This window comes from Gopherus evgoodei, chromosome 6 (genome assembly GCF_007399415.2).
Source record: "Gopherus evgoodei ecotype Sinaloan lineage chromosome 6, rGopEvg1_v1.p, whole genome shotgun sequence".
In the NCBI taxonomy this organism is placed as follows: domain Eukaryota; kingdom Metazoa; phylum Chordata; order Testudines; family Testudinidae; genus Gopherus; species Gopherus evgoodei.
In genome coordinates this window covers 13,760,597-13,878,719 of record NC_044327.1, presented here as the reverse complement: position 1 = coordinate 13,878,719, position 118,123 = coordinate 13,760,597, and the positions used below count along the sequence as shown (strand labels likewise).

The window sequence follows — 118,123 nt, the reverse complement described above, 5'->3', positions numbered from 1 at the left end:
GGGAGGATGGGTTTGAACTGACAACACAGAGCTGTAAAGCTCCCTATCCCATTCCCAATCTCCTGAGCCATGTCATTTAAAAAAAAAAGTTTATTTGGGTTTTAAAAATCATTGTGTAGGAGTCGCTGATGTATGTACTGGTAGCTTCTGGCTCTGGAGATTGGAACAAAGCAGGGTATTTGAAACTATCCAGGTTTGTTTCACTCTGAAGGTTTGGAAACACTTTTACTCTTTCCCTCAGGGAGATTACCATTTTCAAAGTGAGGTTTGAAAAAGCCTGTCTTTGTAGCAGTGAGTTCTGATGCAAGCAAAAGTGTCTAGAGCTACATCGGAGCTATGGAAGTGACTGAAAAACGTCCTGGGGAGTGTGTGTGTGTATTTAGTCTTGCTTTTGTGGCTTCTGTATCAAAATTGTTCTGCTTCCAAGTCAACTGATGATCTTTCTAAGACCCAGCACTACAAACTCAATCTGGGATCTGACCACTGAGCTGTGTTTTTATATCAGCACGAGTGAGAAAGTATTTGAAGACAGAAGTTAGATATAGTGCGTGAGATTCAGTAAACTCTGTCCCCCTGTTTGTGTGAAAGGTGGCTCTGCAGTGCTAACAGAAGTAAAGTAAGAAAATATGGCTCAAAGACTCAAAGGGAACATCTATTATTTTGGTGCAGTCATTTTTCTGACACCCTCAGTTTAAAGGAGACTGGAAATCTACACTATAGTGAGCAAGAAAGAGACCATCTATTTAGGGCTTTTCATCAGTAGAACTCCAAGCATTATACAAGGGAGGTAAGTATCATTAACCCCATTTTACAGATGGGGAAACTGAGGCACAGATAGGGAAAATGATTTGCCCCATGTCACCCGGGAGTGTGTCAGGTCCCCTGAATCCTAGTCCAATACTCTATCCACTAGACCATACTGCCTCCTAGCGAAGGCAACTGTGTCAATAGGTAAAACACATACCTGCCTGGGGCATAGGGTGTGTGTGGTCACAACACAACAGTTTTAATGTTTGAAAAACAGCTATTTTTGGTCAGAAGTTTTGAAATTTTTTTAAAGTGGGAGAAATAATTGGCATTTTCTGACCAGCTTTAATAACTATATTTTGAATAAGCTCCTCCTTTTCCCCAGTTACTGCCTTTCATTAGGATCTTTTCTTGTTAGCGAGAGAAGAAATTGACAAGGACTGTTTCTACGGTATTTTATGCCCCCCCCCCCCATTGCCATAGTGTCAAAGCACCTCACACTCTTTAATACATTCATCCTCAGACCCCTGTGTGAAGTAGAGCAGTCTTGCTTCACAGGTGAGCAGCTCAGCTGCAGATAGGCTAAGTTACTTGTTCAAGGTCACATGGGAAATCTCTAGCTGAGCAGAGACTTGAACTCAGACCTCCTGAGTCCTGTATAAACGCCCTGACCACTAGCTCATCCTGCCTCTCTTGCTGCTACCCTAGGTTTTCTCCTCCTAAGCCTAGGCTGCTATTTTGGTGTAAAATGTAATGATTCTGTGTGGTAGCTGTCTCGCTCTGCAAACTGTGGAGAAGGGCACATCTTAGTCCTAGAGACTCCAGCCAGTGGGAAGGAAGTCAATTCACGGGCAGTGAGATTTTCTTTTTGTTTAATAGAGCCAACAGCTCTGCACTCAGATCCACAGACTGGATCTCCCTTCTTCTGTTTTTCTCTGCTGGCCTGCATGGCATGCCCACTGCTAGTAGCAGGAGTTCTGTCCGTGCAGGGAGAGCAGGATATTGGCTCCTAAACAGCCTGTGAACAGCTGAAAGGAGGCTTATGTTCTGGTGCCAACAGCTTAGAAAACATGAGGTTTGTGTGTTGAAATAAATGCTGCTTTGAACAAACTCTGTGTTGACTTGAGGAGCTTCTACACCCCGAGGCAAACAGCTTACCAAGATTTAAAAGAAAACAATTACAAATTTCTATCTATGAATAATAGCTGTATGTAGTGACACCAGCTCGGAGAACTTTCTATGTGCTAACAGCTCTGATGCTTCAGGGCACTATGGTGATCAACAGGCGGGGTCACAAAGAATCCCCCTCCCAAATCCCTAAAGAAAAATATAAAAATGCACAATTAGCTGCATAAGAGTTTTTAATTAAAACCCTTTGTGAATAATGCAGTACTGGCCGTTGGCAGAGGCAGGGTCCTAGATTAACTGGACTATTGGTCTGTGCTATGATGGTGAACCTTTGGTTTATGCATTTGTTATGTACTGCGATACGCTCAGAGGAGACACATCTCCCCATTTCTCTTGTAATCATTTAATAAACTCACTGGGCAATGAGGAACAGATTGATCTTTCAGTGCAGAGCTTTACAGAACAGGGCTCTGTGGCAGATATTGCAAGCTGCTGCAATGTCTTTGGGGACCATGTGATATTCAACATATGAACTGTTAATATATCACCATGAGACAGGGATTGTGTGCAACCACAGAGGGGAAGTTTACCACAGCCTCTCAACCAAAAACAGTTTGGGGGATGGAGGTGGTGGTTAAAGCGAATCACTTAGGTTGTAAACACTTCCAGGGAAGTACCATCCCCTGGGGAGGCTTGTATATACTAGTTCAAACTGGGTTTTCCAACAGACAAAGCAAAGGCTTTTGGTGTAAAAAGGCTAGGTTTAAACTAAATCAGGGCCTTCCTTGTGATCCAGCAATAGCCAGGACCTTCTGCTCAAGGGATTGGGAGCCCAACCCTTATAGAATGCTTGGAAAGACTTTGACCTACTAAAACCCCATAAGACGACTCCTGGTATCTTTTGTGTGTGTTTAAATCTGTTTTTTTCTGTAATGCTTTTACCTTCAGAATAAAGGTGCTTGCTAGGAAATTGCTGTGGTGCCTTGTTACTGCTGGCAATACACTGCTCAGAGACTTCAGAGAGAAAACAAAGCACAGTGCTGGCCTTTTAGGCAGTAGCACAGTACAGGAAAGGGGGCTGTATGGCTTTTATACCCCAGTCAGGAGGGAGAGAGACATGGGTCTCTGCCTACGAGAGATGACAGCTGGAAGCCTGAAACCTAAAGTGGGTACACTCAAGGGAGCATCGAGGGGCAATAAAGGTTCAGTTAACCCAGAAATTGTGACACCCCCCCCTTTAATCAAAGCTTAAATGCCCTGTCACCTCTATTCCACTCCCTTATTGCTCTGATGGGTTAGACTGAAATGGTTTCAGCATCTCATGTCTTTTCTCCCAAGTGCTCCTGTCTGTATTCGAAACACAGGTCTCAGCGACGGGATTGTCATTCTGACCACCTCTTGCCTGTGCATTCAGCATGGCTTACATTTTCAAACCCTGGGAATGCTACACCATATAGAGTCCTGATCTGCCTTTGAACTCTAGTCTGGTCTCAGGCAGCTGCTTCTATCGCTGCAGGCACCAGTCAGCTGCCTGGAATTATTTTTTGGGGGAAAACATACCCTCAGATGAAATCTTCAATCTCTATTGGGGAAAACACTCCTCTCCCATCTCAAGGGCAATGATCCAAGTGGGGACAGAAGCAATTTCATTAGTCAGCTGCTACCTTTCTTCTCCCACTTACGATCCCCTTGTTCCAAACTCCCTCTTAAAGGGTTACTGGCAGTTTAGTGCTAACATCTATGTCTGACACAGCCTAATATTATGAATTACGGGTGGGAGTTTCAAGCTAACTGTTTCCATTCAATTGGAGTGTTACCGTTGGCTTCAGCAGTAGCAGGATCTGGGTCTTACCGATTTTAGGGTAAACTGTAGCTTTGCCATAAGCCCTGAGTAAAGTGCAGTTGCACTAAGCAATCCAGGAACCAGACTTTGGGCACCATTGGCTAAAACACCCATATAGCTTAGCTTCTTAAGTCCCACATTCAGAATTGACTTAGAAGTCTAATTCTTATAGACTTTCTTTGAGCAGTAGGTGCCTAAGTCTCTCTTGGAAATAGGACTTAAGAACCTAAGTGACTTAGGCGCTTCTGAAAATTTTACCCCGTGGCTGTACAAGTTGCAGTCTGGTCCCTGGTTCTCACCTTGCTCCGGTGGGGAAGTAACCTGGGCCAAGTACTTCCTTCTGTATGCTGACTCAGCCACATGGGCTAGCATCCTGGAGGGGTGGGAAAAGCCAACGCTCAACCCCCTCCCCACCTATCCCTGCGGCAGAGTAAGGAGTAGATTCACAGAAGCCGTTCCTTCCTGTGCTATCACCTGCAATGTGAGCGGCTCTCACAGGAGTCGGAACCTGTGTGAGATTCTAGTCTGGGTCACATGCTGGCTCTTAGCAATTTCAATAGCATTCAGGATGCTATTATTTCAAAAGCATTTCAGTTTGCCTTTAATAGGAGAAAACAATGTCTTTTAAAATGTCTAAATGTTTCTTTAATAGAACTGGTTGGAAAATGAGGGCCTTTTCCATAGAACACTGTGCAAGGTTTTTTTTTGTGTGTGTGGAAAAACTGATAATCAAAAGTTTTATTTAGAAATGCCACCATGGTCTCTCCTATGAGGAGTTGTTTAGGGCCTCATGTTACCATTCACCACTAGGGATGAGGTCCCTGGCCCGACTACATGTGTATTGCACCATAGTGTTACCTCTTGCTGAGCCACTACAGAGCATCATGGGAGATACAATCCATCAGGGTGACCTGGCCTGTAGAGGAGAATTGGCACTTGAAGCAGCTAAGGTACAAGTCCCAGGAGCATTTCTGACGAAAAGTTTTTTCAGGTTTTGGCTGAAACTTCAGGGTATGAATGCATGTATAGGGGTGTGTTGTTGTTTTGCGCAAATGTGAAGTTTACAGCAGAAAGCAGACCCCCCCCTCGATTTTGTTTAACTGAAAAATAATTTTCTGTCAAAACAGCCCTGATGGGATCTTTCAGCCAGCGCCAGCCTGTAAACACACAGATTTTCAGCAGTGTACCAGTGTATAAGAATTAGAAAGACAAACTGACTGCTACTGAAGCTGAGGGATGTACAAACATTAACCACAGTGTTTACTTTCACGACTGAAACTAGGCCCTGATCCTACACCCACTGACAGCTTCACTGTGCACCCTCAATTAAAATATTCCTAGACACTATCCCAGGTAGAACAAAATTTCTCCTCATGTTACCATGATGGCTTCTATCCTTTCTTTTCCAGTTGTCTCTTTTGCAAAATAAGGAAACAGTGAAGGTAGGACCTCCGTGACACTGAGCATGATCATGCTGTGATGTGTGATAAATCACTTCAGTTGCTTCGTTTGCCTCCTTTCCCTCCTCCCTCATTTGTTTTTATTTATGTAAGGCCTGATATTCAGAGACACTGGTTACCTGTGTCTCCCACTTCCTACAGTTGGTGTTGGGGCTGCTAAGCAGTTCCAGAAATCACACCATTTGAGAAGTCAGTTCTTCAGGACTGGGATTTTGTCTTCTATAGCGGGATTTTTCAAAAGCACTCGGTTAGCCTAACTCTGCTCACACTGAAGTCAATGGTCAAACTCTGATTTACCCCCATTGACTTGAGTGGCGACAGCTGAGCTGCCACTGAGTGCTTTTTAGAATCCCTCCTTGCATGTCTAAAGCACTCTGCCTGCACGTGGAGCCCGGTGAAAGTCACAGTTCTGGGCAGATGAAGGGAGGTCTTCCCCTATAGAGATCATTGCAGGATCAGGGCCAGTAGGCCTGATTCTCTACAGCTGTGCACACAGAGCAAAGTGCATGTGAGCCTTGCTACTCTGAATTAACAGCAGCTGACTAAACAGCAGAAAATCAGGCCTAATGTAAATCTTAAATATAATATCAGCCACTGGCTCGACTGACTGTAGGCACATCAGCTTGAGTTCAACCCACCAAAGCAGCATCTTAATCAAGGACCACCCACCCCCACTGCTTCCCAAAATATCTGTCATTCAAAGAAAGGCTTGAAAAAACATATTTAGGTTAAGGTCTATAATTACAGCTTACTTTGCAAAAAGATTGAATGTGAGCCAGGTATGAGATAATTAGAATCCATCCACTTCTGGATGTGCTGTGCACTGGGAATAATCCATCGGTTCTTGGGCTGCCATGGCCTATACTAAATAAGACATTAAAAAAATTGTCTACATCAGTGCTTCTCAAAGTTGGGCCACCGCTTGTTCAGGGAGAGCCCCTGGCAGTCTGATCCAGGCCAGTTTGTTTACCTGCCACATCTGCAGGTCCGGCTGATCATGGCTCCCACTGGCCACAGTTCACCGCTCCAGGCCAATGGGGGCTGCGGGAAGCAGTGCAGGCTGAGGGATGTGCTGGCCGCCCTTCCCACAGCTCCCATTGTGGGAGCCACAATCAGCCAAACCTGTGGACATGGCAAGTAAGCAAACCGGTCCGGACTGCCAGAGGCTTGCCCTGCACAAGCGGCAGCACGACTTTGAGAAGCACTGGTCTACATCACACAGGCTGTTGTCCCAAAGGGTGTGTGGTCAACCATTATGTAAAAGTTAACAGAAATCCTGTTTAGATAAAGATTATTTGATGGCACTATCTATTTAGCTGTTGAATGGCTTAAACTTCTCCCCATCTTCAAAATCCAAGAGGCAAATCATTTCAGAGAGGTGCATTCATAATAAATTCCCTTATAATGACAGGTCTGATTCTCTCTTATGCTAAGGTCCCTTGATGCTGCTCTGGTACTCACAGTGCAGCCCCTTAGGAGCCTTATTGTAAATGGGCATCAGGTCCTTTGTCACTTACTGCACGCGCACACACACGCACACTCTCTCTCTCTCTCTCCCCCCAACAAGGGACACGAGCTGCTGACCATTTTAGAATTTTTTTTTAATTAATGCACAGAAAGGGCTAAAAAGTGGAAACTTTTTTGTTTTAGTGCCACGTGAAGGAAACAGGACTGGTGCGGTCTGGGTAATTGCAGCTCTTCTAGTGTAAGGCTGCCCCTTAGATGTTCACGGCACGAATGAGAGATTCATTCTTTTGAAAGAACCAGAACCCTTCTAGGATCCAGGAATAAGTTTCCTGCTGCTGTTGCAGTATCCGCTCTGTGGGACGGAGGCTTTATGGAGAACATATTGCTCTTTTTTTATTCCCAGGCCTCTTTTCTGGCTTTACAAAAGTGCATTGCAAAGTGTACAGGGGGCCCTGAGGGGTGGTGGCCTAGGGCTCTGCAGTCCTATTTGTCCTCTGATACTCTTCCAGCTCAGTTTTTCTCTTCATGGCTAGCTGCAGCTCCTGCTTGATCACTTGAATCTGCTTCTCTAATTCAGCCAGCTCTTGGATCACTGAGGTCCCAGCACTATTCAGGGGATCTGCTTTCCCATTCGTTGTCAGGGGTGCTGGAGTCTCTCCCCTCAGTTGGGGTAGGGGTATGTCTTGGTGCTGTCTGAGGGTCACTTCGTTTTGCCCTTCCTTGCTGCATATGTATTTCCTCCAGTGACAGTTGCCTGGGTTGGCCGTGTTCCACACCGCATGCTGGCTGTTACCCGGGTTGGACCTGCACAAAGAATCGCTCTTTAAAATGAAACCATAACAGTTGCAGAGAAGGCCTTTCCCTGAGGCCTGCCCAATGTTCCCCGACTGTGCAGTATCCACCATTAAACACCTGAGCTGCATTTCTGACCTCACTGACATTTCAATTTATTTCCTGAAAACATGGCTTTACAAAAGGGCTCTGACTCCAAAAAGCTCAGCTGACCTGATTAACCTTTTTTTGATTAACCTTCTGGCTGGCACAAATCATTTTGGCTGAAGAGGAAAAATCTGAACGTGCAGTAATTTATATAGCACTTTGCATCTTCAAAGGGCTTAAAAACAATGACTGAGAAATGCTCCCCAGGCTGCAGTGAAGTAGATAAATACCATCATGTCCCATTTACAGACACCATTTTATAGATGATGAAGAGGTTCATCTGCCCAAGGCCATAGTGAATGTCAGAGCAATGTCTGGATCTCAAGAAGTCCTGGTGCCCATGCCCCTTCTCAGATCACTAAACCATGTACCATGCCTCTTCGGTGAACTTGATTCCTAAGCTGCTAAGTAGATAAATAAGGAACTTCTTATATGTGGTTCCCACTGGCAGAGAAATCTGCAGTGACACTGCATCCTGGATGCTCATACAGGCGTACAAATGATCAGATGAAGCCAATCTGCCAGACTCTCTAACTGCCTGGAAACCTCTGTGGCCCAGCTACTGGAGAACTTCAGTGATTCAGTCTTGAATGTTTCCATGCTACCAAAGATGCCTCTGTGAGAAAAGCACTAACTTAATTAGCAAATGAAATCTACCCGAGTACTCAAATGACTTGCTATAACAGCAGAAGTGGAAGGGTGAATCATTCTTATTAGGGACGGACCCAAACTGAAACCCAAGGTCCCTCAAATCCCCAAACACTGGGAGTTTCTTTATCCAAATCCAGATCTGGATCTGACTTTTGCAGCTTGCTCCTAATTCTGATAATGGACTGAACCAAACCCCTGCATCTGAACTCTCCTGGCCATTGAGACATTAGAAATCTGGAGCCAGATTGAAGAGAAGCCCAAATCACCAAATTGCAATCTCAATAAAACCAGAGCCAATGAAACTCAGGAACATGAAAAAGCAGCGTATGTCACATTGATCTCATATGGGATCAAAGCTGAGGAGGGATGATGGGGATTGTCTAACTAGCCTGCTTTAAAAAGGAAAACGGGCTATGGATCTGAAATATCAGCTTGAGTGAAAAGTTAGAAGCATTTCCTAAATTTTTCTGTCCTTCTTTTAGTTTGTTAAAACATGTTCAACCCAATGCTCTAGGTGTACATACAAACATTTTACCAACTGCAATGTGATAGAGTCTGAGTGCAAAAACCTTTGCAAATCCCCCTCTGCCACCATCAGCCATCCCTCCCTCTACCCAGGGTGAGCTGCATGTGGTGTGACAGGAAGGTGACCAATCTCCGGCTATGAGGAATAAATGAGAAATGGGCCTACTGTGGCGGACACCTCACTGATGGCATTCACCATCCAGCCAGGAACTCTTTGCTGGGAGCTTTGCTTTCCCTCCGCTGGTGCAGTCCTGGATGGGAAAAGAAGTGGTCCCAACCCATTTCAGGCTTTAAACCACAGCGTGACTCCATCACTTCAGATTACACCCAGAAATCAATGGGCAGCTGGTTGGTGCAGGCCATCGTGTGCTCCCTCCTCAGCAACACTCCAGAGGAAGCAGATAGCCTTGTCCTGCATTCTGGGTGTTTTTAGGAATAGCACTCATGAGTGACTGCCTCGATCTTTCCCACCTCTTACAACCCAATACAAAAAGAGGCTTCACAGGGCTTGCCTGGTGCTGCTCGTGGTGGTGGGGAGTGTGAAGAGGGGATGGAGGCAGTCGCCTGTCATGGGTTCACCCATTTAGAGTTTAAGGTAAGCAGGTGCTGAGAATGAGTGTGAATGTGCAGGTCTGCAGGCAGTGTGTTAAAAAAGTCTTTCTGAAGTGATGCCTGAAGAAGATATCAGAGGACCCTTCTCAAGGGAAATAACACAACATGAGTTAATTCCATCACTTTTCCCTTTCTGACCATTTGAAAGATGACAGCCTTCTGGAGGAATAAGGGTGTTCTCATCTAATTAATTGGGGAGCACAGCACTGTCCCTTCCAATATTCTGACTCATTACAGCTGCATTCCAGGTTACTGGGAGCCTTGAATTTAATTCACCAGGGTCCCACCCACAGTGGAGTTAAAAGCATGATAAGCACAAGTGTTTTTGAACAGGCTTGTTGCTGGCAGGGTTCTAATTAGAGATGGCAAAAGTGCCTTTATGTGAAAAAGCAACTTTTGTGAGGTTTCTCCCCACCCCCCGCACACCCTTAATCATTCTGTGTGGGAGTCAGGGTCTTGGCAGTGTGAGAAGCACAAGGTTTATTTTGAACCAGTTGGCTTCTGAAAGCAGCTTGTGCCTCAGAACGTTGTGCTTTTGAATTTATGAAGCTGCCGTGGGGGCAAACTGGGCTTGTTATGGGAGAAGACAAAGGAAGAGTGTGGCCAGTAGAGAGAGATACTAGCTGGCTCTTCCAGGGGAGTCAGGCAGCCTTGCCTGGGGTGGATCACGTAGCCCTGCAAATGATCCTGATCAGATGGTCAGAGTCAATTATCAGACCCCCCCTGAGAAGGAGTTGGGGAGTGTTCTGCTGGGAAGGAAAGTACAGCAGGCGAGGAGGCAGCTCCTGTAGTAGACCCAGGAGAGATTCAAACCCCAGGTAGAAACTCTGTAGGTACACTGGGAATACGGATCCAGCCTATGGAGTCCCAGAGTGGGGGAAGGACTCCAGGGAGGAAGCCCTGAAGCTCAGGGCAGCAGCTGGGCCTCCAAGGACAAAGTCTGGAGGGTCATTGCAAGGGTACAAGAGGGAAGGGTAACCCAGGAAAAGCAAAGGACCTTTTTGTTCTGTGTTTCCTTTGGGATTATTGTCAGTTTGTTACTAGTGGCCTGCCTGCCTGCCGGGGGGGAGGCCAGATGTGGGGTGTTGTGGAGGCTGACTAGGGTGACCAGACAGCAAATGTGAAAAATCGGGACAAGGGTGGGGTGTAACAGGAGTCTATATAAGAAAAAGACCAAAAAATCAGGACTGTCCATATAAAATCGGGACATCTGGTCACCCTAAGGCTGACCCTCCCTCATCTGTCAATCAACCAAGAATTTTTTCTTGGTGTCATTTCCATGGCACCAAAATTTAACAAAACCCATGAGTAATTGCTTGGATTGTGGCCACAGAAAGAATCTTTCCCAGATACTACTAATGGAGATTTTCGCTGCAAGTGGCCAGAGTAGTGTCTTGACATCTCTTTGCATCTGTACTCCTCTGTTGTCTAGAAGTATTTCCTAGCAGTTCCACATAAAAAAGATGGTATTGTTATGACCGGTGTCACTAGGTGGTGCTGTTGCATGAAGGATATGTCTATACCACAAATGAAGGTGTGAATGTAACAGGTAGCCATATCCTTGCTAGCTTTAATCGAGCTAGGTGGGTTAAAAAAAACAAAACAAAACAGTAGTGAAGAAATGTTGGCATGGGATAGTCCCATCATTATGAGCCCACTGGGGACTTTAGGTTGCTGCCCAAGGCAGGGTCTGTGTGCTAAATCTTTACTACTCTTGTTAGCTAGATTAAAGTTAGTGCATGTATGCCTGCCCATACTACAATCACACCTTAATTTGTGATGCAGATGTATCATCATCTTTCCAATTCTTTTTCTTAGTATGTGAGCAAGTGTTTAGTCTTAGGAAGATGTGCTGTCGTGTTGTCTTTGGTTATGCAGTGTTCTGTGTAGACACAGCTTCTGGAGACATGCAGCTGTACAAACAGGAGGAGAGTTTGCTCTTTGAGTTGGTCTCTAATTAGAGTCAATGCCTGAGGTGGAGTTGCTCCCTGTGACCTGGGCTGAGCTGAGATTCCTGGGAGAAGGGATTGTCCTGCATGCTATTTGACCATTTTAGGACTGGTGTATATCTGTGACTAGAACAAGTTACACTTAAGATATATCTTGATTCACAGCTGGCAATGAGCATGGGGGCTGGTATTGGGTTTTGGATTTATGATTGCAGTGTGGATAAAAAATACTAGGAATCTGTATTAAACCAATAAATATCCATTTCCCGCTTCTCTTTGGGCAGCTAAAGAACTTCAGCCTGTAACAATATCGTTAGCTAATAATCAAAGTACTATTTTTCTGTCTTGATTTATCTTTATCTCTGGGAGACATTTAAGTTCATGGTCAGATATCCAGTTCCAACAGATCTAGTTCCAAAATAAGCCCTTTTTTCTTACCTCTTATCTACTCGTTTTGTCTTGGGCTGGTGTTTGTCCTCAGTGAATGAACTGTTTAACGCGCGGTGCAATCTCTAGAAGAAGTGAGACAGGGCAGTAATTAAACACAAGAAAAGAGAGCCCCTTCCCCCCGGGGGCAGGCAAACAATTGTCTTTGTGTGGACTCAACCTGAATGTAGCTTCTTATTTTGCACATTTCAGGATACAAACACAATGCCCAGCTCCTATTCGTTGTCATAAAGGTCTCCTATTTCTGGAGCAAGAGTGGTTGATTTCCTGATGTACACTGTTTTTAAAGACTGTCTACCAGAAAGTAATGTATCCATTAGATAAGATACCCCAAGGCAGAAAGATAAATATATCTCCCCCACTTTATTACAAGCACCGTGCCAAAGGAGGCGAACCCACATTTTATAGATGCATAAAAAGCTTGGGAATCAATATACTGATAAATGAGATGTTACTTAGAATTCATGCTAGTTTGTAGCATATTAAAATTCAAACTGTCCCAAAGCTCAACAGGTTTTGGTTCAGGCTTTTTACACAAACTAGTTGTGTATCTTTAAGAAAACAAAAACGCACTGAAGAACAACCACCCTCCCCCTCTTTTTTTCATATTCTATTATTTATAGATAAATGGTTGCCTTTGCTTAATTTGGACCTTCCAACAATGACTCAGTCCTCAGACAACCAAACGAGGTCTTCCTCGAAATGCTTTCACCTGACTGGTGCTGTATAAGATACAAAGTTCCACAGCCATTCTCCTTTATAACTTGTTCGGTGCTACTGACAAAATACAACTTGTTGCTGGAGTCGGGCTCTCACTGGACTTCTAGCAGTTCACTCTAGGCAAGATCCTCAGCTGGTGTAAGATGATGTAGCTCAGTTAAGGTCAATGGTACTGCATGGTGATACACAAGCTGAGGACCTGATAGAATTGAGAGAGGCAAGCTCTACGTTCCAGCAAATGCTGCCTTCGCTCCAGGGATTTGGAGCAATCAAATTTTTGAATTGCTTCGCTCCGGCTCCAGCTTCAGCTCCAGGCAAAAACCTACTGGTCCATGGTCCAGCTGTCGGCTCCACTCCAAAGCCCTGCTTCGCTCAATTGTATACAGAAATACAGTCCAGGAGTTTCCATGATGGCTCCTATGAACACCTCTAGACTGTGGTAGGGCTAAAGATGCCATCTTCCTCTGGCATCTGGAAACATAAGATCCAAACATTCATGGGGGAAAGAAGGGGGAAAATACCCCAAAACTGACCCTGCTCACCTTGGGAAAGGCAGTTTCACAATGCAGCTAGCACAGAAAGCCAACTGCACACTGTTTGGGTTATAAAACAGTAGCGATTGAGAAGCAAAAAGAAGGGAGAGTGTTTCAGTTTACACTATGTACTTCGTGATAGCAAATACTTCAAGTCCCCTCTGATGCTTCTCTCTCTTCACTGTTAAATTAATCTTGATCTCAAACTCTCATACGTAGTCCCTAGCATCCTTCTAACGCCAACTATCAGTGACCTTCTCTGTACCTCTTCTGTAGCTTCCTGACAGTGGCAGGACCAAATTAAATATGAACTCCAGATAAAACTGTACCATTTTTCCATATCTACTGGTAGTGTTATTGTATAGTTTCCTACATTGTTTTCTATCCTGTTTTTAGTCCAAACATGTGGGCCTAGATTCTTATATGCACTACTTATATGCCTCTTTACACTACTAAGGGGTCTTAATGTAAATGAAAATAAGGCCTCCCATTTTCAGTGCAGCTGTATATTGAGCAGCATATGTGGAAGTCTGGACTTCTCTTGCCAATGTGCAGCACCATCATCACTCCTCTGAGCCACCTAGCCCTCTTGGCGGTTACTTTGAAAACTTTACCTGCAGTGCCACAAGTAAATGTTCCCATCCCAGTGTCTACTTCCTCCCCATTGTCGTTAAAGAGTGATTGACTGGTCTGAGAAATAACACTGATAATCTTTAATTGGTTCCCCTTGATACTTAATAACAGAAAGGGTGCTAGAGACACTAGACCTGCTCCGACCGTAGTCATTGGTAAAATTTGCACCAACGTCAACTGCAACAGGTTCCTTTAGAACAGCAAAGCTACTAATAATAATCTAAGCCAGAGTCAATGCCCACTGAAGCCAACGGTAGTCTTTCCATTGACTTCAGTGGCTTTGGATCAGGCTTGTACTGAACAGCTCTGGAAACATTTGATGGATTTACCAGCGAGCCTCTTGAATACGTACCTGGCTTGTATGGAGCCAGTATTTCAGCCTGGATTTCTTTTTGATTCGTGGTAGGACCAGTCTGTGTACTACATGTTCTCCAATGGTGGTGAGAATGGACAAGACAAATCCAACGCATAACATCACAAAGAGTCCGGAGAAGTGGTTAATACCCATTTGCAGAGTCTGTGCAAAATAAAAATAAAATGCCCCCTTAGTGTATTTTAATATACATAGTACACATTGCATTTTCAAATGCGTAAATATCATCTCAGTGAGCATGCATTAGCCAAATCATAACAGGTGCATAATGGACTGATTCACACTAAGGCCCCTTTATACCACCCTGGCTGCCTTAAGAGTCTTTGCACTGTCAGAGTGGTGAAGAGGGACCGTGGGGTCAATGTGAATCTGTGCCACTAATGCTTTTTCCTGGGACACTTAGATGAGTGGCACATATGAGACACCTATACCAGTGGTAGCTATGCTATAATCTGGAACTACTAGCACTGCTTGGCTGAACATCATCCAAGGATCGAGGGCCAAGGCTTTAGTCAGCAGAGAGTCAAGAGTGATCGTTAGTGGGTTTTTGTTTTTGTTTTTAAAGGCAGTGGTAATGATTTTCTAAATGCAAAAGAGGGAAGTATTTAAGGAGAAACTGCAAGTAGATGTCATATTCATGGCAGCCTCAACTCCCTTAATTAACTAAGCTGCATATCCATCCTCGTTTCATTGTCATGAAAGTTGATTGCAATTGAGGAAAAGGGGAACAATTTTCTCCTCCACGCTGTAGTTTACAGGAACTGAGTAGAATCACTTTAAATAGTTTGTGAGCTCTCTAGTGGTGCTTGCTGTGTTCTAAGTTTTCAAAACCAAGCTCTGTGTGTGTGTGTGTGTGTGTTAGTGGGGAAAAGGGCTAGGCCTTGCATATTTCGTATATTCGGTATTACTTAGTCACGTCTATATACATGGTAATCTGGACCACGTCGGGCCCGTGTGGTTCCTTCATGTTATAGTCTTCTGTGTAACAGGGAATATTATGTCCGTTCTTTAACCATTGCCCCCAAACCAGCTGAGGAATATTGCCAAGAATAAAAATCAGTGCCCATCCATTAAAAACAGATTCCCCTATGGTTGTAAACAGAAGAACAGAACATACAGGTTAGCTAACTCTGGATTTCTAATAGAGAGGTAGGACTGTGTCTTTAATTCACACTCTTTTAGGGATATGATATAACCCTGGAGTGTTAGGCCTTGTCTATACTGGGGTGTTTTGCACTGCAGTGCTATCCCAGCATTGGGATGATCAACATATTTGGAGTTCTCTGCTGAAAGCTACCTACTTGCTCAATGTGCCGCTGGGCAGAATTTCTAGAAACAATGTGACTACTTATGAATCAGAGGTTCCAGGTGCTATAATAGGGAGTAGAAACGATTCTTCTAAAGAAGATAATTGCAAAACAGGAAGGCTCCTGGAAAAACTTAGCAGCATCTTTGGGAGTAGCTAAAAGGGTATAAGCTAAAGCTTCACCATCATGGATGCTACCCCTACCCTCTCCTGGGATCCCTGGCCTTTGTCATCATGATCCTGAAAGATGTCCTAACCATTCCAGAAGGAGGGACCCAGCTGACCTTGCCATCTCTATTGGCTCCAGTTGAATCACAAACCCAACCTGGGATGAAATGGGATCGGACTTTAACAACAGCTCCAGACCATCTCAATTAACCTCTTCTCTTTTCCCCATCTTTGATGCCATCTAAGAGACTGTCAAACAAGGGGGGGTATTCCTTCTAAAAAAACCCCACTCCACCGCAAGGGAAGGGAACAGGCCGTATGCAAAGTGGATGTTAGTGTCCATGGCCACATATGAAGTGGTGCAGCAGCCTATAGGCAGTAGAGATCCTTCAATGGCCTGATCCGCTGGCTTTGTGGCTGCTTTAGGCTGCCAAGCAGCCATGTCACACCTGAGAATCTGGGCCAGAATAATAAAACCCTGGCCAACAAAGAGCAAAACCTGTGAATAAATCATAGTCCTAATATCAACCGCCACCAGACAACTGAAGGGTCCAGAATGTTCGTCCTTGATCTTGTTCCATTTCAACACCCTTGAGACTGAAGTGCAGAAAAAATAGACTGGGCCAGATTCACAGCTGGTATAAATCAGCATAGATCCATTGTCTTCAATAGAAAGTGATTGGCAAGACACTCAGTATTGCCAAACATTTTGTCAGCCCTACTGAACTGGGTACAGGCGAAAGAAATCTCAGCAATAGTGTCTCTGATGTATTATTATTTGTTGTTTATGGTTCTTTAAATTGCCTCAAACAAGACATCTTTTTTTATTAGCCCATGAAATGCCAAAGCAAGCATGAAAAATACTTCATCTGGTGTTAAAAAAGAAGATAAACAAAATGAAGCAGCCACCCTGCAAAGGCCACATTTTAGAGATAAATTTCAGGAATAAGTTAAACAGGACAAGTAGGAGGGGAAGGAAATAATTACCACACCATGGCTCAGAGAGTATGAAATGATTCAACACAATAACAGGTGTGCAAACTATTATAAATTGCTAATGTTCTTAGCTGTTTATACTGCACAATACACAAATCAAGAGAACAGAGATGCAGTGCATCTTATTATATGTTGCTCTCGTTTTACATCACCGCACTTCAGAACGACAAGCTTCACTGCTTACTGTGTATAATGCATACATGTTCAGCTCTGTTTTCAGACAGAACAGACAGAACTGAATAAACTGGTTTTTCTATATCACAGCTGACTTCTGAGCAGGATTGAAATGTACAATGGTTTGTCATAGATCATATACTGCCAGCAGAAATTCCTATATTTTTATTTGTAGCATATTTGTATTGCAGTAGCACCTAGCAGCCACAGTTCTAGACCAGGACCCAGTGTGCTAGGTACTGTACATCCACAGAAGAAAAAGACAGTCTGTGCCTCAAAGAGTTTACAACCTAAGTTCAAGTGGTAGTAGCTGTGTTTTGGGAGCAAGAGGTTCTGAAATCTATCCCTGCTGTGGCCATGAAGTTCTGAGCAACCACAGTGGGCACTCAAGTGATAACTCTGCCCAAGAGGTGGCCATGGAGTTATGATGTTATTCATTACTCTCTCCAAACTGTTTGCTACTAAGTAATGGGAAAAATAGCAGTTAGAAAGGTGTAGAAATGCAAGAATTAGGAAAGTCTGTATCCACCTATTTATACATCCTTGGAGAGAGAGACGTACTAATCCCTCCCCAGCAATTCCTTGCAAAATGCTAACTTTTTAATGTGTGTGTGCACATGTGCATTTTCCTTTCAAAAAGGTGATGGTTTGTGTTTAATGGTTCTGTGCACTCAATGCCACAAGTCACCTGTGAGCAGACAAAAATATCAAGGTAGGTAGAAGAGCTTAGAATCAGCAGCAGTTTAGATATTTCTTTAAGCTTTGCCTGGAAAATCAATAAGTCCTCTGACCTTCCTGCTAAAGGAAGTCATGTTTTGTGTCCTCCTCCCTCCTCCTGGCTGTATTAGATTTGATGGCTAATCTCCGTCTGCTCTCAATGGACCAACCTTGACTGTTTACGAACCTCATGAGTCTTCTTTGCTAGGCTTCCCAGCAGATTTATTACAGAGACAAGGTGTGTGGGGTGATACCTTCTACTGGACCAACGTCTGCTGGTGAGAGACACAAGCTTTTGAGTTTCCACAGAGTTCTTCTTCCAGTCACCTGGTGTCTCTAATATCCTGGGACCAACAGGGCTACAACACTGTATAGCAGCTTTATCACATTCCATGATGATTTGCTGTTGGGGGCTAAACAGCAGCATTAGTGATGTCTTTTTGTAATAACCATAATAAGTAACATCCTTTGTATAGCACCTTCCACCCCAGGACCTTAACGTGTTTGACAAGGATCAGTGGCTTAACTTTCATACCTCTACGAGGTCGGAATCGTTACCCTCCACTTCAGAGGGGGTAAGATGAGGTACACAGAGGTTAAATGACATGCCTGTGGCTGCAAGAAGATAGCAATAGAGAAGGCAGATCTCCTGAAGCCTAGTTCTGTCCTTAATCAGTAATGCATCCTTCCTTCACTTCCATGGGGCCTCATGAGTGCTGGTTACTCTGGGTGCTCTCAGAAAGGATGTTGCATCAAAGTCACAAAATATACATTTAGCCCCATTTGTGTAGGTCATCTTTAATTCGGCATGGTAAAGAACAGTAGCCACTGCACTGATCCAGATACTCAAGGTACAGAGGTGTCCAATTGCTGTTCATTGCAATGGGAGTTGGGCACCTAAATGCCTTTGAGGAGCTAGACCTGGGACTTGAAGGGCCAGATCTTCAGCTGGTACAAATCCGAGTAACTCCATTGAAGCCAGCCTGGCCCCAAGTATTTCCTTAGAGAAACAAATGTCCGTCTTGCTCTCAGTAATTCAACATTGGTTTGGAAAAATACCCATGGACTTTGATAATGATCTCTCTTCTTCCCAGCCAAATCCATAATCTAATCCCTCTCAATAACAGTGCAAGGAACGATAACAAACACTCCATCAGCCCTCACTTTGAAATCCAAGATCACTTCCTTAGCATCACCTGCTGATGAATGAGGTGCAGCATCTTTGCCTGATTCATTAAGTAATGAGCTAAATGAGACCACTTGCTTTTTAGGAAAGGAAAGTCCTTGTTCAGTTTGAACAAGCTGCTTCAAATTCAAATCTGTCATCAATTTTCCAGTGTATTCTTTTGAGCTCTTCCTTGCTTTCCCAGTCAGCATACTTAATCTCATATATGCAGAGCTGGGTGAATAATGGATTTTTTTCCCCCTTAGGTTGGCAGGCAATTTTTGGAAAAAAAATTGTTTGGGTTGAATCAAACTGTTGTGATCCAGCTGCGTCCTTCAAGCAAAATATTATTGACTTAGAACAAAAGCATTTCAGAGAAAACACATCTTAAAAGCAATAAATCAGAGTACACACATCTCTGGCCCTTTCTCAGGCTTACCATTCCCTGGATCTGGAAAAGCCTGGTTCTTTCTGACTCCTTCACAGAACCTGCCAGGGTTTGTCTACACTGCAATGGAAGACCTGTGGCATGGCTGGCCCAAGTCAGCTGACTTGGGATCATGGGGTTCAGGCTACAGGGCTAAAAATTGCAAGGAAGATGGGCTTGGGCTGGATCCCAGGCTCTGAGACCTGGTGAGTAGAGTGGGTCTCAGAGCCTGAGCTCCAGCCAAGGCCCCCTGTCTACACTGCAATTTTGAGCTCCACAGCCCAAACCTGGCAAGCCTGAGTCAACTGACCTGGGCTCTGACACTTGGTGCCATGGGCTTTGTATTGTAGTGCAGATATAATCTCGGTGTCAGCCTGTTTTTCAGACAGCTGCTCACCATGGGAGTCCATGTATCTCCCCATAACTCTAACCTGAAGTGACCATCTCTTGAGATCCCAGGGTACAAGAAGTTTCACAACTCAATCTTTGTCCTTCCTTCCACCTAGAGGAATGGTTTGGTGACATTGACACCTGTCTAGGAGTAGCAGGACTGAGATAACTAACTTACTGTACATGGGCCACCAAACAGACTGTAGAGAGAAATACCCTTCAGTCACTCCTGAGCTTGAGTTGAACCGGTTTCCTAGAGAAGGAAGTCTCTAAAGCCCAGTACTGTGCTGTTGAGACATCCACACCCCTTCTTCAATGGCACAGGCAATAATTACTCTATGTAAAAATACAGCCAGTGCAAACTTTGTCCAATAAACCAGGATGAGATTTTGGATAATCAAATCGAGGTAAATTTAAGAAGGGAAATCAAGTCCAGTGTCCAATTAAATAAACGAGAGAACCTCCCAAGAAATTATTCAAATGCAAGGAAGCCGTGCAACTAACAAGAGATTCACACAGAGAAAACACTTGCTATCCAATGCCAAGTCCCTCAAATACCCTAATCCTAAAAGAATGCCACGGGAAAGAGAGAGAACAAACCGACCTCTCAATGGAGTATAAACTAGCCCCTTGTCTGCAGTAGGGTTTCTATTGCTGGCCCCACTGCTGAATGGTACTGGTGGTTGCAATGGTGAGATGTTTGAGGGCAAAAGTGTAGCATAAACAAGGGCAATGAGTCTTGCTGCAATGGTTAGAGCCAGAAATAACACATATTTTCCAGGCTCGGTCATATAGCTCAACAAATGCTGCTGAGCCCTGATCATTATGAATCCTTCCATCCTAGTCTTTGTTCTACCCTCGCCAGAGACTTGATTTTTTTCAGTATAGAAACATTCATTCAAGGCTAGAATTGCTGCCTATGCCAATTTGGACCTGAGACTACTCAGATACTAGGCTCACTTGCTTTTCCCATGATTTAGAGATAATGAAGAATATCCTACGGATAGGGACACTTACTGGTAAGTGTATTGGGCAATGTAAGTTAATTAAGTCATTCATAGGAGCCTCTACAAGGCAGGTCTTCCAAGAATTATTTTCTGGAGCTAGCCAGCATTGACCGACATGATAACATAACCCCTGGAAGGATGAGCAGAATCCCCTAGGAGGCTAACTGAGGTGAAAAGATGTCCAAGAGAGCTGGCTGTATTTTAAAGAAGTCTTATTGAGGGTGCTAGATTAACACATCCTGATACGCAGAAAGAATAGCAAATATGGCAGGTGACCAGCTTGGCTTAACAGAGAAATCTTCGGTGAACTTAAACTCAAAAAGGAAGCTTACAAGAAGTGAAAACAAGGACAGATGACTAGGGAGGAGTATAAAAATATTGCTCGAGCATGCAGGGGTGTAATCAGGAAGGCCAAAGCACAATTGGAGTTGCAGTAGCAAGGGATATGAAGTGTAACAAGAAGATTTTCTACAAGTGTGTTAGCAACAAGAAGGTGGTCAGGGAAAGTGTGGGACCCTTACTGAATGGGGGAGGCAACCTAGCGACTCAATGCTTTTTTTGACTCAATCTTCACAGATAAGTCAGCTCCCAGACTGCTGCACTGTGCAGCACAGTATGAGGAGGAGGTGAGCAGCCCTCAGTGGGGAAAGAACAGGTTAAGGACTATTTAAAAAGCTGGACATGCACAAGTCCATGGGTCCGGATCTAATGCATCCGAGGGTGCTGAGGGAGTTGGCTGATGTGATTGCAGAGCCATTGGCCATTATCTTTGAAAACTCGTGGCAATCGGGGGAGGTCCCAGACAATTGGAAAAAGGCAAATATAGTGCCCATCTTTAAAAAGGGGAAGAAGAAGAATCCGGGGAGCTACAGACCAGTCAGCCTCACCTCAGTCCCTGGAAAAATCTTGAAGCAGGTTCTCAAGGAATCCATTTTGAAGCACTTGGAGGAGACGAAGGTGACCAGAAACAGTCAACATGGATTCATAAAGGGCAAGTCATGGCTGACCAACCTGATAGCCTTCTATGATGAGATAACTGGCTCTGTGGATGAGGGGAAAGCAGTGGATGTGATATATCTTGATTTTAGCAAAGCTTTAAATATGGCCTTCCACTGTATTCTTGCCAGCAAGTAAAAGTAGTATGAATTGTGTGAATGGACTATAAAGTGGATAGAAAGCTGGCTAGATTGTCAGGCTCAATGGGTAGTGATCAATGGCTCGATGGCTGGTTGGCAGCCGGTATTAACCGGAGTGCCCCGTGGGTTGGTGCTGGGGCCAGTTTTGTTCAACATCTTCATTAATGATCTGGATGATGGGATGGATTGCACCCTCAGGAAGTTCGCAGATGACACTAAGCTGGTGGGAGGAGTAGATAAACTGGAGGGTAGGGATAGGGTCCAGAGTGACCTAGACAAATTGATGGATTGGGCCAAAAGAAATCTGATGAGGTTCAACGAGGACAAGTGCAGAATCCTGAATTTAGGATGGAAGAATCCCATGTCCTGCTACAGGCTGGGCACCAACTGGCTAAGCAGCAGTTCTGCCGAAAAGGACCTGGGGATTACAGTAGAGGAGAAGCTGGATATGAGTCAACAGTGTGCCCTTGTTGCCAAGAAGGCTAACAACATATTGGGCTGCATTAGTAGGACCTTTGCTAGTAGATCGAGGGAAGTGATTATTCCCCTCTATGTGGCACTGGTGAGGCCACATCTGGAGTACTGCATCCAGTTTTGGGTCCCCCACTACAAAAAGGATATGGAGAAATTGGACAGAGTCCAATGGAGGGCAACGAAAATGATTAGGAGGCTGGGGCATATGACTTATTAGGTGAGGCTGAGGGAACTGGGATTATTTAGTCTGCAGAAGAGTGAGCAGGGATTTGATAGCAGCCTTCAACTACCTGAAAGGGGGTTCCAAAGAGGATGGAGCTCGCCTGTTCTCAGTGGTGGCAGATGACAGAACAAAGAGCAATGATCTCAAGATGGGGTTTGGAAGGCTAGGTTGGATATTAGGAAACACTATTTCACTAGGAGGGTGGTGAAGCGCTGGAATGGGGGTTACTAGGGAGGTGGTGGAATCTCCATCCTTAGAGGTTTTTAAGGTCAGGCTTGACAAAGCCCTGGCTGGGATGATTTAGTTGGTGATGGTCCTTCTTTGAGCAGGGGATTGGACTAGATGACCTCCTGAGGTCCCTTCCATCTCTAATCTTCTATGATTCTTCTTTGTGAAAGCATAAATCACCCTCCATCTGCTGGAGACTGGGCCCAGATTTGCTCAAACGTTTTGGCATTTTTGGTGAATTTCTCCAGGAATGTAGTCTGAGTTTTGAATTCGTTATCACAACCCAAACTAAGCAGACAGGACCGGCTCTAGACACCAGCAAACCAAGCACATGCTTGGGCCAGCACAATTCCAGGGGCGGCATTCTGGGTGGGTTTTTTTATGTTTGTTTGATTTTTTTGCTTTGGCAGTTGCACTCTCAGAGGTTTTTTTGTTTTTGTTTTTGTTTTTGTTTTGCTTGGGCTGGCAAAAAACCTAGAGCTGGCCCTGCAGGCAGATGTCACAGGGTCTCACCTTTAATTGCAAAGGTGTTTCACAGCTCTATTGACAAAGCATTGTGCTGGGAAAAATATTTAAGACATGAATTTTACATGTATATTTATGTCATATCAGCATTCAGGTTAAAAAATATTACATCTATGGAGAATGAGGGAGTTATCTGCATTTTTTTAAATGAACATCTTATGCATCTCAGTTTATCCATTTGCAGTCAGACAGGATAATAGCAAAAAGTTTACTAAAGGATGCTGGTAAGGAGGAAAACAAACAGCAAATGCAACAGTGCCAAAGATAAAATACAGCTGGAGAATAGGTAAGGTCCTGGAGGAAACAATGGTCACGTTGCGATTTTTTATTTTTATGTGCATTACCATGGTACCTAGGAGTCCCAACCATGGACCAAGATCCCATTGTTCTGGGCGCTTTACAAACAGAACGAAGATACAGTCTGTGCCCCAAAGAGCTTCAATCTAACTGGGGAATGCTCCAGCCTGGCTCCAGCATGGCTAGCAAGGTCTAGTCTTCCCAGGCCCAAAACAGGGTCAAAGGGGATACTAAAACCACAAAGATCCTGGTCTAGGAAGGAAGTGGGTTGAGTGGTTAGCGGTGGCTGGAGAGGAGTCTCTGACACAGAGACAGAGAAAGCTGCAGGGGTCTGTCACTCCATGCCTAGAAGTAGGAAGGTCTGGCCTCAGTGGAGCTTATCCAACACTGGCAAGGAGAGAATAAAGTGGAGGAAGGAGCCAGACAGATAGGCCTTTTGCTGTTTTCTCCCTTCTCTCCGCTTGCTATGTACTTTGGGTGACTGACTAATGCTTGGTTGTGAAGAAGTGATGTCTGAATCCCTTTAACCAGCTTGTTGGTTAAGTCACAGGCCCCTGGAGGCAAACTGTTGGGTTAGTGCTGTTGGGAGCTGGGAGTGGGAGGCCACTGAGAGTCCCCTGCAAGCGGCTTTGTTTTTTGCTGCCCCAAGCACGGCTGGGCATGCGGATTCGGTGGCGTTTCTGCGGGTGATCTGCCGGTCCCGCGCCTTCGGCGTACTCACTGCCGAAATGCCAACGAAACCGCGGGACCGGTGGACCTCCCGCAAGTGTGCCGCCAAATGCTGCCTGACTGTCGCCCTCACAGCGACCGGCAGGGTGTCCCCTGTGGCTTGCTGCCTCAGTCATGTGCTTGCTGCACTGGTGCCTGGAGCTGCCCCTGAGGGGAAGTGAGAGAGGGGAAGTGTCACCTGGAGGGTAGGGATAGGGCGACTAAAAGGGGTCTAAAGTTCAGCTCCCCCTGGAATTGTGACGGGTTTGAAGATTCGCAGAAAGGGGAAACACACAGGTTGCAAACACAGTTAAACTGTGAAATGCTCTTTTAAGAGAATTTTTGCAGACTTTTCTCCCTACTCTTCCCTTATCTCTTCTCATATCCATATTCTTAGCAGGCCATTGGGAATCTTTGACTGCTTTGATAATGCCACCATTTCTACCTGCCTCAGACAGATATGGTCTGAGCTGCTACCACAGGACCCAATGATCCTGACCCAGGTCTCTTAGCATCACACAGGACTGGGCTAAAACTACATAAAGTGCTTGATTGCAAATCATGAATACCATTTCTTTCAGTGGGCTTTGGATCAGTCACAATGTTACTGCAGTGTTTACAGTGGATGGATGTGCAGGAGCACTTCTCTTTTTAGTTTTGTGTGTTTTTAAACTGGTTATAATCAGAAAAATGACAAGAATTACATGGTTTCAATATTTAGTTTCTCAATATCTGTGGATCTCAGGTTGCTATTTTATCCATTTCAGGTCAATAAATTGTTTGCTTTCCTTCCTGATTCATCCCTCATTAACTGAGTACAAGTAGCACCTAAAAAGCACGTATGCAATGTTTCTTTAACAAACGTCTGTGGAACCTTTTTAATGTTAGAGACACTCTCTATTGAGGTAATTATGTGCTGTAGTTCTTAATGTCTTGGTCGATCCATGCATGTTTACAGGAGACAAGAGAAAAGACCTACATGACCCCTCTCAACTGACACCCTCCCACCCTTAAAAAAAATAAGACATCAAATAAATGATTTTAAATTAATCCAGAAAATAACAAAAGAGTCAAGGAGCATCTTCTCCGCAGCTTGCCTGGGCAGGTCCTATCTATCTTTCCCTTTTCTAATCTATTCACTGTCAGATTTATGGTGGCACAGCCAAAAGTCCTGAGATTTTAGAGACAATCTTCAGGACCTGAGAAATCCACCTCTAAACAAGAGCCTCTTGTCAAAAGTAGAAAGAAACTCCAGCCATAACACTGCTCTACAGCCAAAATGCTTCTGAAATAAATGTAGACCAACTTTACTAATTCTGGGTCACTGAGAACGAAAATGATGCTTAAAATTGTTGATTGGCTCTAGTTTTCAAGATATGCTATTGGGTCAGTATATACGACCCTTGACTTGGGAATGGCGGGGGATAAGTGAGTTATAAAGGGAAGGGATCTCAATTTAAACCAGAAATGACTAAAATACATCTTTGAATGGATCTATGAATAAATCTCTGACTGGGTTTGGACAGTACTTGCTTTTGAGGCAAAACAATGAATGATGCAATCTGAAGCTAGTATTGCATCATACATGATATGAATTGCGTCATGTTATTCCTAGAAGTCATGGATGATGCAATCATAACGAAGCTTACATCACTCTGCTGAACAAATTGCCCTATATCAGCTCTAGAAATCATACAGTGTCATGCTCTCTTATTTGTCAGTGTTTGATTTTGCCAAGGGACACATTTCTGTTTAGCCAAAGTGAGCAGAGATGCCTCGTACTTGTGTGAACAGTGCAGATAACTTCTGTTATGTTTGTGGTGAAGTGACTTTTGCATCACAAAAGCACAGTATAACCACTATGGTTAAGAGAGCCTATCACCTTTATTTTGGCTGCAAAATTGGAGATCAGGACAAGAGGTGGGCCCCACACATATGCTACAACACTTGTGCAACAAATCTTCGCCAGTTGTTATTTCTGCATGGTGCCTCCAGTTGGGAAAGGTGTGTCAAAGAAGAAAAAGTGGACACTGCATTATCCAAACATTCCATCAGCTATACACCCAGTACCCCACGGAGAAGGACTACCGGTTCCTGATGCACCAGAATCATTCTCACTTGAGTCAGATGAGGAAGAGGAAGAGGATGAAACTTCTGGTCCTGAACCATCAATGTCACAGGACCCACATTTTCTCCCATCCTCCTCCTCTGAACCACACCTCATAACACAAAGTGAACTGAATGACCTTGTCAGGGATTTGGAACTACCCAAGAGTAAGGCAGAGCTGTTGGGCTCCAGACTACAGCAGTGGAATCTCCTGGCAGGCTATCAGGGCAAATGGAGCCCATCAATGTTTGCAGACTATTGCTGGACAGTGACAAGAGATGCTCCATTTAATTAATACAAGAGACAAGCCAAGAAGCGCCGAGTAGACACTGAATAGGACTAAACTATGTACATAATAGTTTTTTGCCTTTTGTTTCATAATAAATTTAATTTATATAACCCTTTTACTGATTTTTAATGTGTTCCATAAACAGGACAGGTGAAATATTATCATGTAAAGCAATCATAAACACATGAAAAGACCTAGGTTTACAATTTATGATTAAAACTCTACTATCTACACAATATACATAGACATAAAATGTAAAAACTTAAATATTTTAGAAACAGTAGCCAATCAGTTGTTTTAATTGTCATATTTGAATTCAGCACATCAAAATACATAATAAATAGCACATTTTATCTCTGAAGCAGACGACTTCTCAAAAATTGTAGACCCCAGTGTAATTGCAGAACTGACTAATGTTGGGGATGCCTAAAATCTGGATCTGAATTCTAGCTCTAGCCAAAAGTCTGATTCAGAAATTCAGTTGGCTCAATGAGACGCTGATGCTACAGGTAAGGTTCCTTATATCCCCACTCTCGCTCTAGACCCTACACACGCAAATAAAATGCTCTAGATATGGTGTGGTGCAGATCTTACAGCTTTGGGTCTCAGGTGGTTTCTGCTTTTGTCTGTACTCATCTAATATATTCATTCAAAAATTGTCTGGATCACTAACAACTTTGGGAGGCTGCTTTTTTGTTTTTTGTTGTTTTTTGGATGGGCGTGAAATGCTGTGATGGGTTGACTTGTAGAGGAGAAAACATGGAGCAACGTGTCCCACTCCTGAGATCTCTTCTGCCTGACACTAAAGATAGGTTATGTGGCTGTACAAATGTTGTTTCAAAAATCAAAGTTAATATAGCTCTAGACTGGATTAATTTCTCCAGAGGCTCCTGACAACCAGATATGTCTCTTGCCCATTAGAACCCTACTTCTCAGTATGATGGCGAGTCCCTCGCCCACCTACATCACTGAAGGTTTCAAAATGAACGAGGGGGTTTAATGACGACTAGACATCTGTCAGTCAGTCTGTGAGAGCTGCATTGCCATCAGAATGCCAGTGGACACTGATTCTATTCAATTCACTTTCATGAAGAGAGTCGGCTATGGTCCATGTAGTGCAAAGTCTGAACAGCCCCCTGGGGCTGCATGCCAATGCATCTGTGTGGGTGAAAGTGGAAAGAAGGAGGGGAAATTCCATGTTCAGCAGTTCCAGTGTATTTTTAACAGCAGAGATGAGAGTTGTGATCCATATGGCACATTGCCAGCTGGTGGACCCTATAGGTCTTGTGACAAAATGGCCAATGTTCATATGGTGGGTTCTGTGCTTTTTTTGGGAGGGGGGCAGAGGGACCCTAAAACACCCCTGCTTTTGGGCACCGAAGGCCCCACTAGTGGCCCGAGAAGGTGGTAGAGCCAGCCCCTCGCAACCCCTGCGGGTTTCTTACCCTCTTCCCCCTTGGGAGGGGTTATCCTCAGTCCTTAGACACTGGGGGAAGAGAGTCTCCCTTACTTTGGTTCTCTAGTCTTTCAGATCTCACAACACACCTCCAAGCTCCAGTCTTCTTTTCTTTTTTCCTCTGACTGCCTGAAGCAGGGGGGTTTTATTAGGTTTTATTAGGTTCCTGACAGGGCATTTAATTGACTACTGGTGCTCCAATTAACCTGTAGCAACCCTTCCTAGTCTACAGGGAACCAGGCCTTAATTAGCCTAGGGCTTATATATTTCCCCTCTACCACTGCTCCCTGGCCCTCCCGTATCAGTCTCCAGTTGGAAGTAGGTGAGAGAGATGGAGGCAGACAGAGGTTAGGGGTTGTGTGAATCAGACACTGAAGTCATTCAGTTCATCTGTTTTATTGTCAATGTAACTCGGGGAGAGGCAAAAGAGCATTTCACTGAAAGTTGAGATTCCCTGCTCTGTGGGGAGTTCTATACTCAGGCTTCTGGGTATATGTTAAGAAACCCCCATTGCTAACAACCACAGAACTACAGTCCTGTATGATTAAATTCCATGGTCAGAAACTCTAAAATTCAGTTTAATGAAGCTCCCTTACTATGGTCCCATGCTCCATGCAGTTCTATACTGGGGCTGAAAACAAACATTGCCCTGCTTCCATGGCAAAGCTTCCAAAGGACTCTTCAAAAAGAGACTTGTCAAATGAATTTGAGACTTGGCTGCCCTCTTTAAAATGTAAAAGCTTAACAAGCCAATTTAACATTTCATAGGGAAGCACTCAAAAGTCAAGTTTGACCCTGGCAGACAAGGGTTTTCAATTTTAAGAAACTTGTGCTAATTAACTGCCATTGCCTATTGGCAGTCTTGCTCTGGTTTAATTCAAGAGACTTGTTTTCAAATGTAAAATAACAGGAGGTCACAGAACGAACAGGCTGTCAAGAGCAGATATACTGCATTAAAAACCTGGCCGTTCCCCAAGAACATTTCCCTTTGGATATTAATATAGTTTCCAGATAAACTGGATCAGAAATTGCCTGGACTAAGCTTCTCCCCTCCCTCCCTCTGAAATTTATTTTCCTGGAATTTTGCTGAACATTAGAGAGACAAAATTATAAGTTTTTATTGAGGGAACTAAAAAAGTGTTAATTAGGTTCGTGTTGACATTAATGAAAATACTAAACACTGATGCAAGCTGCAAAATGTAGGTACGGATTCAGATCTACAGGCCACCAAAGTTCGAGGCTATTTGTTGGAGTTTTTTTCTTTGGGCCAGTCTCTAGAACATGCTATTAACAATTAGTGATGGATAAACCTCCAATAGCTTTAGTGGTTCAGTTAGATCAAGGAATTTAGATGCTCATCTGAATTTTTTGGGCCTAGGCAGAACTGGGGAAATGGAAATCCTACAAAATCAGGCTCTTGTGTGGAATTTTCTGGTCACTCTTCCAGATACCCATGTAACACTGAGGGCTGGGGTAGGGTTGGGCTAAATCAGCTGAGGAAGGGACAGTGGATCCATGACTGTGTACTTCATATGAACAGGAATAGATAGTTTGTGTCAGGGTACAGCACTTTGGAACAAAATGTACGTAACATCATAATTTCTAAGCTACAAGTTCTTTCTAGGTTCCTCAAGACTTTTTGATTTCTTTAATTCACTTTTTAATCTTTTAACCCTTAGAATCTCCCAAGAAGACTACCTCTCTTCTCATTCATATTAGATATCTTTTTATTCTAAAATGGACAGTAATCTCAGCTGCTCTAAAAATTGTCTTAGATCCGTTGATTTCAGTAGAGTCACACCAGATTACTCCAGTTGAGGATTAGCCTTTGTTATACTTTTAGTTTTACTAAGTTATTAAATATGCACGACTTTGTTTGTACAATGAAAGCTTAAAGCCCCCATTTTTAGGTTCTAAAGTTCCAATCCGCAAATAAGAAACTGTAATTAGCTGAAATCTTTGTTATCCTTGTAGCAGAAAGTACCCTGTGAGTTATACAGTAGGCACAGTTATTTTAATAGACTAGCTGAGATTCCCCTAGTCTGTTCTTTTTCCTGTGATATTCCTGCTGTCAGCTACTTCAGAGAGTGACCTATGTGAAACTAAAACTAGTCACTGTACAACTACACGAAACTGATTCCTCTTAACAACGTGTACCTGCATCTACAAAATCTGCCCAAATCTGCTGTTCTAACCACATGCTGCAACATTACACATTGTATTCTGCTCTAACAAACGTACAGAACCTACGTGATGCAACTTCACCATCCAATACAACCAGGCAATCTTACTCCTGTTATCTCTGTGTTCTGTTCTCTACCACACCGGTGCATAGCTCATTGAGCTACCACTTCAAGTCTAAGACTGTAATCTCTTCCAGTCAGAGACTGTCAGCGCAACCCCCAGACACTGTCATTTCTATGACCACTAAATGGATTGCTTACCTCAGTGACAGCAAAACTTCTTTTCCCACATGGTACTACCTTGTACCACTTGTCATGCAGCACATCCATGAAGCCATGGGACTTGTATTGGCTTATCAGCTCAGATATATTTGACGTCAGTGGAGAATTTGGGGGAAGGCCAATGCCGTATCCTAGGAGAAAATGCAAATACAAGGTTTTTTAGTTTGGTTGGTTTTGGTTGTCTGTGAGTAGTTGGTATCAACACATCCTCTTCAGGTATGTGTGTTGCACACCTAGATGCGGTGCTTTGCTCCAGGATCCAAAAACCAGGTCCAAAGCTGTGTATTGGCTCATCTATAGTGTGAAGGGGCCCAAACCGAAATGAGATTTCACAATGCAAAACAGCATCATGCAAACAGCATTTGTGCACACAAAATTACTCATGCAAATGACTAGGCCTGCAAAAATGAATGTGCACAATTAGAAGCCAAAGAAGTTCATCACAGTGATATTGCAACATGCATGTGAATGTTTTCTGAATGCCCTCATTTCAAAAACACGGCCTCTTCTATGCATTTGCTATGGGCCTCAGTCTCACTTATAGCGCTAGGGGCGGCACATCGGGCTCTTCGGCAGCAGGTCCCTTCAGAGGGAAGGACCAGCTGCCAAAGTGTCGCCAAAGAAGAAAGCGGCTTGGTGTAACTGCTGCTGATAGAGATCACAGCTTTTTTTTTTTCTTCCCCTGCCGTTTGGGGTGGCAAAATCCCTGGAGCCGGCCCTGCCTCTTTACATCACTCTGGCAATGTAAAAGGGCCTTCAAGTGGGGATAAATTCCAAACTGGGCTGGCACGATATTTACCAAAGGTGGTCTTTTACCAGGTAAAATCATTGTTTTGACCATCCTGGGAAAAAAGAGTTAGTCCCAGTTTAAGGCATTTTCTATTTTAAAAACTGTTTTGTTAATGCACATCACATTACACTTAGTTTTAGTTCTATATTCAAATTGTGGTTACATAAGGCAATATATTCATTGATCGATTGTACAAATAAAACTGCAGTGGGCATAACGCTAATATATAGAATTATAATATTGAACTTCGGAATGTCTGCGTATGTTTTTGGTTTGGTATTTTCTCAAGGAAGTTATACATGTCTTGACTCAAATTTCAGTTTCCACGCTCACAGAAACAAAATTTAAAAAAACATTCAATTATATGAAAATGACAGTAATGCAGAGCTGTAGTCTTGAAGCATTAAGCAATCAGACACGTGAGAGTTGCAGACTGGATCATTGTGTCATAAAGCATTCTGTAGCAGAAGACCAATTTTGATGGAGTGGCTAGACTGAGACTATTCCTCAGTTTTGAATGGATGTATCTGAAGTTTGAAAAGATTTGTTCTGTGCTTGCTGAGCTTGATAGACACGGGTGCAACTATTTTTCCTGATTTAAGCCAGTATTTCCCACTGCCCCTTCCGATGCTAGTTTTTCCACAGGAAATTGCCATCCCTGACTTCAACTACTTTGAAGCCACTTCACACTGCCAGAGCAGCACAAGGTGACCATAGTGTAAATTGGAATCTAGCCCTATATTTCTTGATTAGAAGGTGCATATTACAGCTGCAGATGTGTATTTGGACTCTGCAATGGAGAATCATGTAGTATTTACTGAATTATTTAAAAAATGTCCTGAGATATTGTGAGATTTTATTGCAGTAAGATTGTATTGCTGTACCTCACAATAGCTCAATATCCAGTTGGCCTGATTCTTATTCACACTGACCAAGGCAGTGTCTACACCCACAGCTGGGAGCTGGGATTCCCAGCTCAGGTAGACATACAGATGCTAGTTCTGCTCAAAATAATGCTTGTGTATATCAACCCAAACTGGGAATTACACCTTCCAGCTCCAGTGTAGACATATCCTAAAATTCTTTTATGCTGCTCTGACAGTGTAAAGAGACTTTAAACAGGCACCCATATATTTTATATCCACCTGAATAAATGTCCTTTTACACTTCCAGAGTACTGTAAAAAAATCCTTGGTGCAAATGAGAAACAGACTCAATAATTCTAATTACCGAATGCCACATTTTAGAAAAAAAATCGTTTTTTTTAATTTTTAAAGTACTCTAATTTGTGCACATGAAGCATGCAACTGTGCACATTAAACAAGTAACTGCACACGCACCTTGTCATTTGCCAGCAGGAAATTACCAATTGCCTGTATAACTACTCTTTTGACATACGCGGCTCCATGGCTTTTGGTTCGCAGCTTAGATGCACACTCTTTAAAGTGTAGCCTCGTCTCACAAACACTGTACCAAAAATATTTTGTGGGCAGAGACGGAGATGCAAACTGAACACCAGCAGGAAGTCTGCAGCCCCAGTGGCTTGCTACGCAATGAAGCAAGGTAGCATTGTGATGGGTATATAGCTGTCAAATGATGGCATCTTTCTTTCTCTGTGTATTGCACCTTATGTTTCTAAAAACTTTGGTGTGCAGAGGACAGAGCACTGCACTGGGACTCAGAAAGCTTGAGTTCTATTCCTGGCTATGCCATTGGCCTGACACGTGACCTTGGGCAAGTCCCTTTCCTGCTCTGTGCCTCAATTTTCCCATCTCTAAAATGGGCATAATGACACTGACCTCCAGTTGTAAAATGCTTTGAAATCTATTGATGAATGATACCCTATAAGAGGTGGTTGTTGTTGGTTGTTTTTCTCCAAGTTCCTGCAGCCTGTATAACTAGCTGTACAGAGGAGACATACACACTGTTTCAAGGTGGAGCATTTACTTGTGTTCTTTGTTTTCCTCAATGTTAAAGAGAAGTAGTTCAGACTGAAAGCATATGGCTACTCCCTGTGTGGGGAAAACCACAAAAGACAGCACAAAACAAGTTCAATATGCATCATAAATATGTGGTAATTTGATGCTAGAAGGTGTTGTTCCTGATTTTCTTATTTATTATTTTTACTGTTTCTGACTTCAATGGCTAAAAAATTACAAAACTTTGAATCCATCTCCATAAAGCGAGTCATTCTCACATGTGCGCTGAATTAAGTGTAAACCTAATTGCTGATGCATAGACAGATTTATGACCATTATAACCCCTGGTGGGAAATAAAAATGGATTGCTTTTTTAATGTCCTAGTGTGCTATAAACTGGCTACAACTTAGTGTCACTATTCCATTCCAGCAAAAGGGATTTGCTAGATGGTTGGCGTTTTTGGTGCCTCTAGACTGAATGATTAAACTACTCTGCTTCCACCAGCTTCATTTCCCGTGTTAAATTCCTGAATCTGTTTAGGTTCTGGGGGAGGTTGCCTCGCCTTGTGATGGTGCAGCTGGATTGATTGTTCTTGGAAGGAGGGGGAAAAATCATTTCCATGGACCATCCGTCACAAAAACAAAGCCCGAAGTGTAATAGCTGCTAATGTGTTTTGCAGGGCTCATTGATAAGATTTGCTTTCCGGCTGCATTGTGAAGCTGTGTGTGTGTCACTGTTAATATACTGGCATTTTAAGAGGTCAGGTAACTGGAGAGGGTGGATTAGTTATTTTAAATCAAGCCCCAGCTGAATAATCAAGCTGGCTGTTTGAAAGGGGGATTATGGGAACCCATTCTGGAGAGGGTGTGTGTGCCTACAGAGGAAGAATGGAGTTTTTGAATTTGCCAGTATTATGGGTGAAAAGTCTTTCAGGAGCTGCGTTATTTCATCCTGAACTGTGAAAACGAGTTTCCCCTGTCTGACCATGGTACAGGTGTCATTAGATACTGCTTTTTCCAAGTATGGGGTCAGTTTCTATTTGCTGAGGGAAGACTGCATACACAGGCTTGATGCAGGGTAAACCACTGTGGGTGTGGGAGAAATTCTACTGCCAAGCACTTATCACAGCTTTAGGGCTGCAGTAGTTCTTCAGTGCACAGGGACATGGCCAGTGGACCTACCTCGCCATTGACCATCAAACTATCTGCCTCTCCCTTGCAACAAGGAAACCAATAGTTCTTGGGGATCACAGCTCTATGGGCAAGACATCCATATCCCGTTTGCACCAGTCCTCCAGCATCCTATGTCCTGAGCACAGACAACATGAATAGGTTCTGATGCCTTCAAGGCTTTCCATTCCCACACAGGAGCAAGCAGGATTAGCCCCCCAGGCACAGATAAATCCCAGTGGGAATGCTGTCTGCGTAAAGAAATACCACCCCATTCCATAGCAATAGACTCAACCACTTACCATAGAGTTACTTTAATGTTTGGGGCAATTATTGTAGAGCATCTCTAAGCATTTTGTTGTGTAAGGGCCACTCCCTTAATCACAAAGCACCCTTTCAGCAGGCTATATTCTCCTAGCCTGAGATTAAATACTTGGATGGCAAGCTCTTTGAGAGAGACTTGTGTTCTGTGCATGTACTGTGCTTAACATAATGGGGTTCCCTAAGTGGGGCTGGTAGGTGCTACCACAATAATAAATAACGGTGAGACAGAGAATGTACGTTAAAGTGATAGAAAGTGACTTGAAAGCTGAAATGAAAACACTGAAAGACAAATACGGTGAAATCTTGGCTTCACTGAAGTTGATTGAAGTTTTGCTGACTTCAGTGGGGTCAGAATCTGGCCAATATTCTTTAATTTTGATGTCTGCGTTCCATGTTGGCAGGCAGAAAGTATCAGAAGGAGAAGGATAATGTCTGAAATACCTTCAATGGCAAACGGTTTCCCCACTGTCAAAAGTTTGCAGTCAGCATCTATTGACACTTCATAATCTAAGAGTGCTTTATCCATGATGAAGGCATCTAGTTTCTCTGGATCATGCCTGTATTTAAGATCAAAGTAAGAAAACAGAATCAATAAGAAAAGCTGTACAGTTGTGTTCGTATTGATACAGAAGCGATTGTTTCAGGGCTGGAAACCAGGAATATATTTGATCTAGTTTTTAGGAAGCTTCTGATATAAACCCAACATGAAACCAAGCCAAAGCCTAATTTATAAGACCAATAAAAATGAGGATCAGGGGCTATTGGGATAAACACAGAATTGAGTTAAATATCAAAGACTGAAGGGTTCACGTGCAGAGAGGTTGCTCTGGCTAGCAGAATATTCATATATGGACCAGTTCTGTTCACTTGACATATCTTTGACCTGAAAGAAGGAAAATGCAACAGAGTGAGAATCGAATTGAGTTTCTTGCACAGTAGCACAAAGACTACTGGGAAGGAAACCAAAACTCTCTAAGGCTGTTACTCAGGCTCGGTTTCCTTGTGCTGCTTCTTACATCGATCTACACTATCTTAGAAACTAGAGTTGGGCAAACCCTACGAAAGGTTTTCCATGGATACATGCTGCTATTTTAAAATGTACGTCCTTCACCCAGGCTGGCTTGTCTCTTGTATTGGTGTTCCATGAACATTCAGATAACTGAGTTTTGCTGGTATGAATGTTTTATGGAAAGCAAATTTGAAAGTACTGAAGGCACGTGTGGAAATGATACCATGTATTCTCATCCAATCAAGGCAAAAAACAAGTGCCCAAATCCTGAACTCGCAGAGATCCACTGGCTTCCATGGAACTTTACTGAATTACACCCGCTGGGGACGTGGCAGTGCCTGAGGAGTTAATTATGAAAACCAACCAGGGGGTGCCATAAAAATTATTTTAAAATATAATCACAGGCATTTTGTTATACAAATCACCACGGGCAAAGGCGGCTCTAGGTATTTTGCCACCCCAAGCATGGCAGGCAGGCTGCCTTTGGCAGCTTGCCTGCAGGAGGTCCCCGTCCCCGTGAATTCGGCGGCACGCCTGCGGGAGGTCCGCAGAAGCAGCGAGACCAGAGGACCCTCCACAGGCATGCGCCGAAGGCAGCCTGCCTGCTGCCCTCGTGGCGACCGGCAGAGCGTCACCCTGTGGCTTGCTGCCCCAGGCACGCGCTTGGCGTGCTGGTGCCTGGAGCTGCCCCTGACCATGGGATCTAAACTGTGGATGATGATGCCCATGATTGCAGCCTCCTATCTTGCAATGTATGTAATCAATTGCAAAACATTTTGGGGGAAACATATTTGAAAGCACACACCTTTCTGGAAGCATGAGGACCGATGGTGGAAAATTATAAGAATGATCTAGTGTCATTAATGTTCTTCTTTAAATTAATGGCTAATTCGTTTATAAATATTTCTAAGGAATCTCTATTACTATTGTGTGGGAGACACTGAGATTTCTAAGGTTTGTTTCTATCAGTACTTTGCACCTGCCTCATGGATAGTGCCCACTGCCTAATGAATATCTTCCAAGCACTGACACCTGCCGGGATTTATTTTGTCACTGGTTAGCAGGAGAAGGGTCATCTTGGCACTATACTTGCAATGGAAATGGCTGCTTTGCCGGAGGACTGTGAGTGCCTCTCTGTGCTATCCATGCTGTCATTGTTACATTGCCATTGCTTCATTCTAGGGATGGAGAATGAGTTGTGCCTTCTTCGCCTTCTCTGCCATGCCAGCACAATGCTGCTGATGCCTTGGAAAATGGAAAATCGGATACGATCCAGACAAGCAAAGTTTGTTACCCTCTTAAAAAATATACAAAGCAGGATGAATCTAGAAAGCACGTACAGAGGACACTCAGTTCTTCTAAGACCCAATGAAGTAATTGGAAATACGTCCATTAGCTTCAAGGAGCTTTGGACTAGGGCCTTAGTGAAGCCAAGGACTGTGAAATTAATTACTCTTTGATCAGCCTGTTACCACATGAAGCTAGCATGCAGAGACTCACTTCAGGTGCTCGACTCCATCAGGAGTTGCAGGGACATTGTACCGTCTCATGTACTCATGCATCTCTGGGAAGCTCTGCCTGACATAGTCTTCAGCGCTGCTTTCTCGCACCGTTCCAAAGCGAAATCCCTGGGAAGGGTGGTGGAGCTAAGAAATGGGAAAAGACAGACCAGCACAGTAATTTGTCTCACTCACATTGAGTAACTTCCATTCCAGGCCCAGTCTTCTGTAAAATCCGTGTAGCTGTATTCAGAGCACAGATGTGTTTCACAGGCGCCAACTTTTTTTTGTGCTGGTGGGTGCTCGCGCCCCTAACCCTACTCCACCCCTGCCCCAAAGTCCGCACCCTAACTCTGCCCCTCCCTTCCCCATTGTACCTCTTCCCAAATCCCCACCCCGGCTCCGCCTCCTCCCCTAAGTGCTCCGAGTTCCCCCTCCTCCCTGGCTTGCCGCGCGAAACAGCTGTTTTGCAGTGCAAGTGCTGGGAGGAAGTGGGGAGAAGCAGGATGCAGTGGCGCACTCAGGGGAGGAGGCAGAGACGGAGTGGAGGCAGAGCTGAGTGGAGCTGGGTGGGGAGCTGCTGGTGGGTGCAGAGCACCCACCAGATTTTCCCTGTGGGTGCTCCAGCCCTGGAGCATCCATGGAGTCTGTGCCTATGATGTGTTTTAATGGGATCATTACAGAGACACATACCATCTTCAGGACCAGTTAACGTCAGCTAACCAGTTACATACTCTTGGGATCTGCTCTAGGCTTGTGAAAAAATTTCCCCTTGAGCCAGAGACCACCCCCACATCCAGGTGGGGTTCAGTTTTGTTCTCTATGTGAAGCTTAGCCTAGGTTTGAGGAAACGGTCATGAGCATCATTTAAAGAGGTTGAGGGGTGACTTGATTACTGTGACTGCATGAAGTGGAAAGGGAAACAGAGCAGAGCTGTGTGAACCCTGTCGGAGTTGTGGGGTATGGTGTTTGGAGGGGGAACCTTCACAGAGATTCTTAGATTTCAAAACCAGAAGGGACCATTGTGGTCATCTAGTCTGACCTTCTCTATAACACCAGGCCCTAGAACTTCCTTGGAATAATTCAGAGAGCGGATCTTTTGGAAAAACCTCCAATCTTCATTTAAAAATTGCCAGTGCTGGACCATCCACTGTGAACTTTGGTAACTTGTTCTAGTGGCTAATTGCCCTCCCAGTTTAAAAATTTAAGCCTGTATGTACCTACATCGGGAATAAATACTTGCAAAAGGGCTCTTTAATCTAGATCATGTTACCCCTTTCTCTGCTAATGTCTGGAAATTGAAACTAGACGAATTCAGACTGGAAAGAAATCTTAAAATCTTAAGTGAATCAAACTGCATCATAGAATCTCTATGGATAGAAATTCCATGACTAATGAAGAACGAGTATGGCAGTCGGAATAGACAACCAACTACCTGACAGGGAAGATGATGGTAATTGTGAAATGCGCAGGGAGATTAGAAAGGTGACAAAAACTGGAAGACCCAATAATAATGAGGGATTTCAGCTATCCTCATATTGACTGAGTACATGTCACCTCAGGATGGGATGCAGAGAAAAAATGTTCTAGACACCATTAATGACTGCTTCTTGGAGCAGCTGGTCCTGGAAGAGGCAATTCTTGATTTAGATCTAAGTGGAGCACAGGATCTGGTCCAAATCGATGAATATACCTGAATTGCTCGGTAATCATTACCATGATGCAATTACATTTAAACATCCTTGTAGGGGGCAAGTACCAAAGAAACTCACCACTGTAGTATTTAACTTCAAAAAGGGGCACTACACAAAAATGAGGAAGCTAGTTAAAGGGAAATTTAAAGGAACAGTCACAAGAGTGATATGCTGGCAAGCCACATGGAAACTATTTAAAAACACCATCATGGAGGGTCAAACTAAATGTGTACCCCCAAATAACCCCCCCCCCACACACAGTCAGAGGACCTAACAAATGTCACAATGGCTAAAAAGCATAGTAAATGAAGCAGTTAAAGGCAAATCCTACTGCGGAAAATAGAAAGGAATATGAACAAACTCTGGCAAATCAATTGTAAAAGTACAATGAGACAGGCCAAAAAAAGAATTTGAAGAGCATTTAACAAAAGACATACAAACTAACACAGGACATTTCTCCCCACCCCCTTCACATAACACAAGAACCAGGGGTCACCCAATGAAATTAACAGGCAGCAAGTTTAAAAGAAACATAAGGAAGTATTTCTTCACACAATGCACAGGCAATCTGTGGAACTCCTTGCCAGGGGATGTTGTGAAGGCCAAAACTATAACCAGGTTCTAAAAAGAATTGGATAAGTTCATGGGGGATAGATCCATGAATGACTATTAGCCAAGATGGTCCATGATGCAACCCCATGCTCTGGGTGTCCCTGAACATCTGACTGCCAGAAGCTGGGACAGGACAACAGGGGTTGGATCACTCAGAAATTGCCTTGTTCTGTCCTTTCACTCTAAAGCATGCGTCACTGACCACTGTTACAAGACAGAATACTCGGCTAGATGGATCATTTTGGTCTGACCCAGAATGGCCATTCTTATGTTCTTATGACTCAGTAGAAAGATGGACTGAATGATTATGGAAACTAAGGTAGGATAGAAACAAACTGGTAGGGCACTATGGGGAAGGTTGCAGTGCTGTATATGTTCTGAGCATTACCAAGATTTCAGTCTCCAGGGCTGTCAGCCCTGTACCTTTCAGACGCACTAAATTCACACACAAATTCAGTAATTTTTAAATTGTGTGTGTTCTCTGATCATAACTGGATTAATTTCACTGTGTTACTGCCCTTGGCTTCTTCTTGAACTATTAGGAGGTTCAGGAAGTTGATCTTGGTCAGTTTCCAGTGCACATCAATTGCTAAATACCTGGAGTGCAATAATGAGAAAACACCTAGTTTATTGCAGAATACAGTAAAGGCTCAGTCCTGCAGGCTGTGGAGCACCCTTGTAGGGAGCTGAGTGTCCCCCAGCTCCAATGGGAGTCAGAAGGAGTTGAGTGCTCATCACCTTACAGCAGTGCATAGGATCCAGAGGATAGCGCAAAGGAAATCAAATGATGTTAAGGCTCAGTGAACAGTTTTCTATTCACTTCCCCAGGAATCTCAGCAAGAGCTTTGCAAACTATGCTACGCAAGGAAGAATAGGTCAGTCTAAACAGTCCTGCTCACTGTGGAAAAAAGCATGCCAGAAAATCAAACATCCATCTGCCTGTCACATACGTGTCTAGTGTTAGATGACAGCAAGCTGGGATCCAGGGGAAAGGATGATCTTGGTGCAGGGGCTCAGATATTACCAGTATAGAATAGAATATGGCATGGGCGATTAGTCCAGCAGTTCCTTTCCACCCCTCATCGATGATCCCATGGCTAAAAATATATCACTACACATTGAACATAAGGGCTAGTCAACTGGATCAGGCCATTAGCCTTTTCATCAGTATCTCGACATCGACAGGGCAGGTCTACGGTGCTTCTGGCGGGGGGGCGACTTCCAGCACGGGCCCACGGGCTTGTGCTAATAGGCCTCATGCTCGCTCTAAAAAGAGTGGGGTAGATGTTGCTTTGCCGTAAGTCAGGCTGGAGTTTGGGCTCTCAAGCCCTGCCTCCCTCCCCCTGCACATCTGCCCCAGGTGAAGCTCCAGTGAAAGCTACTACTAGAGCACTACCATAAACCCGGTTAGCATGAGTCCATCTCCCTGGACTCAGAAGGTCACCCCCGCATGCAGTGTAGCTATGCCCAGCGGCCAGGACCAGCTGCGTTGGTCTGTATTCTGTTGTTGTGGGGGTCTCTGAATACCTCATGGTTTTGGTGAAGTGCCAGAAGGCCTGAACTGCAGGGATTGGTTGGGCTGGTGGTTTGGTAATCCATTAGGGAGCATAGTGTTGCCATTTCAACTCCAGCTCAAGTCATGAGTCTCTGATGACTCTTTTTATGAAATAAGTTAGAGGGCTCAGTCTGTTTCCAAGCAGGCAGGTGTCCACATGACATAAGCCAATCACCACGGGAAGTCCTGATTGGTGACCTGACTGGCATGGTATAAGGGTCAAGAATGGGCATGAAGACCGGACTACTCTCCAGTCCTTCAAGGAAGAGTTGAGGTATTTGGTGGGTTTTAGGTGGAAGATTGTACAGCTGCAGCTCCTGCAGTATCTGCTCTGTGGATGAACTCAGGGTGTCTGTCACCTGACCTCTCAGTGTGGATAGCTTTCACATACATGCTGTCATCATTTTTTTTTAAATTCATATGTGAATTCAAAGTAAAATGGGTGACATTCAGCTCCATGCAGAGAACGAGCCAAAGGCTCTATTTTGAGGATCAGTGGGACCTCACTGGTGCATTGGACTTGTGCTGACTCTGTACATGGGTGAATTTCACTCAGTGTGAATAAAGCTTTTCTATACCTCTTTTCTTGGACTAATGCTGCTAGCTAACACTTTTCATCTGCTAAGTGTTCGGCAACAATTAAATTTCATAACACCTGTGAGAGTAAGTCAGTCGCCCCATTTTATGGGTGGGGAAACTCAGACTGAGAGTTTGATTTGCAGAGTATCTAAAACTTTCAGGGAAGTCAAGTGAAGTTGTGTGTATGGAGGGGGGCTGGGAATTGTCTTCTCTGTTTCTTCAGGTACTGCTTTGACTTTGGGAAGGGGGAGCTCCCTCAGCCCCCTCGCCCCCTGCTCTCTGCCTTCTTCAGAGGTTAAGGGAAGAGAATACTGCTAACTCCAGATTAAGAGTGAACAGTAGCTCTCTTGCAATTTCTAGTAAAGAACTTTATGTGAGGCTTTGGGAAGAGTGTGTCCATGAATTACTGCTCCACACAAGGGAGGTTTCATTGTATTTGTGCATGAGACATTAAGTGTAGCTGACTTCAGCAGAATCTGCATGAAGTGCTGTCATATGCACAAAATTAACTTGGAAAAAATATAGACAAATATTGTTTTTCTCTTTACTTCTTCAGGCACAAGAATGTTAAGGGTTTTGTGTCTCAAAAGTAGGTACACAACTGTTGGATGAAAATCTGATTTTGTTTTCAAGTTGACAGTATACCGTTAATATCTTCTTTTAGTCTTCTCTCAAGAAAACTCTGCACCTTCAAAGTATTTTTATATTTGTTACAAACTCTTGAGATTTTATTAGGGGCCTCACAAAATTTGGCACATTTCTTAAAGCCCCAGCTACTGGAGTCATGTGATGAAAGAATCTCAGCTTTCATTTAAAAAAATGTTTCTAGCATTGATGGTTTCAGAGACAGGCTAGAGGACATGACCTTTAGAGACTCAAAAAACATATGGCAAATAAAAATAATCCAAAATGTAGTTTAAAAAAACAAAAAAAAAAACCCTCATGATTTGTTGGGCCTGATTGATTAATTTTGAATGCTTGGTGTTGGCAATAGTGTGTAAGATAACTGGTTTATCTAAAGGAAATTGCTGTAGGGAACCTAAAGTTGTATGTACTGCTAGTGTAATAAAAAAATACACTTTTTATTCCATTTTATATTTAATTTGAAATCTAGCCAAACTGAAAGGTGAATAATTAGGATGGGGGGGACTGGTATCTCTCTACATTTACCCTGTGCAATACAGTCACAGTATCTTAGAGACTTGGCTAGGAAAGCTTTTACTACAGACCTGCCTTCAATGATTCCAGTCTGATTACATCTAAATGAACTAAAATGCTGCAGATTCAGCTCCAGGCTGCTGACAAGAGCTTTCTGGCAAAAGTGTAGTTAGGGTTAATAAGACTCCTATCCAGTTAGATGCATTATTGTCTAGTGCTGTAAGAAATCAAAGGGAATGAAGCTTTGTACTAAGCTAGAGACAACCTTTGATGTACCAGCACTTCAGAAATCCCTGAGCAGCAATTCTCTAAATAAGCTACATGGGTAGCTACAGATGGGTATGATACAGATGGGTAGCTCCACGTATGGGTATGACACAGCCCTGTTTGTTCATTTCAGAAGCTGCTAGTCCTCCTTTTGAAGGCCCGAGGGTAGGAAGAGGTACTCACTCCTCAGTGAAATACCAGTTCTGTTATTGCATGGTCTCTCTTGATACTGTGTCCTCCCCAACAGCTCCGTGCAGCAATATTGTAACCAGGCACATGGGGATGCTATGGGTGGGGGACTCGCTAAGTATGGAGAATACTAATGAGAACTGTTTGAATGGCAGCCAGCCAAGGTAAACATCTTGAGTAGGCTGTTTCCACTTGAGCAATTTCCCCTTGCTGGAGCTCTGAAGTGGAGCATGCATCTTGAAAGACGAAGAGGGGACATGCAGCTCAAAGCTTACTAGTCAATCAGCAAAAAGGAATGAACAAACGGAAATGGCTGTAGAGTTGAGTGAGGTAATTCCCTTGAGGAGCCACACAGCTCTTTAAAAATGAGCCAGATTTTGAGGTCCCAACGCCATCGCTTACAAAGAAAATAAAGACACCTAACAGATTTTATTTGCAAATTTTAAACTGCTATTTAACATTCCCGATGTCTAAACATAGACTTTGCACTGCAAAATGTTGGGGTCTGGCCTGAAGCTTAAAAAGAACACCTGAGATGGTGAAATATGGATGAGGAGTGTGCATTGTAATGGTTGCTGTGTGTAAGTCCATGTGCCCCTGGATAGAATGTCGGTCCTTCTCAAGTGTTTATGAAGCTATCACCCTCTGGCTTTCTCCAAGGATGGATATAAGCTCTAGCACTCCAGAGGTATGAAAAAATGTGTAAGAACTACTGCTGCTGCCGGTGCTACCGAGGCAACACTACTATTTTTAGTGTGGTAGCTCAGATGAGAGCTAGCAGGAGTATGTCTAAGCAAGCAGGGAATTGCACCCCTAGCTTGTAGTCTACAGGTAGCCTAAATGTGACAGGGAACTAAATGGCCTAGCACATTCTAACATAAATCCTAAAATGAGAGGTTATTGTGGACTTACATTGTGTGTCTCTGGCATTAAATGCCATCAGTCTGGTTGAGGACATGATAGGCCCAGATTTTAACAGCCATATGTGCAGAAGTGTATGTGTCTGACTTGTGCTCTCCTAACACACGCCGTGCAGGCACACGTTGGAATCTTGACTTGCGCCAGTGCATCAGGTATTGCACAAGAGGAAGCTTGTGCATTCAGCTTGGCAGATTGGCCAAGTTCACATTCTGATTTGGATTTGCAGCTTTCTGATGATCACGTGCACTCTACGCCTATCATGCTAAATGAGACTTGAGGGGAGAAATATAACACAGACATCCAGTGAGGTCTGGGGGCAGAGAGAGGACACTTTCTAGTAGAACCTCTGTGGTGAGAGGGGTTCATGGTTGCATGGGGCAACAACCTAGTGCCCTCTGGTGGACCCTTAAGGTATCTAACAGGAAGTAAGTTAGGGTGGGAATGGAGTCTGACATTTAGAGACTCTTTGGAGTGAGAAACTAAATCCAGTTTTATCCATGATGTTCATGATGTAATAGTTTAATAAAAGCACTTCTCTGGAACCTGAGATTCCCTGCTTCCTCATGGTTACTGCAGGCATTGTGCATAAAGGACATGGCCAACCATAAGTCAGGCTGGTGGATCTTGTCCTTTGACCACATCCATTTTAAACTCAGAGGAATGTTTTATGTTGTCAAGTGCTCAGCTAGGTTATAAATCAATTGCTTAAATGTAAATTACAGTTAATTACAAAGCAATGAGATTAACTTACTCTATCGCTATTTAAGTGTAGCAAATGCTTTAACAACATTTGATTAATGGGATACTTCACTGAGTGTGGGTAAGATGTTATGCATCTTATTACTTTTTCAGATCCATATTTTTAGCACTATTTGTTTTTTAATCTGCTGCTAAAACTATCTAAATGATTTCACGATCCTTTTATTTCCAAAAAATTGCTTGAACACCTATCTGTGCCACGCACTTTACAGTGACAAAAATGAGGTATACAAGCAAGGGGCTTGTCATAAACAGATAGCTAAGGGTTAATGTCTCTTTCACCTGAAGCACCTGACCAGAGGACCAGTCAGGAAACCGGATTTTTTCAACTTTGGGTGGAGGGAAGTTTGTGTCTGAGTTTTTTGTTTTCTGTCTGCCTGCTTTCTCTGAGCTTTGGAGAAGTAGTTTCTACTTTCTAGTCTTCTGTTTCTAAGTGTAAGGACAAAGAGATCAGATAGTAAGTTATATGGTTTCTTTTCTTTGGTATTTGCATGAATATAAGTGCTGGAGTGCTTTGATTTGTATTCTTTTTGAATAAGGCTGTTTATTCAATATTCTTTTAAGCAATTGACCCTGTATTTCGTCACCTTAATACAGAGAGACCATTTGTACGTATTTTTCTTTCTTTCTTTTTATATAAAGCTTTCTTTTAAGACCTGTTGGAGTTTTTCTTTACTTCAGGGAAATTGAGTCTGTACTCACCAGGGAATTGGTGGGAGGAAGAAATCAGGGGAGATCTGTGTGTGTTGAATGTGCTAGCCTGATTTTGCATTTCCTCTGGGTAAAGAGGAAAGTGCTTTTTGTTTCCAGGACTGGGAACGGAGAGGGGGAGTCACTCTGTTTGGATTCACAGAGCTTGTGTCTGTGTATCTCTCCAGGAGCACCTGGAGGGGGGAAGGGAAAAAGGATTATTTCCCTTTGTTGTGAGACTCAAGGGATTTGGATCTTGGGGTCCCCAGGGAAGGTTTTTCAGGGGGACCAGAGTGCCCCAAAACACTCTAATTTTTTGGGTGGTGGCAGCAAGTACCAGATCCAAGCTGGTAACTAAGCTTGGAGGTTTTCATGCTAACCCCCATATTTTGGATGCTAAGGTCCAAATCTGGGACTAAGGTTATGATATGAATAGCAGCGGTTGGGATATAGACAGAATCCAGAAGCCAGTAGGAATATTATATTTTTCTTTTCTCTGCTAAGGGCTTTTTAGCAGAGAGAAACAGTTGGTTTTAAAAGGGAACCAGAGAGAATTTTTTTTTCTGCTCTCTCTGGCAGTTTGTAGCTTGCATCTTAAGCAAGAAACCATTAAGGTGCTATTAAGAATCTTTTGTCACACAATAGCACTCCCATTGAGAGTCATACCAGCACTATATACATGCAAATAAAGTGGTTTTTCAGGTTTACTTAACATTGAAGATTAGCTAAAGGCACTGTTGCTAGGCAGACTTCAGGAGGCAACAGAGAACCTGCAGTTCAGAAGATAAACACCGGAGGGCACCCCAACACAAGAAAACAGGAACCATGACTTCTAAGGCAAAAATTGGGGCCGAAGAACAAATCAAAGAAGCTGAACACAGGCGAGAGATGGAAAAACACAAACAGGAACTAGAAATAAAACAAAAAGAGATGGAGCTGAAAGAAAAGGAAGAAAGCATCAAACTGGCAGCCTTAGAGGCAGCACACAAAAGAAAACTAGAAGAAGAAGAGGTGGCCTACCGAAGGAAACAAGCAGAAGAAGAGTTGGCCCACCCCGAGACATGGAAAAACACCAAAAAGAAATGGAAGAGAAGGAAAAACAGAGAAAACATGAACTGGAGTTGGCAAAAGCTGGGCTGCATGTGCCAGCCAACCCTAACAACCCGGCGCCAATTATTGCTCCACAGCACAGGAAATTTCTCACCTACAAGGCAGGTGATGACACCGAGGCCTTCTTGGAAAATTTTGAAAGAGCCTGTCTTGGGTACAGCATCCCCGAAGACCAGTACATGGTGGAATTAAGGTCACAGCTCAGTGGACCTTTAGCAGAGGTGGCAGCTGAAATGCCTAAGCAGCAAATGAATGACTATAAACTTTTTCAAACCAAGGCCAGATACAGAATGGGGATAACCCCAGATCATGCCCGTCGGCGCTTCAGAACCCAAAAGTGGAAACCAGAGGTGTCATTTCCCAAACATGCCTACTACATTGCAAAAAACTATGAGGCCTGGATAACAGGAAACAACGTTCAAACCTTGGAAGAACTGCACCTCCTCATACAAATGGAGCAGTTCTTGGATGGTGTTCCTGAAGACATCACACGGTACATACAAGATGGAAAACCCAAAGATCTCGCTGAGGCGGGGGAGATTGGAGCCAAATGGATGGAACTGGCAGAAAGCAAGAAAGCTACTGTCAAGGGGAACGATTACCCCAGGGGGCACACAGACCATAAACCCTACAACCGAGGACAGCCAAAGACCCCACATACCACCCAAGTAAAGCCACAGACACCCTACCCTTCCACCTCACCAGTCTCCAGTAACTCACCTCGGCCCAGTGACCCATCAGATGGAAGATGCTTTAAGTGTAATGAACTGGGACATATCAAGGCCAACTGTCCCAAGAACACCATGCGAGTGCAATTCATTACACCACCATCACACCAAAGATCCCCAGGCCCGGATGCCTCTCGAATACCCTTGGAGCGAAGGGAAAATTTGAGAGTGGGCGGAAAGAAGGTTACTGCGTGGAGAGACACGGGGGCATAACTGTCAGCTATCCACCAATCCTTCGTTGACCCCAAATTCATCAACCCAAAGGCCAAAGTTACAATTTACCCCTTCATGTCACAAGCTGTAGACTTGCCTACAGCTCAACTGCCTGTCCAGTACAAAGGCTGGTCAGGAATGTGGACTTTTGCAGTCTATGACAATTATCCTATCCCCATGCTACTGGGGGAAGACTTGGCCAACCAGGTGAGGCGGGCCAAGAGAGTGGGAATGGTTACACGTAGCCAAACCAGGCAAGCTTCCGGACCCATTCCTGTTCCTGAACCGTCCACAGACGCCCCGTCTGTGTTACCAGAGACCCAGACAGAGGTAGTGGACCCGGATTCCATGCCTACCACTGAAACAGCCACAGCATCTCCAGTCCCAGGCCCGGAACTGGAACAGCAACCAGCACCAGCTAGTGCAACCACATCTTCAAACTCAAAGCCAGAGGGCGCCAGCGAGCCAAAACTGGCAGAAGCAACAGACAGCCATACCCAAAAGGCTCAGCCAGAGCCTGAAATAACCTCAGGTGCACCAGCGGAGAGCGGTACACCAGCAACGGAAACAACCCCATCACCTACATCGCTTCCAGAGGGACCAAGCCCAAGTCCACAGTCTGAGGAAGAACTGGTGACCCCAGCCTCAAGGGAACAGTTCCAGGCTGAGCAGGAAGCGGATGACAGCCTTCAGAAAGCTTGGGGGGCGGCACGGAGCACCCCACCGCCTCTCAGCTCTTCTAATCGATCCCGGTTTGTTATAGACCAAGGACTTTTATACAAGGAAATTCTTTCTGGTGGACACCGGGAAGAATGGCAGCCGCAAAAACAGTTGGTGGTTCCAACTAAGTACCGGGGGAAGCTCTTAAGCTTAGCCCATGATCACCCCAGTGGCCATGCTGGGGTGAACAGAACCAAGGACCGGTTGGGGAAGTCCTTCCACTGGGAGGGGATGGGCAAGGATGTTGCCAAGTATGTCCGGTCTTGTGAGGTATGCCAAAGAGTGGGTAAGCCTCAAGACCAGGTCAAGGCCCCTCTCCAGCCACTCCCCATAATTGAGGTCCCATTTCAGCGAGTAGCTGTGGATATTCTGGGCCCTTTCCCAAAAAAGACGCCCAGAGGAAAGCAGTACGTACTGACTTTAGTGGACTTTGCTACCCGATGGCCGGAAGCAGTAGCTCTAGGCAACACCAGGGCTAACACTGTGTGCCTGGCCCTAACAGACATCTTTGCCAGGGTAGGTTGGCCCTCCGACATCCTTACAGATTCAGGGTCTAATTTCCTGGCAGGGACCATGGAAAAACTGTGGGAAACTCATGGGGTGAATCACTTGGTTGCCACCCCGTACCACCATCAAACCAATGGCCTGGTGGAAAGGTTCAATGGAACTTTGGGGGCCATGATACGAAAATTCATCAACGAATTCTCCAATAATTGGGACCTAGTGTTGCAGCAGTTGCTGTTTGCCTACAGGGCTGTACCACATCCCAGTTTAGGGTTTTCACCATTTGAACTTGTGTATGGTCACGAGGTTAAGGGGCCATTACAGTTGGTGAAGCAGCAATGGGAGGGGTTTACGCCTTCTCCAGGAACTAACATTCTGGACTTTGTAAGCAACCTACAAAGCACCCTCCAACACTCTTTAGCCCTTGCTAGAGAGAACCTAAAGGATGCTCAGGAAGAGCAAAAGGCCTGGTATGACAGACATGCCAGAGAACGTTCTTTCAAGGTAGGAGACCAGGTTATGGTCTTGAAGGCGCAACAGGCCCATAAGATGGAAGCATTATGGGAAGGGCCATTCACGGTCCAAGAGCGCCTGAGAACTGTAAACTACCTCAAAGCATTTCCCAATTCCTCACTAAAGCCTAAAGTTTACCATGTTAATTCTCTCAAGCCTTTTTATTCCAGAGACTTACAGGTTTGTCAGTTTACAGTCCAGGGAGATGATGCTGAGTGGCCTGACGGTGTCTACTACGACGGGAAAAAAGACGGTGGCGTGGAAGAGGTGAACCTCTCAACCACCCTGGAACGTCTGCAGCGGCAACAAATCAAGGAGCTGTGCACTAGCTTCGCCCCATTGTTCTCAGCCACCCCAGGACGGACTGAACGGGCATACCACTCCATTGATACAGGTAATGCTCACCCAATCAGAACCCCACCCTACCGGGTGTCTCCTCATGCCCAAGCTGCTATAGAACGGGAGATCCAGAACATGCTACAGATGGGTATAATCCGCTCATCTACCAGTGCATGGGCATCTCCAGTGGTTCTGGTACCCAAACCAGATGGGGAAATACGCTTTTGCGTGGACTACCGTAAGCTAAATGCGGTAACTCGTCCGGACAACTATCCAATGCCACGCACCGATGAGCTATTGGAGAAGTTGGGACGTGCCCAGTTCATCTCTACAATAGACTTAACCAAGGGGTACTGGCAAGTACCGCTAGATGAACCTGCCAAGGAGAGGTCAGCATTCGTCACCATGCGGGGGTGTATGAATTCAATGTCCTTCCTTTCGGCCTTCGAAATGCACCCGCCACCTTCCAGAGGCTGGTAGATGGTCTACTAGCTGGACTGGGAGAATTTGCAGTTGCCTACCTCGATGATGTGGCCATTTTTTCAGACTCCTGGCCCGAACACCTACTACACCTGGAAAGGTCTTTGAGCGCATCAGGCAGGCCGGACTAACTGTTAAGGCCAAAAAGTGTCAAATAGGCCAAAACAGAGTGACTTACCTGGGGCACCAGGTGGGTCGAGGAACCATAAACCCCCTACAGGCCAAAGTGGATGCTATCCAAAAGTGGCCTGTCCCAAGGTCAAAAAAACAGGTCCAATCCTTCTTAGGCTTGGCCGGATACTACAGGCGATTTGTACCACACTACAGCCAAATCGCTGCCCCATTGACCGACCTGACCAAAAAGACCCAGCCAAATGCAGTTAAGTGGACTGATGAGTGTCAAAAGGCCTTTACCCAACTTAAGGCAACGCTCATGTCTGACCCTGTGCTCAGGGCCCCGGATTTTGACAAACCATTCCTAGTAACCACAGATGCATCTGAGCGTGGTATAGGAGCAGTGCTCATGCAGGAAGCAACAGATCACAACTTCCATCCTGTCGTGTTTCTCAGCAAGAAACTGTCTGAGAGGGAAAGTCACTGGTCAGTCAGTGAAAAGGAATGCTATGCCATTGTGTACGCCCTGGAAAAGCTACGCCCATATGTTTGGGGACGGCGGTTCCAACTACAAACTGACCATGCTGCACTAAAGTGGCTTCATACTGCCAAGGGGAACAACAAGAAACTTCTTCGTTGGAGTTTAGCTCTCCAAGATTTTGATTTTGAAATTCAACACATCACAGGAGCTTCTAACAAAGTTGCTGATGCACTCTCCCGTGAGAGTTTCCCAGAATTCAGTAGTTAAAAAGTGTTCTTAAAATGCAGAAGTCTGTTAGTTATATATTAGTAGTATATGTAAAGGTGCATGTGTTGTAGTAATCTGTTTATTTTAAAGTTCTAGAAGGAAATCGCCGCCAGTGAGCTTCCCCACTGTCTGCAATTTGGGGGGCAGTGTCATAAACAGATAGCTAAGGGTTAATGTCTCTTTCACCTGAAGCACCTGACCAGAGGACCAATCAGGAAACCGGATTTTTTCAACTTTGGGTGGAGGGAAGTTTGTGTCTGAGTCTTTGTTTTCTGTCTGCCTGCTTTCTCTGAGCTTTGGAGAAGTAGTTTCTACTTTTTAATCTTCTGTTTCTAAGTGTAAGGACAAAGAGATCAGATAGTAAGTTATATGGTTTCTTTTCTTTGGTATTTGCATGAATATAAGTGCTGGAGTGCTTTGATTTGTATTCTTTTTGAATAAGGCTGTTTATTCAATATTCTTTTAAGCAATTGACCCTGTATTTCGTCACCTTAATACAGAGAGACCATTTGTATGTATTTTTCTTTCTTTTTATATAAAGCTTTCTTTAAGACCTGTTGGAGTTTTTCTTTACTTCAGGGAAATTGAGTCTGTACTCACCAGGGAATTGGTGGGAGGAAGAAATCAGGGGAGATCTGTGTGTGTTGAATGTGCTAGCCTGATTTGCATTCCTCTGGGTAAGAGGAAAGTGCTTTTTGTTTCCAGGACTGGGAACGGAGAGGGGGAGTCACTCTGTTTGGATTCACAGAGCTTGTGTCTGTGTATCTCTCCAGGAGCACCTGGAGGGGGGGAAGGGAAAAAGGATTATTTCCCTTTGTTGTGAGACTCAAGGGATTTGGGTCTTGGGGTCCCCAGGGAAGGTTTTTCAGGGGGACCAGAGTGCCCCAAAACACTCTAATTTTTGGGTGGTGGCAGCAAGTACCAGGTCCAAGCTGGTAGCTAAGCTTGGAGGTTTCATGCTAACCCCCATATTTTGGACGCTAAGGTCCAAATCTGGGACTAAGGTTATGATAGGGCTACCTGCCATAGAGTAGAGCAGGGCTCTCAACTTTTCTTTCTGAGGCCTGTCCCCCACCCTCCAACTTGCTATAAAAAATTCATGGCCCACCTGTGCCACAACAACAGTTTTTTCTGCATCTCTAGTAGATTAAAAGTGAGGGCTGGCATTAGGGGGAAGCAAGCCGGGCAATTGCCCCGCAAAGCTAAGTTGCTTGGGCTTTGCCTTCAGCCCCACGTGATGGGGCTCAGACATTGGCTTCAGCGCTGCATAGTGGAGCTCAGGCTTCCCTGGGCCCCAGCGACTCTAATGCCGGCCCTGCTGGGTAGTTTATTTGGGTGGGCCCTCTGAAACCTGCTTGTGGCCCCCCAGGGGGCCTCAGACCCCTGTGAGAACCATTGTAGTAGTTCTCTGCTAGTACAATAGCAAATGCTGTCTCTCTTCTGTGGGGAAACTACTGCTGGGGAAAATGGTGGAGACAAATATTGCGGATATTGTTTAGCTCGCACTGTAGGTGTGGAAAATGGCTCAAGAAGTGTCTCATGGGTCTGGTACAGGGTTTGAATTAAAGGATCGTCCTCACTCCCTTATGAAAACAGGTGCTGGTGGAGCTGAGTTGCAGATGGAGGAGGCATCCTGCCTCAGCAATAGTGTTAAACCTTAGTGCATTTCGCTTATTTTGGAATCTACGCAGGCTAGTGTAAATCTGGATAGCAACATTGAGTTCAATGTGCAGTTATATCCAGGGCTTGTCTGCATGGCCAGTTAGTGCTTGGCAAGCTAGTGTGCTGTAGATCCACACCTCCGACTCGAGCATGCACGTAAGGAGGGCAGAGTTTGTCCTTACCGTACAAATACTACCCCTTTAATTATACACTCCTCTCTATGTCTAGTGCTGCAGAGACAATGCAGCTAGGAGAGCGGAGGCTGAGGAATCAGTTCCTGACCTGACCCACTGGAGGGAAAAGAGCAGAATGCGATTCAGCAGTGGGACACTAATAGCAACGAGCAGTGGATGTTAACATTGCAGCTCGTGACTATGGAAACGTAATATCAGCATGATGAGCTTGGTCTTATTCTGCTGCTTTACAGGGCTGGAAAGGGCAGTTATTAAATGCAAGCACTTAGAAAAAAGAATGAAGAGGAAATATTTTGTTACTTCCAATGGACCGTATTCCTGGCTCCAACAACACCTCAGTAGCACAAAGCGCCGTGTTCAAGCTGCCTTAAAAAGGCATAAGACTGAGACACACTTACTCTACCCTGTACTGTGTCTCCCCATCAGCGAAATGGCGATGATATGATTTGATTTCTCTTCAGGAAGTGATGGTTTCTTACGCGGTTTGTACAATGCCCAGAACAATGGGGCCTTACTCTCAGTTGGGGCGTCTGGCTTTCTGTCCCACAGATCATGATAACAGTAAGGTGCCTTATCAAAACTGTAAGTGGTTAGACCTTAGAGGAGAATAACATACCATGGAAGTCAGTCAAATGTTATAAAAGCCCGATGCTGGGACACACGTGCCTTGCAGTGTCAATGAAGGGAATAATTAGTGTTTCACGTGGCTACTAGACCAATGACCGCTTGGCTGTAAATACAGCCACCCGCTTCTAGCCATCAGTGACCTGAGATTTCCCCATTGCTGACCGCAGAACAGGGCATGCTTGAGAAATTAGTGCTGCAATGGAAGAATTTGCTATTCGTTTTTGGCATAAAGTTGGTTACACTGAATGTCTGTCGTGGAGGGTTTGCCTTATTGATGATTTGCTGCTGCTACAGTGGAGGGTTCAGCCCAGGAACTGAATGTTCTCTCTTTCCTAAGGCCTAGTTTCAAACGAGGCCTATCTAAATTAGGTTCCCAGATCGCACACGCAGGCACCAAAGAAGAATGTAGGCACCCACAGGAAAAAAGTAAGGCCCCGATTTTCAAGAAGTTCTCATTGTTCTCAATGGGAGGAGCTGGTTGCTGGGTGCTTTTGAAGAATCTGACCCTAACTGATTAAATTTCCCATCTTCTCAAACCGCATCAGGCCTCCACTCTTTGCTTGGTTCCCAGCAATCCTCAGGGATAGCTCAGCGGGAGGGAGGGATAGCTCAACCCAGGCTTGTGAGTTCAATCCTCAAGGGGGCCACTTAGGGATCTGGGGCAAAAATCAGTACTTAGTCCTGCTAGTGAAGGCAGGGGGCTGGACTCGATGACCTTTCAAGGTCCCTTCCAGTTCTAGGAGCTAGATATATCTCCTGTTATTATTAATATCTGCTAGGTTGGCTGAGATGTTATTCCCTGCTGTTTAAGGGAGACAGAGCCATGCAAAGAGGGTGCAGATCACTGCTGTGCACTAGGTCCAATGCACTATTGGCTCTGCAGTAGTGAACGCATTCAAGACCTCCTGTTTGTGTTTCATTCTGTTGTTTCTTGAAAGGTTCAGAGTTCCATGTACAATGCAATTGGGGTTCATTATCCAAAGTAATATACAGATGAAATATACTACAATCCAGCTGAAAGCAAATAATAAACGGTGTAATTTACAGATGTGGAAATGGCCAGGGAAGGACTAAAACACATGGACCACTGCTGCTGTGGAAAGAGCAATGACTAACCAGCCACTATGGTCTAAGCTAAAGCTCAGTGAAGACAATGGGAGGCTTTCCAATGACTTCAGTGTGCTTTGCATAAAAGCACTTACAAGGCAGAGGAATAGCTGCCAGCGTGGTGAGTGACCATAAAAGCCAAGTTGCAGATGAGGCACTAGAGCAATAGAGAACAGCATTACAAGGGTTACAAGGCACTAAAGAAGAGCTGAGAAAGGAAAAGAGAAGGGAGGGGGTTGGGGACAGGAGCAGCTGTGGCAATAGCAAGGCCACAGCAGGGAGGGAGGGAGTGGACTTTGGAGCACACTGCAGTGCATAGATCAGGGACTTGAATGCAAGAATTCTACAAAACCTAAATCAGGCAAATTTTGAACTATGGGGCATTATCTCCATCAGGAGGTTCTAGTGACTTCATAAGCCTGTCTAACTGTTCCCAGCATCCCCAGTACCCCACATTGGAATGGCAGCTCTAAGTCACAGTTCCCTTTTATATTTTTTCTGCACGAGAGACCTAGTGAAATGTGTTCCATGTTCGGTGGCTTCAGTTTGGCACTTAGTACTTTTACTTTCCAATATTATGTGCAAGCTGCAAGACACTGAAGTCCTTTTGAGTTCAGGTTCTTCAGTAAATCACTGGAAGTCAGCTGTACACTAATGAAACACACATGCCATGAATTATCACCTTGCAGCTTCTGACAAATTCCTGCAGAGAAAAATGTGTCCTTTAAGAATCTTTTTGTAGCTGTGAAAATGGAAAACCTCTGCTCTCTTAGTCAGTGATCCAAAACCTCCTGACGTCAATGGAAGACTTTCAGTTGCCTTCATGGGCTTTGGGTCAGGGTCTCATGTGTCCCTGCTCATAACAAAGCATGTATTACATGCTTGTCATAGCAGCAGAGCAAATGACTTTTTACTGGATCAACAATAGCCAGGACATGAAAGGTCCATGGCTTCCACATTTCTAAATTTAGCACTGTGCTTTCAACTACTAAGAGCTTTTCAAAGACTGACTAATTTGCCAGCACTCTTGTATCATAAGGAAGAAAATAAATATGTTCATAAGATTCACTGGTGTTGATGGGTCTGATCCAAAGCTCTCTGAACTCAGTGTAAAGAGTCCCTTTAACTTCAATGGTCTTGACTCTGGCCCTGCATTGACTGATGTGTTCCCTTCCTTTAGGAAAAGAGAAAGTTACAAAGCAGTGCAATTGCAAGGAAGTTTGCCCTCAAAAGACCTTGAAACACAGTCAGTTTTCAATAGGGCTTTTTTCTCCCCTTGACACTGATATGCTCCTGGTGAGTCCCTCAAAGCTATATTGTACATGACTTTGAAGAAGAGATATCTATTTTCCAATCATAAACATGGTTTGGTTTTGTCTGTCTTTTAAGATGGTATATCCGTCACAAAGCTTGGTGGAAATCTACAGGGGGCAGAAGCCAAGGAAAGGCTTAAGTGGAAACGAAACAAGGAAGGAAACATTTTGAGGTTGCTGTGCCTAAAACAGAAATACTGCTAAGTATACAGGCTTATTACTTTTCTTGTAACAGCCTGTCATGCTGGCTCCGTGGAACTTAACTTGGCAAGTATGCTCCTGTTCCATCTTCTCACTCCAGGAACTCTTCTCCTCCATTCTTCTGTTGTTCTTGTTGGTTTCACTATTCATCTAGTCTTCCCTTTGTAAAAACATCCTTCATCCATGGCAGATAGCTCAGGTTTTGGAGAGTGGTTTATTTAATTCTTGACTGAGCAGAGTGTTACTGCAAAGGCACTGAGGAAGTATCTGCACAGCTGTGGCAGTGAGCGACCCATTCTGGGTTGACAGGCTTGTGGGGCTTGCGTTACCCTGTGTGAAAAACAGCTGTGTAGCTTGGTGGGCATGGGGTTCAGAGTAAGCTCCAGATCAAGCCACAACTTCAAAGTGTTGTCTAGGCAACTGTGTTTAGCGCGGTAGCGCAAGCCCCAACTATTGACCTGGGCTGATGCCATGGGCTATGTAGACCTCCCCTATGAAGTACTCAAACTTCCCAGCAAGAGATCATTTTACCAAACATAATTTCTTTCTTAGGACTGCAGCTCTTCTTCTCCCACTTTAAAAACAACCACAGAAAAACAGTGTGATTCTGAGTGATTACATGGGGAAACAAGAAGAGTGAGGATTGGGTGCAGTTAAAGCCACAAAATGAAAGACAAAGTTTGTGGAATATACTGTCCTGTTTTCTCCTATACATTCAGGGCCAGACTTTTTAAAAAGAGCCCAGCATGCAGCAGCAAATAGGGGCCTAGATTTTCAGTGTAGGCACCTCAATGCATCCTAATTACTAGAGCTGGAGGACAGAAACTCTGTTTCATGAAAGATTTTGATTTTTGAAATTTGTCTTTATTCAGAACTGGAACAAAACCTCCAAATTTTGAAGTCCTCCCAAGGAAAATTCCATTTGGGATGACTTCCACTTTTTGTTTTCCTGTATTATAGTTGAACATCCAATTAAAAATATTCAAAATAAGAGTAATTTCAAAACAAAAAAATCAAACTGTTTTATTTGAAAAATGTCAAAATCAGATGTTTCAATGTCGTGGGCAACGTTTTCCTGGTTCTCTTCCAAAACCAAGTTCCAGAAAAATCATCTCAGTTTCACAAAGCATTTCAGTTTTGACAGAACTGCATATTTCAACAGAATATGGTTTCATTTAAATTTCTCTGGCCAGCTGTACTGTGGTGAACCTCTGATTTAGATCTTTTCTGTTCTGTTCAGGTTCTTATGCCATCATATCACTAGTTTTGCTGCAGCAACACACTATCCAGGGTGAAGACTGTATGTGTGTTTTCATTTTTGAATCACAGCATAATTAACATAGTCAGCACATCTCCTCTAACAAAGAAGGACCCCCAGAGACATTAACTGGTGCCCGCAAGCTTCTGGGATTCAGATGAGCAATGCGGGAGATTTAGTATGATCCAAGTGAACTATGAAACATTTTCCTCACAATTTTTTCACACCTGTAAACAAGCACCTTTGCTGTTAAGTGTAGAGCTGTCTCTTGGTCTCACTGAGGAAATTACATGATCTCTGTAAATCTCCTGTCAGTATTTCATGCAAATTGCATATTGATTTTATGCAGATCCTTTAAATAGCATTAAGGTTTGCAGCCTATTTTATGATCAAACAACAGTCTGAATGCCCTCAAAGAGATGATCTCTGCGCTCCTGCCCTCCCCCAACAGACCGTGATAACAGTCTATACCAGAAAAGGATTATGGATTCACAAGAACACAAGGAATAACCAATGCAAGAACACACAGGAATAACCAATATAGGAATTATGGGCTACATTTGTTTGTAGCTGAGTACGATTCTTGTAAATGATTGTGCCTTTCTCTAATGTTGCTGGGACTTCTCACCAGCCAGGAGTGTTCCTCCAGTACTGTATGCTTGTAATATTTGCTATGTCACTATACTACTTAGATGCAAACAACTTATTTTTCATTTCATTTTAAAAGTTGCCAGAAAGAAAAGTGATTTAAACAATGGCAATAGAGTGCATTTGACTCCTTTGTCAGATCCTTAGGTGGTGATATCCTGCAGTTCCTAGTATGGTTTTTAAGTCTGTGATTAGATTGCCCTGTATCAGCTTTCAGCACAATGCTGGTGACCAAAAGCACCTAGTGCCGCCTGTTTTCAGGAGGTGTTGAATGTGCTTCTTCTATTGTTGTCATCTGTCTGATGCAGAAGGCCTTATGTTTTTCAAATGGGGAACCTCAAAATGGAGGCTGGTGGAATTAAGACACAAAAATTTTGGGTTAAATGACTGTCCAAGGTCAAGACACTGGCTAAGATCCTGATCCTGCAAACAATTACGCACATGAATACTAGTTCCCTCTGCCTTATTTACTAACCTCAGTCTCACCAACATGCTGATATAGGGTCTTACTTCTACTCCCACTGGTGTTAAGATATTTTAAGTCATAATTAAGACAGACTTCTAATTATTTGTTGCACTTCATATCATACTCTAGAGCTGAGTGAGTAATTGATTTTTGGTTCAGTGGTTGAACTGAAAAAATCAGGGAAAAAAATCACTTTGGGTCGAACAAAACATTTAGTTTGAGGTAAAACTAAATATTTAATGTTGCTTTCAGGTGGTTTTCGCCCCTTTTTTATAATTACATGTAGCTCAAATTTCAATATGAAAAGTTGAAAGGCTTCATTCTGACTATGTCAAAATATTTCCTCTTTTTTGCATTTTTTCCCTCATTTTTTTTTTCTGGCTGAAACTATATGCAGAATTTGACCAAAATTTGCAAATATTTTTGTTGACCTAAAACTGCATTTTTCAACAAATCAACTAATAAGTAAAACAATTTACCCAAAAAATTTCACCCAACACCAGCTGTACGAATGTTCATTTCCTTGTGCAACTTCATAGATGTTTTCACTAAGTGCAGCACTACTGGAATTCCTGCACAGCTTAACAAGGTAGCTCTACACGTCCCCTCTAGAACTTACTGATCAACGCATAAAACAACACACCTCTCGATCCATTAAACATCACTATGACAACACAGATCTTTATGGAAAGGCAGTTACTTTATTTATTTATGTTTACATCTAATTTCATGGGGGCATGGATGTTCTTTGGCACCATTGATTTTGGATGTTAGTTTTTTAATGTCCTTCTCAGAGCAGACGGTCTCTTTCATTTTTCAGTATTTGCTGTCTATCAGAGGGGATTTAGTTTCTGTGGCAGACCTGCCAGCTTCCAGCACAGAAATGATAGTTGTCATCCACCACCTTGAAAAGGTTGGTTTTCTTTCAACATTTCAAAAGCACAGTTCTCCGGAGGGGCACTGTCAGTTGAGGAGGAGAAGAAAGTGTTTGTGAATCCAGAAATAAATATTAACTCATTCATCACCTGTTTGAAATGATTTTCAACCACAAAAAGGAAAAGGCTTGTTCTCTAAGTGGCTTTTTACTAGGTACTTTGACGATTTGAGGAAGCTATGCTGCTACTCTGCAAGAGTGGAATTGGGCCAGGTGGGCCGAATCAACAAATTAGTCTGATTAGGGAAGCTTTAAGGTGGAGGCAGCTAATTAGAGAGAGGCTCACCTGTGCAGGAAAAGGCAGGGCCTATAAAGTCAGGTAGCAGGCTACAGGCAGGCAGGCAGTAGTCACTCCCTGGGAAGAGGGTTCCTGGAGATGGTACACCCAAAGAGAGAATGGGAACCAGAGAGTAGGAAGCAGTCTAGGGAAGGAGTAGCGAAGGTAGAGAGAGGAGCCCAGAACTGCTGAATGGGGTCCCTGGACTGGAATCTGGAGAAGAGACTGGGCCTGCATTCCCTTACCAGCCACTGAGGGAGTGGCACGGGCAGTGAGAGGGAAAACTGCCTAGGACTGCTAGAGAGAAGGGACTTTGCTACTCCAAGAGGGGGAATGCTGAGTGACCTAGCTAGAGAGAGAAGTCCTGAAGAAGATGCTGTGGTTCTTGGGGCTGAGAGAGGGGCTGAGGCCCAGAGAGAGAGACAGTGTGCAAAACTGTGGATGAGGGCATCAGCCTCGAGAGTTAATCCCCAGAGTGACCAGGAGGAGCTGCCAGACCAGCAGTGAGTGGTGCACCCTCTGATAACATCCATAAATGAAAATTGAGGGAGTGCAGGCTCGGATGATTTTGGTGATATAAAGTGCAGACCTGACAGCTTCATGGTGAAAGGGTCTAACAGATCAAGACTGAAGGAAAAAGACAGAGGCCAGCCAAAGAAGTAGTGGCGGGCTGTCATTAAGGAAGTCATGTTAGCATGTGGTGTGATGGAGGATATGGCATTGAATAGAGCATTCTGGAGGGGAGAAGTTGTAGAGCAGAGCCTATCTAACTGGGAGTAACACCAGGAAGAAGAGTTATTCTGAGGTAAATGCAGGGAATGATACCCAGGAAACTGTCCTGTGGCTTTCACTAACAGTAGGAGTCTTCTTCCATAAGGATATTCTTGTAATGAGTATCAAATGTCAAGGTGGTAATGCCTATAGGCTTTGTCCTGAAAACGCTATTGAGAATACTGCTTACTACCCAGAATAACCCTGTTGATTTCAGCTGGACCATTTAGGGCAGTAAGCCCTAAACTCAAGTCAGCATTCAGCCTGTGCAACATAGGGCCTTCTGTTTGCAACACCTCATGTTTTCTTCCTTCAGCATTCTGTGCCAAGTTTTGCATCTTGGCAGAGACAGTACCTAGAATCTGTAATTTACCTGGCACTATAGAAAATCCTAAACTGCTCTCCACATTAAGGAAATTCACGCTGCTCTAACTACATGGAGGGGAAGAACAGGGTATGTGCCGGGGGTGGGGGGGGGCTTAGCTTTGGTCTAGCAGGAGATGCCCAGGACTGGAATAGCCAGATCCAAGGGGCATTGTGGAGATGAATTGGGAAACTTGCAGGATGCCAGTTTGCACTGAGATGCATGTGGATCTTGGGAAGTTCAGGCTGAAGCTGTTGTGGATTCAAGAAAATGCTTGTTTTACAGCTTCACAATAGATCTGACCCAATTTAAGATTTCTAAGAAACTGATTTTAGAATATACTTTATTTCAGGCAGTCTGGAATTTATGCTTCCCAGTGAATAATAAACTGCAGATCACCAATTCCCTGAAGAGAACTCATTAGTAAAGCAGCACATATCAACATACTGCTAATGACTTACCTTTTGACTAACACACATACCAAGATTAATGTGGCTTATTACAATGATTCTCCAAGACCAAGAATAGAACTTATCATACTCTGCTAAAAATATTTCTAATGATAAAAAAACTAAGCCATTTAGGATGGTTAGCCAGAAGTTATCCACACACGATTGTCATTGATAGCTATTCTTTAATAACCATCAGATACGTTTCAGTCAGTATTATATTTATTCATGTTAATTAAGACAAATTGGTCTTAATGTAGAAATAGATCTGAAGCTGAAGCAACTAACATATCTGAACTTCTGGGACAGCTCAAATTCGGATCTAGCACCTTTACAGATGGTGGCCTGGCGCCTGCGGTGCAACAGCAGAGGGTTTTAGTGGATATGGGAAGATGGTGAAAATAGATCGAGCTAAGTGAGTGGACGGGGAACATAGGAGAAGTCCACTGCAGATGTCAGAAAAAAGGCAAGCATTGGGAAGAAGCCCCATTCTATTAAAAATCTATTTGCAGGTTTTAGGTTTCAATCCTGCAAACATTTACACACATGCTTAACTTTACTGCCATGAGTAACTCCCATTGGGACTACTCATGGCAGTAAAGTTAATCCTCTATGTGTTTGCAGGATCAGGGCCTTAATTATTTAGATCTACACCAGAGACATAACCTTCGATCCACATGGAACGTGGGAGAGCAGGGGCACAGGGGTGTGTGTTGCTGTTGGTTCAGGCACCTCCCCCAGCATCTCCCATTGTCCAGGAACGGGGAATCTGAAGTAACATCAACACACACCTCTGCGCCTCTCTTCCCTCACATTCTTTCTGCTTCCTGGAGCAGCACGGGGGCAGGGCAGGGAGCCTGCCCTGCTCCCGGTGCGTGCTGGGCCAGAGCCATTCTAGGTAAATGCTGGGGAAGGGGAGGCTGCAAGAACCTCGTGGGCCATAGAAAATAACCTCGTGGGCTACATGCGACCCACGGGCTGCATGTTTGAGACCCCTGCTCTAAGCCTAGGTCTGCCAGATGGTAAGACTGGACGACAGGGGATGGCTCCTTTGATGATTGCCCTGTTATTTCGTTCCCTCTGAAGTATCTGGCATTGGCCACTGTTGGAAGACAGGATATAGGGTTAGATAGACCTTTGGTCTGACCCAGTACAGCTGTTTTTACGTTCAGTATCTCAAATGAGAGTTGTGGTGGGTGGTTTGGGTAGGGCACAGGTCACATGATTATTTCTCTGATTCCTAGTGCAAATGCTCACAATTATTAATCTGAAATTCACTACGTTCTATAATGGTTGCTGTTTCCGCTATCAGGAAATTCTCTTGCTGGAATACTCACAAGGAGTGAACACAAAAGGAGGGTGAAAACAGGTGGAAACAACTTTAATAGTTATGAAAAGTGTGTTCCCAGAGGGTGGGATTTTCCAAAATGCCCGCCTTAGCCCCACTCTGCTCCCATGGAAGTCAGTGGGAGTTTTACCATTGGCTTTCATAGGAGCAGAGTTAGGCTGAAGCTGAGTGAGTGCTTCTGAAAATCCTGCCCAGAATGTCTCTAACTGAGCGTTCAGTCTAAGGTGTGTGACCCTATTCAGAGTGGCTCAGTTTACGGCTAACTTAGTGGAGATGGCGCTGAACCAAAACCCAATTCAATCCAAACATCCCCGAAATTAAGGGTGTTAGAAATTCAGATCTGAATATTGCAAACTGCTTCTACCTTTATAATAGACTAAATCAAAACCCTGGTCCAAAGAACCCCAAACACTGACCAGTTTGCAATCTGGATTTGAATCTAGCAGTTTAAACTTCTCTATGTTCAGCTTTTCTCCTAGATCTGAGTCAGGAGATAATTGACTGCAATGTGACTGTTTCGACTCCATAAATTATGTAATACTTAATGTAAACTGGGAAGAAGCAAAGTTGCCATTTTTTACCTTGGGGTCATGTATTCCAGAAAGCTCCTCATAGATTTTCTCTCCTACCATGACAGCAGCCAGGTTTGCTGTGTATGTTGACAGACAAAACAAACAAAAAATGGCCCAGAGATTCATTAAAAACCGTCCAGTCCAGCATTTCGGGGGTTTGATGGCAGCTGTTCTGCCAAACAAGATTGCGTAACAGACATTCAGGGCAGAGGAGAAGGGAAAACTTTATTCCTGTTTCTTCCCTTGGGGGTCATCCCAAAAGGGCTTTTCCACTCATACAATGTGAGAAATATTGCTGTGATATGGAGGGCAACAAATATTCCCAGCCACATGGTCCAGTGGAGTGGCCACATAAAGGCTCCAATAGGAGCTGCTGTATCTCTGGTCCTCACTAAGATGCCCAAGCTGGTTGAAAAGAAAGGGCTGGTGAAATCAATCACTTGGCTACGGGCTGTATTGATGCTGAATGATGTCACTGCCATATGGGCTGTCCCAGCCAGAAGGTCACCCACAAGACCTGTCCAGTGGCCATTTTTCCAAGCTCCGTACTTCCCATCGCCAACAATGTACAAGTCAAAATCAAAGTTCATATCCTCGGCCAACTTTTCCAGCAGATCGATGCAGTAGCCATAGCAGCACTTTTTTAACTCAATGGGCACGGTGTCATTGCCCCCATGAAGGGTTTCAAAGAGGCTATCCAACATGGCTGAATCGTTGGTCAGAGGATCCAAGCACAGTTGTCCTGCTGGGCACAACCCTTCATCATCCACCTTTCTTGTGAAGACAAAAGGGTGTTCTATCAGTGTTACTACTCTCAGGTGCAGCCGGGGAGGGTGCAGGATGTGGTTTTTGTGCCTCTGGGCCTGCTCTGGCCATATCCCACGATCAATGATGATCTTGCCTTCTTGCCAACTCCCCAGTCGAGTCCACATTGGGTTCCCAACAGGATCATGCTGCAGATTCCAAATGAAGAAGTTGTTTTCTGAGCTGATGATGGAAGAGCCTTTCACTTTAATGTGGCCACTGAGACCATTAAAGGTCGTGTTGGCTAGAAACCTGTTGGGAGAAGAAATGTAAGAAAACAGAGCCAGATATCCATATGGCTGAAGCCTTACACTGCTTTAGAGGAACAATGGGCTTGTATTGAAAGCATTGTATTAGGACTCAGGAGATCTGGCTGTTTCCTGTTTCTGGCTGTATGACCTTGGGCAAATCACGTAATCCTAGTGCCTCACTTCCACCATCTGTTAAATGGGATAAGGATGCTTCCTTTCTCCCACCCTTTGTCTATTTAGATTGTAAATTCTTCAGGAAGGGTCTTACTAGCTGGGCAGTTATGAGTCCTTCTGGTTGAGAGACTGCTAGCTGAGTACTTCACCACCTACTCTGCTTAGCCTTATTAGAAATTTAATATCCATATAATGCAAAATAATCATTATTCTAGTGCCATATTAAGTTTGAGAAATCAAAGAAGCAAAATTCAAAAAAATATCAAAAGTTACAGGGCCAAATCCTCAGCTTGTGCAAATCAGCATCGCTCAGGGATCTGGCTGAGAATTTCTACTGCAACACGATTGAGGCATTGTGTACACCCTGCTTATTTTAGAGTATAGCTTAACTGACATAAAACAATGGTGCATTAAGCTTTATTCAATATGAAGAATGAGAATAAAAAGTATTACAGGCCAAATGCACTCTTTGGGTTTTCTGGTTTACACGGGCAGAATCTAAACTGAGTCACTAGTGGTGTAAACAGCACCTCCCTCTCCACCACAGGAGTGAATCAGTCCAACATCTCTGATGTGGCTAAACTGTTTTATAAATTTTCAGTTCCCTGCTACTGCAGGGGCCTAAGCATTGGTGCACCATAGTCCCTCCTGTTCTCTTCCTGTGGCACAATAGCGTAGTCTCCAGAGGGCTGTAATCCTTGGCCTAATTCTGATTGCTGGATTTAGTGTGCAGCTGGTGGCCTGTAATATTCAGGAAGTCAGTTGGCTCCTTCTGGCTTTAAACTCTCTTACTCTATGATTTGAGAGATTTCATGACATTTAAATGTTTGATTTCACAACCTTATCAAGTTAATGTATTTTCCTGCCACTGATTTCCATGTTAGATACTTTTGGTGGTGGTGATGGTACGTTGATCCAAACATCCAAAGGGAGCAGGGCATAAATCACATTTTAACAATTTATGGTCTCATACTGTGGCTTCTACGGCCATTCATCACTGCATATGCTGTATGCAGCATTAATGAAGTTCAAAGTCAAGGGCCGTCATGAATATGGAAAACCTGCCTTAGTCAGAAACCTTAAGGAGAAGCTAGAGTAGTTCAGCTGGTATTGGGCTCAATCTAGCATGGCCTCCTGTGAGCAGGGGCAGCTCTAGGCAGTTTGCAGCCCCAAGCACGGCAGGCAGGCTGACTTCGGCCGAAGCCACAGGACCAGCAGACCCTCCGCAGGCACGCCTGCGGGAGGTCCACCGAAGCCGCGGGACCAGCGGACCTTCTGCAGGCACGCTGCAGAAGGCAGCCTGCCTGCCCCTCACAGCGACCCGAAGAGCGCCCCCTGCGGCTTGCCACCCCAAACACGTGCTTGGCGTGCTGGGTCCTGGAGCTGCCCCTGCCTGTGGTACAGCACAAAGTCCGTAGGAGTTAAGTTTTCAAAATCTTGCAAGCACCTTGCTGCATCTGGCTTCTAAAAAGCTGTTCTATTTAAATGAGTCCCTGTCAATAACATTTTGGTACAGGCTGCTGGCAGACATGTACAGAAAGTGGTAGCTTACCCAGGCTTGTGGACAGGAAGAATCAGATCATCGGATGGGGTAAATCAACATTAAAATGTCAATTTACATTAGCTGAGGATCTGGCCCTAAGATTAGGCTGTGTGAACTGTACGAAGGTTTGGTTCGTGTCTGTAATGCTGGCAGACCAGCTGCCAGCTCAGGTCCAGGCTCCTAGGCATCAGCTGAACACTGACCAAGATATACCTGAAGTAGTCTGGCTCCCTTGTGTATTAGTAGTATTAACATAGATGTTAAGATTAAAAGAATGTGTTTAGAGTTTATGAAATACTTGTAAGATGCTGCATGTATAATTTCACTTAAAACATCTGTACCCCATGTTATATAGTGATATGAAGTGTTTGCATTGTAACCTCTGTAACCGTGTAAAGTTACCAAAGAGGAAAGAGGTGTTAATATCTGTAAAATGCTGGCTTCCGAGAGAAGGTGTTAGGTCCTGCTCACCAAGAAAGCCCATTGAAATCCAATGGGCCACTGTGGAACATCAAAGAACAAAGACTTTGTTAATTACTGTCTCTTCCCCCTCTCCTGCCCCCGCCACATGAAGAAGAGATATGTGTTTAAACTCATACCACCAGTTTGAACTCTGGCAAGAAGGGAATAAAAATCCCTAGCAAGAAGAAACTGCATCTTTATGCTGATTGGACTCTGAGGGGCAAGTATCACAAAGCATAAGCAAAAGATCCCTAGTGTTGGCCTGAGTTAGGCCTAAGGGACATACAGACCTTGTCCTAATTAATAAACCTTTACAGAGTTTATTATAGGGTTGGCTACAAGCGTTATCTTCAGTGTGAGATCTAAAGTGCAATTGACCTGGGGTAAGTGACTGGTCTTTTGGGACTGGGAGTAACCTAAATGTTGTGCTTTTTTGGCATAAGGGTCCATCTGTCTCAAGGCAGGCTTACCTGGGTATCAAGATAGATCAGACTGCCCAGGGGGACTGTCTGTGACTCCATGTTAAAGCCTGAGGAATTTATACTTGATTGGTGAAATCAAAGTATAGAACTCATAGCTAGTTGGAGTTTGTGCCCTGCTGCTTAAACAGTCTGCACTGAAGCTGGTACTCATGCTCCTGAGCCACTGCAGGACAGCTAGACGGTCATTCCATTGTCATTCTAAATTTAACAATGGAGTTCAAAGTATGATGCTTGCTCTTTCCTGTTGTATTCTATTTTTAATGTTCCTTCTTCAGTAGAGGCGCTAAAGCTCTTACAACGTCCCATAGAAGAACTATATTTGTAGTATTTTGATAACGATTTAATTAAAATAGTCTCATCTATTTTTTTTAGCTTCATTACATTCTTGCAGAGTTTAGTAAGGGCCAAGAAGCAGAGCAGGGAGCAAGTCAAAACACTGGCTGCTGAAATTGCCCAGGAAGCACAATTAAAGCTTTAATTCACAGACTAGATAAGACTTCGAAATCCTAATACCTTATTCCTGTAACAAGGGTCTTCACAAGAATTAAAATTCACTCTGCAGGAATTCACCCTCATCGTAAGGGGTATTTAATGAGAATAATAAATTGCAAAAACCTAGCCCCAACGTGTAGGGGGAAGTTCTGCACAGAGCCTGATTTCATTAAAAACTGAAAATATTGTAGGCCACATTTTAAAACTTGGATTTCTAGCCTGGAGGCCCAAATTCTGCATTTGGTGCTACAATTGGGCATTTAAATGTCCAGCTATCCACTGACTATGTTAAATGATGATCGGAGAGCCCAGGCTTCACGGGCCTGGCTTTGCTGAGCTCTGTAGAATTATATCTAATGATTAGAGATATAGACCCTTATCCTGCAATGAGCATCTGTATGGGCGTAGAGTTCCAGCCTCATAGAGCTCACTGCAGGTTTGAGGCCATACATGGAGACAGACAAGGAAAAGTAGAAAGTTGCCAGTAGTTGCTGTATGTTGAAATCCCAAAGCAGATGCTCTGGTCCTGTAATGTGATCCACACAGGAAGTCTGCTTCACCCATGTGGAACCCCATTAACTTTATTGAGGCTTCATGCAAACAGCAGTTTGTCAACGCAGCTCACGATGACCTAAGAATATCTTATCCCGTTGATGAATGCATTCTTATGACAGCAGCTGTATGCGCAAATGCCTGTCATCAAATATCTGTTTGGAACGCATCTGCTCTCCCTTTCATGTGCTGTGAAACTGGTTTGCTCTCCCAAGATGCGCAAATAGTTAAGGGCATGACTGCAACTCTTGTCATGAGACTATCTAGATTTCCAAAGAGTGAAAAGAAAGGAAATTAATAAATGTGCAGTAATGTAGTATAAGGCTTGTGTGTTTGTTACAGAACTTGCTGTTTTCATTCAGTCATCAACTTGATCCTCTGCACGTCTCCTTCAAGGGTTAAATTAGTCAGTCATTTGGCACCTTGAAATGTCCTCCTGCTGTGGTGGTATTTCTCAAAGAGTTAGAAGATTGAGTGAGTTATTTTGAAACTATTTCTATGGGTGCTTTATGAATGGAATGAAATTAATCTCACAACCCAATGGATCATCACAGTGCTGTGCTGAAGCCCAAATCAAGATCTGTTCTCATGACTAAGGTATGCATGAGCCACCTACTCAAACTAGTTTGAATCCATCTAGCATGGGTAACCATAACAGGGAAGACAGAACAGTGTGGGCAGTCTTCACTGCTATTGTTACCCATGCTAGCTGGATTCTAACTAGTTTGGGTGATTGGTCTACGTGCTGTTACTGCTGTGTAGACATACCTTTAACTTTACTTAGCTGAAATAACTATCTTGTGAGCCTTAAATTAATGACAGGAGGTTGATGAAGGAAACATTTTTGTCCTAACTGGGTGAGAGATTCATCTCATCAGTATTGTGAAGAGAGAGGACAGATACCCTCCAAAAGGAACTCTGAACATGCACATCAAAACCACAATGGATTCGCACCTGAATCCTGAACAAAAGTCTGCTGTGGAAGGCAGGTGAATTGCGGTTCAGAAAAACTATTAACAACCACAAGAAGGGAGAGGGGAAAAAAAAGCCCATCCATGCATGTATGTGATTCTATTTCACAATAATCGGGTACTAGGGGCAGAGAAATCTACAGCAAATATTACCCAGGCAGATACAGACCACATCCTCTTTTGGTGACCCCTTTTCCTTCCACTGTCCACTCACCCACCAAACAACTAGAAATGAATTTCCAGGGTAGAATTTTTCCATTGATTGCACAGTGTGCAGCCTTTTACAAGGCTAACCTTAACAACCAGCAAGATGACAGACTGCTTGGCAGGAGGGTGAAGGCTCTGCATTTTTGGAAATTCTACACAGTTTCATCAACTCTCAGTCAAATCCTCCTCTAACCTGCCCCAGAGAAAGGGGTGGCACTCAAGAGCATTTCTGACTATCTAACCCCCTCTCCCCACTCTAACACTCACCCCCAGCAGTGGAACTGAAAGGAAAGACTTGTTTTCTACCCTCAGACCCATTCTGCTTTGGGAATATTTTTGGCCTGATTTTTTTTTGCCCCCCTCTGGCATCCTGGATCCCCTGAAAATATGAGGTTGGCTCTGACTTTTTTGCCATCATACATGATTGTAAATTTGCATTCCTATTACAATTTGGCCTGAAAACTAGCTTGTGTATAAGACTCAGATATCTTTACTCCCACTGTGGTCCCAACCACTTCAATGAGGCATGCGGCTATGCGTCCTGAGCAAGGGTATCGCAATCTACAAGTGATTAAGCACAATGAAATACCAACTGCTGAATATAAAAGTAAGATGAAGCAGTGAATAGTGCTGAGTTAACTAAATGGTTCAAAGATGGGGGAAAAATGGAGATTTCATTTTATACTCACAAAACAGTCTTAGGAGAAAAAATGAAAAGGAAAAACTTACTTTGATAAATATTGCCCTGAAGTGAGATTAGTTTCCTCTATGTCCATGCAATTTGTCGTACTTGGAATAAGTGCTAGCTCCGGTTGGATCAATGTAGCTGTTGCCACAGCTCTTGCAACTAGCTCCATTGCATCCTGGACGTAATGCTCAAAAACAGACTGTGTTGTTTTGCCATGAGCTATGAGACCCAATGGTAAACCCTCTGTTCTCAGTTCTTCCACGTTTTGTGAATCCCCAAGAATCCAGTGAAGTTCAGGAGGCGTCACACCAAACTGGGTGGTTATTTCAAAAATCCTCCTTGTCTTCTCCATGTCACAGCCAAACATAACCATGGTTGATACTGTGTCTTTAATGCTCTCTAGATGAACTTGTAAGTAGTTCAGAAGGTCACTAGTTGAAGTGAGATTTGTGGTAATATTTATAATGGAGCCCAGCTGGAACTTGGAACTCTGTTGCGTGAGAAAGAGAAAATCTGATATTCCACTCTTGGCATAACATCAAGCTGAAATTGTACCAGTTGTTCATTTTCAGGATTGAGAAAGTGACATCCGCGTCAGAGCTTAATGAATTTTCTAAACTCAGTTGTAGGTGAAAGGGATTCTGTATTTAAAGACATGAAAGATATTGATTAGAAAAGCTGGACCAGAAACTTACTATGTTTCTTCCTCGATCAGTATTATTTGGCCTACAGAGTGAGTGTGCGTGTGTGTGTGTGTGTATTAATGCACTGGAATAAATTCTGATTTCCCATTCAGTTTGAATAGCTTTCTTGGGGGAACTACTGGATTTAAATCAGTGTAGAATCTGGAGTATATCTTTGATCCAAAATTACACAAAATAAAAAATAAAGTACTGAGAGTTTATGGAACACTGCCACATCATTTAGTTTGATTCAAATGTTGTATGTTGAAGAATAAATGAAAGACCCCAAATTCCTGCTCCCCATCTCTATCCCATGATGCAGGTCAGATCCCTAACTGCTCTAAACTGGTATATCTCCACTAGCCGCAGCTGAGGATCTGGTATAAATCAGTTAAGCTACTCTGAAGTTAATGCAAACTCATGAGTTAGGTTAGAAGAATACCACAATTAAAAAGGTTTTCAGCTCTTTTTGTTATCTCTTGGTTTTGGTATTCAGGGCCTCTTGTACCTAGACACATGAATAAACTACTTAAATAGATCATGGCACGCAATCAATACTCATCTTGTACTAGCAATAAGACATTATGTGACTGACTCTCTGGTAAAGGACAAACTACCAAATTAACAAGCATGTGCCATTAATGAATCCCACACCACAGAGATACTGTCTATTGATCATAGGCTTTTGATTAATCTGGAAAACAAAAATCCTGTGTAATAGTTTGTGATAGGTAAACTGGTTCCGATGAAGTACTCTCCTCAATCTGAATGCAAGCTAAACCATTTCTGAGGCTCTGAAATGACTGGATAAGTGTTTTTTCGTCTTCAGTTTCTGCCTGCCTTTGCAAATGGAAGGGCTAGTATCCCATGAGAACAGCTGCTCTTGGATTATTTCTATCCAGGATGAGAAGTGGAGGTGCCAGGAATTTCACAAGACAGTCTGTACTCATGAGCTTTTCAGCTAGATTTTGCAGATTATACATTCTAGAGATGCACAGATAGTTTTCCGAGCTATATGCAGATAGTGAATCTTTCAATATTATTTTTAATAATAAATGAAAATTCTACATTTATAAATAACACAACAGTGCATGCATTGTACTGGTAGCATAAAGCTGAAACCCAAGTGCTATAATTATTACAGTATAACAGACAGACTGAAACATAATTTCATTTTATATAAGCAACACTATTAGACCTGTAGTAAATTAAGTGCTAAATATATATATAAACCCACCAAATTTGGTGTTTGATCCTGCTCCCATTGAAGGGTTTATATGATGGGATTATCTGCATTCAATGACCAGGAGGCGCCTTCTCATCCTATGTTCCTAAGTCACTGGGACTTTGGCCATTAAATTCAGAGGGAGAATGATTGAGCGCTTTATTATGACCATCTGTTGCCTTTTGGGTAGCCTATGGGGAACGAGATTGATGGGCTTGGTCCAATTCTTAGTGGACAGGTGTCCACCTCAGAAAAAACAGCATAATGTAAGATTTAGGGGCAGAGTCTGCATCTTCCAGTGTGTTTGTACTACAACATCTTGACTATTTTGGTACCACAGCAATACAAATGGAACATCCACACAAGGTATAGCCTCCTTATTGGAAGCCTCCTAAGGAAGTTTTGAAAGGCCCTGGAGACTAACTTGCCTTTCACCCCTAGGGGCGACTCATTCCAGGTCGGGGGAGCTTCGATTGCCACTGCCCATGTTGTACATAATCTCTGAATAAACAGGGGACTTTAGTCTTCAGGGGTATCAATTGGGCACCTTTCCACTACACTGAATGCAGTAAAGGATTAAAGAGAAATAGCATTAAACCAACAAATAAAAAAATTAAGGAAACAATCCCTTTGTCTCCCTCTCAGCAGTCCCATGGAATGTGACCCTCATTCCATTGAAACCAGTCAGGGATTTACCACTGACTGTCGTGCCAGCAGGGTCACACAGATGATGCAGGAAAAACAAGTGCTGATGAACGTTAAAAATTATGGTTAATGCGCCCAATCCTGAAAGATACAGATCACTTCCTCTTAGTGGGAGCTGAATGCACTCACTACCTGACTCACTTGGGAGTTGGAGGCACTCTAAGCCCCACAACTGGACCCTAAGTTTCTCCTATGGGTGTATGGTTGCATTCTGAGGGTCTAGTCCTAATGCACGTGGGACAGCTGGATGTGTTAGTTTCGTCCCAATGAGTTTCACTGGGATTAGATGGCACTGTTCCTGCCAATGAAATGGGATAGAGTTGATGGCAGATTGAATTTGAAAACCATATTTTTAACATAAAGTCAGGTGTGTTTTTCTTCACTGATTTCAGCATTACATTTTATAAAAAACAGTATAAAAACCACATGGACAGCATCCACTTTCGCGTATGAATTCTTGTCATAATTAAATGGTTTGAAATAGTGAAAGCTGGAGAGGGAGTCCCTTCCAAGTCTGAGGTTTTAAAATGCAGCAGCAAGATTTTGTGCCAGATATATGCAAGAGAGAATCAGAAATCAAAGAAGCTATTCTGATATGGAACTAAATCAGCTTGTCTGATTTTCTATCAAAACCCTTTTTTAAAAAAAAAGTCCCAGCCCTGGTATCAACCCTTAGTTCACTTTACTATTTGCATTGTAAAGTTTCTCATCTCCTTTTCACTTGAAAGCACTGGAGTCCGACCTCCGGCACATACAATGGTAAATCTATATTTTCAAAATGTGGACTGGAACGTGCATTTGAGTATTTCACTGTGAACGTGTTGTTTCAGTGACAGATCCTCTTAATGGCCCGATTCAGTACAGGACTGTAGCACTTGCTTAGCAGCCTCATGCAGGCTTAAATCGCACTGACTTCAATGGAACTGACATCTGGGTTTGAAGTAAAGCATGCTGAGGTGCTTTGCTGGATCAGGGACAGAAGTCACATAGATGTAGCAATCTAACATGCCTGTGCATGAATTGCAGACAATGTTTAATGAGCTGACCTAAGTGGGAGGCTTTAGCAGTAAGTACTGGTTATTTGTTTACTACTCTCTTTAATAAGGAACCAAAATAATTGTGAGAGGTACTTATTGCAACCCTTATTCCAGAATTTTACTGAAACGATGCACATGAAATTCCGCAATGGAGAGCTCTCTGCCAAGATGTGGTTTTACACCTCTTTTGGCTAACTCTGAGATCTGCCCATGAATACCATCATGGAGTTCGGGCAGTTACATAGGGCTTTGTCTTACCAGCAATCCACAATGGTCCTACAGTGGGAACCTTTCTTCTAGTTCCATAACTGATGGCCAGCTCTGTTTTGGTGAAGTCACTCTCCAAAAGTCACTCATGCCTCTCCTCCTGGCATTGCCTCCCCTAAGGACACTCCTCCATATCGTCGCTACTCCAGAAGGGGAGCAGAGTCTTCTGGAATGGGGTGGGGCTTTGTGACTGCATTGCAGATGTTTGAAGGCTGCTTCCAAGTTTCCCCACAAGACTTAGTTTTTCCTCCACAACTGGAGGCCCAGATGGGCCATAGGGGTCCTGAAGGGTTAGTTCCATGTAGGAGGATAGTCAGGATTTGGGATATTGGCATAATGTAGCATGTTTTAAATTCAGTGCTTTTGTAGAATCATCACTCTTTGAAATGATTAATCAACAAATTATTGCCTGGAAATGAAGAACTGTTGCGAAAGACTCCTTATTTAGTGATTGCCATTGAGGCTGGATAATTTCATGACCAAGCCTTTTACCAAATTAAATAATATTTCAGACCCACAAATATAAAATTGTATCAGTGAGTAGCAGCTTTATTAAATTACTGGAGTGTATTGAACTATGTTCAAGCCATCATTATAAAAGTTCTGAGGGAAAACCCTTCCATATTTGTCTCACATTGAAAATTATTAAAAATGTGATTGTTCCAGTTAAACTGTCTGATCTACATATTAAAAGGCAGATGGCCACTCAATTACTCTGCCCCAGTTTGGCTGGAAATCACAATTAAAGATCATATAACTAACACCACAACTTGTTTTATTGCACCAAAAGAATTAAACCACATATATATGCTAATTATTTATCTCTTATTATAATGTACTTGCTTTATCATACAGCCTGATGATTAGCAATTAAAAAAAAGTTTTATTAGCACTTGATTTTCACCAAACTCCATTAGCCTTTGTTTTTGTTGAACATGGAAAGTCAGATCCTCAGCAGGTATAAACCAGCATAAATCCAATGATTTCATTGTATGTCAGCTGAGGATCTGACCCGGAATTTTAAATTTCTTTTTAAATGGAGCCTGGTCCATAGGCCATTAGAGTCCGTGGGGGCCTTTCCACTGACTTCAATGGCTGATGAAATATTAATATTAACTTTTGTGTGATCTGTGGAGTCTTTCAGTTCCTAGATCAGAGGACATATTTGGCAAGTCCCTTTTTATCACTTAGCTTCTCACAACAAGTACAGTTTTATTGGCTTGTATTCATTGCCCTCCTACTTGAGATAAGAACTGCTGGTTCATTTAACAAATGAAACCCTCTTTGCATTTCATTAAAATCAGGCTTGGTAACATTTGCTGAGTCTCCACTTCTTTCTTTGAGGCCAGATCCTCAGCTGATGTAAATCTTTCCAGCTCCAATGAATTCCATGGAGCAAGGCTGACTTGCGTTACCTGAGGATCCGGCCCTTTATCTGTTCCACAAAGTCTGCAACACTGATTAGGCATTGTTGCAGAGGCATTTTATGTTACATTATTACAGTTTCATTAGGATAATTAAAAGTACATATGCTAACACTCTTTTGCTAAGTAGGTGTAAAAGTAAGTGATGCACAGCAACTACTATTCTCCAAAAGCAGCAAAGAATCCTGTGGCACCTTATAGACTAACAGACGTTTTGGAGCATGAGCTTTCGTGGGTGAATACCCACTTCCTCAGATGCATGGGTATCACCCACGAAAGCTCATGCTCCAAAACGTCTGTTAGTCTAAGGTGCCACAGGATTCTTTGCTGCTTTTACAGATCCAGACTAACACGGCTACCCTCTGATACTATTCTCCAGTGATTCTCTGGGACTGAAGCAGTGCTCAAATATGCATTTGCTCAGGGGAACATATTTATAAATTGACATCAGTGGGAATCCCATGCATGAGGAAAATATACCTCACAGCGTTCAAAGCACCCTGGGGACTCGCACCTCAGGAGTGACTCCGAAATGGCTGTTGTGAGCAAAGAAAGGCAGTTGTTTCCACAACTTGAGAAGCTTTGTATTCTGTAGTTGAATTTACAAAGTTGAAGACACATTGCCGGAAAGTTAATGACCCACACATGACATGATTACACAGTGCTGCATAGCCAAGAGTCTTTATTTTCATTAGCGGGACCCGTTGGGTTTTGAAATTTCCCTTTAATTAATGTAGGAAGTAGAGTGGTCAGAAAATTCTGGCGAAACATTTGTTCACTGGAAGGTACAGTTTGTTGGAAGTAAAATATTTCACAGAGACAGTTTGATTTTGGCAAAGTTCAGATGGAACCCAGGCAGAGTTTTTGTTGGGAACCTGCCTGGTTTCCTGCCAGCTCACCCACATGGTGGCCATGTGGTGGGCTGCTGGGGAGCCTGGGCTTCTAGCCTTGTGGCTTCTCAGCAGTCTGGGCTCTTCAGGCTTCCAGGACCGATGGTCCAAGGGCAGCCCACCAGGTGAACTGGCCCAGAGTCAGGGCTCTATTCCCCTTCTTTCTGAATTAGAATTTTTTAAATATCAAAATCCTCCACAAAATGGAATGACCTTTCTCTGCCCAGCTCTAGCAGTAAGATTTTGGTGTCAAAGCAATATATGTGTAAAATGGTTGCATCCAAATTGAACCCTCCTGCGGAAAGTTTTATGAATCTGGAATCTTTGTGAAGTTCAGCCTTCAGTTTCCTTCAAGCATTCCCTGAAAGGAGGGATTTGGAGGCAGGTGTGCAAAAGAGGAAGGGAGCGTACCATCTTCCATGAGCCCTGGTTTGACAGACCGGGCAGGATCCTCACTGTTACACTTGTACTTCCTTCCGCCTTCCAGCAAGGCTTCTGCTGGAGCTGTGCTGCAGGTGGTCAAGCACCTGGACAAACTTTCCTCTCTGATGGGCAGGTGGGGCTGGAGTCTGAGCTAATCTCACTTTAGGGCCTAATCCAATTTACAGTAGAGCCATGGAAAGACTCCCTTTGACTTTGGGGCCCTGTCCGACTCCTATTAACGTAGCCTAAGGCCCTACTCCAGCAAAGCACTTAAGTCATGTTTAACTTCAAGCTACATTAGTGTAATTAAAGTATAGATACCCATGTTCTTTTGCTAACTAGGTGTAAATGATGCACAGCAAATATTATCTCTTTCAATTCTCTGGGGCAGACTGCTCGGAAGAGGGATACCTGGGCCCACTCATATGCTTAAAGTTAAGCCCTTTGCATGATCAGGATGTAGCTTAGGCAAGATTATGTGCTGCGGTACCCACCACCGAAGAAGTGGGGAGAGCAGCCACTCCCTGTCTGTACTGGTGATATATACCTATGGGACTAAGAGCATAATTTAGCCCAGTGTGTTAAGCAATCAAGAGCTCAAAAATAATGGCTGAAATATTTGTTAAAGGCATTTTTAAAGCTTCTGAGAGGCGGTAATTTAGACTAGCTAAAGTTCCTGTGATCCCTGCATCAAAAGGAGTTTGTCAATTGGCTGAGCAGCACATGTAAAGAGATCTTGACAAGGTATCTACTGCTTGTTTAAAAAAGATAACACAACCCCCTCATATCTACTAATTTAGGGCTAGTCGGAATGCGTCTCAAAAATGATTTCTCCTTGCACCAAACTGTTATCTTGCCTAAGGGCTGCTCAGCAGTTCTAAAGACTACACACAAATGCACCAAAACTAACCCGAATATGTAAAGCTCCACACAAGGTCAAACAACATGCCAAAAATATGAACAATTAGCCATTTTTGGAAAGTTAGATCCATTATTTATCCACATTGCCACTTACAGATTGTAAAAATAGTGTTACTTCCAAAACTTCAAGGTGTTCTTTGTTCGGGAAAGACTTTTAAAGGTTAGTGACAGAGGGAAATTTCATAAAGATACTGTGAGACATGATATCTATTCTCCCCCAATATATGCCATTACAATTAACAAACAGTAGATTTATTGTTAAAGTGCATTTTAAATCTCCCATGCACATAGTGACTCTCGTGTGGAAAGTGAGTGCCAAGCGCTATAATATTAGAATATTACAATCTTGCACAGCAAGTGAAAGGCTGAGGAGAATAGGCTGTTTGTATTTCTGTTTCAATCAATTATTTGTCTGGAGAGAACACATTGTGGAGGGGTTAAAACAGGGACCCGGGAGTCAGAATTATTGCAGTCAGTTTCCAGTCTGTTCTGAGCCAGTGACGCTGCATTTGATCGTGAGTAGGACCCTCCCAAATTCACAGCCATGAAAAACGTGTCAGGGATCGTGAAATTTGGTCTCTCACATGAAATCTAGTCTTTTGTGTGCATTTACATTATACGAGACAGATTTCACGGGACAGATCAACTTTTCCCAAATTGGGGGTTCTACCCAAAAAGAAATTGTGGGGGGGGGTCAGAAGGTTATTTTAGGGGGGTCATGATATTGCTTCCTTACATCTACGCTTACTTCAGAGCTGGGCGGCCAGAGAGCAACAGCTACTGACTGGGGGCCCAGCTCTGCAGGCAGCAGGGCAGAAGTAAGGGAGGAAATACCATATCGTACCACCCTTACTGCTGCGCTGCTGCTGGCAGCGGCTCTGCCTTCAGAGCAGGGCTCCCAGCCAGCGGCCACCACTCTGCAGCTGTAAGGATAGCAGTAAGGGTGGCAGTACCACAACACCTCTACAATAACCTTGTGACCCCCCCCCAACTCCTTTTTGTGTCAGGATCCCTACAATTATAACACCATGAAATTTCAGATTTAAATTGCTGAAATCATGAAATTTACATTCTTAAAATCCTGTCTGTGAAATTGACTAAATTGGACCATGAATTTGGTAGGGCCCTAATCATGAGCCTGTCACATCACCTCTCTGTGCTTACTTTCTCTCGTCTCCAAAATGGGTCTAAGAATAGTTACCCACCTCATGGAAGTGCTATGAGGCAGTTAATGTCTATAAAACACTTTAGATGAGAGATGCCATATCAGCACCAAACGCAAGTATGATCCCAAAGTGCTTGTAACACACTGCGTTACTATGTTAAACTTAGGGAGACTGATTCTAGAAAGTAACACTTGATTTGTGGCCAAAGTTTGTACTGGCACTAAAAAAAGCTGGGTTCTACTCCTTGCTCAGCCACAGACTTCCTGTGTGACCTTGGGCAAGTCACTTAATCTCTCTGTGCCTCTCCCCCATACGTGCAATGGGAATAATAATGCTTCCTTTCTTCCATTCTTTGCATGTCTTATCTGTTTAGACAGTTCATCAGAGCTGGGCCTCTGCCTCAGGAGTTTGTGTTGTGGCTAACTCCGTGGGGCTTTGATCTCATTTTGGGACTCTGAATAGTATTGTAACAGGGATAGTATCAGAGGGGTAACCGTGTTAGTCTGGATCTGTAAAAGCAGCAAAGAATCCTGTGGCACTTATAGACTAACAGACGTTTTGGAGCATGAGCTTTCGTGGGTGAATACCCACTTCGTCAGATGCATAGAATGGAAATTTCCAGGGGCAGGTATATATGTGCAAGAAAGCTAGAGATAATGAGGTTAGTTCAATCAGGGAGGATGAGGCCCTGTGCTAGCAGTTGAGGTGTGAAAACCAAGGGAGGAGAAACTGGTTCTGCAGTTGGCAAGCCATTCACAGTCTTTGTTTAATCCTGAGCTGATGGTGTCAAATTTGCAGATGAACTGAAGCTCAGCAGTTTCTCTTTGAAGTCTGGTCCTGAAGTTTTTTCACTGCAGGATGGCCACCTTAAGGTCTGCTATAGTGTGGCCAGGGAGGTTGAAGTGTTCTCCTACAGGTTTTTGTATATTGCCATTCGTAATATCTGATTTGTGTCCATTTATCCTTTTGCGTAGAGACTGTCCAGTTTGGCCGATGTACATAGCAGAGGGGCATTGCTGGCATATGATGGCATATATTACATTGGTGGATATGCAGGTGAATGAACCGGTGATGGTGTGGCTGATCTGGTTAGGTCCTGTGATGGTGTCGCTGGTGTAGATATGTGGGCAGAGTTGGCATGGAGGTTTGTTGCATGGATTGATTCCTGAGCTAGAGTTACTATGGTGCGGTGTGCAGTTACTGGTGAGAATATGTTTCAGGTTGTCAGGTTGTCTGTGGGCGAGGACTGGCCTGCCACCCAAGGCCTGTGAAAGTGTGGGATCATTGTCCAGTATGGGTTGTAGATCCCTGATGCGTTGGGAAGTTTTAGCTGGGGACTGTATGTGATGGCCAGTGGAGTCCTGTTGGCTTCTTTCTTGAGTTTGTCTTGCAGTAGGAGGCTTCTGGGCACACGTCTGGCTCACAATAGAGCTCTCCAACCTGGAGACTCTCATTAATAACTAAACTTCCAAACGGACTTCACTAAAATAAGACAGGAGATCTACATTACTCACTTCACCTCTCTACAAAGGAAAAAGGACTGTAAGCTGTCTAAACTCCTACCTGCCACATGGGGCCACAACCGTGGTACCCCCAACCCACCCAGCAATATCATCAATCTATCCAACTACACACTCAGCCCAGAAGAAAAGTCTGTCCTATCTCGGGGACTCTCTTTCTGCCCTGCCACCCCCACCAACATAATACAGTTCTGCGGCGATCTGGAAGCCTACTTTCGCCGTCTCCGACTCAAAGAATACTTTCAGGACAACACTGAACAGCGCACTGATACACAGTTACCCTCCCACCAACAGCACAAGAAGAAGAACTCCACATGGACTCCTCATGAGGGTCGAAATGACAGTCTGGACCTATACATTGAATGCTTCCGCCGACGTGTACAGGCAGAAATTGTGGAAAAACAACATCACTTGCCTCATAACCTAAGACATGCAGAACGCAATGCCATCCACAGCCTCAGAAACCACCCTGACATTATCATCAAAGAGGCTGATAAAGGAGGTGCTGTTGTCATCATGAACAGGTCTGACTGCTAAAAGGAGGCCACCAGACAACTCTTCAATACCAAATTCTACAGGCCACTTCCCTCAGATCCCACTGAGGAATACACTAAGAAACTGCACCATCTACTCAGGACACTCCCTACACTAACACCGGAATAAATCAACATACCCTTAGAGCCTTGACCAGGGTTATTCTATCTACTACCCAAGATCCACAAACCCAGAAATCCTGGAAGCCCCATCATCTCGGGTATTGGCACTCTCACTGAAGGACTGTCTGTCTGGATATGTGGACTCTACTCAGACCTTATGCCACCAGCACTCCCAGTATCTCCATGACACTACTGATTTCCTGAGGAAACTACAATGCATTGGTGACGTTCCAGAAAACATCATCCTAGCCACCATGGATGTAGAGGCTCTCTACACAAACATCCCACACACAGATGGAATACAAGCGGTCAGAAACAGTATCCATGATGATGCCACAGCACAACTGGCTGCTGACCTCTGTGCCTTTATCCTCACACACAACTATTTCAAATTGATGACAATATATATTTCCAGATCAGTGGCACCGCTATGGGCACCCGCACGGCGCCACAATATGCCAATATTTTTATGGCCGACCTGGAACAATGCTTCCTCAGTTCTCGTCCACTCACGCCCCTTCTCTACCTATGCTACATTGATGACATCTTCATCATCTGGACCCATGGGAAGGAGACTCTGGAAAAATTCTACCATGATTTCAACAGCTTCTACCCCACCATCAACCTCAGCCTGGACCAATCTACACGGGAGGTCAACTTCCTAGACATCACGGCGCAAATAAGTGATGGTCACATTAACACTACCCTATACTGAAAACTTACTGACCGCTATGCCTACCGTCATGCTTCCAGCTTCCATCCCAGGCACATCACATGATCCATTGTCTACAGATAAGCACTGAGGTACAACCTCATCTGCTCTAACCCCTCAGACAGAGACCAACACCTACAAAATCTCCACCAAGCATTCTCAAACTACAATACCTGCACGAGGAAATAAGGAAACTGATCAACAGAGCCAGACGTGTACCCAGAAGCCTCCTACTGCATCATGTATAGCTAAAAAGTGGGTGTCCCATTTTGAGTCTTTCACAAGGGCACAATAAGCAACCATGCTGAAAAACTCAGGGGCATTACCTGTGTCTGGGCTGAGTAACTGGGCTGTGCAATGAGGAAAAGGAATTATCTGTTGTGACGCAGTAGAGAGCAGGGTGGATTGACCTGGGAATGTCGTTTAGTTTTACTGGGGCTGTCTGCATGGGGGATGGGAGAGCAGGGGATGACTTTAGGTGAGGGACGCTACCTGAGCCAGGAAAGGAGGTGGGGAGTTGACACCTTTACTGGGAAGCTGGACAAAGGGAGGGAGCCTGCTGGAGAGTTTTTTTGGGGGGTTTCAGTTTTTTGGGATGGCTGGGAAGAGGCAGGGAACCCTAGTCTGAGGTCTATATCCTTGCCCCCTTGGACCTGGCTGAGGGGTCCTGGTTGTACTTACAAGCCCTGCTTGAGACTGTGTTCCTGTCGTCTAATAAACCTTCTGTTTTACTTGCTGGCTAAGTAAGAGTCACGTCTGACTGCAAAGTGAAGTGAGGGTGTGTGCAGGACCCTCTGGCTTCCCCAGGACTCCGCCTGGGCAGACTCACTGTGGGAAGTGCATGGAGGGGCATATGCTGAATGCTCCAAGGACACACCCAGGAGGTGAAGCCATGTGAGCTTCTTGCCCTGGAGACAGTCTGCTCCAAGAGAGAGGAGGCTCCCCAAAGTCCTGACTGGCTTTGTGGGGAGCAGGCCCAGAGCATCGCTCAGGGACTCCGTGACATCTGCCCAACGGAATAGAGTGACTGATCCAGGGCTGGCCCCTGCCACCCACTTATAAGGGCAGAATTTCACCCCTTCTTTGCCTGTTACCCCTCAGGGACTGTTGTGACATTCAGCAAAGAACTGGAACGTTGTAGCTTCCATCCTTAAAACCAGAGCTACACGGATCTTGGCAGAAATGACTTGACAAATATGAACGTTCCTTTTTCTTTTACAAATACGTGTTCTGCGACCCCCACAACAATATTGAGCAGTGCTGGGACTCAAACATTACTAAATAAGTCAAACAATTCAGACAGTGAGCTACGTGTGCGACTCTAGCCCTGACATTTCGTTCTGATGGGCCATTAGGTGGCACTCTGTGCGTTGCTTAAAGAACCACTAGAACCACATCAACTGTTCAGCAGCCTCTCTTCTTTTCTAATTTCCAGTGCACAGCTCACTATGCAGGTATGAGCTATTCCTTCATGTGTCTTTAATGTTCTATTTTACAGTATTCAAATTCTTCCATTTCAGTTAACCCCAAACTTATTTTGGTAACAGGATTTATTATAACCAAATCCTATTTCTTACTCCATCTTCAGAGTCCCACTCCTACAACTTTTACACAGCTGAGCACTTGTTGTTGATATAAATAATCCCATCAGCTTCAACCAGGCTCCTTTCTTGAGTAGGAGATTGCTCGTATGAGGAAAGGTTGCAGGATCTGTTCCTCTGAATACAATTAATTACTTCAGGATAGAAAATAATTGCCTTCAGTCTCTCACTTTATTCCTCAAAGAGCTCGATCTGGCTATATAGATCATAAAAGCATAGAAGATTAGGGTTGGAAGGGACCTCAGGAGGTCATCTAGTCCAACCTCCTGCTCAAAGCAGGACCAACACCAACTAAATCATCCCAGCTAGGGCTTTGTCAAGCCGGGCCTTAAAAACCTCTAAAGATGGAGATTCCACCACCTCCCTAGGGAATCCATTCCAGTGCTTCACCACCCTCCTAGGGAAATAGTTTTCTCTAATATCCAACCCAAACCTCCCCCACTGCAATTTGAGACCATGCTCCTTGTTCTATATGTTGTATTCATCAGCTATGTGGCCTGGGACTTATAATCTATAAATAACATCATCAAGCCTTTAAATATTTCAGTGCAGGCTGGTAACTTATACGGTAACTCCTCACTTAAAGTCATCCCGGTTAATGTTGTTTCATTGCTGATCAGTTAGGGAACATGCTCGTTTAAAGCTGTGCAATGCTCCTGTCATGGTACAATTCCCCACTCTGAACCTTAGCGTCCAAAAGATGGGGTACCAGCATGAATTCCTCTAAGCTCAATTACTAGCTTAGAACCTGTAGCGCTGCCACCAACCAGGAATTACAGTGCCTGGTACACTCTGGTCCCCCCAAAACCTTGCCCAAGGACCCCCAAGACCCAGTCCCTCTGGATCTTAACACAAGGAAAGTAAACCCTTTCCCTCACCGTTGCCTCTCCCAGGCTTCCCCTCCCTGGGTTACCCTGGAAGATCACTGTGTGATTCAAACTCCTTGAATCACAAAACAGAGAGGAACATGTACCTTCCCCCCTCCTTCTCTCTTCCCCTCCCAGATTCTCCTTGAGAGAGACAGTAATCCTGGCACAGAGAGAAATAAGCCTCTCTCTCTCCCCCTTCCCTCCTTTCTCCCCACCAATTCCCTGGTGAATCCAGACCCAGTCCCCTGGGTCTCACCAGAATAAAAAAAAAAAACAATCAGGTTCTTAACAAGAAAAGCTTTTAATTAAAGAAAGAAAAAACAGTAAAAATTATCTTTGTAAATTTTAAAAAAATGGAATAGGTACAGGGTCTTTCAGCTACAGACACTGGGAATACTCTCCCAGCCTAAGTATACAAGTACAAATTAAAATCCTTCAGCAAAATACCAATTTGAACTCCTTCCAGCCAAATATACATTTGCAAAATAAGAAACAACCATAAGCCTAACTCGCTTTATCTACCTAGTACTCACTAGTCTGAACTTATAAGAGCCTGTACTGGAGAGATTGGAGAGAAACCTGGTTGCACATCTGATCCCTCTGAGCCCCCAGAGTGAACAACAACCAAAACTAACAGCACACACACAAACTTCCCTCCCTCAAGATCTGAAAGTATCCTGTCCTCTGATTGGTCCTCTGGTCAGGCGACAGCCAGGCTTACTGAACATGTTAACCCTTTACAGTCAAAGAGATATAAAGTACTACTGTGCTATTAACTTTTCTTATCTGTTTATGACAGCTCCCTTCCAACATTGTTTGGCAGCCACCTACTTTGTCCACTGCTTGCAGGAAGAGCAGCCCATTGCAGCTAGCTGGTGGGGGCTTGGAACTAGGGTGGACCAGCAGTCCCCCATCAGCCTCCTCTAAGTTCCCTGTGCGGCAGCCACGCAGCAGGCGAGCAATTGCCCGCACCCAGCTGCCCCTCCCTCCACTGCTATGTGCTGCTCCTGCCCTCTGCTTTGTAGCTGCTCCTCGAGACTCCTGCTTGCTGTGTGGAGGGCAGGGGAGGTAGCGGGGGGCTAATGTCAGGGTGTCCTCCTCCCTCCTGCTCCTGCACCCCACTTACCCTATCTTCCATAGAGCAGGGGGACACATGACAGGGCTCAGGATGGAGGGGGTTTGCTGGCAGCAGCTGCACTCTCAGCAAGCTGATCTAATTAACAAGGCAGTGTACTTAAGAGTAGGGTCAGTGTACTTAAAGAGGAAATGTGTATCTCTCTCTATCTCTCTCTCTCTCTCTCTCTCACACACACACACACACACACACACACACACACACACACACACACACACACACGGTGTGTGTCTCTGTCTCTGTCTCTGATGCTGTATCCCCTCCCTCCAGTTTGTGCTGCCTTGTAGAGTGTGAGAGTTAACCCTTGAGGGCTCATCCAATTGCTAGTTCATCATTTAGCAGTAAGGCATTCCCTGGGAAATATCCACCCTCTGACTCCTCCACCTCAAACAAGCTTCATAATCATCATTACTGTGTACCAGTATTTAACTGTTTGTTTAAAATGTATACTGTGCCTGTGTGTATTTGGGTGTATAGTCTTTTGTTTGGTGAAAAAAATTTCCCTGGAACCTAACCCCCTCATTTACATTAATTCTTATGGGGAAATGGGATTCGCTTAACATCATTTTGCTTAAAGTTGCATTTTTCAGGAACATAATTACAACGTTAAGTGAGGAGTTACTGTATTCACTTTTAATTTTTAATCACCATTCACAAGTTTTTCTTATGTAGGCCCAAATTAATTCACTATGACAGAAACAAGATCGGACACAATATCAGCACATTTGAATGTTTGTAAGTTGGATCATTTTTAGTAATGTTTGAAACTTGCTTTGGGATTCTGGAATCCAGGCATGACTCTGTAGTCAACGGGAGATTTGCCTCTGCCGGGAGCCCTGAGCATGTTACAAAAGCAGTTTCCAAGAAGTACATATCAAAACCTGAGAGGCTGTGATCAGCAGTGTTGTAATGATGATGATCTAGGATTGTACATGTATAGAAAAGAAAGGAAGGATGGCCCAGTGATTAGGGATTAACTTGACACTTGGGTGTTAGATTCGAATCCTTGCTCTGCCACAGGCTTCCCGTGAAAGTAAGCCACTTAGCCTCTCTGTGCCTCAGTTCTCCATCTGTAAAATGGGTATAATAGTACTGCCTGACCACCCAGGATAAACACATTGCAGAGTGTGAGGTATTACATAAGCACCTCAGATAACACCTTTCATTCTAAGAATGCACAACCCTTAGTTAACAAAGTAGGGTAAATATTATCTTCATTTTGCAGTTGGGAGAATCAGAGGCAAAGCAAGGTCAAGTGGCATGTCCCAGATCACACAAGAGGTCTCTAGCAGAATGAGAAACCAAACCCAGGTCTCTTAATTCCCAGTTTCCTGTTCAAACCACTGGACACACTGGCTCGTTGCATAAAATATTGCCTGAAATAAGCAGTAAGTATTTTGTGGATTATTTTCAGACTAATGTAAAGGAACTGTTTGTATAGGAAAGCATAGCAGCAATATTCTTTCAACTGACATTTGTTTCAGCAGACACTAGCGTTTTCAGTTATTTGAATGCTGGGATTTCTGAAATCAGTCTTCCTGACTGTAAAATATTCAGCAATGAGATTAAACAGGATTGTCTGGAGGTATAAATCAAAGTTTAGCCCAAGGCTTGTGGTGTGCACAACTAAACAGCTACTTCTAATGCTGTTTATAACACGCAAGAGGAAAATGTGAATCAGAGATCAGACCATTTCTGTCCCCACCTTAAAGGATGCTTTAAAAAGGAAAGCTATAGGACAAATGATCCACACTTACCCATTTACACCAGCTAGGACTTTTTGTATCTCTACTTCCTTTAAGGGCCAAGCATGCATCTTGTGCAGTCATTAAATATCAAGCAACGTGAGTGTGAGTGGGGTGTGAAACACGATCCAGTACGAATAGCAATGATTTTTTTCCCACTTTGCACCGGTGTAAATGACCACATGAGGTGCACGGCAATGTAGAATCTGGGTCCCAATCCTTGCTGATTGACACCTGCTGAGGATCTAGCCCCGGGTATGTTTTACATGGCACCTGTTTTTGACCAAAGATAAACACATCGTAATGCACTCCAGGAAGGCAACAGCCCACATGGATAGGGCCATGCATCCTCTCATCTTACATTGGTGATGATATCTGACATGACCGCTTGCAGTATGCTTGTGCTAGCAGCAGGAGGATGCTGACACTGGCCCAACGACATTAGCACTCTATTCCTGCAGCTGCCCCTGGAGGAAGTGGAAACAGCCTCAGACTTTTTCCTACCAGGACCTGTCTCCCCAGCAAGACAGAACCAGGCTGAAATTTCTATAGTGAAAAATTGCCAGTGGCAGACAGAGCGGCTTCCCCACAGAGACTGCTTTGTGGTATGGCTGTGGCCTACTCCCTCCTCAAATTCACCCCCTTACTGCCATTCCTACAGGTTGGAAGGGAGGACTCCCAGGTGACGGTTTTCCTCCTCAAAAATAAACTCCTGCTCAGATTAAAGAGTCTTTTAGCTTTCCCTTTCCAGGTAAAGAGAGGAGAGGGAAGAGGGACAAAGTGCAGGAGACTCATTCATATTTAGTCAAACAAATATATAGCTGTCTCGGAGGCCAATACTGGTAAACAAAATTGCCTGTGGGTAAAAGTAGTTTTGTCTGTTGTGCATATTGGCAAAAACCTTTGGTGTTGGGCATGATATGAAAATCTCATTAACTATTTTTGCCCTTGCACAGTATTTTACGGCAATCTTCCCCTGAGCCAGCACATAGCAGTAACCATGTAAATGATGGCTTCATGATGAAAAATCAAGCTGATCTGGAAATACGGGACTTTGCGCTGCATGTCCTTCCATGCAAAAATCTGCATTTACTATTGCATTATGGCGCTCTGGAAAGGATCTACTATGGCAGGTTAAAAGAGAAAGTCTTTATTTGCCAGTAGTTAATGCCTTTAAGGATTTAATCTTAATTTTGTGGGTACGATGTTAAAGATAGGTGGCATGCTTTAATGGAGTGAGCATGGGAATGAGTGGTAGGAACTCTTCATTTCTAGTTCCACTGATGACCCTGACTCACTGTGTGACCTTCGGTAAGTCCCTTAACTGCTCAGTGCCTCAGTTTACCTATATGTAAAACAATAATATGTACCTTCTTCATGGGGATGCTGTGATAATTAGTTAATGATTGCAAAGCTCTTTGTACATGCGAAACACTATAAATGCTAAAAATTATTATGCCTGCAATACATGGCATTGCATTACTATTTATGCTGTGTTAAGAAAGCTGTAGGAGATATTTGGTCTAGTTACAAAACCTTTCAGCGAATGGTGCTTCAAAGTCTGATTTGGCTAAACTCTGGCTACAATGAATTAAAATACTTTCAAACCACTGGGCCAAATGAATCAATGCAGGTACACCAGGGATGAGTTTGGCCACTGATTCCTTCCTTCCTTCCTTCCTTCCTTCTGTCTAACCTAGTCTCATTCAGTCCAGTACAGATAGGTACTTACATAATGCTCATCAATATAGTTAGAATCTCTTTGGACCAGTTCCTTGGCATTGACTTTAATGGATCAATGATGATTTACACCAACTGAGGATCTGGCCCTTGGTTTCCAAAAATATTCATTACAAGTTTAGCACCACCTACAGGCAATCAGCCAATACTAAATGGCTAGGCTTAGGCACAGTGAGTGCAAGTCAATATTATTTGTGTAATTATCAATTTGAAAAGTATAAAAATAGCAAATGTACACACAGAATTTGATTGGAAGGAGAGGGGGAGACACTTTGCATGTTGCTTTTATTCTCAGATTACAAATTCTTCCAAGCAGGGGCACCGTCTCTAACTCTACAGCACCTTGCCCAACTGACCTAGGATCCTGACTGGGGTCTCTGAACACTACTGTAGTACACGAAATAATAGTAGCAGCGATAATTTTAGCCTATTTTTGGTAAACAGATCACGGTAGCCCTGCATCTTGTGTAGTCATTAATATAAATGCAAGCGGGGTGTGTAACATGATCCAATATGACAGGTTTCAGAGTAGCAGCCGTGTTAGTCTGTATCCGCAAAAAGAACAGGAGTATTTGTGGCACCTTAGAGACTAACAAATTTATTTGAGCATAAGCTTCCACGGGCTGCATCCAAAGAAGTGGGCTGTAGCCCACGAAAGCTTATGCTCAAATAAATTTGTTAGTCTCTAAGGTGCCACAAGTACTCCTGTTCTTTTTGATGATCCAATATGGAAGGCAACGATTTATTCCCACTTTGCACTGGTGTAAATGACCACGAGATGCACAGCAGTGTAGAATCTGGGTCCCAATTCTTGCTAATTTACACCCACTGATTTACACTCTCCTGATTTATGCAAATATATTCATTTTTGATAATTATTCACTAAACATTTCTGACACATAATTGCCAGCTGCTGGATTGTTTGCAAACAGGTTTTATTACCTTCTCAGTATTTATTATGCGTGACTGGTCATGTAAGTCACATGCTATCAGGGTTTTTTTTCCTCCTTGACTGCATGACTTTTCTTTTTTTTTTTTGGTGAGAATAACAAATAATGAAAACATGCATCCTAGAATTTGTTTTAGTGGGTCTGTAACAAAATCTGTGAAAACATCAGGCATCTCAAACATTTTCATTAAGAATCGTGGCTGCTTAGGTTCTCACAAATGATGACTAATAACAATGACTCCGATCACAATGGATCACAGGGAACCCAGCTTAAGAACCTATATGCGCAAAAATATCCTACAGTTTTTTAACTCACTGGCGGGCTGTAAGTGGAGTGTGGAAGCACCTTCTGCTCCCTGACAACTGAAAGAAAGGGATGACAGAGCAACAACATCCATGAATTTGACAGGAACCTATAAGCCAAGCTACATTTGCCTCTATTGGATAAATTACTGCTTCAGGAGTTGGAGAAGCTGCAATACAGAAGACAAACAAAAATCTATTTCCCTGGGCACTTTTCCCAATTTCAGTTTGGATCCTCCAAATACTCATGCCTCTGTCCGCTGAATAAGACATTCTGCATCAGTCTTCCAGGAAAGGAAGTTAGATTTGGCAGCGTCCCCAATCCCTCACCTCATCCTGGATGTTGAAAAAAGAATGAGTATGCAGCACTGCCTTGCAGCAACAGATTCTAGATAGCATTTTACCAGCTAGTTGGTGGGAGAATTTAAGCATTCTATAAAATGCCTTGCATAATGCACTTAAAACCATTACTACTAATAAACAGAATGGTTTGATCTACTGCCACCAACTGTGGGCAAAACTGAGGCATTTAGTCACCAGCTAGAGAAGGCAATGATGTAAGCTCATGCCAGGGTTGCCCCTGGTGCTGCGAGGACTTTAGCTTAAATGAACTCGATGTACACCAGGTGTAGATCAGTGGGAGAGTGCTGCTATGGAGTGGAGAATGAGTAAGCTGGAGGTAGGGCAGGGGTGGCAGATCCCTGACTATGCCAGCTATTCCCTCAGAATGGAAATAGGTGTAGGCACTGTCAATACTGCGCACCCTGTGGCTGCAGTAGCAGCTGGAGCGTGGACTGGAGTCTTGTTGCCGCACTTTTTTGCATTGGCTTAACCAAAGGGTGCATTTGTAATTGATTTCCTTCAACCAAAGCAATGATCACAAGAGTAATATGATTTGGACAACTCCGTCCAATTCTTGAACAATCCACATATCTATTTCATGATAAGCACCCACTTTGCATTGGTTGCACCATGGATATCAATTTGCAGTTTGTGCTTGTGGTAAGAAATATTGCACAAGTTCTAAATACTCAAAGATGACACCTCACTTGCAAATAGCTACACATCTATTATGTATGCGTTGTTGATACGTTGGAGGAAGACATGACATTCTGTCTCATTGGTACTAAAATTTGGCTTATTTTAGTGCCTAACTGCTTTTTTGAAAATCTGACTTCAATTGTGGGTGCTGAGGACTTTGAAAATCAGGTCTTGTTAATTATTATTATTATTATTATAATTGTTATATAAATATTACAGTAGTTCCTAGAGGCCTTTATGAGGACTGCGATCCATTGTACCAGACACTGTATAAACACAAAGATAAAGACCATCCCTACCCTGGAGACTTTACAGTCTAAACCAGGAGTAGTCAACCTATGGCACGGGTGCCAAAGGCAGCACGCAAGCTGATTTTCAGTGGCACTCACACAGCCCAGGTCCTGGCCACCGATCCGGGGGGCTCTGCATTTTAATTTAAGTTAATTTTTAAATGAAGCTTGTTAAACATTTAAAAAAACGTATTTACTTTACATATAACAATCATTTAGTTATATACTATAGACTTATAGAAAGAGACCTTCTAAAAACGTTAATGTATTACTGGCGCGCAAAACCTTAAATTAGAGTGAATAAATGAAGACTCAGCACACCGCTTCTGAAAGGTTGCCGACCCCTGGTCTAAACTGTGACAAGATGGAATGAGTGAGTGTAACAAACAAACAAACAGAAGGGAAGAGAAGAATTACAAAATAAAATCACATGGCTACAAACGGTCATGATTGTACAACTTCTTGGCTCCTGATGATCCCCAGGCTTGTTTTTTAATGCCATATAAATATGTATTTAGGGAGTGAATCCTTTCCCATTATCAGTTCATAACTGAAAGATTTAATATTTGCATGGTGAAAGATAACACGGAATAAAATGCAGCATAGCGAGAATGTAATAAATATTGTGTGAAGGATTACACTCACTAAAGAGATCTTATGGGTATAATTGGATGAAAGCACAACACTAATTACTTTAGCAGGCATGTAAGTACCCAATACCATGCAAATAATTCATACTGATAAAAAAATGGTCGCAGAGATGATTGAATAAATGACAGTTTTGGCTTCTCTATGGCTGCTGCCACTGCAAGGTCTTTAATCGGAGGATGCCAGAGAGCATTATAAAGTGTGACAGGCTATTTGTGGGACTAGTGTATAGCTACAGTTCACATCAGAGCACTTAAGGAGTTGATTATTAAAAAGAGGAGTTTTTTCTCCCCATAAATCTTTGAGGAACAAACATAAATGCTGCATTTTCATTTTTAAGTTTCACTTTGAAAAAATGTAAATGGTTTAAGTTTCAAGAATTAAGAAGACTGCTAAAATTATCTTATTTAAATACTGACCTTTTCTCTGCTAATGGATTTGAAAACCAACTGTGGCTATGTGGCATGGATTACTCAGCCAATTTTCGCCTTGGCCTTGCATCCGTTGTAGAGATAAAACATGTGAACTGACATACCTTACTAGACCACAGGCCCGCGTAGCTCAGTATCCTGTGTCCCTCAAGGACGACTACCACTAGAATCTTTAAAGAAGGAAAGTGCGAGAAAGATGCAATTTTATTATGTCAGTGGGAGTTTTGCATGAGCAAGAACTACATGATCTGTTCCTCCATATGGTTGGAAAATAACCCAGAACCGCAACAGATCATTTATCTGCACAGGAGACTGCATAATTAGTTTCACAAAATAGAGAGAAACAAATCTTGGGACTATAGTCTCACCATCATTTATGGCACCAGAGTCCCACTGACATTAGCAGGAATTCCACACATGGGCTGAGGGCAAGATAGCATCCTTAATCGTCACTGAGGGATGATGCATTTCATGTGTGAGCTGTCAAATGGCTGGGAAAATAGAGCATAGGTTAAAAACTATCTCCGAGCAGAGTAAATTCTCCTCTCTCCTCTCTCTCACCCCTCTGCCCCAAACGCCAGGGAATAACAATAAATTGCTGGGTATACTTTTGTGCAATGGCGCGCTCAGTTTTAAGATTCTGGCATTAAAAATACATGTGGTTTTGTCTAATATTAATTAATTATTTCTACTTCCCTTACGACAGTTAATGTTGTCTACTAATTCACTTGTAAGATGTTTGTTTTAATGTCATCCTCATCATTGTAAGCCATTTAAAATGAGGACATTGAAACGAAAAGGTTTGTTTCACTTTATTTCCCTTCCAATATTGTAGTAAAAATTAACTTCCCAGTATTAATGGAAAAGAAAAGATAAATTATACCTAAGATAACTGCAATACAAGTTCTAAAGAGAGTGACACTTAGCTGACAGCAACATGTCCAGGTTTATATTTATCTTTCCTATGTAACTAAGTTTTTATGTACTCAATACAGTAAAAAGCCTGATAAACATATGGTTTCCTATGGTGAGCTTTTCAACTCATAAATATTAGTAAAGTTCACAAGCTCAGAAGAAATGATAAATAGTTTATGCTTTCATGTAAAATCCCCACTGGAAAATTGGCAAACTTTGAACTGAGCCAAAATAATACCAATTTTTGCAAACCACATGAAAAATCTGTTTGAGTAAATACGCCATTAAAATGAGGGGATGCAACTGTTTTCAACAGCATGACTGAAAGAGTCAGCATGCAAAAGATAGCTAATCCCTCTGGCTATTAATTGCTGCATCCTATAGTGTTATCTTCTTCTTATAAATGAGATTCCATTTTTAAATAAAAACACTTGTTTACTCTTGAAAATCTATCTTGTTTTTGAGTCCGTATTAAGATACAAAGCCATGGGCAATGATGTCTCTCTCTTCCTTAAATGAGTCAAGAGTTGGCCTTTAGGGAAAAATGCTTGCGCAGCATATTCATACCCTATATAATGCATCCTAAATATTTTTCAAGCAGCTTCAGAAACTGTCATCACAGATGAAAGCTGGTAAGAAACAGCAATGATTATAAAATACATGGGTGAGAAAGGGGAAGTAATGCCCACTTCTGAATGTCCTGACATTTGATTTATCCCACATCATAATGATCAGCCGCTCACAGTAATTTCCCTGTTTACTACTCGCTAGCAGTGGCTGATGGTGCACCTGTGCCGTTTCCCCCAACCCCCGATCTGCTGACTGCAGCCATTCAGATTCAGGTGACTGAAATCTTTTAGATAAAAGTTAATTAGCCAGCACGCTGCAGATCAAATCTTTCCAGTGCAATGCCAAATGGAAACCTTCCAGGTGGCTGCTGGAACTGTTCTTCACTTACCATCCCCCTCAACATTTCAAAGCTGGTAATTCATTTCAAGTGAGAGTCAATGAAGCAAATACAGGGGAACACATCAAAAAGTTCAGCATCATCTTTCAACCTGTTGGAACGTGCACTTTCACATTTTGCACAGGCATGTATTTACCAATATACTGTGCACATATATAATTAGATTAATAGATTCCAAGGCCAATGTGACCATTTAGTCTGATCTCCTGTATGATACAGGCCACAGAAATTCACCAAAATAATTCTAGAGCAGATCTTTTAGAAAAAACATCCAATCTTGATTTAAAAATTGTCAGTGATGGAGAATCCACCATGACCTTGGTGTTGTTCCAATGGTTAATTATCCTCACTGTTACAATTTTGTTTTATTTCCAGTCTGAATTTGTCTAGCTTCAACTTTCAGCCATTGGATTATGCTGTACTTTTCTCTGCTAGATTGAAGAGCCCATTATCAAAAATGTGTTCCCTATGTAGCTACCTAAAGGGTGATCCAGTCACCACTTAACCTTCTCTTTGTTAAACTAAATAGATAAACCCAAGGAGCTAAGTCACTATAAGGCATATTTTCTAATCTGTTAATCATCTTCGTAGCTCTTCGTTGAAAGCACTCAAGTTTATCATCATCCTTCTTGAATTGTATACATCAGAACTGGACACGGTATTCTAGGAGCAGTCAAATCAGTGCCAAATTATGAGGTAAAACAAGATTCTCCTGTTCATGCATCCAAGGATCACATTAGTCCTTTTGGCTAAAGTGTCATACTGGGAGCCCTTGTTCAGCTGACTGTCACCATGAACCACAAATCTTTTTCAGTCACTGCTCCTCAGACTAGAGTCCCTCATTGTGTAAGCGTGCCCTACGTTCTTTGTTCCCATGTAGCCCTGTTAAAATGCATATTGTTTGTTTACCAAGAGATCCAGATCAATCTGTATCAGCGATCTGTCCTCTTCATTATTTACCATTCCCCCAATTTTTGTGTCATCTGCAAATTTTATCAGTGATAATTTTGTGGGTATTTTTCCAGGTCATTGATAAAAATGTTACATAGAATAGGGACAAGAACCGATCCCTGTGGGACCCCACTAGAAACACACTTGCTTGATGGTTGTTCTCGGTTTACAGTTACGTTTTGAGACCTATCAATTAATCAGCTTTTTATCCCCTTAATATGTGCCATGTTAATTTTATGTTTTTGTAGCCATGTTGGTCCCAGAATATTAGAGAGACAAGGTGGATGAGGTAATATCTTTTAGGGGACCAACTTCTATTGGTATAAGAGGCAAATTTTTGAGGTTACACAGAAAGCTCTGTGTAAACTTGAAAGCTTGTCTCTCTCACCAACAGAAGTTAGTCCAAGAAAACATGTAAATTTTATATCATTCTAGTTTTTGAATCACAATGTTGAGTGTAAAGTCAAATGCCTTGCAGAAATCTACCGGTATTACATCAATACTATTATCTTCGTCAATCAACCCTGTAGTCTCATTAAAAAAATGGATATCAAGTTAGATTGACAGGCTCTATTTTCCATAAACCCATGTTGTTGGACATTAATTATATCATCTTCCTTTAATTCTTTATTAATAAAGTCCCATATCCACCTGTCACAGGGGAGCTGGTCTCTGTGGATGGGCTGAGCCCAAGCCAGCCAATTAAAAAGGGGCTCAGCTACACCTGGGTCTATAAAGGCCTGTTCGTAGGTAACTGGGAGGAGAGAGCTAGGCAAGTGGAGCCCTGGAAGGAAGGACTGATACCAGCTTAGCCCTGGTCAGCAGAGGCCACACTGGAGTAGGGCTAACTACTGTGGTGGGTCCCCTGTGGTGGCCCTGAAGCCTGGGGGTCAGGTATTGACTTAAGGCTGCATTCTGTTTGCTTGTTAACTTTGCTATAAATGAATAAACCACCTTGACTGGAACTGGGCATAACAGTGCATGCTTGGAGGTGGGGTGCAGTGGTAGTCTTCTGGTGACACCCCTCCCCCCATTATTTTGCCCAGGATTGATGTCAGATTGACAGGCCTATAATTACCTGAGTCATCCTGTTTACCCTTGAAAAATATTGGTACAATATTAACTTTCTTCTAGGTTTCTGGAACTTCCCAAAGTTCCAAGACTTGTTGAAAATCAAAATTAATAGTCCAGCGAGCTCATCAGCCAGCTCTTTTAAAACTCTTGGATGCAAACTATCTGGACCCATTGGTTTAACATGTCTGACTTGAGTAGCTGCCATTTAACATTGTCCCACAATACTAGTGGAATGGAAAGCATGTTCTCATCACCGTATGATATGACTAAATTATCTGTTTTTATTCCCCAAATTCAGAACAGAAATATTTACTGAACGTTTGCATTATTATTGATAATTCTATCTTTTCCATTCAACAATTTAGTAATATGCTATCCACATATACCTACAGAGAGAGGCAGACATGAGCATGAGTTGGCTCTTCTGGACAATTAATCTGTATATATTCAATGAAAAACGTCCCTTAGACTTAGAGATGGGCATAGTTTTTTTTCAGCGACTACTTTGTTTGACAAAAGAATGGATTTTTTTTGGTTGAATGAAACTATTTGTGAATTTGGGTCCAATTGAGTGAATCATTTCTTTGAAATAAAATATGAGAGGGAAAAAATTCAGAAAAGTCAGTTTTGTTTTGACATTTTTGAAATGAAACATTTTGACTTTTCATTTTGAAATGTTTATTTAGAAATTTAGCTACAGTGTTTGTTGATTCCAAAAAAGGATTCTCTTCAGTCTGGATGAACTGAAGTCAGAGACCACACACAGGAAATAACGCCATATTTTCCATCCGTCATGCAATTCTTCTACTCGTACAAAGCCTATTGACACAGGGAATATGGTGAATCAAACCACCCCATGTCACATACAAGGCTGAAATGCCAAATAAATTATTTAAATAGGCTTTTGAATCTGCTAATCTGTAGGTCACCCTGTGAGAAGGAGGATTTCCAGTTAGATGAGGTGTGTAATAATATATAAAATTACACTTGAAGTCAAAGCAAGGAAACCAAAGAGCTAAAACTATAGAAGGAACAAATATTACTTCCCAAACTGATGCCAGTATTGGTTTCCCAGTCTCTAAACAAGGGCTGTTCAATCACCTACTGAAAAACAACACTATACAAACAAGGACACCTTTCCATTGGGTGTCCGTTCCTTTGTGGACTCAGAGGTTATAGACAGTGGGAATGTAGTTGTAAATACAGTGGACTGTGGAAATTCTATCAGTTCTATAGCTGGTACTGCACCCATCCCTATGCAGAATGTGCACATTGTAAAAACAAGAATCACACTGTTTCTGGGGAACACATACATACTGTTGAAGGAAAATGATAGAGATCTAACCCTGAGCTTATGAGGAGGCTTTGGTTCTGAAGCAGTAAACACAGGTGAGCAAATACACATATTCCTGCTTTTAATGGTAGACAACTGCACAACCAAGAGCTTCCACCTAACACAGGAAAGATACAAAAGAACATTTGTATGACCAAAATACCTGTTGTGCCTTCGAAGTTCGCATTCAGATGGATTAAAAATTCTCAGGTTGCTGTCCAGACAGGGCCTGATTCTTGGTTACTTTGGCCTTCAACACTACTCTGGATGCTTAAAGAGACCTTAACTTAAATGATAATCAGGCCCCATAGTCCTAATAGTGTACATGTAGGAAGTATTCCTGAACCAGAATAATTCAGCAGGAGTTGGATGAAAGCAAAAATCAACTGAACGCCTCTTTGCATGTGAAGCTGGAGGCTAATCAAAAGCCCCCCTTTAAAGAGGCTCCTTCATATCTCTCTCAGTCTACAAGAGGCATGATTCATAACATTTTAATACTAAACTGTGTGGGATGGGAGAAAATGAACATTAAAGCAAATGAAATAGTGTAAGCTTTGTATGGTATTGAGAGAGCCTTTATAAACTTACATATTTGGATTCAGACAAATTTAGGATGATGATGTAGTTTTAAAACTATCAAATATTGTAACAGCGTTACTACTTCACCAACAATGACTTCTGTTTTGGAAACATCTCCTTGATTATTATATTTGACAGAAGACTGCCTTCTCCCTATGCCCACTTCCCCAAATGCCTGCCTACTCACAAGCACCCAGATTTACTTGGGACTAGTGGGTCAATATCACTTCTGAAGGTACCACTTACCCAATAAGGTCATACCATTTGGCACTCAGTATCCTTTGACACTACAAAGCCTTTTCTAATCATAAGCTTGATTTTACAACTGAACTGCAAATTAAAGGTCAAAATTCCATTTGCTGCAGCAGCATCATCATCTGCTGTATGCCCAAATTTGCCATGTTAGCAGAGATTCACCATTTAATCTAAAAATGTATCTTTATTTTCCTATTTAATGCCCCAAAGCCACAATCAGCTGGTTCCCACTGCCCAGTGATGCCCCAAAATATTCCATGCCTTGATATCAGATACTAGAGAAACCTGTTGGAGCACAGAACCAGTGTACACGTGAATACCAGAAAGGCATAACATCTCCTTGTCCCCTCCTGCTATATCTTATCATCTCTGAGAGTGTCATCTCACTCTGAACTCACTATGAAGATCTTTAGCTGTTTATTGTTTTACTGCACTGCATGGTTTTGTGAGGTTTCTTTTTAATAATAAATCTTGGTAAAACTGAACAGCTGATGCTTCATTTGTAGTTCACCCTTAAAACAAACTTCTTCAGTATGAAAATTCAGAAAAGATGGCTACAAAAATACTCAACCTCCTCACACATACTTCCAACAACACTACCTATATCCATACTCTCTCCATACCACCGACTCAGTTTTGTAGAGTGATTTCATTTTCGACCATATCCTTATGAGTTACTTCCCTGGAAAAGTTGGTGAATGGCAATCAGAAATCTTGGGATTGGAAGGTAAACTATTTTGTCGGTGTATGTAAACATTCCATGTAATATTGCATAGAAGAATGCTAAGCAAGACTCAGTTTCTTGGTATCTTTGGTCAAGAACTTCTGCCTTCAAATTAATGGTCTGTCAAAACTTCAGTGCAATTTGCACTGATATTAAAATGAAATAAATCCTGATCTGTTTTGCCCAATGATATCTGTAAATTGCTACAGTTTCCTGATAATATTATGATTAATATTTAAGGAGAACTTCATGAAGTAAACAGTGTTCCTTTAAAAGCAGCAAAGAGTCCTGTGGCACCTTATAGACTAACAGAGGTTTTGGAGCATGAGCTTTCGTGGGTGAATACCCACTTCTTCAGATGCATGTAATGGAAATATCCAGGGGCAGGTATATATATGTGTGCTAGCAAGCAAGCTAGAGATAACGAGGTCAGTTCAATCAGGGAGGATGAGGCCCTGTTCTAGCAGTTGAGGTGTGAAAACCAAGAGAGGAGAAACTGGTTCTGTAATTGGCAAGCCATTCACAGTCTTTGTTCAATCCTGAGCTGATGGTGTCAAATTTGCAGATGAACTGAAGCTCAGCAGTTTCTCTTTGAAGTCTGGTCCTGAAGTTTTTTTGCTGCAGGATGGCCACCTTAAGGTCTGCTATAGTGTGGCCAGGGAGGTTGAAGTGCTCTCCTACAGGTTTTTGTATATTGCCATTCCTAATGTCTGATTTGTGTCCATTTATCCTTTTCCGTAGAGACTGTCCAGTTTGGCCGATGTACATAGCAGAGGGGCATTGCTGGCATATGATGGCGTATATTACATTGGTGGATGTGCAGGTGAATGAACCAGTGATGGTGTGGCTGATCTGGTTAGGTCCTGTGATGGTGTCGCTGGTGTAGATATGTGGGCAGAGTTGGCATCGAGGTTTGTTGCATGGATTGGTTCCTGAGCTAGAGTTATTATGGTGTGGTGTGCAGTTACTGGTGAGAATATGTTTCAGGTTGGCAGGTTGTCTGTGGGCAAGGATTGGCCTGCCACCCAAGGCCTGTGAAAGTGTGGGATCATTGTCCAGGATGGGTTGTAGATCCTTGATGATGCGTTGGAGGGGTTTTAGCTGGGGGCTGTATGTGATGGCCAGTGGAGTCCTGTTGGTTTCTCTCTTGGGTTTGTCTTGCAGTAGGAGGCTTCTGGGTACACGTCTGGCTCTGTTGATCTGTTTCCTTATTTCCTCATGCGGGTATTGTAGTTTTGAGAATGCACCTACAAAATCTCCACCAAGCATTCTCAAAACTACAATACCCGCATGAGGAAATAAGGAAACAGATCAACAGAGCCAGACGTGTACCCAGAAGCCTCCTACTGCAAGACAAACCCAAGAGAGAAACCAACAGGACTCCACTGGCCATCACATACAGCCCCCAGCTAAAACCCCTCCAACGCATCATCAAGGATCTACAACCCATCCTGGACAATGATCCCACACTTTCACAGGCCTTGGGTGGCAGGCCAATCCTTGCCCACAGACAACCTGCCAACCTGAAACATATTCTCACCAGTAACTGCACACCACACCATAATAACTCTAGCTCAGGAACCAATCCATGCAACAAACCTCGATGCCAACTCTGCCCACATATCTACACCAGCGACACCATCACAGGACCTAACCAGATCAGCCACACCATCACTGGTTCATTCACCTGCACATCCACCAATGTAATATACGCCATCATATGCCAGCAATGCCCCTCTGCTATGTACATCGGCCAAACTGGACAGTCTCTACGGAAAAGGATAAATGGACACAAATCAGACATTAGGAATGGCAATATACAAAAACCTGTAGGAGAGCACTTCAACCTCCCTGGCCACACTATAGCAGACCTTAAGGTGGCCATCCTGCAGCAAAAAAACTTCAGGACCAGACTTCAAAGAGAAACTGCTGAGCTTCAGTTCATCTGCAAATTTGACACCATCAGCTCAGGATTGAACAAAGACTGTGAATGGCTTGCCAATTACAGAACCAGTTTCTCCTCTCTTGGTTTTCACACCTCAACTGCTAGAACAGGGCCTCATCCTCCCTGATTGAACTGACCTCGTTATCTCTAGCTTGCTTGCTAGCACACATATATATACCTGCCCCTGGATATTTCCATTACATGCATCTGAAGAAGTGGGTATTCACCCACGAAAGCTCATGCTCCAAAACCTCTGTTAGTCTATAAGGTGCCACAGGACTCTTTGCTGCTTTTACAGATCCAGACTAACACGGCTACCCTCTGATAGTGTTCCTTTAATAATTATGTTTAGATTTATTATCAGAATACATTAGGCATTAGATATTGAATAAAGAATAGAAAGCTGGACAAGAAGGGCATGTTTTACTCTATATAGCATTGTGTGTGGTGTGGGATAATTCTAAATTTTCAATCTAAATGACTTCTTCTGATGCAATGAATAGGGTACCATGTTCTGTTGTTGTGATAGTAGCTCCAGGAATGTAGAATTTGACAAAAGGTCAGATTTTTTAACATTATTTAGTCATTCAGATATGCAACTAGAGGCACATGATGAAATTTCTGAAAGCACCTAGTTGCCTAATTCCTGTTGGGTGAATTCCACAGCATCACAGAGTGCTCTGGGCATGGACATACTATGCCAGATCTCTACCTTTATCATTCTAATGCCAATATTTGTGATTAACCAGTTCAATTTTGGAGCGGCTTCTCCCTTTTCAGTCTGATATATTTGACTTTTTAACCCTTTACTCTCCTATATTGGCTCTTGATGGGATAAGATCCACTTGAAGGGCACCACGGTCCACTTTCCTTTCAGTTAAAGTCTGCTTCCCTACACTTTGGCTGTTAAATGTGTGTCCAACAGCAAAAAAAAGGTCTGCCTTGAGGTGGAAAATAAGGTGTTTTAGAACTTGTGTTCTGCATTTGTCAGTACATTTCATGGCTACCAGCCCACACCAAGATACATTAGGAATCCAAATATCGAAGCCAGGCAGCCTGAGATTGATACCTAACAAATCTGAGGGCCTTTGCTGCATATTTTATATTGGCAACTTTTGTGTGTGTGTGTGTGTGTGTGATGGAACAAACCAGTAGGAAATGTTCTTCAGGAACAAATTGAATAGAAAGAGCACTGTGCCTGCCTGCTTGAAGGAAGTCTAGCCTGCTACAAAAATGTTAGACAACCTTAATCTAGGGGTGGCTGCTGTTTCGCCTACAACCTATACACAGGTGTGTGTGTGTGTGTGTGTGTGTGAGAGAGAGAGAGTGAGTGTGTGACACTGATGACGCATGTTTTGAAATTGCCAGCTGTGTATAGTCCCTGCGCCTCAGACGAGCACCCTGCTGGGAAAGGTTATCTTGGAAAGTGGGCTCCCCTGTTTGCTGAAGCCGCTGAGTGCACATGGGCTGCCCCGCACCGGGGTATTTACAGAGCAGCTGGCAGCAGCAATTTGGCCAGCGTCCTCCCCGCTAGCTTGAGGCCGCCGTTTAGGTGCGTCGTTGTCCGTGGTGCTGAATGGAGGAGCCATTGCGCCCGCTCACTCCAGAGCCCTCTCCTGATCCGCGCTACTTGGGGCGTCTTTCCCCCGGGACCCGCCCACGCCCCGCGGCTCTTCGGGACACCCCGGCAGTGAGGCGCTAGATAGTTATAGTTCGTCTGGGGCAGGGCGAGCTGCCCTCTACCCCTGCTCGATTCACAGCGGACCCCCTCCTCACTGCCCCTTGCCCCATCCCCAATGCACCGCCCCGGGCCCTTACCTGGCTCTCCCTCGGGAACTCCCGGAGCACGATGCTGATCACCGGGATGCGCAGGGCCGAGGAGATGAACTCCAGCTCCAGCATCTCCCCCGTGCTCTGCGGAAAGGCGAGGACGGCGGAGACCCCCTGCACCACCACGGTGTGGCAGAGGCTCTGCAGGAAGGAGAGCGGGTCGCTGCTCCAGGAGGAGCTGGCGGAAGAGAAAGGCAAGAGAGGCAGGTCCCCCAGCCCGGCCTCGATGGCCATCACCACCTCCAGGGACAGGTTATAAGGCAGCAGCCCGCTCACGCGGTTCAGGTTCTCCACCCCAGAGAGCAGCGCGTCCCTGGGCAGCAGCAGCAGCTCCTGGTCTCCGCTCTCGTTGCCAGGCGGGTTCCCGGTGCCCAGCTGCGCCCTATTCCCGAGGCCGGTCCCGATCCATTGCCTCTGAATCCCGGCGCCCTTCCAGCCGGTCACCCTGGGAGTTTGGGCTGCTTTGTGCGCACTTTGTCCCCCTTTGCTCCCTCGGCTCCCTTCCCCCTGCGCTCCGGGAGCGGGCTCCGGCGCGCCTCCGAGCTGGGCTGCATGGCGCGCCCCCCAGCTCCAGCCGCGGTTGGTCCGGGAGGTGACCGCCCAGGGCTGCAGGTGAGCCGCCCCGATCCTCACCGTGTGCCCGATCCGCTTGAGGATCTGGCAGGGCTGCGGGTGAGAGGAGGAGCCGGGCACCCGGGCTAGCACCAGGGCGCAGGGCGGCAGCAGCAGCAGACAAACCCTGCTCAGGAGCCACCACACACCCAGTCTCCACATCACTGACAGCCAGCGGCCGGGGAGCCGGGAGAAGCGACTGGCCCCGTTCCCCCTCCCAGCTCAGCCTCCTCCTCCTCCGATCCCTGGCGCGCCTCTCACCGCCGAGCAGCCAAAGCCTGGAGCAGCTTCCCGGCCATGGGAGTGGTGGCCAGCAGCTCCCGTCACTCCAGGCGCCTTGGGGGTCCAGCGCCAGCCATTAGGCACAGCGGGTGGCAGCCAGGGGGACCCTCCTTCCCCAGCGCGTTGCTGAGCAGCATTGATCGCTTACCACCACCCCAAAATACCCACCCACCCCCCGCCTCCCCCGAGGCTTCCAGGGCAGGCGGCTGGCCAGGGAGCCCCGTCCGCTCGGCAAAGAGCCAGTGCAGGGACAGACACCGAAAGCAGCCGCGCCAGGCGCCCTGAGCATCGCTCCTCGGTGGCTAGGAGATCCCTCGAGTGGGGGCTCCCCAGGGAGCCCAGCCCCACATCTCCGCTCGGGGAGGCGCCCAGCCTGAGCCCTTCCTCCGGCTCTTCTGCCCTCGCTTCTCTCGCTTCCCTTCTTTCCTCCTCTAGCTAGCGCACCGAGCTGGGGGGCTTGCTCCGAGGCGACAAAGTTGCCGAGCTGCTGGATGGCTCCGGCCCGTCGCTTGGCTGCGCTAAACTCCCACCGAAAGGCTCTCTCCAAACGCCAGCGGGCAGCCCCAGCGCCGGGGAAAGTCCCCTCCTAAAGCGCCAGGATCCGTAGGGCCCCCCAACCCCCGGGCAGAGCCTAGAGCCCGTCTGGGCAGCTCCCCTCCAGCGCCCTGGGTGAACACGGGGCACAAAACTAGCGTGAAGAGTCCGATTTGCAAACAAGGACTATTTATAGCTCCGATCTAAACAGTTCTAGCCCCACGCTCGTTTTGTACCCTGGCCCTTTTGTATACGGCCATGTGAACAGAAAGGGTTACCCGTCTTAGGCTCCTGTGTGCCTGCTTGATACAGCCTTTATTGACACGTACAGCAGCTCCCTGCACGGACCTTGACAACAGTCCCCAGAGGCAGCGTCTACACAAGCACCAGGATTGGCTCACGTCACCCTCTGCGGTTGCAATTTCATGCATTCCGGCCACCTGGTCTTTGGGGTGCTAGTTGTGAGTTTCTCAGTCATGGTTCCCTGGCCTGACTACAGAGCTAATGTTTCTGAGAGGTAAATAGCAGCGATAGAGCTCCAGATCCTTCCCTTCTCAGACTGTTCCTAACTTCTCCTTGATGAGTTTAGCTGCTAGACATGCCAACTTTTATTATTGGCCCATAGTATGATCTGCAGCCTTGTCTTACTAAAGTCAATGGCACTGGTCCCAGAGGGTAAGTAAAGGCAGCAGGACTAGACACTGAATTTGTACAATACCAGATTTCGCACCTCTGCACTACTCACTTCTGGGAATCCAGTATTGCTCTAAATGTCCTTTCCATTCAGCTACTGCTTCAAATTTCATAAGTCTTCAACATGTGGGGCGTGCAATCATTGGTCACCAAGCCATCACCCTTTGTTAGAATTACTTGTAGAAGAAAACTGTTTTGTACAGAGAAAATAAAATTCAAAGGGCGAAAGAAAGAAATGGGAGGGGAGGGGTGTGTGTGAGTGAGTGTGGTTGTCTCCATTCCTAATGCACAATTGCACATCGTCATTTGAGCTCTTACTTACTAATTCACAAGTAGTAAGAGTACCCCAGCATTGGGGGTGAGGGTGTTGTAGGTCAGGACTATGTTGCATTAGCAAAGATATAAGGAGAAAATATTCCAGCATCTAGTTGTATGATATCGAACTCCTACAAATGCACTCAATTCACTCCTGCATTTCTTCTTTCTCCTCCATTCTTCTCATACTTTTAAAAATCATTTCCATTTACTTCCCACTCTTATCCTCTTTCCCATCCTATTTATCTCTTGCTTTTTTGTTCCTTCTCCATTTTTTTTCCTTTGAGGAAGGCATCCCTTTAGATCACAAGGTGCATCTTTGAAGGTTCCCAGCTTCTTTGGTTGGGAGAGATGTTTTGAACATGGAAAAGAACCAATCCAGCCTATAGAAAAGTGGGCCTTTCCAGAAACACACACACATAAAAATTAGAGGTGGGTAACACATCTGTGATAAAATAAGAACCAACTCAAACCTTGGCTCACAATGACAATTAGCTTGACCCACATCCTTTCCAGAGGTTTGGGAAAGCTTGGGTTAATTCCCTTTTTCCTTGTGTGTGCCTCAGCAATTCCTGGTTTTCAGATGGGACTGCAAGGAGAAATCTTGCTCTGTTGTGAAAATGTGGCATTTCTCACCCACTTGAAACTAGGATATACTAGAAATCTCATAAGAAAACTAACATTCATATGATTTCCAGTCCAGTTTCCGGACTAAGCTGCTTTATAAAATTTGTTATAAGCATTTACGCAGGCATCCAGGCTTCTAAACCAAGCTGTTTGAAGTTTGTTCATTATTAGTTGGAACCCCAGGTGCAGTGAAACTTGTATAAGAAACTACTCTGGTTATGCAAACTTCTGGTTTAAGAGTCAACTGCAAATTATCATGCAAGGTGTACCACCTTGCTCCACATTTATTAGAACTTCTTGGAAGCAATGGACCTCCGTCTGTTCCTTGTGTGCAGATTTCATTATAGTACAAAATGGAAGTTTTCAGGAAAATTAAGTAAGATTATTACTGTAAGAATTACAGTAAGTAGCATAATATAAGAACTAGGTGAAAAAGTTACAGTAAACAATTTATTCAATGCTTTTTCTGCTTGTGAAGTCTTGAGCAAATCATAATCTTCATTTTTGTTCCTTATCCAAAACAATTCACAAAATAATTTCTGCAAATAATTCTTGGTCAGGAGCTCATTCATAATTGCAAATAGTCAATATGAGACATTTGAGCTATTTTGATTGCACATATAGTTCAGATAATATGTTTCTGTGCTCTGACTGGAGGAGTGCTACTTATCAAGCCATCATTCCAATCTGAATATTCCTAATGATGAAATCTAGATTTGTTGTCTACAAATATTCTGCAATATATGTTTATAATTTGCTCTTTCTGCAAATATTCTTGCCAGCAAAGTTCTTCGTAATGGTCCGGATTGAAAAAGCACTTTAACGTGTGCTTAATTTTAAGTGCACGAATAATCCCATAGACTTCAATGGGAGTACTGCTGTGCTTAAAATTAAGCATATACTTTTCCTGGATCAAGGGCAGAATATCTGTGGGAAGTGATCCTAAAATGGGCATGGAAGCTAAGTGAATTTGTTTAACCAATTTGAATGGTCATGGATATTTTTTTTTTTGCATTTGCTCAGCTATAAATACTCATGTGGAAAAAGATACAGTTTGTTCTGGTAGCTAAGGGAAATGCTGTTTTTAAAAGTGTGCCAACAATCAGCTAGTTTTCTTACAATGCCACATTCTCATTCCAAAGGTTGACAGTAGAATAAGTTACCAGTCTTGACAAATACTCGACCTTTTCAACTTTTAACTTAATGACTGGCTGTGTTCCCCCATACATTGGAAGCTACCCGGGGAGTTCATTCACTGAGCACACACATGACACTGGCACTGTGAAAAACGCCACTCTTGCTGTTGCATTTCTAAGGCATCATATCTGTAATCATGCGTTTGACTAAGACCTTGCAGAACACTGCAAATGGAGAAAAAACAAACAAATAAATGATCACATTAAATAGCTATGTGTACAGTTCTGCTGCTGCAATTGAAGGGTATTAAGGAATGATGAATGGAGTAAGTATTCAACATTGATAATGGGTTTAGGCCTGAACCCTCAAAGGGATTAAGGCATCTAATTCCCAGTGATTGATTAATGGGATTAGGTGCCTAAATCCCTTTAAAGATCTGGGCCAGATTATCCCCTTGAGTGGGAAAAGCCTGTGGGAGAGGAATAATTACTAAGGAAAGATAATGAGATTCCTTAACCAGATTGTTCTAACCAGAGAAGAGCAACAAGAATGATTAAAGGCCTTGAGAACATGACCTATGAAGGAAGGCTGAAAGAACTGGGTTTATTTAGTTTGGAAAAGAGAAGAATGAAAGGGGACATGATAGCCGTTTTCAGGTATCTAAAAGGGTGTCATCAGGAAGAGGGAGAAAACTTGTTCACCTTCGCCTCTAATGATAGAACAAGAAGCAATGGGCTTAAACTGCAGCAAGGGAGATTTAGGTTGGACATTAGGAAAAAGTTCCTAACTGTCAGGGTAGTTAAACACTGGAATAAATTGCCTAGGGAGGTTGTGGAATCTCCATCTCTGGAGATATTTAAGAGTAGGTTAGATAAATGTCTATCAGGAATGGTCTAGACAGTATTTGGTCCTGCCATGAGGGCAGGGACTGGACTCAATGACCTCTCGAGGTCCCTTCCAATCCTAGAGTCTATAACCATCATTCCCTTGGAGGAGAGAGATTCCTAGGAACGCAGAGGCAGGCAGTTGTTCCTGTCGCTAGATCAGCATCTTTTAGGGCATCCATGTGGAAGGCTTGCCCCATTGTGCAGGTGGAGAGACATCATGTTGCCATTGTCTTCCCATTCATGACTATGTCCCCTGACTCTGAAGAAAAAATCTATCGGATTACCAGGTGGCAATAGTAGGCAGAATGACTTTTTTCCAGTTCTTCTTTTAGCTTCTCCTAAATTCTGAAACCCCACAAGGCACCAACTGAGCAGTAGTTGTACAATACAAAGTCTGTGGGTTCAAAGGAAGATGAGGGCAATGCTACGCCAGGTCTGCCCCTGTCTGTTCTAACATAGGCAGTGCCCTATGGATCTATGCAGTCCATAGACTTGCAGGCCATGCTCCTACCTTTTCCTTGACCCACCCAAACAAACCCTTCCCATACAATCATGGAGTGCGTTTCTCCAGAATTTGGCTCTAGAGTGCTGTGGTAGAGGGTATACCCCACACTGGAAGTGACAGGGTTAAGGGGAGCTGGTGAGATCAAGTAGCCCATTCTCTGGCACCTGATGGGAAGACAGGTAATAGAGGATTAAATCCAGCTGGGAAGTTTCTGTAAAGTAAAGCCTGCAGGGCACATGGGAGAGGATACTTAAGAGATAAAAGAGGGACTTGTGGGAAGGAACTTATACCTGGTACTGTTCCTGAAGGGAGAGGGCAGCTGTGGAGAAGCAGAGTCCTAAAGTAGGCCTGGAAAAGAGAAGCTCAGGGATGATGACCTGAGAGTCATTGTCTTAGGAGGAGCTCGGCATCCATGGAGAAAACCTTCAGAAGCAGCCCTCTGTAACAGAGTAAGGAAGAGCTCTGTAGAGCAAGGAGGCGGGGGTGGCCCTGGTGGAGGAGTAAGGAGGCGAGTGGTGAGCCAGCAGTAGGGTGATGAGGCAGGCAGGAGGGTCTGGCAGCAAGTAGGGGAGTAAGGAGGGACACTGGAGGCAAGCGGTGGGCAGATGGTGAGGAGGCGAGTGACGGGCTCATGGACAGCAGGTGGAGCCCCCCTTTTGGGAAGGCTAGCCCTTGACTACACCCTTTCTGTCTGCGCTCCTGCCCCTGGCAGCTGGTGCTCTAAGACCAGGGGTGGCTATAGCTTTTTTGCTGCCACAAGCACGGCAGGCCGGCTGCCTTCGGTGGCGCTCCTGTGGGAGGTCTGCTGGTCCTGCAGATTCAGCGGCAATTTGGTGGCAGGTACGCCAAAGCTGTGGACAGGCAGACCTCCCGCAGATGTGCTGCTGAAGGCTGCCTGATTGCCACCCTCACAGGAACTGGCAGGCCGCCCCCCGGGGCTTGCCACCCCAGGCACGTGCTTGGAGCACTGGTGCCTGGAGCCATCGCTGCCAGAGACCCCTTGCACCTGGAGCTGCAAGCCCCCAGCCCAGAGAAGACCTGAATACCCCCCTCACCTGCCTGGAGGAGCCTTGGGGCCAGCCGCAGCCGTGCCCCCCTTCCTGTCCCCTCCCCTCCCCAGACCCAAGCCGCCCAGATATGTTTTTCATTATTATTGGACTTCTATTATGTAAAAGCATTTTTAAATTTACTTTGGAATTGTTATACAGACACCCACTTTTACCAAAAAAGCAAAAGAAACAATAATAATAAAGACAAGAATGTGCAAAGCATCTTGTGTTTCTATTCTGTTAGGTCCAGGAAAGAAGAGATAGCTGTGCATGATTTTAATTATTGTGTCTGGAAAAAAAAAAGGCAACAACGACCTCCTCCCCTGAACTTTACATAAATAAATTACAATGATTTTATGAATATAAGTGCATATTTCTTTATTAACTTTAGGAAAAATAAATAATTTTAGGGAAAAGTGTAAGTGCACCACCAGCAAAAGTTGGCGGCTGTGCTCTGAGGCCACCAAAAATTGTGTTGCAAGACCCCTTGGCCTAAGACACGTTTTGGAGTCATCATTCCATGCCTGCTTTCTCCTTGCAGTACGGGAGTAGGAACTGGGTACTGGCTATACTAGCCACCCACCCATGCTGACTCAAGTGCCCTGCCCAGTGGGTGGGTGGGGAAGATGGCAGGATTCCACTCACTCCTTCCTGGTGGCTGGCCTCTTTAAGGGGACTCAAGGTGCAGTGTACCCCTGATGGGCTTTAAGGAAAGAATGAGTCCATCTCAGCCCATCTGAAAGTAATTAATTGCTTAGCTGGCAGCTAACTGGCTCATTAGTGCCTCGGTTTGACAAAAGGCTACTTTCCTCCACCTGACCTCTGGTGCCACAGGAGAGAAGGTGCTCCCAAGGAGCAGAGCTTTCAGGGAAAGGACTTGAGGGAAGGACCTTCCAAATGACTGCAGGCTGCCCAGTTTGTGAGGCACTGCATGCTGTCAAGTAGCTGGTGGGGACTGTGCATCAGCCACAAACTAACAGGAAGTGGTACAAGGAGCTAGACCCTCCAGGGAGAAAGTACTGAAGGAGTTGCTGCACCAAAGGTGCCTTGAGGCTGGTGAAAGTGGCTCAAGGAAACCTTAGTGAATTTGAGGAAGCAGACCTTAGTGGCTTAAGAAGGTCTCTGAGCTGGAACACAGTAAAGGAGGGGGGCCTGGGTTCCCCTACCAGTCCCTGAGGAAGGAGATTAACCCCCCCACATTGCAAGGGGGACAAGGACTATTGAGCCAGGAGTGGGACTGAAGGCCATGGATAAGATCATTTGACTTCTGTTTTATTGGACTCTGTTACTTGGAAGGGCTGGGATTATCAGCAATCTGGCTGGAAGGCTGAGTCACAAGAAGAGGAAAACCACAGCAGGCTCAGGGCAGTCAATTGGGGCGGGGGCAAAGTCAGAGGCTGCTGCACTGTGCCTGGCAATGAGGGAGTGCACCAGCTGGTGAGTGACCCCCTTTGTACTGCCCCTCCATGCTCACCTGCTCCAGGGAGAGGGCACCAGTTTATTCTTAAACATCTGAACCCAAGACCACATTGCCCAAGAAGGGGTGTAAGGAAGGTTCTGTGTGGGTGTGTACCCCAAGTCAGATCCATTCCTTTTTAAAAAGATACTGGGCAAAATTTTCAAAACACTCCAGTGAGGTAGGAACTCAAGTTCCACTGACTTTCAGTGGGGTTTAGGCTTAGCCCTTCTCTGTTGGTTTGGCCTCCAAATACAATCTGCTCCCTAAAAAGAGGAGTGGGGTGCTTTTTGTAAAAACGTAACCTCACTGGGGGAGAAAACTTCATGATTTTCAAACACTGTAACTTGTGGTGGTGGTTTTTGTTTAACTTTACACTGCAGGACTGGGAGGCACTTTTCAAACGGGAAGGGATAGCTCAGTGGTTTGAGCATTGGCTTGCTAAACCTAGGGTTGTAAATTCAATCCTCAAGGGGGCCTGTAAATGGGTTGGGGCTCACCAGCTGGTGCCCCCTCCTGGTGGTGTCCTATCTGTCATTCTGCCCTCCATTCCTGTCTCTGGACCCACATTGCTCCCTGCTTGGTGGCATCCTCTTCAAGGCAACTACCCTCCAGCAGTGTCCCTTAGTTCATCTGGACCCCCTTCCAGGGATTGGTGATCAGCAGTCCGACATTCCAGCCACCATATGCAACCACACACCCCAAAGTCTAATCCCTCTTGTCAGGGATCAGGTGTAGTCTATAATGGCCGCTCCCTATGGCTAATGGCTGGGTGTATTGCAAGGAAGAAGGGGGGGGACCCAGGCCCACCCTCTACTCTGGGTCCCAGCCCAGGGACCCTCTGGCGTCACCCTCGCTGTCCTTTTTCTTTCCCCTCCTCTGTCTGTTCCCCTGGGCCGCTTCCCCTACAGCCCCTTGCACCCACTAGGCCCTTCCCTTCAGGGCTTGCAGCCTGGCAGCTATGGGCTAGAGCCTTCGAGCCTCCCTGAGCCTGCCCAGCACTGCGCTGTTCATGGTGATAGTCTCCCCCTTGGAGACTGACCTTCCCCTGTCAAAGGCCTGGGACAGACTGACTGCTCCTGCTCTGGGCAGCCTTTATATATGGGTGAGCCTGGCCCTGATTGGTTCTCTCCAATCTGGGCCGTGATTGGCTCTCCATAAGACCTTTTCTGATTGGCTCCCGGGCTGCGCAGGTTCCCTGGCCTGCCGGCCCTCCTCCCAGGGAGTGGGGCAGTCTGCCCCACTACAGGGCCACTTAGGGATCTGGGGCAAAATCAGTACTTGGTCCTGTTAGTGAAGGCAGGGGGCTGGACATGATGACCTTTCAAACTCCCTTTCAGTTTTGGGGGGGAGGGATAGCTCAGTGGTTTGAGCATTGGCCCTCTAAATCCACAGTTGTGAGTTCCCTCCTTGGGGGGGCCATTTAGGGAACTGGGGTAAAAAATCTGCCTGGAGATTGGTCCTGCTTTGAGCAAGGGGTTGGACTAGATGACCTTCTGAGGTCCCTTCCAACCCTAATCTTCTATGATTCCATGAAAGGGAAGGGGATCTGGAGACAAGGGATCAGGTTTCAGGAGGGGCCTACTTTGGTGTGTCACCAGAGGGCTGAGGCATGCAAGCTAGGCCATATGTCTACAAAACACAGCCTTCTGGGCATGCTTAATAAAAACCTTTCCTACACTGAGCCTCCTTGCTGCATCTATTGCAAATGAAATGGGGCTAAGGAAGTTAGGTTCCCAGTTTTGCAGTTGCATGTCTAAAATCCCAGCCTTGTGTTTCCCTCCCCAAAGTCTAATTATTGTGTGTACGCAACACAGTTAGTGAAACAATTGGGCTCAATCCTGCTTTTGCACTTCCACGGGTGTGAGTTCAGGATCAGACCCTTTTAAAAAGTGCTGTCTGGGAAGTTTCCTTGTAGTCATAACCAAGAAGAAGCTGGGACACACCTTGCTGTTCCTAAGGGGCAGCAGACTAAAATGCTGACCCATGGGAGGAAGTATGGCAGAGAATGGTCCTACCACAAGATTGTGTGTGTGTGTGTGTGTGTGTATGTAGCAGACTAAAATGCTGACCCATGGGAGGAAGTATGGCAGAGAATGGTCCTACCACAAGATTGTGTGTGTGTGTGTGTGTGTATGTAAACAAGACACGAGAAGTCATTCTTCCGCTTTACTCTGCGCTGGTTAGGCCTCAACTGGAGTATTGTGTCCAGTTCTGGGCACCGCATTTCAAGAAAGATGTGGAGAAATTGGAGAGGGTCCAGAGAAGAGCAACAAGAATGATTAAAGGTCTTGAGAACATGACCTATGAAGGAAGGCTGAAGGAATTGGGTTTATTCAGTTTGGAAAAGAGAAGACTGAGAGGGGACCTGATATCAGTTTTCAGGTATCTAAAAGGGTGTCATCAGGAGGAGGGAGAAAACTTGTTCACCTTAGCCTCCAATGATAGAACAAGAAGCAATGGGCTTAAACTGCAGCAAGGGAGATTTAGGTTGGACATTAGGAAAAAGTTCCTAACTGTCAGGGTAGTTAAACACTGGAATAGATTGCCTAGGGAAGTTGTGGAATCTCCATCGCTGGAGATATTTAAGAGTAGGTTAGATAAATGTCTATTAGGGATGGTTTAGACAGTATTTGGTCCTGCCATGAGGGCAGGGGACTGGACTCGATGACCTCTCGAGGTCCCTTCCAGTCCTAGAGTCTAGGGCATGAAGCCTGTTTTAAAGACCAGCTGCCTAAAACAACCTCTTTAAGCAAATTTGTTATGCTCAAATAAATTTGTTAGTCTCTAAGGTGCCACAAGTATTCCTGTTCTTTTTGCGGATACAGACTAACATGGCTGCTACTCTGAAACCTCTTTAAGGAATCCCCAAGCATTAAATTACTTGCGTTAAGCAAACACTCAAAGTGGGATGAGGAAGGGTGGATACGATGCTAGCTTGGGAGGTGGGAGTCCTGGCTTCAGTTCCCAGCTCTGCCACAGATTCCCTTTGTCACTTCACTCTCTATGTCTCTCAGTTCCCCCTCTGTAAAATGAGGATGCAGCACTTGCCTGCAATACCCCTGTGAGTAGAGATACACTAATGAGTGTTAGGAGCAAAGATGCTATAGTAAGGGGGCCGTATAAGTACTCAGAGACTGAACCTCAGTTCAACACCGCCAGAGATTCCTAGTCGCATTCTTTACTAGGAGACTGCTTTGGACTCTAGGGCATGTGTATACAGAGGAAGGGTTAGTCCTGCGGTGGGCCCACTCACCTTAGTTAAGTTAGTCACATGCTTTGGGTCCTTCCAAGATCCAGAGCATAGTCTGTGCACACTCTGTGTATCTCTGGGTACTGCTCTATGACCAAGTCTACCCCTAAAAGTTAGGTTAACCCCATTACGTTGCCATGTATTTACGCCAATTCAACATCGGTGTAGACCCTGCGTTGCTTATGTTGCCTGTTGATGGCCTTCAGAAGCTGTCCCACAATGTCCTGCACTGACAATTCAATCGGCACAAATGCTCCTGGGGAGGACATGCACATCAGCACAAAGAGCAAACTGTAGATGTGCACAAGTACTGTAACTGTATGTCAGTGTAAATTAGGCCAACTTAATTTTGTAGCTTAGACAGGCCCTCAGCAATGAACCGTTATACTAGACTGTTTGAAATGTATTGTTTCCCACAATTAAAAGGCTGAGCTGAAACCAGACAAGGAGGACAGACTTTCAGGGAAACTATTAGTGAAAATCAGATCAGTCTAACTCGTTAACTGCCGTAATCTGGCTCCATTGAGTTCAATCTACTGTGAGTGACATCTCACTTCAGAGCTAGGAGGGGAATGGTGGTTAAGACAGGATTGTTACTTATTTCTTCCCCCCAACCCCCCAAGAAGAAACACATTCAATAAGCGCGACAGGGTATGTGACATCCACTGAGGGGGAACCAAACCCACGGTGTCAAGGATTCTATTTGAAGTCCATCTAGCAGAAGTCACACGTGGAGTCTAGCAGAGCACACAGGATCAAACTGTGAACATCTATGCAATCTGGACTGGTTGGAGCTTCTTTTGGAGGTGCAGTTTGGAAGAGTACCACTAATTTATTTATTTTTTTTAAACGTGACTCATGCTTAGGGCAGTGACCCCATTCCTGTGTATTTGCAGGGGTGGGGCCAAACAGAGTGTCTAGTTCATAAAGCCAGGGGAATTATTCAGTATTTTCCCCATAATTATTCACTCAAGCAAAAACTGAAATCTTTTGGGCTCTCTTTAAGCCCTATTTGTTTTTGTGAATACACTAAGACAGGTTTTTCTGGGAGGAAGGTGCACATGTATTACTAAGAGTATGCAAATAGAGTATATTAATGAAAAGTGACTTTCCAGGCGTGTCCCTATGAGAACAGGAACAATGCCAGCTGCCATAGGTGTCCAGTGAAAACTGTTCAACACGGCTCCATGTTTGACTTTTGGATGCTGTGTACTCACGACAAACTGCCTCTGAGCAATCTGCAGACCAAGAGTTATTTACAGAATTTATCTGACTCATAATTCTGAGGCCATCCAATACATTTTTTCTGATGTAAACTGATTGCAGAACAGAAAAAGAAATTAAATTTCTGCATATCTATTTTGCTAGATTATCACTGAGTTCTAATACCTCCTTCCCCAGTATTAGATTGTGAAACCCTACTCATCTGGGCAAGCACTTATTCATGTGAGTCAGTGGGACTAGTCATATGAATTAGACCTTGTCCAGATGGAAATTTTACCTCTTAAATCAGTAGAAATCAGTAAATCAGTTTTTAAAACTAATTTAGTTAACTCAATGCAACCCCCCGTGGGAACAACCTTTTTCGACAGTGGCTTATTTGGTTTTGTGTAAACCAATACTTAACTGCCTTACTAAACTGAAATAAATCTGAATTATGAGCATGCAGGAAGCTGTGTGCATCAGGTTAACTAAACAGCTGTGAAATCACGCCTTTAATTACACTGGAGCAGCTTTCTTGAGTGGACCAGCCCTAGGTGTTCACCAGTGTGAAAGAGAGCTGCTCACTCAGGCCCTGTGTATTCAGGAACCAATAAAACATGTAACAGGGCTTGCACAGGGCAGATATTGATACTATGAGTTGGGATCATCAAAGGGGCCTTGGGCATTAGGTTTTCAAATCCTGTTGGGAGTTGGGCCTTTTCAATATCCATCCATAAGTCAGAGGTGATGTGTGTGTGGGGTCACATACCCACCCTGATTTCTACCTTCCATTTACCACAGAGGTTTTCAAGCTGTGGGGTGAACCCCCTAGAACTGTCACTTCCTGCCAGGAGCTGCCAGAGTGGAAGCTGGTGGGAGCCACTCAAGCCCCTGGCTCTTCACGCTGTGGGAACTGGGGCACTGGCTGGCTGCCTGGGAGCCCTTCCTGCTCAGCTCCCCTAACTAAGCCATCTCTGCATGGCCAGGAGCTCCCAAGGCAGGGTGGCTAGTACCGCACCGAGCTGTGCCCTGACACGCTTTTGCCTCTCCCTTGAAGGAGCATGGCCCTCCTGGAGCTGGCCCCTGCCTGTGGAGTCTGGCTGCTGTGAGATGATCCCCGAGCTGCTCGCTCGCTGCTACCCTGGTACTCCTGGCTGTGCTGCTGCTCTTCAGCCCAGAGGCAATACGTTAGGTGGTCACATGCCCCCCACCCCCAAACCTTTAAATTGTGCCCCTCCCCACTATCAAGAGCTGCACATCATCTCTGCCATAACTCACTCCTTTGTATGAGGGATAAGTCCCAGTTTCTAAACTCAGTGGAAGCGGGGGGCTTTCAATAGGCTCAGACAGCGACAGTAAACACAGGGGAGCAGTCACGCAGATCCTCAGTTGCTGTCAGTTGTCATAGCTCCGCTGACTTCAAAGGTGCTGTGACAATCGATGGCAGCTGAGGATCTGCCCCATGTAATTGAAATCTGAGAAGCACTAAATTGAGTGTCGTGCTGTGAGTTACATAATTAGATGTGTAGACAGGGAGATCTGTTGGCACCATTGACGTGGAAGCAAAATACAGCTAAGAATCCTGTAGAGTAATGATAGAAAATGAAATACCATTTGCAACAAAAAGTTGACAAATACACTCATGTAGAAACAGAGCCACGGTGAATAATAAAACATACAGGTGAAAAATGTGTCCAATTAGTGAGCAAACAGGAGTCTGAATGAGTTAGCGGTGCTTTAAATACCATTTTTTTGAGTGTGGTGAAGGGTAGCAATATAATTAATCATTGCTTGTACGTGAACTGGGTGTTCATGTTATCTCACAGTCAATCTCAGGAATTCCTAGACTTACACAGAAAATGAGATCGTTTCTGGAGGGGTTTGAATCATCCCGTTAGAGTTCAGTAGAGAATTGTGTCCTTACTATAGGTTTCATAAGAGTGGACCCAGTAAAATGATACAAAATAATGAACGATATGCTTGGAGTAGATTGGAGTAGATTGTTCACCTTCTCATGAGACATGAACAAGAGACCATTCAGTGCATTGAAAAGCAGCAAATATTTCACTGAGAACACGATCTTAACACAAGAATTGGATAGTTACATGGATAGTGGATGAAATCCTGGCCTGACTGAAGTCAATGGCAAAACTTCCAATGACTTTACCTGGGGCCATCATGAATAGCCTGAGTTATAACAGTAGAGTTAAAAATCCTGCCTACTCACAGTGACTAATGCCAGATGTCCCAGAGAGAGTGAATCTAACAGGTAATGATCAAGTGATCTCTCTCCTGACCTCCATCTCCACCCTCTGACAAACAGAGGCTAGGGACATCATTCCTTACCCATCCTGGCTAATAGCCATTAATGGACTTAACCACCATGAATTTATCCAGTTCTCTTTTAACGGCTGTTATAGTCCCAGCCTTCACAACCTCCTCAGGTAGGGAGTTCCACAAGCTGACTGTGCGCTGTTTGAAGAAGAACTTCCTTTTATTTGTTTTAACCCTGCTGCCCATTAATTATGGTGGTGTAAGGGGTGAGGAAAGGGGGCATTACTTAAATAAAAGGAACATGTAAGGGGCGGGTTGTGAAAGAGGTAGTTCATTGTTTTTCCTAGCCACCAGAGCAGAGTCTAATGATCATTGTAAAGTACAGCGTTCCCAGACTATAGTTCACTAGAGATCGTGAGAAATTTTCCAGTTAAAGCATTTTCTGATGAAACTCTGCAATGAACCTGAAATGTCTCATGAAAAGATCTTGGGTTAAAAGATTTTTTTTTTGTCTAATCGCAGACAGGTTTCCAAGTCAGAATTAAATCAAACTTCAAAATATCAGAATTTCCCACAAACCAGAAATCTCCAACTCTAGTTCATACAGATGTGACATGAAGCATCCATCCACACTCC

At 44.1% G+C, this 118,123-nt stretch overlaps 1 protein-coding gene across 1 annotated transcript; it reads right to left on the bottom strand.

Moving 5' to 3' along the window:
• Positions 1-6,808: 6,808 nt before the first annotated feature.
• Positions 6,809-103,687, bottom strand: GRIN3A (glutamate ionotropic receptor NMDA type subunit 3A). The gene is given in 11 exon segments (XM_030567908.1): positions 6,809-7,449; positions 11,760-11,833; positions 14,007-14,171; positions 30,265-30,416; positions 34,930-35,045; positions 36,998-37,143; positions 63,090-63,298; positions 63,301-64,136; positions 69,748-70,221; positions 70,223-70,347; positions 102,649-103,687. Coding segments are annotated over 11 exon segments (3,420 nt in total). The 5' UTR covers positions 103,435-103,687; the 3' UTR covers positions 6,809-7,112.
• Positions 103,688-118,123: the final 14,436 nt, after the last annotated feature.